The sequence below is a fragment of the Cherax quadricarinatus genome, chromosome 3 (genome assembly GCF_038502225.1).
Source record: "Cherax quadricarinatus isolate ZL_2023a chromosome 3, ASM3850222v1, whole genome shotgun sequence".
Classification (NCBI taxonomy): Eukaryota; Metazoa; Arthropoda; class Malacostraca; order Decapoda; family Parastacidae; genus Cherax; species Cherax quadricarinatus.
This window is the reverse complement of record NC_091294.1, coordinates 32,849,762-32,975,584: the sequence shown is the minus strand read 5'-3', so window position 1 is coordinate 32,975,584 and position 125,823 is coordinate 32,849,762. Positions and strand designations below refer to the sequence as shown.

Sequence of the window (125,823 nt, the reverse complement as noted above, 5' to 3'; positions counted from 1 at the left end):
TACGCAATGTTAAAAACTCAAGGTAAAACGGTTAGTAGTGGGTGGGTCGTCGTCAGGAATCAATGCAAGGGATGGCAGTGTATCCACATATGATTGGAGAGTGATATGGGTGGAATTTAGTAAATTAAGAATACCGGCAAGAGCGAGGAATTAGTTTATAGATTTCTTATGGGGACGTTAGCATCGAAAGAGGTGCTAAGACGAATGGGCTTTGTGAGAGAGGCATCATGCGGTTTTTGTGGGGAAGTTGAAACGGCTTTTCATGTAGTATATTTTTGTTCTGCTTTGGAGGTGGTAAGATTGTGGTTGAAGAGGGTTTTCTTTTTTATTGGGGGGACAGATATCAACCCTCAGGGCTTTAATGTTAGATATGGGAGGGGTACCCAAAGAGGTGGGGAGGGGGGCTATCAGATACGTAATAGTTGATTACTTGCATGTTTCTTGGGGATGAGGGAGGTGGAGGGAAACATTAGGATAAAAGCGTTGGCGGCGTGTTTTTATAGGACAGCATGTAGGAACAAACAATTATATGGGGAAGGTGGGTAATTAGTTTTCCGGAGGGATATCGTGAACTTACTGTTGAACGTCTACTGTTTGGTGACGGGGTGAGAGGCAAGGGGGGGTTGGTCTCTTCAGTGGTGTGTCCTCTTGGAGTGATTGGAAGCCTGATGAGGAAGGTTGATTGGTTTGCAAGGTGGTAGATGTGGGTAAAGTTTTTTTTTGCAGGGAGCCGTCGGGGGCTCCGGGGTATGTAGACCTTTATGAATTTTGTAAAATCACAGAGTCAAAAGTAGTATGTGATTTTCTGTTTTTCTCTTATTGTTATAAGAACCATTTTATATAGGGGGTTTATATTTATATGTATATTGTGAGGATATGTTTTATACATTCGAATCTGATGTTAGATTTATCCTTGTCATACGTCTCTTTTATCGTATTGAATGGGTACAAAATGACCTATGTACGAAAATATAAAAGTATTTGATGGGGTTTATATATACCCTTCATTTGACTGGAAGGTCATATTATATATTGAGTGTTAATCGTAACATTAATTTTGTGTGTGTGTAGGTGTGTTTGTGGGAACCAATGTCTTAGGTATAGTTCTATCATTGGATGTAATATTTATTTAGTTTATTTGGTGAAAAGTCATTTAGAGCTTTATTTCTATGTATGATTCAGTTTGTTCTGTACGAACAAATGCACATACACGTATGTGTGTATATGCATGCGTATATGTATACATATATATATGTTTGTAGGACTCATTCCTACATGTTTTATAATGACTCCGACTGTTTGTTTGGAAGTCAGGTTGGTTGGGTTATTTTAGTAGAATTTGTTATATCAATGTGTTATAATGTTTTTTGTGTGTACCTGACATTGTCTGCCACTTCTGTTTTGGATGTTATGTATTTAGTTTGTCTAGTTTTTTTTTTTAGTGATAAGTCTTTTTTTTTTGTTTGTTTGTTTGTTCTAGTATAATCCAGTCTGTGCTGTAAGAACATATGTGCACATACATGTATGTGTATATGTACATGTGTATGTATATACATATATACATGATTATAGGACTTATTCCTACATATTTTATGACTCCGACGTTCTATTTTGTAGTCGGTATGTTTTTTTTTTTCCCGTAAACGGGTTGGGTTTCTTACGGTAGAATTTCGTTATATCAATATGTTAAAATGTTTTTTTTTGTTTATTGTGTGTGTACTGACATTGTCTGTCACGGTTTTGGATTTGCTAATTGTCGGCTTGTATCATGTGTATGTTGTTTTTAAATAAAATATAAAAAAAATATATCCGTTGTTTTAAGTGACTGAAATTTCACCCGTGTCCAAGCTCTTCCATATTTTTTTTGTCACGGCAGAGTACCATGAAGAGCAATTATTATTATAATCAAGATGGAAGCGCTAAACCCGTAGGATTATACAGCGCCTGAGGGGGGATATGGAAGGTATTCAGGCTTAATTCAGGGAACTGGAGAACAGATCCAATTCCATGAAGAGCAAGCGTAGTCCATGACACTGTATAAGGGCTCGACACAGGGTCCTGCGAGCCTTAGTAGGTAGACACTGTGTTTGTCTGCAGAGCAACTTCAGTCTGGCATTCGCTTTCTTTACTACACTGTTCTCTATCATTTCTCCCGACAAGCATGTGTCAAAGGGCATTCCCAGATATTTTACTGAGGAAACTGAAGTGATGGGTTTCCCATTACACTGATTGCATATGAGTGAAAATGCACAGAGACCACCCACTCCACTCACGTAAGAGTGAATTTTTGTCACATATAGTGAATTTCTGGTAGAAATAGGGTTAAGATAAGATAAGATTTCGTTCGGATTTTTAACCCCGCAGGGTTAGCCAACCGGGATAACCCAAGAAATGCAGTGCGTCATCGATGACTGTCATATGCCAAATAGCATTACCTAATAATACTCAGTTCTCTTGTACTCACTGTAACTCATCTAATGACCATATGAACTATTACTGCCTTATTAATCTTAAGTTAATTTTAAGTTTGCCCGAAATGCTCTGCATACAAAGGTACTTTTGGCATGTACACCCAACTATTTATTTATTTATTTATTTATTTATTAATTTGAACATAATACAGAGAAGTGCAAAGGAATACAGTAATTAAGTGTAACATGCCAAAGCCCCTTGTATGCAGAGCATTATGGGCAGGCTTAAAATTAACTTAAGATTAACTAAGCAATGATATATTCGGTGGTAAAACATTATTGTAAACAGATTACAATTAAGCACAAATGAGTATTACAAAGACAGGTCATATGGTGATTTACCGTGTTGCTGAGCATTCAGTAGAATGGAGTATTCTGTTAGGTAATGTAATGAAAACTAACAAAGTTTGATTGGGTCATAGGTTAAACATTTATGAGATACAATTATGAGAAACATTATCTTCCTTTGTACAACCATGCATCATGTCAAAATAAACTTATTATTAGGGTCCTCAATCTTGTCCCCAGGATGCGACCCACACAAGTCGACTAACACCCAGGTACCTACTCGTCTTACACCTACAACAGGTGTAAGGAAACGCGTCGATATGTTTCTACCCCGCTGGGAATCGAACCTGGGCACTTCGTGTGTGAAGCAAGAGCTTTGCCAGCCAGGCCACGGGGTTGCTGCATATAAGCAGAAGTGAACATAGCAAATTCGCATAAAGAGACGGGAAAACCACTCCTGTACTTGATAAAGTCTAGTGTTGGGAGAAATGTACAAATGACCACTGAATGTGTGTCCTTCACCAGCTGTTAACACCTTGCCATTTTCTTCCACATGAATCCTTGATAACCAACAAGATACATGTACAGTATTCAAATTCAAATTAATTTTTTATTAAGATTAAATCAGTAATCAACTTTTTTGTAAGACTGAAATATATGGGCAGGACACAGGGCAAAAACAAAGTAGATATTAAAAAAAAAGAGAGAGAGAGAGAAAAGGCAGAAACTAACTGTTTTAAGTTAAAGAATATAAGAAACCCAAAATAAAGATAAGGATTTATTCAACACGGTAAAAAAAAAAAAAATCAAACGTAGTACAGTACTAAATCTTAACATTGAAAAATGTTATGCCAAGCTGCAGCATCAGCAGCAAATTACTGTATTTCAATTCATACGTTATTATTATAATCAAGGGAGAAAGCTAAACCCGTAGAATTATGCAGCGCCTGTGGGGGGGGATGTGGAAGGTATTCAGGCTTAATTCAGGGAACTGGAGCACAGATCCAATTCCCTAGATCAAGAGCTCCTCACCAGCTTCAAGGAACCTTCCTTGAGGGGTTATTTCATGCAAGTCTCATCAGTATTAATCAGAAAATTGCAGGTTATATTAAACAACTATAACACAAGTAGAAAATTACCTAATTCTGTTTAATTATTAGCCCGAAGGGTTAGAAACCCAGGATAACCTATATAACATGACCAAACATACCACCGTAACGCACCCACTCCCGTGATGAGTTTTATTTTGTCATGTGTATGTGTCGATATGCCAGGAGAGCTGCTAAAGAATATATAGAGTGGCCCGGTGGCCTGGTGGCTAAAGCTCCCGCTTCACACACGGAGGGCCCGGGTTCGATTCCCAGCGGGTGGAAACATTCGACACGTTTCCATACACCTGTTGTCCTGTTCACCTAGCAGTAAATAGGTACCTGGGTGTTAGTCGACTGGTGTGGGTCGCATCCTGGGGAACAAGATTAAGGACCCCAATGGAAATAAGTTAGAAAGTCCTCGATGACGCACTGACTTTCTTGGGTTATCCTGGGTGGCTAACCCTCCGGGGTTAAAAATCCGAACGAAATCCTATATGTGAAAAAAATAAGCTCCTAACTGTATTGTTAAGTGCGAGTTAGAGCTTGCAGGAGTGTCAATAACTTGGAATGGAATACTGAGCAGTCAAGGAGAATCCATCCCCTGGTATGGGAATGGTAAGTCTCCAGCTGCTTATTGTCTGGGGTCCACTGAACCATCAGTAAATTACATTGCAATCCCGGGACATTCAGCTTCGGCCATTGGGGTCCTTTAAAGGACCCCAATGGAAATAAGTCACTCTGTCTGACTTTTTTGGGTTATCCTAGGTTCTCTACACATATTCTATGTATGATAATTCTATATAACTGTATTTGTGTATACCTCAATAAACTTACTAAGGTTTTTTATTCATCAACGTGTCGGTATAGTATACCATAAATTATCTAGGTTGCCCCAAACGACCAGTTCGTTTTCTATGTATAATAAATGTTACAGAAAACTGAGCACCTCAAAATGCCTTCTATACCAACTACCCACTGGCTCAGTCGCCCCTAGGCGATACAGACACACGCGATAACACATTATCACAAATCCAAAACTGGCAGATGTCGGGTTAGAGTGATAAGAGTGGAGCATTGAGCAATAGTAATCCCGTGGCCGGTGTGGTCGTGCTGAGTGACCGCCATCTTTGTTGTCAAGAGCAGCTCGTTCTTCACGGGATTTTGCGAGATTTCGAGGTAGCGAGACTCTTTGGTGGGATTTTTGACCTCTGGGGTCCTCCCAGGGCTCTCATGACGCCCAACCATCACCTGACCTGCCATAACCTCACGGGTGACGCCAGGAGTACGCTTATTAAGGAGGCTAGCCTCATCCACTGCAATAAAATCGATGACCTTAGAAGCCGCGAGACTGAGAACTGGCGATTATTTTGGTTGAAAGTGTAATTTATTTGTTTATTATATTTTGTAATATAGTATGCCGATATATCAGAGCAAACTGGTGAATTAATAAGGTCAAGGGGGGGGGGTGACTGTCCGTGTTATCACCTTTCCAGTAACTAGCCAGGTCCACCTGTCCTTAACCTCACAAACCCAAGGGAGGGCCTTGATGCTGCCTAAGGGCTCTTGATCCAAGGAATTGGAGCTGTATATCCCCACCCCCTTGGGTTCACTTTCTCCATGAATGTAATACAGAATTAAATAAAGATATTTGTACGCTATATATTTAGAAACTAAATAGCTACTCGCTAATTTCTTGCATAAGTTTTGCATTAGTCTGGGAAGTAAATTAGTTTTTAAAGTATTGTTTGATTTTTTTTTTTATACTATCAGGCCCCACTCAAGGAAGGGTCCTTGATGCTGGTGAGGGGCTCTTGATCTAGGGAATTGGATCTGTGCTCAAATTCTCTAAATTAAGTCTGAATGCCTTCCATACCCCCCAGGCACTGTATAATCCCTCTGGGTTTAGCACTCCATAATAATAATAATAATAATAATAATAATAATAATAATAATATACTATCAGGCTTATAATTGGTGACATTTGATATTTTATATTTTTTGAAGATGGATGTGAGTCACACACTTGAACTTATCCAGCATGATGTTAAACGAGTTAAAAGTAATTATGTGTTAAAAGTAATTATGTGTAATTATGGTTCCTTAAGTTTAGAAACATTGTCTCTTCAAAATTTGACTGGGATGTTATCTGGTGCCATACTGTACTAATGTTAGGATTTACTTTATTTTAGTACAAATTCTTATGATATCTGGTACCTGTAGGTGACTATTGCCTTTATTACTGTATGGTAATAGCTTTTAAAAGTATTTGAGGCTTTAAGATTGCTCTTGGCTCCGTGGTAATACCTTTTTACAAGCAAAGGACCTGAGTTTGATCCTAGGGCGGGTGAAGATGCTCAGCATGTTAATTTACATGTTTAGCCTGCCTACTCAGCTAAGAAAACAAATATGGTTGGGATTTATAACCTAGAGGATTAGCAACTTGGGATAATCCAGTAAAGTCCATAATAATAAGGTACACAGGCCTGGCTGACATCAATGACATATTACTATACAGAAAGCCCCTTATTATGCAGAGCATTTCAGGCAAATTTGGTCAATTATGTCCCAGGATGCAACCCACACCAGTCGACTAACATCCAGGTACCTATTTTACTGATAGAGGAACATAGATAGCAGGTGTCTTAAGAAACATGCCCCCAAATGTTTCAACCCATACCAGGGATCGATTTCCATACCTCAGTGTTTGTGAGCTGAGTGTGCTAGCAGTTGAGCTACAGAACTGTCTTAATTTCATGGGGGTCCTTTTATCCTCATCCCCAGAATGCGACTCACAGTAGTCATTTAACACCCAGATGCTTACTGGTAGGTGAACAGGGGCAATGGGTGTGAAGAAACATGCCCAACATTTCACCCATGCTGGGAAAGGATCCCCAGTCCCTCAGTGGGTGAACTAAGGATACTACCAACCAAGCTATGAGCACACCTAGCAGTAAGTATGTACCTGGGCTTTAGCTGACTTGTGGGCCTCATTCTGGGAAAGAGGACTTTAGGGTGTCGTCCCATAGCTTGATTGTTAACTCACTCAGCTCACACACTGAGGTCCATGGTCTGATCCCTGGTACAGGTGGAAACATTAGAATGTGTTCCCTTAAGGTACCTGCTGTCCCTGTTCACATAGCAGTAGATATGTACCCGGGTGTAAGCCGACTGGTGTGGGTCGCATCATAGGGATAAAATTGACCTAATTTTCCTGAAATGCTCTTCATAATAAGGGGGTTTCAACTAGGCCTTTATATATTGTAAATATACTTGTAGAAATAAATATTATTTATTTCCTTCTTCTTCTTCTTCTTCTTCTTCTTCTTCTTCTTCTTCTTCTTCTTCTTCTTCTTCTTCTTCTTCTTCTTCTTCTTCTTCTTCTTCTTCTTCTTCTTCTTCTTCTTCTTCTTCTTCTTCTTCTTCTTCTTCTTCTTCTTCTTCTTCTTCTTCTTCTTCTTCTTCTTCTTCTTCTTCTTCTTCTTCTTCTTCTTCTTCTTCTTCTTCTTCTTCTTCTTCTTCTTCTTCTTCTTCTTCTTCTTCTTCTTCTTCTTCTTCTTCTTCTTCTTCTTCTTCTTCTTCTTCTTCTTCTTCTTCTTCTTCTTCTTCTTCTTCTTCTTCTACTACTACTACTACTACTACTACTACTACTACTACTACTACTACTACTACTACTATTATTATTATTATTATTATTATTATTATAATAGGACTGCAAAGGAAATAATACTGCTTGGTTTTATATAGGTTATCCTGGGTTACTAACCCTTCGGGCTAATAATTAAACAGAATTAGGTCATTTTCTACGTGTGTTATAGTTGTTTAATATAACCTGCAATTTTCTGATTAATATTGATGAGACTTGTATGAATTGAAATAAAGTAGTTTGCTGCTTATGGTGCAGCTTGGCATAACATTTTTCATTGTTAAGATATAGTACTGTACTATGTTTGAATTTTTTTACCGTTATGAATAAATCCTTATCTTTATTTTGGATTTCTTATATTCTTTAACTTTAAACAGTTGGGTTCTGCCTTTTCTCTCTTTTTTTTTTTTTTTTTTGTAACTCTATACAGTACTTTGTTTTTGCCCTGTGAAATTCAGTGTCCTGCTCATATATTTCAGTCTTACATAAAAATTTATTGTTGATTTAGTCTTAATAAAATTAATTTGAATTTGAATACTGTACCGAGCTTGGTTCCGACCAACCGATCGTAAGTCAAAATGGACGTAAGTTGAACTTTACTACTGAGTATCAACATCACAGTTTTGTAATGACTATTTTATTGGTATTTCATTTTTTACTTTACTTTTTATGCTGTTAGTACTGTATTTTATACTATAAGGTTTAGGATAAACACTGTGTACAACACAAATAGTTGTTTATTTCCCAGAAATTTGGCATAAAAAACACTGTCATAAGTCGAGTGGTCGTATGTCGAGCAGGTCGTAAGTCAGATGGTAGGTGTATCTTGTTGGTTATCAAGGATTCATGTGGAAGACAATGCCAAGGTGTTAACAACTGGTGAAAGACACACATTTAGTGGTCATTTTTACATTTCTCCCAACACTAGATTTTATCAAGTACCGTAAAGGTTCCCCGTCGCTTTGCGCGAATTTGCTATGTTCACTTTTGCTTATATGCGGCAACTCTATTTCTACCTGGAATTCACTTTGTGGCAAAAGTTCACTCTTATGTGAGTGGAGTGGGTGGTCTCTGTGCATTTTCACTCATATGCAATCACCCAGTGAGTCAATGAGGGGCTTCAGATGGGAAAGATTGTGTTTAGCATACAGAGGCATGCAATATCAAACAACAATGGCATATTAATCTCTTCATCAATAGTATAAATCTGTAATAGAAGGAAGGTGGGGTAGGGGTCATCTTAGGAAATGATGAAGGTAAGGGGGTAAAGGAGGTTTTGTGTGAAAGTGGCTTGGACATATAGCAAGCATTTGTGAGCCTGTTAGATAGGAGTGAGTGGAGGTGAATGGTTTTTGGGACTTGACAAGCTGTGGGAGTGTGAGCAGGGTAATATTTTATTAAGGGATTCAGGGGAACCGGTTCTTTCTTTGAAGTTTCGAAAGTTTCACTACTCTCTGGTGCTTGCATGGTCATCCAGGCTGTTGCTGCTGGAGGCCTGCTGCCCCCCCATATTCATCACAGCCTGGTTGATCTGGCACCTGGTGAAGATACTTGTCCAGTTTCCTCTTGAAGGTTTCTAAACTTGTTCCAGCATGTTACGGATATCTTCTGGTAAGATGTTGAATAGTCTGGGACCCCAGACGTTGATACATTGTTCTCTTATTGTCCCCACTGCATCCCTGCTCCTCACTGGGTTTATTTTGCACTTCCTCCCATATCTCTCACTCCAGTATGTTGTTATGGCAGTGTGCAGATTGGGGACCAGGCCCTCAAGTACTTTCCAGGTACAGTAGACCCTCGGGTAATGATAATCAGTTCCAGAGAGCTTGTCTTTAACCAATTTTTTCGTTTTCCGAATTAATTTTCCCCATAAGAAATAATGGAAATCCAATTAATCCATTCCAGACACCCAAAAGTATTAAACAAAATATTTTTTTACTACATGACATAGTATATATTTCCCTACACAGAAAACAATGAGATATGCAGAATAAATAATACTGAAATGACACCTTTATGAGATGAGTGATGAGATGGGAGGAGGGCAGAGGATGGAGGAGTTTACAGTTGTTTGGAAGGGGGAATCCCATTCCATAAAGACTTTAGGTAACAAGTCTTTTTCTGGGGTTACCTCACTTCTTTGTTTTTTAATGTCACTAGGACCAGCTTGAGAGTCACTGGACCCCTGTCGCACCAAAAATCTGTCTGGAGAGCTCTGTTTCTGGCGTCTCATTAAGATTTCCCTAAAATGGGACGCAATATTGTCATTGTACGTGTTGCCAATACAGCCTGCAACAGCTTTGTGAGGGTAATGTTCATCCATAAAGGTTTACACTTCAATTCACTTTGCACAAATGTCCTTAATCTTTGAAGAAGGCAACTTCCTCCATCTCTCTTCCTCCTCCTCTGAAGGAAATTCCTGAGCTGTGGTGTGTTGCTGTTGCACCTCAAGTTCTTGCAGCTCTGTAGTGGTTAACTCTTCATCGTTGTCCTACACCAACTCTTCCACATCCTCGCCACTAACCTCCAAGCCCATGGACTTCCCCAATGCCTTAATAGATTCCACAACTGGCATAGGCTCCTCAGGGTTAGTCCCAAACCCTTCAAAATCCCTCTCTTGTACACATTCTGGCCACAATTTTTTCCAATCAGAGTTCAAAGTCCTGGAACTCACTCCCTCCCAAGCCTTACCTTTAAAGTTTATGCAACTGAGGATACTGAAGTGATCTTTCCAGAACTCTAATAGTGTGTGAGGTCACTTCAAAGCACTTCTGAAACACTGCTTTGGTGTACAGTTTTTTGAAGTTTGAAATGACCTGCTGGCCCATGGGCTGGAGGAGAGGAGTGGTGTTAGGAGGCAAAAACTTGACTTTGATAAAACTAAACTTCACCACAATTTGCTCTTTCAAGTCTTGAGGATGAGCAGGAGCATTGTCCATTAACAGGAGGCACTGAAGTGGCAATTTATTTTCCAGGAGGTATTTTTTCACACAAGGGCCAAATACATCATAGAACCAATCGAGGAAAATGCCCCTAGTGACCCATACCTTATTGTTTGCTCACCACATCACAGATGGGGTTGTAAGAGAAGTAAATGCAAGGTTCTTGGCAAGAGGCGTGGAGTTAAAAGATAAAGAATCACACATAAAGTGGGAGTTGTCACAGTTGGTCTTTGCTGATGACACTGCTCTTGGGAGATTCTGAAGAGAAGTTGCAGAGATTGGTGGATGAATTTGGTAGGGTGTGCAAAAGAAGAAAATTAAAAGTGAATACAGGAAAGAGTAAGGTTATGAGGATAACAAAAAGATTAGGTGATGAAAGATTGGATATCAGATTGGAGGGAGAGAGTATGGAGGAGGTGAATGTATTCAGATATTTGGGAGTGGACTTGTCAGCGGATGGGTCTATGAAAGATGAGGTGAATCATAGAATTGATGAGGGGGAAAACGGTGAGCGGCACACTTAGGAGTCTGTGGAGACAAAGAACTTTGTCCTTGGAGGCAAAGAGGGGAATGTATGAGAGTATAGTTTTACCAATGCTCTTATATGGGTGTGAAGCATGGGTGATGAATGTTGCAGCGAGGAGAAGGCTGGAGGCAGTGGAGATGTCATGTCTGAGGGCAATGTGTGGTGTGAATATAATGCAGAGAATTCATAGTTTGGAAGTTAGGAGGAGGTGCGGGATTACCAAAACTGTTGTCCAGAGGGCTGAGGAAGGGTTGTTGAGGTGGTTCGGACATGTAGAGAGAATGGAGCGAAACAGAGTGACTTCAAGAGTGTATCAGTCTGTAGTGGAAGGAAGGCGGGGTAGGGATTGGCCTAGGAAAGGTTGGAGGGAGGGGGTAAAGGAGGTTTTGTGTGCGAGGGGCTTGGACTTCCAGCGGCATGCGTGAGCATGTTTGATAGGAGTGAATGGAGACAAATGGTTTTTAATACTTGACGTGCTGTTGGAGTGTGAGCAAAGTAACATTTATGAAGGGGTTCAGGGAAACCGGCAGGCCGGACTCGAGTCCTGGAGATGGGAAGTACAGTGCCTGCACTCTGAAGGAGGGGTGTTAATGTTGCAGTTTAAAAACTGTAGTGTAAAGCACCCTTCTGGCAAGACAGTGATGGAGTGAATGATGGTGAAAGTTTTTCTTTTTCGGGCCACCCTGCCTTGGTGGGAATCGGCCAGTGTGATAATAAAAAAAAATAATCACACACAATTTAGTCTTGACAACACTGTTTTTCTTGAACACTCTGGAAGTTTCAGAGTGATACACGAGTAAAGGCTTCACTCTGCAATCCCCACTAGCATTACTACAAAACATGAGAGTTAGCCTGTCTTTCAAAAGGCTTGTGGCCTGGGAGTGCCTTTTCCTCTTGAGTAATACAGGTCCTATTTGGCATTTGTCTTCTAAAACAGGCCTGTTTTGTCACAGTTGAACACTTGTTGGGGTTTTAATTGTTCAGCTTCTGTGTACCCCTTAAAATCCTGCACATATTTTTCAGCCGCTTTTTTGTCAGAACTGGCAGCCTCACCATGTCTTATCACACTGTGTATGCCACTATGATTCTTAAATCTCTCAAACCAACCTTTGCTGGCCTTAAATTCATCAGTATGAGCACTATTTGGAGGCATTTTGTTAATGAGATCCGCATGCAACTGCCTTCCCTTTTCACATGTAATTGACTGTGAAACACTATCTACTGATAATCGTTTCTCGTTGATCCACACCAACAACAGTTTCTCCACATCTTCAAATATTTGCGATCTCTGTTTTGTAAGCACATTTGCACCTTTCGCAACAACAGCTTCCTTGATTACCTTTTTGTTGGCTAAGATAGTGGCAATGGTTGTATGGGGTTTGTTATATAACCTGGCCAACTCGGAGACATGCACTCCACTTTCGTATTTTGTGATGATCTCTTTCTTCAATTCAATGGTATTTATCACCCTCTTTGCCACAGGGCTAGCACTAGAAGCTTTCTTTGGGCCCATGGTGGCTTATTTAGCAGTTACAAGAACTAAAAACAATGGAATAATACAAAATACCTATATTGCATGTATGCGTGGAATCGTCCTCACTGGCTTGTAAACAATGGTACACAAGCTGTACATGGAGTGTCTGGGCTGCTCAGGCCACGTGGACACACTCGAGACGAATGTCCTTAACCGAGTTCTTTTTTGGTAACCGAGCCAATATTTTGACGCAAAAACATGTCGCTATCCATTTTTTCGTTATCCGATGACATCGTTACCTGAGGGAGACGGCCGACTTGTTGAAAAAAAAAATATATTATTGTAACCATGAACAATTGGTATTGATCAATAACAACACTGCATTGCAACTAGCCAAGGATTCGAACCCATGATGTTTTGGCCCACCTCATGGTGAGTGAAAATCACATGACGCTCTAACTCACAGGACCACCAAATCTTGCAAGAACCAAGCACCCAACCAAGCTAGGTGTGCTACCTTTGGTCCGAGGACATAAGGTGGTGTGGGTGCCTCTGTTATTGATCGATACCACTCGTTCGTAGTTACAATAATATAGACTACTGCTTGTTGGGCTAGTACACCAAACAGGGAGTAGAATGAAATTAGGTCTGAGGCACCCACACCACCATGTATGTATGTATGTATGTGTATACATACATACGTACATACATACATGACATAATGGAAGGGATAGACTCAGAAGTGTCCTTGTTTGCAGATGATATGAAGTTAATAAGGAGAATCAAACCGGTCGAGGATCAAGCAGGACTACAAAGAGACTTTGACAGGATACAAGCCTGGTCCAGCATCTGGCTCCTTGAATTTAACCCTGCCAAATGCAAAACCATGAAGATTGGGGAAGGGCAAAGAAGACCGCAGACAGAGTATGGTCTAGGTGGCCAAAGACTGTATACCTCACTCAAGGGGTGAGTATAATACTGAGCACATCTCCTGAGGTGCACATCAATCAGATAACTGCTGCAGCATATGGGCATCTGGCAAACCTAAGGATAGCATTCCAATACCTCAGTAAGGAATCATTAAAGACTGTATGCCGTATCCAACAGGCCCATACTGAAGTATGCAGCACCAATTTGGAATCCACACCTGGTCAAGCACATCAAGAAATTAGAGAAAGTGCAAAGGTTTACATCAAGACTAGTCCCAGAGCTAAGGGGATTGTTCTACGATGAACGGTTAAGGAAAATTGGCCTGACGACACTGGAGGACAGGTAGGTCAGGGGAGACATGATAATGACATATAAAATACTGCACGGAATAGACAAGGTGGACAAAGGATGTTCCAGATATAGGACACAGAAACAAGGGGTCACAATTGGAAGTTGAAGACTCAGATGAGTCAAAGGGATGTTAGGAAGTATTTCTTCAGTCACAGAGTTGTCAGGCAGTGGAATAGCCTAGAAAGTGACGTAGTGGAGGCAGGCAGTGGAATAGCCTGGAAAGCGACGTAGTGGAGGCGGGAACCATACATAGTTTTAAGATGAGGTTTGATAAAGCTCATGGAACAGGGAGAGAGAGGGCCTAGTAGCAATCAATGAAGAGGCAGGGCCAGGAGCTGTGACTTGACCCCTGCAACCACAAATAGGTGAGTACATACATACATGTAAGAGGAGGAGGGAGATAGTGAGGGATAGTGTGAGAGAGGCAGGGAAGGATATGACCACCAGTCCACCTCCTTCCTGGACACCCATCCAGCCCACCCCCATACTTCCTACTCAGCTGGGCTGGGCCTTCCCACCACCGCGCACTGGCTTCCCACCCTTCACCAGCCACCTGCCAACCTCTTGCATAATGACACAACATAAATAATAAACTTACAGTACTTGACCAGTCTTTACAAAAAAAAAAAAAATCTAAGCTCTTTAAACAAGTATGAAGTGAACATTCACAAGGAATGAATGTATGTATTTGGCAAAAAACTAACTGAGACCAAAAAATAATGTAAGAATTGCAGTCTCAGAACCAATCACTATCTTTTTCATGTTATAAAGGGTTCACTATATGCAATTTCACTTTAAGCATCGTCAGCCAGGGACACATCTGTCACATAAAGCTAACGACACCTGTATGTACGTATTTGGTAAAGCCTAGTGTTGGGTGAAAAGTTTTTATAAGTAAAGAGCTCCACTGTACTTGTCTTTTTCACATCTATGATGCAGCTCTGTCTTTCATCCTTATAAGCATAAGAATATGCTCAGGCACTAGTGATATCATAGAAATTGTATTTATGAAGGAAGTTCTGCATTCGTGATGTTCATAGAATGCAAAAGCTGACAGTAGATATAGTACGCAAAATGCATAATTATATTCTTGTAAGCTTGGTACTAGTCTAGTATTACCTATAATTCACAGGCTGGAGAGAAAGCTGAGTATCATGGGGGAGGAGAGCGAGGATGACTATGATGACTCTGCCTCACTTCCCCCAGTCAAGCGCATCCGTGTAACACAAATGGATCTTATGAACCATTTACTAAGCGAGGTAGGTAGACAGAACTTTTGTACGGCAGGTTAGGTTCTGGGCTACTGCTGTAAAGCTAAAATCACTGTAAAGTGAAACATAAGTCTTTTTTTTCACTTTCAAATGCATATAAAAGTCTGATACCATGTTTACAACGAGCCCCTTTGGGGCGGGGCAGATGGCAGACCAGAGGCCTAGCTTCTCCCTACGAGCCCCGTGAGGGCAGGGAATGTGGCTAGGCCTGGGGACAGTTGGTCCCAAAGATGAGGGGGTACTTGTACCTCCTCCCAAGGGAGACTTAAGTCTCGAGACACTCCCCAGATAGGGAGCCAAGGCCGGGTCACCACTACTTGGAAAAGACCCGGGCCGGGAGAATACCGGCGAATAAAAAAAAAAAAAAAAAAAAAAACATGTTTACACTATCATATATTAAGTGAACAATAGAGCTATGCTGAAAAAATGCATGTACAATACATACACACATTACTTACCCTAAAATATTTTAGTCCTTAGTGTGTAGTGAGTGGTGAATATATTTATTATAGGAAGTCTGAATACTGCAGTAGCAAAATGCCACTAAGCAAAGTGTTATAAAGGGGATGCCTGCCTGTACATACTAATAAATTTTACTGTAAATACTTTCATACTGTAAGCACTTTGTTAACTGTATGTCGTGGTTGACACTCACTCTGCTTTCAGGTAATGTAGACTGATGTCTCTTTAAAATGGTCATTTAGCGCTAAATGAGAAAAATCTTAAATGCAGAATGATTTCATTTAGTACACAGCTTCTATCAGTAGTTTATATTCTGTCCTATTCTAAAAGCTGAATAAATGTCATCAGTCTGTTTCAGAGCTGAATGACATCATAAATAATTTTAGTATACAGTTGAACCCTAACTTACGATGTTCTTCGTTACAGTGTTTTGCACTTATGACATTGGTATTTTGGAACCGGTTAATTACTCACAAAAAAGTGCCTGACTGAAATTTTGTCTACATGTTTATTAAGGATGATTTATAAATATTTTTTTCTGTTCATTAGTTTCTGTCATATGCATTCATACTTTATGTTTGCTCATTTTATGTAATGTATAAAAACAAAATTGTTTGGGTAGAGATTAGTCAAGAACAGTATAATTATGATTTATGTTGTGTTAGTATGTCAGTGTTTGGCAAGCAGGAGGGTAAGGCAGGGAGGTGGGTGGGTGAGTGGGTTGCCTTCAAGCCCTGTAAGGATACACTCATCACTATTTCTCTCTCATCCATTCTCTATTCTCATCCATTATTTACTGTGATTTAGTACTAATGGCAATTCTGTAACCAACTGACTTTGTTGGCTGTTTCTGAATCTGTTGACCCAGCAGATTTTGTTCCATGTTTTTGAAGTCCATTAAATCAAGGTCTATTAAATTGAAAGTATATGTACTGTATTTCTTACTTTTCAGGTCTCAGAAATCAAAACATGTATGAACACTCGCCTTACTTCACTGGAGACCAAGGTATCAGTGCTAGTTCAGACATGCAACCGAATGTCTTCCAAATTAGATGCAATCGAACGACTTGTTGGCAAGCAACCAGATCAAAATGCGTAAGCTGTGTGATTTTTAATGAGATTTCCCCATTAAAACTTTTTTTTTAACACTAGACATCTCCCACCAAGGTAGGGTGATTCGAAAAAAGAAGAAACACTTTCACTATAATTCACTCCATCGTCATCTGAGTGCTAAGTAACCTTTCCATCTTATTTAGCTGTAGTGACTAGGAATGGGACAATACCAAAATTTTTTCCTGTACGTACTGCTTAATGTACAAATTTAATTTTTCTCATCATTTCTAATTGTAAGAATGGTAAATTCATTCACACAGAACTCATGGACAGATTCCATCACATGTGCACCTTTTCTAAGCATATCTAATTCTTTCATTTTCTTAAAAAAATATATGGATTTATGTTTTTCCTTCTTAACCCCTCTTGAGTGCCATGGTTAAACAATATAGTACAATTTTTATTTCCTTGCAAGTTTACATTGAGATTCTGTAATTACAATATCCAGAAACCAGATAAATTGAAGAAAATATACAAAATAGCTTGATAAATAGTGATGTGCAAGACACTTCCAGGATGCAGTTGTAGGTAGCATGGGTTGCCAGTGGAAGGGAAGCAGTCATTTACCACTGCACATAGTACAGGAATTGTACATAGATAGGTTGGTAGACAGCAACCACCCAGGGAGGTACTACCGTCCTGCCAAGTGACTGTAAAACGAGACCCTGTAATTGTTTTACATGATGGTAGGATTGCTGGTGTCTTTTGTCTGTCTCATAAACATGCAAGATTGCAGGTATGTCTTGCTACTTCTACTTACACTTAGGTCACACTACACATACATGTACACATTTATTTATGTACACTCATCTGAGTTTTCTTTGATTTTATCTTTATAGTTCTTGTTCTTATTACTTTTCCTTTTATATCCATGGGAAAGTGGAATAAGAATCTTTCCTCCGTAAGTCATGCGTGTTGTAAAAGTCAACTAAAATGCTGGGAACAATGGGCTAGTAACCCCTTTTCCTGTATAGCCTACTAAAAAGATAAAGAAAATTGTCAAAGTGGGATGTTTGAATGTGCGTGGATGTTGTGCGAATGATAAGAAAGAGATGATTGTGGATGTTATGAATGAGAAGAAGCTGGATGTTCTGGCTTTAATTAAGTGAAACAAAGCTGAAAGGTGTGGGAGAGTTTCTGTGGGGAGAAATAAATGGGATTAGGTCAGGGGTTTTGAATAGAGTTAGAAATAAAGAAGGAGTAGCAATAATGTTGAAGGATAAGCTATGGCAGGAAAAGAGGGGGTATAAATGTATTAATTCAAGGATTATGTGGAGTAAGAAAAAGGTTGGATGTAAAAAGTGGGTTATAGTAAGCGTATATGTACCTGGAGAAATGAGAAGTGTAGAGGAGAGAGAGATTTTGGGAAATGTTGAGTGAATGCATGGGGAGTTTTGAACCAAGTGTGAGAGTACTTGTGGTTGGGGATTTCAATGCTAAAGTGGATAAAAATGTTGTGGAGGGAGTAGTAGGTAAATTTGGGGTTCCAGGGGTAAATGAAAATGGGGAGCCTTTAATTGAGCTATGTGTAGAAAGAGGTTTGATAATAAGTAATACATATTTTATGAAGAAGACGATAAATAAATATACAAGATATGATATGGCACGTAATTAAAGTAGTTTGTTAGATTATGTATTGGCGGATAAAAGATTGATGGGTAGGCTCCAGGATGTACATGTTTATAGAGGGGCAACTGATATATCGAATCATTATTTAGTTGTAGCTACAGTTAGGGTAAGAGGTAGATGGGACGAAAGGAAAATGGTAACAACAAGAAAGAGAGGGGTGAGAGAGTATAAACTAAGGGAGGAGAAAGTTTGAGTGTGATATAAGCAACTATTGGCAGAAAGGTGGGCTAGTGCAAGTATGAGTAGTATGGGGGGGGGTTGAAGAGGGTTCAAATAGTTTTAAAAATGCAGTATTAGAATGTAGGGAAGAAGTTTGTGGCTATAGGAGGGTGGGTGCAGGAGGAAAGAGGAGTGATTGGTGGAATGATGAAGTAAAGGGTGTGATAAAAGAGAAAAAGTTAGCTTATGAGAGGTTTTTACAAAGCAGAAGTGTTATGAGAAGAGCAGAGTATATGGAGAGTAAAAGAAAGGTGAAGAGAGTGGTGAGAGAGTGCAAAAGGAGAGCAGATGATAGACTGGGAGAGGCACTGTCAAGAAATTTTGATGAAAATAAGAAAAAATTTTGGAGTGAGTTAAACAAGTTAAAAAAGCCTAGGGAATGAATGGATTTGTCAGTTAAAAATAGAGGAGGGGAGTTAGTAGATGGGGAGATGGAGGTATTGGGCAGATGGCTGGAATATTTTGAGGAACTTTTAAATGTCAAAGAAAGGGAGGCGGTAATTTCATGCATTGGCCAGGGAGGTATACCATCTTTTAGGAGTGAAGAAGAGCAGGATGTGAGTGTGGGGGGAGGTGCGTGAGGCATTACGTAGAGTGAAAGGGGTAAAGCAGCTGGAACTGACGGGAGTGGTTGGTATTTTTGTTTAATAAATGTATGAAAGAGGGAAGGTACTTAGGGATTGGCAGAGAGCATGTATAGTTCCTTTATATAAAGGGAAGGGGGACAAATGAGATTGTAAAAATTATAGAGGAATTAGTTTACTGAGTATACCAAGGAAAGTGTACGGTAGGGTTATTATTGAAAGAATTAGAGGTAAGACAGAATGTAGGATTGCGGATGAGCAAGGAGGTTTTAGAGTGGGTAGGGGATGTGTAGAACAAGTGTTTACATTGAAGCATATATGTGAACAGTATTTAGATCAGGGTAGAGAAGTTTTTATTGCATTTATGGATTTAGAAAAGGCATATGATAGAGTCCTAGGTAGTAGGTTGGTAGGCAGCAACCGCCCAGGGAGGTACTATCGTCCTGCCAAGTGAGTGTAAAACGAAAGCCTGTAATTGTTTTACATGATGGTAGGATTGCTGGTGTCCTTTTTTCTGTCTCATGAACATGCAAGATTTCAGGTACGTCTTGCTACTTCTACTTACACTTAGGTCACACTATACATACATGTACAAGCATATACATTGGACCCCCGAGTTTCGTGATTAATCCGTTCCAAAGAGCCTGCCGAAAGTTGAAATTCACGAAACTCCAAACCATTTTCCCCCTAAGAAATAATGGAAATAAAATTAATCCGTTCCAGACACCCAAAGATATTAAAATAAAATATTTTTTTTCAAATTAAATAAAGATTTATATACTGAAATCAATGAGAAATCAAGTACATGCATGTAAAAAATAATAACATTACACTTATTGTTACTGAAGACTTCTGGGTGGATGGAAGATGGGAGGAGGGGATAGGAGGAAGGTGTTCACTATTGTTTGGAAGGAGAATCTCCTTCCATTAGGACTTTAGGTAGCAAGTCCTTATCTGGGGTTACTTCCCTTCTTCTTTTAATGCCACTGGGAACAACTTGAGAGTCACTGGACCGCTGTCGCACAAAATATCTGTCCAGTGGGACACAACACTGTCATTGTACATGTTGCAGATATGGCTTGTTTCAGCTTGGTCAGGGTGATACTTTTCAACAAAACTTTGCAACTCATTCCACTTGGCACAAATCTCCTTAATATTTGAAGAAGGCACCTCATCCACTCCCTCTTCCTCCTCCTCTGAAGCAAGTTCCTCAGCTGTGGTCTGATGCTGTTCCAGTTGAAGCTCTTGCAGTTCGTCAGAGGTTAGCTCGTCCCTGTGGTCCTCCACCAACTCTTCCACATCCCCGTCACTCACCTCCAACCCCATGGACTTGCCCAATGCCACAACACCTTCCACAACAAGCAGAGGGTTGGCAGGGACAGGGTCTGGCTCAAACCCTTCAAAATCCCTCTGGATCGTGTTCCTCACTTTATTTTCCAAAGGGCTTGCACTAGCTTTCCTTGGGTCCAAGATGACTTATTTAGCAGTTGCAAGCACAAAAAACAATGGATTATTACGAAATGTATTGTATGAACCCGCAGGGTGATGGTCATGTGTTGGTAAACAATGGCACACTGAGCGTGAATGGCGTGGGAGACTGGCTTGGTGTGTGCGGTAACGGGCGGACGGGTACTGGACGGTCGCCGAAACATGAGTAATCACAAAACTCAAGGCCAAATTTTGCCAAAAAAACTCGCCGAAGGTCGAATTTCATGAAAGTCGAGGCTGCCAAAACTCGAGGGTCCACTGTATATACACACCCCTCTGGATTTTCTTCTAGTATTTTCTTTCTAGTTCTTATTCTTGTTTATTTCCGCTCATCTCCATGGGAAAGTGGAACAGAATTCTTCCTCCGTAAGCCATGCGTGTTGTAAGAGGCGACTAAAATGCCGGGAGCAAGGGGCTAGTAACCTCTTCTCCTGTATATACATGTACGTATTACTAAATGTAAAAGGAGAAACTTTCGTTTTTCCTTTTGGGCCACTCCGCCTCGGTGGGATACGGCCGTTGTGTTGAAAGAAGATGATGATATGATAGAGTGGATAGGGGAGCAATGTGGCAAATGTTGCAAGCATATGGAATAGGTAGTAAGTTACTAAATGCTGTAAAGAGTTTTTATGAGGATAGTGAGGCTCAGGTTAGGGTGTGTAGAAGAGAAGGAGACTACTTCCCGGTAAAAGTAGGTCTTAGACAGGGATGTGTAATGTCACCATGGTTGTATAATATATTTATATGGAATTTATATGGAATTTATATGTAAACACTGATGGGGTTGTAAAAGAAGTAAATGCTAGGGTGTTCGGGAGAGGGGTGGGATTAAATTATGGGGAATCAAATACAAAATGAGAATTGAGAGTTACTTTTTGCCGACAAAACTCTACTTATGGGAGATTCTAAAGAAAAATTGCAAAGGTTAGTGGACGAGTTTGGGAGAGTGTGTAAAGGTAGAAAGTTGAACGTGAACATAGAGAAGAGTAAGGTGATGAGGGTATCAAATGACTTAGACAAAGAAAAACTGGATATCAAATTGGAGAGAAGAAGTATGGAAGAAGTGAATGTTTTGAGATATTTGCGAGTTGACGTGTCAGCGGATGGATTTATGAACCATGAGGTTAACCAAAGAATTGATGATGGAAAAGAGGTGAGTGGTGCATTGAGGTATATGTGGAGACAAAAAACGTTATTTATGGAGGCAAAGAAGGGAATGTAGGAGAGTATAGTGGTACCAACACTCTTATATGGGTGTGAAGCTTGGGTTGTAAATGCTGCAGCAAGGAGACGGTTGGAGGCAGTGGAGATGTCCTGTCTAGGGGCAGTGTGTGATGTAAATATTATGCAGAAAATTCGGAGTGTGGAGATTGGCAGAAGGTGTGGATTTAATAAAAGTATTAGTCAGAGGGCTGAAGAGGGGTTGTTGAGGTGATTTGGTCATTTAGAGAGAAAGGATCAAAGTAGAATGACATGGAGAGCGTATAAATCTGTAGGGAAAGGAAGGCGGGGTAGGGGTCATCCTCGTAAAGGTTGGAGGGAGGAGGTAAAGGAGGTTTTGTGGGCGAGGGGCTTGGACTTCCAGGAAGCATGGGTGAGCGTGTTAGGAGTGAATGGAGGCAAATGGTATTTGGGACCTGACGAGCTGTTGGAGTGTGAGCAGGGTAATATTTAGTGAGGGGATTCAGGGAAACCGGTTATTTTTATATAGCCGGACTTGAGTCCTGGAAATGGGAAGTACAATGCCTGCACTTTAAAGGAGGGGTTTGGGATATTGGCAGTTTGGAGGAGTATGTTGTATATCTTTATACATATATGCTTCTAAACTGTTTTATTCTGAGCACCTCTGCAAAAACAGTGATTATGTACGAGTGAGGTGAAAGTGTTGAATGATGATGAAAGTATTTTCTTATTGGGGATTTTCTTTCTTTTTGGGTCATCCTGCCTCGATGGGAGATGGCCGACTTGTTAAAAAAAAAAAGTGTCGCATTAGTATTTTGCATGTTAACTGATTTCTTAATGCTTTACAATATATAATATCAAGATTTTTACTTTCCATTAAAAGTCTCAGTTGTATTTGTTTGTACAGTACAGGGTTTAAAGACAACATATAATGCATACAGGTTCAGTGCTTTCTTATGAGTGAAATAATAATAATAATAATAATACGTAATAATAATAATAATCTTAGTTAGTAGTAGGTTGGTAGACAGCAACCACCCAGGGAGGTACTACTGTCCTGCCAAGTGAGTGTAAAACAGAAGCCTGTAATTGTTTTACATGATGATAGGATTGCTGGTGTCTTTTTTCTGTCTCATAAACATGCAGGATTTCAGGTAGGTCTTGCTATTTCTACTTACACTTAGGTCACACTACACTTGCATGTTTTTTTTTTTTTTTTCAACAAGTCGGCCGTCTCCCACCGAGGCAGGGTGACCCAAAAAAGAAAGAAAATCCCCAAAAAGAAAATACTTTCATCATCATTCAACACTTTCACCACACTCACACATTATCACTGTTTTTGCAGAGGTGCTCAGAATACACAGTTTAGAAGCATATACATATAAAGATACACAACATATCCTTCCAAACTGCCAATATCCCAAACCCCTCCTTTAAAGTGCAGGCATTGTACTTCCCATTTCCAGGACTCAAGTCCGACTATATGAAAATAACCGGTTTCCCTGAATCCCTTCACTAAATATTACCCTGCTCACACTCCAACAGATCGTCAGGTCCCAAGTATCATTCGTCTCCATTCACTCCTATCTAACACGCTCACGCACGCTTGCTGGAAGTCCAAGCCCCTCTCCCACAAAACCTCCTTTACCCCCTCTCACCAACCCTTTCGAGGACAACCCCTACCCCTCCTTCCTTCCCCTATAGATTTATATGCTTTCCATGTCATTCTACTTTGATCCATTCTCTCTAAATGACCAAACCACCTCAACAACCCCTCTTCTGCCCTCTGACTAATGCTTTTATTAACTCCACACCTTCTCCTAATTTCCACACTCCAAATTTTCTGCATAATATTTACACCACACATTGCCCTTAGACAGGACATCTCCACTGCCTCCAACCGTCTCCTCGCTGCTGCATTTACCACCCAAGCTTCACATCCATATAAGAGTGTTGGTACTACTATACTTTCATACATTCCCTTCTTTTCCTCCATAGATAACGTTTTTTGACTCCACATATACCTCAACGCACCACTCACCTTTTTTCCCTCATCAATTCTATGATTAACCTCATCCTTCATAAATCCATCCGCCGACACGTCAACTCCCAACATTCACTTCTTCCGTACTCCTCCTCCCCAATTTGATATCCAATTTTTCTTTATGTAAATCATTTGATACCCTCATCACCTTACTCTTTTCTATGTTCACTTTCAACTTTCTACCTTTACAAACATTCCCAAACTCATCCACTAACCTTTGCAATTTTTCTTTAGAATCTCCCATAAGCACAGTATCATCAGCAAAAAGTAACTGTGTCAATTCCCATTTTGAATTTGATTCCCCATAATTTAATCCCACCCCTCTCCCGAACACCCTAGCATTTACTTCTTTTACAACCCCATCTATAAATATATTAACCATGGTGACATTACACATCCCTGTCTAAGACCTACTTTTACCGAGAAGTATTCTCCCTCTCTTCTACACACCCTAACCTGAGCCTCACTATCCTCATAAAAACTCTTAACAGCATTTAGTAACTTACCACCTATTCCATATACTTGCAACATCTGCCACATTGCTCCTCTATCCACTCTATCATATTTTTTTTTTTTTCAACGTACCAGCCGTATCCCACCGAGGCGGGGTGGCCCAAAAGGAAAAACGAAAGTTTCTCCTTTCAAATTTAGTAATGCATACAGGAGAAGGGGTTACTAGCCCCTTGCTCCTGGCATTTTAGTCACCTCTTACGACACGCATGGCTTACGGAGGAAGAATTCTGGTCCACTTCCCCATGGAGAACTCTATCATATGCCTTTTCTAAATCCATAAATGCAATAAAAACTTCCCTACCTTTATCTAAATACTGTTCACATATATGCTTCAATGTAAACACTTGATCTACACATCCCCAACCCACTCTGAAGCCTCCCTGCTCATCCGCAATCCTACATTCTGTCTTACCTCTAATTCTTTCAATTATAACCCTACCGTATACTTTTCCTGGTATACTCAGTAAACTTATTCCTCTATAATTTTTACAATCTCTTTTGTCCCCTTTCCCTTTATATAAAGGGACTATACATGCTCTCTGCCAATCCCTAGGTACCTTCCCCTCTCTCATACATTTATTAAACAAAAGTACCAACCACTCCAACACTATATCCCCCCTGCTTTTAACATTTCTGTTATGATCCCATCAGTTCCAGCTGCTTTACCCCCTTTTATTCTACGTAATGCCTCACGTACCTCCACCACACTTACATTCTGCTCTTCTTCACTCCTAAAAGATGGTATACCTCCCTGGCCAGTGCATGAAATTACCGCCTCCCTTTCTTCCTCAACATTTAAAAGTTCCTCAAAATATTCTCGCCATCTACCTAATACCTCCCTCTCCCCATCTATTAACTCCCCTACTCTGTTTTTAACTGACATATCCATACTTTCCCTAGGCTTTCTTAACTTGTTTAACTCACTCCAAAATTTTTTCTTATTTTCATTAAAATTTCTTGACAGTGCCTCTCCCACTCTATCATCTGCTCTCCTTTTGCACTCTCTCACCACTCTCTTCACATTTCTTTTACTCTCCATGTACTCTGCTCTTCTTATAACACTTCTGCTTTGTGAAAACCTCTCATAAGCTACCTTTTTCTCTTTTATCACACCCTTTACTTCATCATTCCACCAGTCACTCCTCTTTCCTCCTGCCCCCACCCTCCTATAACCACAAACTTCTGCCCCACATTCTAATACTGCATTTTTAAAACTATTCCAACCCTCTTCAACCCCCCCACTACTCATCTTTGCACTAGCGACTGCCAACAGTCGCTTATATCTCACCCGAACTTCCTCCTCCCTTAGTTTATACACTTTCACCTCCCTCTTACTTGTTGTTGCCACCTTCCTCTTTTCCCATCTACCTCTTACTCTAACTGTAGCTACAACTAAATATGTACAAGCATATATATATACACACACCCCTCTGTGTTTTCTTCTACAGTGGAACCTCAGTTTCCATATGCCCTAGCCTGTATGTAAAACTATAGATATTCTCTATAAAATATATTTTTTGTTAATATTTCCCATAAGAAATAATGTTAATCTAATTAATCTGTTCCAAACACCCAAAAATATTAAAAAAAAAAAATACATTTTATAGAGAATAACTATAGTTTTACATACAGACTAGGGCATACGAAAACCAAGGTTCCGCTGTATTTTCTTGCTAGTTTTTGTTCTGGTTTATTTCCTTTTATCTCCATGGGGAAGTGGAATAGAATTCTTCCTCTGTAAACCATGCGTGTCGTAAGAGGCGGCTAAAATGCCAGGAGCAAGGGGCTGTAACTCCTGTATATATTATACTGAATTTAAAAGTAGAAACTTTCATTTTTCCTTTTGGGCCACCCCACTTGAGTTGGATATGGCCAGTGCATTGAAAGAAGAAAAAAGAATAATTATCTAGGTAGTAGGTTGGTGAACAGCAACCACCCAGGAAGGTATTACCATCATGCCAAGTGAGAGTAAAATGGAAGCCTATACATGTATTTGCTTTACATGATGGTAGGATTGCTGGTGTCTTTTTTTCTGTCTCATAAACATGCAAAATTTTATTTATGTCTTGCTACTTCAACTTACACTTAGGCCACACTACACATGCATGTACAGGCATATATATACTAACCCCTCTGGGTTTTCTTCTATTTTCTTTCAGGTTCTTTTTCTTGTTTATTCCCTCTTATCTCGATGGGGAAGTGGAACAGAATTCTTCCTCCGTAAGCCATGTGTGTCGTAAGAGGCTTTAAGATGCTGGGAGCAAGGGGCTAGTAAGCCCTTCTCCTATATACATACATTGTTAAAGTTAAATAGAGAAACTTTTGTTTTTCTTTTTTTGCCACCCTGCTTTGGTGGGATATGGCCGGTTTGTTGAAAGAAGAAATAATAATATTAGTACTGTAGAAGTAGTAGTAGTAGTAGTATTACTATCATTATTATTATATACATACATACTGTAATTTACAGTATGGTGTATATTTTTGCAGTTTCATGGATAGTGAAACAATTACAGTGAGGTCAGGCAGCATTTCATTAGCTCTTGACTTCTAATACTTTGGTTTAACTAAAATATCTTTTCCTCTACATGGTAAACTTAATGGAAAGTCCATTTTTTTTTTTTATACTTAATTTTACAAAATTTGTAACTGATCTCTTAGTTTCTAGTCAGTTATGAAACACACTCAATATTAGGTTAAAGTATTTCTTTGCCAATTTTAGCTCCTCTATGGAACAGATACAAGTCATTTTGCATATTTCACTTTTTCTTTAGGCCCATGGAGATGGCTATTGAGATGGCTAATACCCCTATACTGGTGCAAGAGACAGATGCTAACAACCACATGAACATAATTTCTTTGAATTCTGAGGAGGATTTTCCTCATGGCTCATGGCTGGGTGATCCTTCACACCCCACACTTCGAGTCAGATGCCCAATAACTCCTCAGTAAGTAATACCCACGTGAAGTAACTCACCGACTGGGCCACCTTTCTTCTTTAGTGCTTATTCCTTGTATTCTCTAGGTCATTCTAGGAGCTGGAGTTTTATCTGTTTTAAGTTTGCCTTGTTTCCATATGATGTACTGTATATTCCTTATGTACTCTTCACTTATTAATTTGTGATTGAAGAAAGTCAGGAACTATAATTTTGATAATCAAGTATAGTACATATCTGTGATTGAAGTAAATGAGTGTAGATATGATGCAGATATCTGTTATTGGATATGATGCCAAAAGGAAAGATTAGTTTCTTATTATGGTATTTTACCTGTCGTAAGTTTTTTATGTATCCCATATGTAGCTGTCATGTATCTGACAAGCTTTGTCAAATTTTTCTCCATTCCTATCACTGTTTGCCACAGAAATCTTCTGCATATCAACTCTACATGTGTCACAGCTGAGAAAATGGCTCTGACTTTGTTGGATTACCTCTTCACCAAGGATGAATTGGCAACCTCCAACTTGTCAGGAAGAAGTAAGAAAAATTTCATTATCTCATTATCCTAACACTTTTTTAATACACCTACCATCCGACTTACGACCTGCTCGACTTACGACCACTCGACTTACGACCGTGTTTTTTATGCCAAATTTCTGGGAAATAAACAACTCTTTGTGTTGTACACAGTGTTTATCCTAAACCTTACAGTATAAAATACAGTACTAACAACATAAAAAGTAAAGTAAAACATGAAATACCAAAATAAAACAATAAAATAAAGTCATTACAAAAATGTTTTGTTGATATTCAGTAGTAAAGTTCGACTTACAACCATTTCGACTTACGACCGGTTTCTCGGAACCGAACTCTGTCGTAAGTCAGATGGTAGGTGTATGATAATAAGAATAATCTTTGATGGTTGCAGAGATCTGCATTACTGTGTCTAACTTGTGTATCTATACCAATTACTCTTTTACGGCAGTTTACAGATGTAATGATTAATAATGTAGCACTGACTGTTTTTCATATTGTGATATTCAGATTATCTTCTTACATTTAGCTCTGTTTCCAAGACAGTGAATGTGCATGTAAACCTTTTATTATTGTGATCCCCAAAATTAAAAGCCCCATTAGTGTTGCAATTTTTTGAACAAAATATTATTTTATTGTATAAAATGGTAGAGAATCTTATTCTAAAGGTAATGACACCAAAAATACAAAATCTGACCTAAGACTTACTAATTGCACAGGAGGTCAAGGAGCATGTTGAGCAACTTCAGTTTCTCTTAATTTAAGGTCTATTTTAGGCCAAATTCATTGTTCAAACTGACCCAGTTTCTGGCTATTTCGCTAGTATGCCATCTGCTCTTTCAGTTGAGGGCAAGGAACTGCCAGAACTACCAGAAGTATGAAATTTTGCTAATTTTATGCAAAAATTAACAAATTCCAATTTAAAAACAGATTCCAAAATAAACACTTCAGGTATCCCAGCCACTAAAGTAACCTTTGCTCTTTATTTTAAATCCATCATCACAAAAAACTGAAGTTTTTCTCTATTTCTTGGTTAATAAAATATAACCAAGAATTATTAGTAATGGTTTAGGCTGTCCTACTAATTAAAACCCATAAAATTGACCAGATGGGGTCTGGTCACCAAAATCAATTATTTCTGCCAATTTGAGGCCTATTTCAAACCATATCTAGTCTGAAACTGAGGAGAATCATCTCCACTTTACTATTATATCATCCAGTCTATCAACTGCCATCAGGAAGCAGCCAATAGAACCATGAAAACCATAGAAAACACCTCAAAATTACTATTCTGATCCAAACTCAAGGTCAAAGGTTAGCTGTTCCCATTATACATGGTATGGGGCAGGAATTTTTTTATATTATACTCATCCACTACAAACTCACCACACAAACCCGTGCATATTTAAGGGCACTGCTGTTAAGACACGTACACAGTGTACATAAACATCACTAACCTCAAAATTGTATGAAAGGGTTAGGAATGAAATTTGTTTTTTTTTTTTTTCAACAAGTCGGCCGTCTCCCACCGAGGCAGGGTGACCCAAAAAAGAAAGAAAATCCCCAAAAAGAAAATACTTTCATCATCATTCAACACTTTCACCACACTCACACATTATCACTGTTTTTGCAGAGGTGCTCAGAATACAACAGTTTAGAAGCATATACGTATAAAGATACACAACATATCCCTCCAAACTGCCAATATCCCAAACCACTCCTTTAAAGTGCAGACATTGTACTTCCCATTTCCGGGACTCAAGTCCGACTATATGAAAATAACCGGTTTCCCTAAATCCCTTCACTAAATATTACCCTGCTCACACTCCAACAGATCGTCAGGTCCCAAGTATCATTCGTCTCCATTCACTCCTATCTAACACGCTCATGCATGCTTGCTGGAAGTCCAAGCCCCTCGCCCACGTAATAATATTACAGGTACAACACCAATTTACTGGCAACAGATTGTCCTGCATCTCTTTTAGTCTGGACAAAATTACGAGACTACTTTTTTGTCAAAATGGTTGACCTGGCAACCACAGATGGTGTATATAGTGAATGATCACTAATATTGTTTACACTGCAGATTTTGGTGGTGATCCCTTGATTTTGGGTACAGTAACAAATGAACCTGTTTCATTCATACTAATATTTAATTTAAGTTTCCAGCAGACCATGATGGGACCTCTGTTGGTCCAACAAAATTGATATACTACTGTACTGGCAAAGCCTAGGAACCATGGGTGCTGGAAAGCTGGTGTTGTACCTGCTTCTCTGTAAGAAATATAGACTGTTAACCTACCATGGCCCGGTGGCCTGGTGGCTAAAGCTCTCTCTTCACACATGGAAGGCCTGGATTCGATTCCCGGTGGGGCAGAAACATTTCAGCATGTTTCCTTACACCTGTTGTCCTGTTCATCTAGCAGCAAATAGGTACCTGGGTGTTAGTCGACTGGTGTGAGTCGCATCCTGGGGGACAAGATTGAGGACCCCAATGGAAATAAGTTAGACAGTCCTCGATGACGCACTGACTTTCTTGGGTTATCCTGGGTGGCTAACTCTCCAGGGTTAAAAATCTGAACAAAATCTTATCTTACCATTGTGATAAATGTATCTTCTTAAGAAATAGCTTTTTTTTTTTTTTGCCCCCTCCCCCCACCCAGTGGCCATCTGAAAAGACAGGGTGGCTTAAGAAAAAAACACATTTACCACCATTCATTCAGTTACTGTTCTTTCTGGAAGTCTGCTGCCATCACAGTTCAGATTACCCTCTAACTACAAACTTTCCACCCCTTTTTTAGAATTCAAGCACTGGGTATCATTATCATTACCTTCACATGTTCTACTTGTGTTCCTTAACTAACAAGCTTTACTCTTCTCTGAATTTTTCCTCAAGCAATTAATATGAATTGGCTCAGTGCTTAGAATTATCCTCGATAATTCATCATTAATTTTGTTTTAACTTGTTGTCCGCTTCCCACCAAGGCAGGGTGGTCCAAAAAGAAAGAAAAACCCAAAAAGAAAGAAAAAACTTTCATCATTCAACATTTTCAAAATCACTCATACATAATCACTGTCTTTGCAGAGGCACTCAGATACAACAGTTTAGATGTCCCTCCAAACTGCCAATATCCTAAACCCCTCCTTTAAAGTGCAAGCATTGTACTTCCTATTTCCAGGACTCAAGTCTAGCTAATTGGTTTCCCTGAATCCCTTCACAAAATATTACCCTGCTCACTCTCCAACAGCTCATCAGGTCCGAAAAACCATTCATCTCCTGTCACACCTATCTAACATGCTTGCTGGAAGTCCAAGCCCCTCGCCCACAAAACCTCCTTTACCCCCTCCCTCCAACCTTTTTGAGGACAACCCCTACCCTGCCTTCCTTCCCCAATAGAGTTATACGATTTCCAAGTCATTCTACTTTGTTCCGTTCTCTCTAAATGACCAAACCACTTCAACAGCCTCTCTTCAGCCCTCTGACTAATATGACTCATGAAATTGTAATGACACGATTGCAAACAAACCATATCCCGGCCGGGATTGAACCCGCGGTCAGAGAGTCTCTGACCGCGGGTTCAATCCCGGCCGGGGTATGGTTTCTCTGAATAATACTTTTAGTAACTCCACACCTCCTCCTAATTTCCACACTATGAATTCTCTGCATAATATTTACACCACACATCGTCCCTAGACACGACATCTCCACTGCCTCCAGCCGCCTCCTCCCTGCAGCATTTACAACCCATGCTTCACACCTGTGTAAGAGTGTTGGTACCAATATACTCTCGTACATTCCCTTCTTTGTCTCCACAGATACCTTAATGCACCACTCGCCTTTTTTCCTTCATCATTTCTATGGTTTACCTCATCCTTCATAAACCCATTCGCTGACAAGTCAACTCCCAAATATCTGACAACATTCACTTCTTCTATACTCCCTCCCTCCAGTGTGATATCCAATTTTTCTTTATCTAAATTGTTTGATACCCTCATCACCTTACTCTTATCTATGTTCATTTTCAGCTTTCTACCTTTATGCACCCTTAATATTTACACATCATTAATATTATTTTTATATTCATAGGTTTTCAAAGGGGTCATTCCCAAGTTAACTTATTTAGCAATTTGCCTGATTTTGTTTGAAAAGTATTTCATTCTTAATAAGGTCTTTTCTTCAGCTGGTATTTGGAATTTTATATGACTGAAACACTGCAGTTTCCACTAAACAAATGGGTAATAATACTTTTTGAATTAGAAGCATCTTTTGTTTTTCTTCTTTTTTTTTTTAATTTTTAAATACAGGCAGATGGAATAAACGACAATTAGATCCACTAATGATCTTTGGAATACGATGTCATCTACAATACAAATTTAACATTTCATCAAAGATATGGCACAAGATTTGTCAGAACATGGATTCAAAATGCCGTTCAGCTTGGAAACGACGAATCCGAGGCATGGTCACCCAACCTCGTAATAGTAGAGTAAGTATGTCAGTAATATTTTATTTGTATTTTTCCTTTATTTATATTTTTTCTTCAGTATATTTAAGAGAACCTTGAAAAGTTCAGAGATTGTTGAGAATATATTGTAATAAACAATAATTGCATTACATTTTCCTGCAATAAAAATTAAATGCTACTATGTAGTATGCCCTAATGTTAGCACCTCTAATACTAAACCATAAACTAATGTACAGGTATGTACATTAGAGAGGTTCTTATTTATAGGCATGGAAAAGAAATAAAAATTATTTGAGGCAAAAATGCCCTTTGTAAAATTTTATTAAAATATTTTGATAATATGGGATCGCTCAAGGCCCTAGAATTTTCCCTCTGCAGTAGAATGTGAATGTTGAGGAACATTAGAATATTCTTCACTCTTCATTTGATATTATATAGTATAGGACTTGTAAGGGTTCTACCTGACAGAAAAGTTTACTAGCTGCTGCTTAATATTTAACATCATGACTGTAACCATTAAAAACTTCTTAGTTTATTGTAATTCAAATATAACATAAAATGATAATCAGTTATGTGTATTAATCATAGCAACTTCATAAGGTTACAGGACTCTGGGTACTAACCACTGACCAGTTACTCGTTGTTGCCCTCAGCATGTAGAGTTCACTTAAAGGCCTGAGGGTGTCACTTGTGGTGACTAGTTTTAAGATAAATTGGACCTTTTCATCCTTCATCAGGTATCCTGTAAAATCAATAACCAGTGCAATTCTGCACTTATCATGACTGTGATTGCCAGTATCATTGCATGATAGTCCTCATTCTCCTCCCATTGAGATATACTTAGTATATTGTTCTGTTTACAGAAGTTTAATCTCTGAAAATTTGCTTTCATCATAAATAAGACATTGGGGATCATTCACATGTTGAGTAAGGGGTTGTTAACCCTTTGAGGGTTTCGGACGTACTAGTACGGCTTACGACCCAGGGTTTTTGACGTACTAGTACTCCTAAATTCTAGCACCCTCAAATCTAGTGGGAGAAAGATGGTAGGCCTCCATATGAAACAATGGGTCTATGTGGTCAGTGTGCATGGTATAAAAAAAATCCTGCAGCACACAGTGCATAATGGGAAAAAAAAAACTTTGACCGTTTTTTTGGAATAAAACAGCGACTTTGCACTGTATTTTCGTATGGTATTGTTGTATTCTAGTTTTCTTGGTCTCATTTTATAGAATGGAAGGCATATCATAGAAATTGAGATGATTTTGACTGGTTTTACAATGAAAAGTACCTTGAAATTGAGCTCAAAGTAGCAGAAATGTCCGATTTTTACTAAAGTTCAAAAGTAAACAAATCATGCCAAGCGTCCAATACACGTCAACTGGTGAGTCTAATATTTCTTTGCAAGTGCGCCAATATGATTCCTACCATTTTTTACACTTATGCAGTAGTCTGCATAACAGTAAATCTTCTATTTTTTGTGACAAAAATTCAAAGTGGAAAGCAAAAGAATGTAAGTGGGGCCTTGAGACGTGACTAATGAACAGAGGAAATGTCATTTTAGTGCCAGGAATGTATTTCTTGTTTGTTCTGGACCCTATTCGGAAATTGGCATCTTTTGAAATTTGTGTGAAATTGGCAAAATTGCTAAATTCTGACCACTGTACTGGATAGTTGAAATTGGTAAATGGGTGGTTTCTTGCACTCAATCAATAGAAAAAATAGAGTTCTAGCGAAATATTCATGTTTTTTGTCGACTAGTACAGTGGAACTGGCTGAAAATGGGGCTCAAAGTGGGCAAAATCGCCGATCCGTAAACATCGCCGAGACGGCTAACTTCACGAGAGCATAATTCCGTAAGTTTTCCATCAAATTTCATATTTTTGGTGTCATTGTGATCGGGAAAAGATTCTCTATCTTTTCATAAGAATTTTTTTTTTCTTTTAAATTTGGCCGACCCTGAGAACGAATCTCGGAGAGGGCCTGTCGACCCTCAAAGGGTTAAGGTGGTTTGGACATGCAGAGAGGACGGAACAAAATAGAATGACTTCGGGAGTGTATAAATCTGTAGTGGAGGGAGACGGGGTAGAGGTCGGCCTAGGAAAGGTTGGAGGGAGGGGGTACAAGAGGTTTTGCGTGCGAGGGGCGTGGACTTCCAGCAGGCAAGCATGAGCATGTTAGATAGGAGCGAATGGAGACAAATGGGTGTTAGGACTTGACTTGCTGTTGGAGTGTGAGAAGGGAGTCAGGGAAACTGGCAGGCCGGGCTTGAGTCCTGGAGATGGGAAGTACAGTGCCTGCACTCTGAAGGAAGAGTGTTAATGTTGTAGTTTTATAACTGTAGTGTAAGCATGCCTCTGGCAAGACAGTGATGGAGTGAATGATATAAGTTTTTCTTTTTCGGGCCGCCCAGCCTTGGTGAGAGATGGCCGATGTGTTAATAATAAAAAAAATTGGGATGCATCTTTAGCACTTATCTCATCAGTCAAGACTTGTAGCTTTGTTTCAAGGCAGTGAGTGTAATATTCTTTCACAAGTGCCCTGATATTATTTATACCATTTCTACGCTATTTCTACACGAATGCAGTAGTCTGCATAACATAAAACTTTTATTTTTTGTGAGAATAAAAATTCAAAGTGGAAAGCAAAAGAAATGTAAGAGAAGCCTGGGGACAGGAGTAATGAACGGAGGAAATGTTATTTTAGTGCCAGAAATGTCTGTATTGTTTATTCTGGACCCTGTTTGGAAATTGGCATCTTTTGAAATTTGTGTGAAATTGGCAAAATTGCCAATTTCTGACCACGTTATTGGATAGTGAAAATCGATAAATGGGTGGTTTCTTTTACTCATTCAATAGAGAAAATGGAGTTCTAGTGAAATAGGTATGATTTTTGTCAACTGGTACATTGGAATTGGCCGAAAATAGGACTCAAAGTGGGCGAAATCGCCGATGCGTAAACATCGTCGAGACCGCTAACTTCACAAGAGCATAACTCTGTAAGTTTTCCATCAAATTTCATACTTTTGGTGTCATTATGATCGGGAAAAGATTCTCTATCATTTCATAAACAATAATTTTTTTTTTTTTTTTCAAAAAATTTCCAACTCTGAGAACAAGTTTAGGAGAGGCCCTGCCGAGCCTGAAAGGGTTAAAGTTAGACATTTTTTACTGATGAGGACCTGACAAATCTAGAAGCAGTGCTCTGAAATGATGTCTAGAACAGCTGATGCCTTTCCATTAGCTGTATAATGTACTGCAGGGTAAAATAGCCCAGAAATCCATAACAGAATTTATGCACACATCCACCTCAGCCCAGTAGGACCACAACATAACTCTCCACTCTCTTCACAATCATCCACAAACACTAGCACCTACAATTTAAGGTAAGAAATACTATTATTTCTGTTGCTTTTGTAGTATTAACCCATAAACGGTCAAAGCGTATATATATGTTCTTACTGCTAGCGCCCCAAACGTATACGTACGTTTTATTTTTCCTGTTTCCAAATTTGGCATGATTAGCCTGAGATGCCTGGTAGCATAGAATGGGTCTTAACACTCAGTGTGCACCATATTAAAATATCTGGGACTACCTAGTAGATTGTGGGAGCGCCAGCTAGAGCAAACAGTGCGGCAAACACCAAGGATTCACTGACATAATGTCATATTAACATTCCCCTTTTAAGAGGAAAATGATGTTAACCCCAAGTTTAGGGTCTGTCTATTTGTGCCTGTCTATCTCTGTCTCTTTTTATCTGTCCTCCTCCTCCTCCTCCTCCTCCTCCTCCTCCTCCTCCTCCTCCTCCTGTCCCCCTCTTCCTCCTCCTCCTGTCCCCCATCCTCCTGCTCCTCCTCCTCCTCCTCCTCCTCCTCCTGTCCTCCTCCTCCTCCTCCTGTCCTCCTCCTCCTCCTCCTGTCCTCCTCCTCCTCCTCCTGTCCTCCTCCTCCTCCTCCTGTCCTCCTCCTCCACCTCCTCCAGTCCTCCTCCTCCTCCTCCTCCTGTCCTCCTCCTCCTCCTCCTCCTCCTGTCCTCCTCCTCCTCCTCCTGTCCTCCTCCTCCTGTCCTCCTCCTCCTCCTCCTGTCCTCCTCCTCCTGTCCTCCTCCTCTCCTCCTCCTCCTGTCCTCCTCCTCTCCTCCTCCTCCTGTTCTCCTCCTCTCCTCCTCCTCCTGTCCTCCTCCTCTCTTCCTCCTCCTCCTGTCCTCCTCCTCTCCTCCTGTCCTCCTGTCCTCCTCCTCTCCTCCTGTCCTCCTGTCCTCCTCCTCTCCTCCTGTCCTCCTCCTCCTCTTGTCCTCCTCCTCCTCCTGTCCTCCTCCTCCTCCTGTCCTCCTGTCCTCCTCCTCCTGTCCTCCTGTCCTCCTCCTCCTCCTGTCCTCCTCCTCCTCCTGTCCTCCTCCTCCTCCTGTCCTCCTCCTCCTCCTGTCCTCCTGTCCTCCTCCTGTTCTCCACCTGTCCTCCTTGTCCTCCTCCTGTCCTCCTCCTGTCCTCCTCCTGTCCTCCTCCTGTCCTCCTCCTGTCCTCCTCTTGTCCTCCTGTCCTCCTCCTGTCCTCCTCCTGTCCTCCTGTCCTCCTCCTGTCCTCCTCCTGTCCTCCTCCTGTCCTCCTCCTGTCCTCCTCCTGTCCTCCTCCTGTCCTCCTCCTGTCCTCCTCCTGTCCTCCTCCTGTCCTCCTCCTGTCCTCCTCCTCCTGTCCTCCTCCTCCTGTCCTCCTCCTCCTGTCCTCCTCCTCCTCCCAGGAACGTAACCCTATTTTTCATGAAAGTTCTTCAGTTTATCTCACACGGCATTTTCAGAAATGTAACTACCATGTAATATAAAGGTCTGCTCTATTTCATTTATTTTAACAACTGGTGAATCAAAGACACATGGACAGAAGAAGTTTTGCTCCACCTCATGCAAAGCATCGATAAATAAAGACTTCATCTGTCCATGTGTCTTCGATTTATCAAGTTGCATATTTCAGTAACTATTGAAATGTAGCTATTTATATAGGTGCTCCATCACATGGCAGTTCTGTACCTTTTTTCCCTTGTCCTTATGCATAGGAAAAGACTGCAAACAGAAGACAAGTACAAGTACCACTTGGCAGCATCATCTGGTAGAACCATTCCCTCTTTCTTTACCAAACTATTTCTCGGCTTTTTCTAGGTGTGGAAATTTTGAATTAACTAGCTACATTTATACTATTTGTTTGATGTCTTTTGGCATTTAATTAATTCAGCACCTAATTGTGAGATTAATAGATTGAGAAGCTTAGATTCACTCTCAAGTGATGCATAATGGCATTATCCACAGACAAAACTTGTTTAATATTGTGAGTCACTTCAGAAAAGCATGTTTTAAAAGGGTCAACAAAAACAAATGTTGAAGACATTAATTGCTGTTGTACTGTAATACATGTGATACTGATCAAATATAGGTCAGACCAATACATGTCAAGGTCTAGTGGTAAATGAAGTGCAGTTTTATTTAGGTTTGATGAGTTGAACAATTTTAACAAAAAACTTGTTTTGTGCACAGCATATTGACACGTAATAATAGTCTGGAGACAGAAAGGAAACTTAAGAATGGGATACTTACATTGATAAATGCCTGTACCTTGTTTTTGTGCCTCAAAGGACAAACAAGGAAACAGAAGCACTACCTGCTACAAGTGCCTGATCAGCCAGGGTGTCATAGTTATGTAAATTTGGAGGCTATTAGAAGGAACAGTGTAGCTGACCAAGCATTTTACAAAAAATCTGACTTCATGCTGGGCTGAGTGTAGAATGTTTCAAATATGTCACAGATGTATTACAGGTACTGTGTGGTAACACCAAGAAGTACTGTACAAATGAAAACTAAGAGACTTGTATAGTTTGGTAAAAGTTAAAATAATTTATTAAATTATTGTTAAAGATAAATTATTTTTTTCTTTTGCTAGGGCCTGGGTACATAAATTTTTGGTACCTAAATATTTGTAATTGTCATGATAATTATATTTTATTAAAAGGCAGGTAGAATTATTTCCATAGGCTATAATTAAAAAGCTTGATGAACTTGACTAGACTCGTGTCTTAATTCTTTCCAGCAAGTACCACAAATCGGACATACCTCCTCTGTTCGTAAGGATCCAGCTGTCACAGAAGATATATCTTTTGACTTTGATTCTCTACAGAATTCAAACTTAGATCTAAGTGATGTTAAGGTAAGTGTGTGTAAATTTTCAAGATGGGATTCACATGAAGCATATATACCTGTTGTAGACAAACAGTTTTAATAATTCTTGTCCAGTGTCATGTGCCTAGTACAGTTTAACCCTTAAACTGTCCAACTGTAGATATACTTTTACTCGCATAGCACTCCGAACGTAGATCAACATTTTATTTTTCATTCCTTCAAAACTGAGGCGATAGGCCTGAGTTGCCTAGACATGAGAGAATAGGTCTTAACACTCAGTGTGCACAGTATTAAAAAATCTGGGACCACTTAGTACCTTGTGGGAGCACCAGTTCAATTGAGCGCCAGCTAGAGCAAATAGCGTGGCAAACACCAGGGATTCACTGATGTCATGTTGCATTAACACCCCTTTTAAGAGGAAAGTAAAAATAGATTAGATAAATACATGAGTGGGTGTGAGATGGACCTGACTAGCTTGTGCTACTAGGTCTGATGCTGTACTCCTTTCTTCAGTGGATGTGACCTGACTAGGTGGGTCATTGGTCTAAGCTGGGGGGTGACATGGACCCTCCTTGCATGGACCAGTAGGCCTGCTGCAGAGTTCCCTCTTTCTTATGTTCTTATGTATTCGGCAGGCTGGCCGGCTAGCTGGCTGGCTGGTTTTGGCTGTCTCTGGCTCTGTCTCTATCTGTCTATATCTCTGTCTATCTATATCTGTCTCTCTCACATGTACACATAAGTACAGTTATTATACATAGTGTAAATTACCTGGGATAACCCAAAAAATTCCAGGCTCAGTGCTATACTGTACTTGTAGATCTACGACATAAATAACCATGACACAATATGCATTTTTGCTTGCTCGGGAATCAGGGAGCGGCTCGTAAACCAACAGTTTTATAGCTGCTCCCTGAGACAGAGACCTCAGATGGAAAGACAGACAAACACAGGCAGACAGAAAGACAGATAAGCAGAGCTAGACACACAGACAGGCAGATATATAGACAGACAATTAGACATACAGACATGTTTGTGTGTAACAGTGAAAACAAATAAAGCGAGGGTTCCCTGCAGCAGTGCCTATTTATCAAGTGTCACTGGGTTGTCAACAGTTCAAGAAGTTTCATATATACTCCAGGCACACACAGGCAGACAGAAAGACAGTTAAGTAGAGCTAGACAGATAGATAAGCAGAGACAGACAGACATGTTTGTGTGTAACAGTGAAAACAAATAAAGCGAGGGTTCCCTGCAGCAGTGCCCATTTATCAAGTGTCACTGGGCTGTCAACAGTTTACAGACACTTGTCATAACACCATTTTTCAAGGAGTTTCATATGTACTCCAGGCACACACAGGCAGACAGAAAGACAGATAAGCAGAGACAGACAGACATGTTTGTGTGTGACAGTGAAAACAAAGAAAGCAGGGTTCACTGCATGCACATTCATCAGGTGTCACTGCCTGTCATAACACCATGCTTCAAAATATACTCCAGGTGTCTAAAACATTGCTGGGACCTATAAATACTTTGTATATATATATATATATGACCCAGGCAGGTGAAAATGTTCACCTGTCAGTGTGAGTGTGACTATTTGAGTACTATTTCATTACCTAATATATTAGTGTCAGAACAAAGATTGGCTATGAAATCACAAGAACTATTATGAATTGTAATTATCAGAACGTAAAAAAATATGTTAAAATAAAAACGAGAAAGAAAGGTATATCAGCAACACTTCTGCAAGCGGCAGGAGTCGATGTTGTTGTCAGGTGAGCATCCAGCACCATCTTCACGGGCTTATATCTCAGTAAGTACTGACCCTAAAATTTTTTTTATCTTATAACATGTAGAATGATCTCTTCGTTTAAAAAAAAAAAATTTTTTTTTTTGTTCAAAATACAGTGGATCCCTGAGTTTCGTGATTAATCCGTTCCAGAGAGCCTGCCGAAAGTCAGAATTCACGAAACTCGAAACCATTTTCCCCATAAGAAATAATGGAAATCAAATATGCATATCTAGCAAATAGCGTCTCTAATAAGGCTAACATTACACTTACCATTTACTGAAGACTTCTGGGTGAGATGCTGAACTGATGGTGAGATGAGGCCTGTTTTGGAAGTGATAGGAGGAAGGACATGTACACTATCCAATGTTTGGAAGTTAAGAGAATCTCCTTCCATTAGGACTTCAGGTAGCAATGCCCCTGGTCATCGTGGCAGAGCGACTTTATGGGGACATGAAATTCTGCAGCCCATTTACACAAAAGCTCTGTTTGAAAGGTGCTTTGTAGTGACCTCAGAAACTCAACTGACTCTAAGAGAGTTTTGGAGAGAGGGACCTTGAACTCTGCTTGGAAGAAACTGTGGCCAGAATGTGTAGACAAAAGGGATTTTGAAGGGTTTGAGGCTAACCCTGAGAGGATTATGCCAGTTGAGGAATTGGGAAACTAACCACTGATCTTCTTGAAGTGCAAACCTTCATGGATGAAAATCACCCTCACACAGCTATTGCAAGCCGTGCTGGTGATTATTTTTAGGGAAATGCCACTGGATCTTCAATAAAAGTAAGTGTCATGTAATTGTGCATGCCTTTTTCAGTTTGTGTGTATTAAAATTAACATTTCATGTGGTAAAATTTTTTTTTTTCATACTTTTGGGTGTCTTGCACGGATTAATTTGATTTCCATTATTTCTTATGGGGAAAATTCATTCGCATACCGATCATTTCGCATAACAATGAACTATGCGGGGGTCCACTGTAATCCATTCCAGACACCCAAAAATATTAAAATAAAATATTTTTTTCAAATTAAATAAAGATTTACATACTGAAAACAATCAGAAATCAAGTACATGCATATCAAAAATAATAATAACATTACACTTACCTTTACTGAAGACTTCTGGGTGGATGGAAGATGGGAGGAGGGGATAGGAGGAAGGTGTACACTATTGTTTGGAAGGAGAATCTCCTTCCATTAGGACTTCAGGTAGCAAGTCCTTTTCTGGGGTTACTTCTTCTTTTAATGCCACTGGGAACAACTTGAGAGTCACTGGACCCCTGTCGCACAAAATATCTGTCCAGAGAGGTCTGTTTCTGGCATTTCTTTATGATTTGCCTGAAGTGGGACAAGGTTTTGTCACTGAACATGTTGCAGATATGGCTTGTTTCAGCTTGGTCAGGGTGATACTTTTCAACAAAACTTTGCAACTCATTCCACTTTGAACACATGTCATTAATCACTGAAGAAGGCACCTCCTTCACTCTCTTTTCCTCTTCCTCTGAAGCAAGTTCCTCAGCTGTGGTCTGATGCTGTTCCAGTTGAAGCTCTTGCAGTTTGTCAGTGGTTAGCTCTTCCCTGTGATCCTCCACCAACTCTTCCACATCCCTGTCACTCACCTCCAACCCCATGGACTTGCCCAATGCCACAACACCTTCCACAACAGGCAGAGGGTCGGCAGGGTCAGGGTCTGCCTCAAACCCTTCAAAATCCCTCTGGATCGTGTTCTTCGCTTTCTTTACCAAAGGGCTTGCACTAGCTTTTCTTGGGCCCATGGTGACTTATTTAGCAATTGCAATCGCAAAAAACAATGGATTATTACGTATGAACCCGCGGGGTGATGGTCACGTGTTGGTAAACAATGGCACACTGAGCGTGAATGGCGTGGGAGACTGGCTTTGTGTGTGCGGTGATGGGCGGACGGGTACCGGACGGTCGCCGAATCACGAGTCTAATCACGAAACTCGAGGCCAAATTTTACCGAAAAAACTTGCCGAAAGTCGAATTTCACAAAAGTCGATGCTGCCGAAACTCGGGGGTCCACTGTATTTGAAGTGCTATGCGAGTGAATGTAGATCTACGTTTGGACAGTTTAAGGGTTAACTCATTCGTCAATACCACAGTCCCCCCCCTCCTCATTTTTTCACAAAATTGTTTCAGAACTGATATATGCTTTACCTTTTGCCATGTAATGAACTACAGTGTACATGTGTATACCATATACATTTTCAGCCTTGCAACTATAGAATAGTAATTTCAAGAACTAGTTTCATTTGAAATTTTAATTATTGAGGTTGTGTGTTTTGAGTCTCATGTCTTCATAGTTTTTTTTTTTTTTTTTCAACAAGTCGGCCGTCTCCCACCGAGGCAGGGTGACCCAAAAAAGAAAGAAAATCCCCAAAAAGAAAATACTTTCATCATCATTCAACACTTTCACCACACTCGCACATTATCACTGTTTTTGCAGAAGTGCTCAGAATACAACAGTCTAGAAGCATACACATATAAAGATACACAACATATCCCTCCAAACTGCCAATATCCCAAACCCCTCCTTTAAAGTGCAGGCATTGTACTTCCCATTTCCAGGACTCAAGTCCGACTATATGAAAATAACCGGTTTCCCTGAATCCCTTCACTAAATATTACCCTGCTCACACTCCAACAGATCGTCAGGTCCCAAGTACCATTCGTCTCCATTCACTCCTATCTAACACGCTCACGCACGCTTGCTGGAAGTCCAAGCCCCTTACCCACAAAACCTCCTTTACCCCCTCTCTCCAACCCTTTCGAGGACGACCCCTACCCCGCCTTCCTTCCCCTATAGATTTATATGCTTTCCATGTCATTCTACTTTGATCCATTCTCTCTAAATGACCAAACCACCTTAACAACCCCTCTTCTGCCCTCTGACTAATACTTTTATTAACTCCACACCTTCTCCTAATTTCCACACTCCGAATTTTCTGCATAATATTTACACCACACATTGCCCTTAAACAGGACATCTCCACTGCCTCCAACCGTCTCCTCGCTGCTGCATTTACCACCCAAGCTTCACACCCATATAAGAGTGTTGGTACTACTATACTTTCATACATTCCCTTCTTTGCCTCCATAGATAACGTTTTTTGACTCCACATATACCTCAACGCACCACTCACCTTTTTTCCCTCATCAATTCTATGATTAACCTCATCCTTCATAAATCCATCCGCCGACACGTCAACTCCCAAGTATCTGAAAACATTCACTTCTTCCATACTCCTCCTCCCCAATTTGATATCCAATTTTTCTTTATCTAAATCATTTGACACCCTCATCACCTTACTCTTTTCTATGTTCACTTTCAACTTTCTACCTTTACACACATTCCCAAACTCATCCACTAACCTTTGCAATTTTTCTTTAGAATCTCCCATAAGCACAGTATCATCAGCAAAAAGTAACTGTGTCAATTCCCATTTTGAATTTGATTCCCCATAATTTAATCCCACCCCTCTCCCAAACACCCTAGCATTTACTTCCTTTACAACCCCATCTATAAATATATTAAACAACCATGGTGACATTACACATCCCTGTCTAAGACCTACTTTTACCGGGAAGTAGTCTCCCTCTCTTCTACACACCCTAACCTGAGCCTCACTATCCTCATAAAAACTCTTTACAGCATTTAATAACTTACCACCTATTCCATATACTTGCAACATCTGCCTTCATAGTACTCTTACCAAATTGCTTTACAATTGTTATGTATAGAATTTACCTTCAATTAATGTAATATGTCGTATGCATTTTCATCTTATTCTCCACGGGGAAGTGGAACATAATTATTCCTCAGTAAGCCATATGTGTTGTAAGAGGCGACTAAAATGCCAGGAGCAAGGGGTTAGTAACCCCTTGTATACATTACTAAAGTTAAAAAGAGAAGCTTTTGTTTTTCTTTTTGGGCCACCCTGCTTCGGTGGGATACAGCCATTGTTTTGAAAAAAGAAGATTTTCATCTTATCATTATTAAAGCAATTAAGAACTAACTTCATTATACTGTACATCCTCTCCTCACTTAACAATGGAGTTCCGTTCCTAAGACCTTGTGGGTAAACAAATTCGTTGCTAAGTGAGGAGCATACTATAATGGTAGTGGGTTTGTGTTAACCATCTTTGATATTGTTTTAATATCACCTTTGCACCATTTATAACATTTCTGGTATATTTTAAAATGTTTATACCATAGTTTACTGTATATTGTAATAAACAGAATAGAGGAAATCAGCTCTAATATGCATTATTTAAGTATGCATGCTGGTCAGAGAGCCTGTGGTAAGTCCGAGTCGTCGGTAAACAAGTACGTCGCTAAGTGAGGAGAGGTTGTCTTATATTTTTATAGGGCTCTTGTTTTCTTAATTGTCTACTTGTATCTCTAGAATGGTTTCAAAGTTGGTTTCTGTATTCTATAACTTTTATGTCTTGAACCTCTTGGAGACACTTTTAATGTGTGTAACATGCAAGTGTTGTATTTGGGTTAATATTTAAACTTCTGCTACATAAGTAACTTAGATTCTGTTTCTTAATCATTCTGGTTAAGATAGATCAGACTAGAAATTGTGTGGGTAGCCACATGGACACAGCCATGACCTTGGCCAGTGGTCCATAATAAAAAAAATAAAAAATAAAAATGTTTATTTCCTTGTAAAGCTTACAATGTGTGGTTAACATGTTATTTTTTTTTTATTAGCACATTGGCCATTTCCCCACCAAGGCAGGGTGGCCCAAAAAAGAAAAACTTTCATTATCATTCACTCCATCACTGTCTTGCCAGAGGTATGCGTACACTACAGTTATAAAACCGCAACACTAATACCACTCATTCAGAGTGCTGGCACTGTACTTCCCATCTCCAGGAATTCAGTCCGGCCTGCCAGTTTCCCTGAATCCCTTAAGAACATAAGAATGGAGGAACATTGCAGAAGGCCTACTGGCCCATGCGAGGCAGGTCCTTATCAAAACGACCTCTACCCAAAGCTATCCAAGAAATAACTCCCGTACCCAGTGACATCAATCAAACCCAGCCCCTCCCACTCATATATTTGTCCAGTCTCTTCTTAAAGCTACCCAAGGTCCTAGCCTCTACCACCCCACTGGGAAGACTGTTCCACGCATCAACAACTCTGTTAGAAAACCAGTACTTACCTATGTCCTTTCTCAATCTAAATTTATCCAACTTAAATCCATTATTTCTGGTTCTTACCTGGTTCGACACCCTCAGTACTTTATTAATATCTCCCTTGTTTATGCCCGTCATCCACTTATACACTTCAATGATATTTCCCCTCATCCTACGCCTCTCCAGAGAGTGGAGATTTAAGGCTTAAAGTCTATCTTTATACGGGAGGTTCCTTACACATTAAATCATTTTAGTCATTCTTCTCTGTATGTTCTCTAATGAGTCTATATCCATCCTGTAGTAAGGGGACCAAAACTGAGCAGCATAATCTAAATGAGGCCTCACTAGTGATGTATAGAGCTGTAAAATAACTTTTGGACTTCTGTTACTTATACTTCTTGAGATAAATCCAAGTAATCTGTTGGCCTTGTTGTGCACACTAAGGCACTGTTGTCTTGACTTTAGATTTCTGCTTACCATGACTCCCAAGTCTTTTTCACATTCTGTATGATCAAGCTCTACTTCATCTAGATTATAGCTTCGAGGGTTATTTTCATTACCAAGGGCAAGTACCTTACACTTATCCACATTGAACTTCATCTGCCATTTTTCAGACCAAGACATTAATTTGTCCAAATCGTCCTGGAGTTCATTGATATCCTCCTCAGAGTGAATTATACGGCCTATCTTTGTATCATCAGCAAACTTACTCATGTCACTCGTAATCCCTTCATCAAGGTCATTAATGTAAATTATGAACAAGAGAGGGCCTAAAACTGATCCTTGTGGAATGCCACTAGTGACTAATCCCCATTCAGATTTCACTTCATTAATGGTAACTCTCTGCTTTCTATTGGTAAGCCATGCCTCTATCCATGCTAGAACTTTACCTCCTATACTATGAGCTGCCACTTTTCTTAAGAGTCTCTTGTAAGGTACTCTGTCGAAGGCTTTACTAAAGTCCAAATAAACAATATCATATTCCTTATCACTGTCAACTGCCTCAAATGTTCTATTGAAGAACGTCAGTAAGTTTGTCAGGCAGGAACGACCTCTCGTGAATCCATGCTGAGATTCATTTATCAAGTTATGCTCTTCAAGATGACTTCTGGTAATGTCAGCTATAATTGATTCTAATAGTAGGTTGGTAGACAGCAACCACCCAGGGAGGTACTACCGTCCTGCCAAGTGAGTGTAAAACAAAAGCCTGTAATTGTTTTACATGATGGTAGGATTGCTGGTGTCTTTTGTCTGTCTCATATATATGCAAGATTACAGGTACGTCTTGCTACTTCTACTTACACTTAGGTCACACTACACATACATGTACACGTTTATTTATACACACCCATCTGAGTTTTCTTTGATTTTATCTTAATAGTTCTTGGCCTTATTACTTTTCCTTTTATATCCATGGGGAAGTGGAATAAGAATCTTTCCTCCGTAAGCCATGCATGTTGTAAAAGTCAACTAAAATGCTGGGAACAATGAGCTAGTAACCCCTTTTCCTGTAAAGATTACTGAAAAGAATAATAAGAAGAAAATTGTCAGAGTGGGAAGTCTGAATGTGCATGGATGTTGTGCAAATGATAAAAAAGAGATGATTGTAGATGTTATGAATGAGAAGAAGCTGGATGTCCTGGGTTAAGTGAAACAAAGCTGAAGGGGGTGGGAGAGTTTCAATGGAGAGGAATAAATGAGATTAGGTCAGGGGTTTCAAATAGAGTTAGAGCTAAAGAAGGAGTAGCAATAATGTTGAAGGATAAGCTATGGCAGGAAAAGAGGGACTATAAATGTATTAATTCAAGGATTATGTGGAGTAAAATAAAGATTGTATGTGAAAAGTGGGTAATAGTAAGCGTGTATGCACCTGAAGAGAGAAGTGTAGAGGAGAGAGAGAGATTTTGGGAAATGTTGAGTGAATGCGTGGAGAGTTTTGAATCAAGTGTGAGAGTAATGGTGGTTGGGGATTTCAATGCTAAAGTGGGTAAAAATGTTATGGAGGGAGTAGTAGGTAAATTTGGGGTGCCAGGGGTAAATGTAAATGGGGAGCCTTTAATTGAGCTATGTGTAGAAAGAGATTTGGTAATAAGTAATACATATTTTATGAAAAACAGGATAAATAAATATACAAGATATGATGTAGCACATAATGAAAGTAGTTTGTTAGATTATGTATTGGTGGATAAAAGGTTGATGGGTAGGCTCCAGGATGTACATGTTTATAGAGGGGCAACTGATATATTGGATCATTATTTAGTTGTAGCTACAGTTAGAGTAAGAGGTAGATGGGAAAAGAGGAAGGTGGCAACAACAAGTAAGAGGGAGGTGAAAGTGTATAAACTAAGGGAGGAGGAAGTTCGGGTGAGATATAAGCGACTATTGGCAGAAAGGTGGGCTAGTGTAAAGATGAGTAGTGGGGGGGTTGAAGAGGGTTGGAATAGTTTTAAAAATGCAGTATTAGAGTGTGGGGCAGAAGTTTGTGGTTATAGGAGGGTGGGGGCAGGAGGAAAGAGGAGTGATTGGTGGGATGATGAAGTAAAGGGTATGATAAAAAAGAAAAAGGTAGCTTATGAGAGGTTTTTACAAAGCAGAAGTGTTATAAGAAGAGCAGAGTATATGGAGAGTAAAAGAAAGGTGAAGAGAGTGGTGAGAGAGTGCAAAAGGAGAGCAGATGATAGAGTGGGAGAGGCACTGTCAAGAAATTTTAATGAAAATAAGAAAAAATTTTGGAGTGAGTCAAACAAGTTAAGAAAGCCTAGGGAAAGTATGGATTTGTCAGTTAAAAACAGAGTAGGGGAGTTAGTAGATGGGGAGAGAGAGGTATTAGGTAGATGGCAAGAATATTTTGAGGAACTTTTAAATGTTGAGGAAGAAAGGGAGGCAGTAATTTCATGCACTGGCCAGGGAGGTATACCATCTTTTAGGAGTGAAGAAGAGCAGAATGTAAGTGTGGGGGAGGTATGTGAGGCATTATGTAGAATGAAAGGGAGTAAAGCAGCTGGAACTGATGGGATCATGACAGAAATGTTAAAAGCAGGGTGGGATATGGTGTTGGAGTGGTTGGTACTTTTGTTTAATAAATGTATGAAAGAGGGAAAGGTACCTGGGGATTGGCGGAGAGCATGTATAGTCCCTTTATATAAAGGGAAAGGGGACAAAAGAGATTGTAAAAATTATAGAGGAATAAGTTTACTGAGTATACCAGGAAAAGTGTACGGTAGGGTTATAATTGAAAGAATTAGAGGTAAGACAGAATGTAGGATTGCGGATGAGCAAGGAGGTTTCAGAGTGGGTAGGGGATGTGTAGATCAAGTGTTTACATTGAAGCATATATGTGAACAGTATTTAGATAAAGGTAGGGAAGTTTTTATTGCATTTATGGATTTAGAAAAGGCATATGATAGAGTGGATAGAGGAGCAATGTGGCAGATGTTGCAAGTATATGGAATAGGTGGTAAGTTACTAAATGCTGTAAAGAGTTTTTATGAGGATAGTGAGGCTCAGGTTAGGGTGTGTAGAAGAGAGGGAGACTACTTCCCGGTAAAAGTAGGTCTTAGACAGGGATGTGTAATGTCACCATGGTTGTTCAATATATTTATAGATGGGGTTGTAAAAGAAGTAAATGCTAGGGTGTTCGGGAGAGGGGTGGGATTAAATTATGGGGAATCAAATTCAAAATGGGAATTGACACAGTTACTTTTTGCTGATGATACTCTGCTTATGGGAGATTCTTAAGAAAAATTGCAAAGGTTAGTGAATGAGTTTGGGAATGTGTGTAAAGGTAGAAAGTTGAAAGTGAACATAGAAAAGAGTAAGGTGATGAGGGTATCAAATGATTTAGATAAAGAAAAATTGGATATCAAATTGAGGAGGAGGAGTATGGAAGAAGTGAATGTTTTCAGATACTTGGGAGTTGACGTGTTGTTGGATGGATTTATGAAGGATGAGGTTAATCATAGAATTGATGAGGGAAAAAAGGTGAGTGGTGTGTTGAGGTATATGTGGAGTCAAAAAACGTTATCTATGGAGGCAAAGAAGGGAATATATGAAAGTATAGATGTGAAGCTTGGGTGGGAAATGCAGCAGCGAGGAGACGGTTGGAGGCAGTGGAGATGTCCTGTCTAAGGGCAATGTGTGGTGTGAATATTATGCAGAAAATTTGGAGTGTGGAAATTAGGAAAAGGTGTGGAGTTAATAAAAGTATTAGTCAGAGGGCTGAAGAGGGGTTGTTGAGGTGGTTTGGTCATTTAGAGAGAATGGATCAAAGTAGAATGACATGGAAAGCATATAAATCTATAGGGGAAGGAAGGCGGGGTAGGGGTCATCCTCGAAAGGGTTGGAGAGAGGGGGTAAAGGAGGTTTTGTGGGCGAGGGGCTTGGATTTCCAGCAAGTGTGCGTGAGCGTGTTAGATAGGAGTGAATGGAGACGAATGGTACTTGGGACCTGACGATCTGTTGGAGTGTGATCAGGGTAATATTTAGTGAAGGGATTCAGGGAAACCGGTTATTTTCATATAGAGTGGACCCCCGGTTAACGATAGTTTTTCACTCCAGAAGTATGTTCAGATGCCAGTACTGACCGAATTTGTTCCCATAAGGAATATTGTGAAGTAGATTAGTCCATTTCAGACCCCCAAACATACACGTACAAACGCACTTACATAAATACACTTACATAATTGGTCGCATTCGGAGGTGATCGTTATGCGGGGGTCCACTGTAGTTGGACTCGAGTCCTGGAAATGGGAAGTACAATGCCTGCACTTTAAAGGAGGGGTTTGGGATATTGGCAGTTTGGAGGGATATGTTGTGTATCTTTATACGTATATGCTTCTAAACTGTTGTATTCTGAGCACCTCTGCAAAAACAGTGATAATGTGTGAGTGAGGTGAAAGTGTTGAATGATGATGAAAGTATTTTCTTTTTGGGTATTTTCTTTCTTTTTTGGGTCACCCTGCCTCGGTGGGAGACGGCCGACTTGGAAAAAAAAAAAAAAACTTGCCCACTATAGATGTCAGGCTTATTGGACGGTAATTTGAAGGAACGGACCTATCCCCTGATTTGAATATAGGAACCACATTAGCCATCTTCCACAACTCTGGCACAGCACCGGTAAAGATGGACGCATTAAACACACTCGTTAATGGCTGACTAAGCTCCATCTTGCATTCCTTAAGTACCCTGGAAAACAGCTCATCGGGTCCCGGGGACTTATTTTGCTTCAGTTTGTCTATCTGTTTAATAACCATGTCCCTCGTGACAGTAATATTAGTTAATTTAAATTCATCAGGAACTAAATAATTGTTAATTACTGGAATCTCATTTACATCTTCCTGTGTAAAAACTGACAAAAAATAGTCATTAAATAAGGAACACATTTCCAGTTCATTATCCGTCAGCTGTCCATTCCCAATTTTCAGAGGTCCTACTTTTTCCTTCACCTTCGTCCTATACACTTGAAAGAACCCCTTTGGATTAGTCTTTGATTCATTAGCAACTCTAATTTCATAGTCACGTTTAGCCTTTCTAATACCCTTTTTTACTTCTCTTTTAAGCTGAACATATTGGTCAGTAAGGTTAACCTCTCCTCTTCTGATGTGCCTATAAATTCCCCTTTTCTCCCCTAATAGATGCTTTAGCCTCCTGTTAACCCATTTGGGATCATTATTATTACACCTAATTTCTCTCTGGGGAATGTATGTACTCTGGGCACGGTGTACATTATTAAGAAAACAATCATAAAAGTAGATCCCTTCATAATCATAAGTATGATCATCGTGAATAAAATCTTTAGCTAGATAACCCCAATCAAGATTAGACAGGTGTTCCCTAAGTCCATTATAATCGGCAGAACGAAAATCAGGGAATTTTACTTCGTAAATGTTTTCTTGCTTATGCTCCAAAACCACGTCAAGTCCTAAAAAACATTCGTCTCCATTTGTTCCTGTCTAACACGCTCAGGCACACTTGCTGGAAATCCAAGCCCCTCGCATACAAAACCACCTCTACCCCCTCCCTCCAACCTATCCCTGGCCGACCCCTACCCAACCTTCCCTCCACTACAGATTTATACACTGGAAGTCATTCTATTTCATTCCAACCTCTCTACATGTCCAAACCATCTCAGTAACCCCTCCTCAGTCCTCTGGATAATAGTTTTGGTAATCCCACACCTCCTCCTCCTAATCTTCAAACTATGGATTCTGCATTATATTCACACTGCACATTGCCTGCAGACATGACATCCTCACTGCCTCCAGCCTTCTCCTTGGTGCAACATTCACCACCTCACACCCATATGAGAGCATTGGTATAACTATACTCTCATACATTTCCCTCTTTGCTGTCATGGACAAAGTTCTTTGACTCTTCAGACTCCTCAGTGCACTGCTCACCTGTTTCCTCTCATCGATTCTGTTATTCACATCATCTTTCATAGACCCATCTGCTGACATGTCCACTCCCAGATGTCTGAATACATTCCCCTCCTCCATATTCTCTCCCTCCAATCTGATATCCAATCTTATGTTACCTAAATTTTTGGTTATCCTCATCACCTTTCTCTTTCCTTCATTCACTTTTAATTTCCTTCTTTTACATACCCTACCAGACTCATCATCCAACTTCTGTAACTTCTCTTTAGAATCTCCCAAAAGCACAGTGTCCTCAGCAAAGAGCAACTGTGACAACTCCCACTTTGTGTTAGATTCTTTATCTTTTAACCCCACAACTCTTGCCATCACCCGAGCATTCACTTCTCTTACAACTCCATCTATGAATATATTGAACAACCATGGTGACATCACACATCCTCAGCTAAGCCTACTTTTACTGGGAAATAATCTCCCTCTCACCTGCATACTTTAACCTGAGCCTTACTATCCTCGTAAAGACTCTTTACTGCTTTCAGTAACCTACCTCCTATTCTATGCATTTGCAACATCTGCCACATTGCCCCCCTATCCACCCTGTCATATGCCTGTACCAATTCCATAAATGCCACAAAAACCTCTTTACCCTTATCTAAATACTGTTCACTTATATACCTCACTGCAAACACTTGGTCTACACACCCCCTACCCTTCCTAAAGCCTCCTTGTTCATCTGCTATCCTGCTTTCCATCTTATTCTTAATTCTTTCAATAATAACTCTACCATACACTTTACCAGGTATACTCAACAGACTTCTTTCTTTCTTTCTTTCAACACACCGGCCGTATCCCACCGAGGCGGGGCGGCCCAGAAGGAAAAACGAAAGTTTCTCTTTTTACATTTAGTAATATATACAGGAGAAGGGGTTACTAGCCCCTTGCTCCTGGCATTTTAGTTGCCTCTTACAACACGCATGGCTTACGGAGGAAGAATTCTGTTCCACTTCCCCATGGAGGTAAGAGGAAATAAACAAGGACAAGAACTAGAAAGAAAACCCAGAGGGGTGTGTATATATATGCTTGTACATGTAGGTAGTAGGTTGGTAGACAGCAACCACCCAGGGAAGTACTACCGTCCTGCCAGATGACTGTGAAACAGAAACCTGTAACTGTTTTGCATGATGGTAGGATTGCTGGTTTCTTTTTCTGTCTCATAAACATGCTAGATAACAGGGATATCTTGCTACTCCTACTTACACTTTGGTCACACTTCACAGACACGCACATGCATATATATATACATACATCTAGGTTTTTCTCCTTTTTCTAAATAGCTCTAGTTCTTCTTTATTTCTTCTATTGTCCATGGGGAAGTGGAAAAGAATCTTTCCTCCGTGAGCCATGCGTGTCGTATGAGGCGACTAAAATGCCAGGAGCAATGGGCTAGTAACCCCTTCTCCTGTAGACATTTACTAAAAAAGAGAAGAAGAAAAACTTTATAAAACTGGGATGCTTGAATGTGCGTGGATGTAGTGCGGACGACAAGAAACAGATGATTGCTGATGTTATGAATGAAAAGAAGTTGGATGTCCTGGCCCTAAGCGAAACAAAGCTGAAGGGGGTAGGGGAGTTTCAGTGGGAGGAAATAAATGATATTAAATCTGGAGTATCTGAGAGAGTTAGAGCAAAGGAAAGGGTAGCAGTAATGTTGAAGGATCAGTTATGGAAGGAGAAAAGAGAATATGAATGTGTAAATTCAAGAATTATGTGGATTAAAGTAAAGGTTGGATGTGAAAAGTGGGTCATAATAAGCGTGTATGCACCTGGAGAAGAGAGGAATGTAGAGGAGAGAGAGAGATTTTGGGAGATGTTAAGTGAATGTATAGGAGCCTTTGAACCAAGTGAGAGAGTAATTGTGGTAGGGGACCTGTATGCTGAAGTAGGAGAAATTTTTAGAGATGGTGTGGTAGGTAAGTTTGGGGTGCCAGGTGTAAATGAAAATGGGAGCCCTTTGATTGAACTTTGTATAGAAAGGGGTTTAGTGACAGTTAATACATATTTTAAGAAAAAGAGGATAAATAAGTATACAAGATATGATGTAGGGCGAAATGACAGTAGTTTGTTGGATTATGTATTGGTAGATAAAAGACTGTTGAGTAGACTTCAGGATGTACATGTTTATAGAGGGGCCACAGATATATCAGATCACTTTCTAGTTGTAGCTACACTGAGAGTAAAAGGTAGATGGGATACAAGGAGAATAGAAGCATCAGGGAAGAGAGAGGTGAAGGTTTATAAACTAAAAGAGGAGGCAGTTATTTTTTTTTTATTTTTTATTATCACACTGGCCGATTCCCACCAAGGCAGGGTGGCCCGAAAAAGAAAAACTTTCACCATCATTCACTCCATCACTGCCTTGCCAGAAGGGTGCTTTACACAACAGTTTTTAAACTGCAACATTAACACCCCTCCTTTAGAGTGCAGGCACTGTACTTCCCATCTCCAGGACTCAAGTCCGGCCTGCCGGTTTCCCTGAACCCCTTCATAAATGTTACTTTGCTCACACTCCAACAGCACGTCAAGTATTAAAACCATTTGTCTCCATTCACTCCTATCAAACACGCTCACGCATGCCTGCTGGAAGTCCAAGCCCCTCGCACACGAAACCTCCTTTACCCTCTCCCTCCAACCTTTCCTAGGCCGACCCCTACCCCGCCTTCCTTCCACTACAGACTGATACACTCTTCAAGTCACTCTGTTTCACTCCATTCTCTCTACATGTCCGAACCACCTCAGCAACCCTTCCTCAGCCCTCTGGACAACAGGTTTGGTAATCCTGCACCTCCTCCTAACTTCCAAACTATGAATTCTCTGCATTATATTCACACCACACATTGCCCTCAGACATGACATCTCCACTGACTCCAGCCTTCTCCTCGCTGCAACATTTATCACCCATGCTTTACACCCATATAAGAGCGTTGGTAAAACTATACTCTCATACATTCCCCTCTTTGCCTCCAAGGACAAAGTTCTTTGTCTCCACAGACTCCTAAGTGCACCACTCACCCTTTTCCCCTAACCAATTCTATGATTCACCTCATATTTCATAGACCCATCTGCTGACACGTCCACTCCCAAATATCTGAATACATTCACCTCCTCCATACTCTCTCCCTCCAATCTGATATCCAATCTTTCATCACCTAATCTTTTTGTTATCCTCATAACCTTGCTCTTTCCTGTATTCACTTTTAATTTTCTTCTTTTCACACCCTACCAAATTCATCCACCAATCTCTGCAACTTCTCTTCAGAATCTCCCAAGAGCACAGTGTCATCAGTATTTGCAACTGTGACAACTCCCACTTTATGTGTGATTCTTTATCTTTTAACTCCACGCCTCTTGCCAAAACCCTCACACATTTACTTCTCTTACAACCCCATCTATAAATATATTAAACAACCACAGTGACATCACACATCCTTGTCTAAGGCCTACTTTTACTGGGAAATAATTTCCCTCTTTCCTACATACTCTAACTTGAGCCTCACTATCTTCGTAAAAACTCTTCACTGCTTTCAGTAACCTACCTCTTACACCATACACCTGCAACATCTGCCACATTTCCCCTCTATCCACCCTGTCATACGCCTTTTCCTAATCCATAAATGCCACAAGTTAGGCAGTTAGGGTAAGATACAAACAGCTATTGGAGGATAGATGGGCTATTGAGAGCATAGGCAATGGGGTCGAAGAGGTATGGGGTAGGTTTAAAAATGTAGTGTTGGAGTGTTCAGCAGAAGTTTGTGGTTACAGGAAGGTGGGTGCGGGAGGGAAGAGAAGCGATTGGTGGAATGATGATGTAAAGAGAGTAGTAAGGGAGAAAAAGTTAGCATATGGGAAGTTTTTACAAAGTAGAAGTGATGCAAGGAGGGAAGAGTATATGGAGAAAAAGAGAGAGGTTAAGAGAGTGGTGAGGCAATGTAAAAAGAGGGCAAATGAGAGAGTGGGTGAGATGTTATCAACAAATTTTGTTGAAAATAAAAAAAAGTTTTGGAGTGAGATTAACAAGTTAAGGAAGCCTAAAGAACAAATGGATTTGTCAGTTAAAAATAGGAGAGGAGAGTTATCAAATAGAGTGTTAGAGGTATTGGGAATATGGAGGGAATATTTTGAGGAATTGTTAAATGTTCATGAAGATAGGGAAGCTGTGATTTCGTGTATAGGGCAAGGAGGAGTAACATCTTGTAGGAGTGAGGAAGAGCCAGTTGTGAGTGTGGGGGAAGTTCGTGAGGCAGTAGGTAAAATGAAAGGGGGTAAGGCAGCCGGGATTGATGGGATAAAGATAGAAATGTTAAAAGCAGGTGGGGATATAGTTTTGGAGTGGTTGGTGCAATTATTTAATAAATGTATGGAAGAAGGTAAGGTACCTAGGGATTGGCAGAGAGCATGCATAGTTCCTTTGCATAAAGGCAAAGGGGACAAAAGAGAGTGCAAAAATTATAGGGGGATAAGTTTGTTGAGTATACCTGGTGAAGTGTATGGTAGAGTTATTATTGAAAGAATTAAGAGTAAGACGGAGAATAGGATAGCAGATGAACAAGGAGGCTTTAGGAAAGGTAGGGGGTGTGTGGACCAGGTGTTTACAGTGAAACACATAAGTGAACAGTATTTAGATAAGGCTAAAGAGGTCTTTGTGGCATTTATGGATTTGGAAAAGGCGTATGACAGGGTGGATAGGGGGGCAATGTGGCAGATGTTGCAGGTGTATGGTGTAGGAGGTAGGTTACTGAAAGCAGTGAAGAGTTTTTACGAGGATAGTGAGGCTCAAGTTAGAGTACGTAGGAAAGAGGGAAATTATTTCCCAGTAAAAGTAGGCCTTAGACAAGGATGTGATGTCACCGTGGTTGTTTAATATATTTATAGATGGGGTTGTAAAAGAAGTAAATGCGAGGGTCTTGGCAAGAGGCGTGGAGTTAAAAGATGAAGAATCACACATAAAGTGGGAGTTGTCACAGTTGCTCTTTGCTGATGACACTGTGCTCTTGGGAGATTCTGAAGAGAAGTTGCAGAGATTGGTGGATGAATTTGGTAGGGTATGCAAAAGAAGAAAATTAAAAGTGAATACAGGAAAGAGTTAAGGTTATGAGGATAACAAAAAGATTAGATGATGAAAGATTGGATATCAGATTGGAGGGAGAGAGTATGGAGGAGGTGAATGTATTCAGATATTTGGGAGTGGAAGTGTCAGCGGATGGGTCTATGAAAGATGAGGTGAATCATAGAATTGATGAGGGAAAAAGGGTGAGTGGTGCACTTAGGAGTCTGTGGAGACAAAGAACTTTTTCCTTGGAGGCAAAGAGGGGAATGTATGAGAGTATAGTTTTACCAATGCTCTTATATGGGTGCGAAGCATGGGTGATGAATGTTGCAGCGAGGAGAAGGCTGGAGTCAGTGGAGATGTCATGTCTGAGGGCAATGTGTGGTGTGAATATAATGCAGAGAATTCGTAATTTGGAAGTTAGGAGGAGGTGCGGGATTACCAAAACTGTTGTCCAGAGGGCTGAGGAAGGGTTGTTGAGGTGGTTCGGACATGTAGAGAGAATGGAGCGAAACAGAGTGACTTCAAGAGTGTATCAGTCTGTAGTGGAAGGAAGGCGGGGTAGGGGTCGGCCTAGGAAAGGTTGGAGGGAGGGGGTAAAGGAGGTTTTGTGTGCGAGGGGCTTGGACTTCCAGCAGGCATGCGTGAGCGTGTTTGATAGGAATGAATGGAGACAAATGGTTTTTAATACTTGACGTGCTGTTGGAGTGTGAGCAAAGAAACATTGATGAAGGGGTTCAGGGAAACCGGCAGGCCGGACTTGAGTCCTGGAGATGGGAAGTACAGTGCCTGCACTCTGAAGGAGGGGTGTTAATGTTGCAGTTTAAAAACTGTAGTGTAAAGCACCCTTCTGGCAAGACAGTGATGGAGTGAATGATGGTGAAAGTTTTTCTTTTTCGGGCCACCCTGCCTTGGTGGGAATCGGCCAGTGTGATAATAAAAAAATAAAAACATGTACATGTATGTGTAGTGTGATCTAAGTGTAAGTAGAAGTAGCAAGACGTACCTGAAATCTTGCATGTTTATGAGACAGAAAAAAAAGACACCAGCAATCCTACCATCATGTAAAACAATTACAGGTTTCCATATTACACTCACTTGGCAGGACGGTAGTACCTCCCTGGGCAGTTGCTGTCTACCAACCTACTACAAATACTCAACAGACTTATTCCCCTATAATTTTTACACTCTCTTTTGTTCCTTTTGCCTTTGTACATGCTCTCTGCCAGTCCCTAGGTACCTTACCCTCTTCCATACATTTATTAAATAAAAGCACTAACCACTCCAAAACTATGTCCCCACCTGCTTTTAACATTTCTATCTTTATCCCATCAATCCTAGCTACTTTACCCCCTTTCATTCTACCCACTGCCCCATGCATTTCCCCCACACTGACAACTGGTTCTTCCTCACTCCTATAAGATGTTATTCCTCCTTGCCTTATACACAAAATCACAACTTCCCTATTTTCGTCAACATTTAACAATTCTTCAAAATATTCCCTCCATCTTTCCGATGCCTCTTACTCTCCGTTTAATAACTCTCCTCTCCTCTCCTCTATATGTTCCCTAGGCTTTCTCATCTTATTAATCTCACTCCAATACTTTTTCTTATTTTCAAGAATATTTGTTGATAACATCTCACTCACTCTCTCATTTGATCTCTTTTTACATTGCTTCTCCACTCTCTTAACCTCTCCTTTTCTTTCCATATACTCCTCCCTCCTTGTATCACTTCTACTTTGTAAAAGCCTCTCATATGCTAACTTTTTCTCTCTTACTACTCTCTTTACATCATCATTCCACTAATTGCTCTTCTTCCCTCCCACACCCATTTTCCTGTAACCACAAACTTCTGTTGAACACACTAACACTACATTTGTAAACTTACCCCATACATCTTCTACCCCATTACCTATACTCACACTGCCCCATCTGTCCTCCAACAGTTGTTTATATCTTTCCCTAACTGCCTCCTCCTCTAGTTTATAAACCTTCACCTCTCTCTTACTTGCTGCTTCCATTTGCCTTGTATCCCATCTACCTTTTACTCTCACTGTAGCTACAACTAAAAAGTGATGATATATCTGTGGCCCCTCTATAAACATGTACATCCTGAAGTCTACCCAAGTGTTTTATCTACCAGTACATAGTCCAACAGACTACTGTCATTATGCCCTATATCATATCTTGTATACTTATTTATCCTCTTTTTCTTAAAATATGTGTTACCTGTAACAAAACCCCTTTCTATACAAAGTTCAATCAAATGCTCCCCATTATCATTCACACCTGGCACCTCAAACTTGCCTGCCACACCCTCTCTAACTCTTTCAGGTACTCCTGACTTAATCTCATATATTTTTCCCCACTGAAACCCCCCTACCCCCTTCAGCTTTGTTTTGCTTAGGGCTAGGACATCTAACTTCTTTTCATTCATAACATTAGCAATCATCTCTTTCTTATCATCACTATATCCATGCACATTCAAACATCCCAATTTTATAAAGTTTTTCTTTTCCTTATTTTTAGTAATTTATACAGGAGAAGGGGTTAGTAGCCCATTGCTCCTGGTATTTACTTGCCTCTTACGACATGCATAGTTCACGGAGCAAGAATTCTTTTCCACTTTCCCATGGAGATAAGCAGAAATAAACAAGAACAAGTACTAGGAAGAAAATAGAAGAAAACCCAGAGCTCAGAGGGGTTAGTATATAGTATTTGCTTGTACATGCATGTGTAGTGTGACCTAAGTGTAAGTAGAAGTAGCAAGGAATTATACATGCTCTCTGCCAATCCCTAGGTACCTTCCCCTCTTTCATATACGTATTTATTAAACAAAAATACCAACCACTCCAACTCTATATCTCCCCCTGCTTTGAACATTTCTGTCATGATCCCATCAGTTCTAGCTGCTGTATCCCCCGTCATTCTTTGTAATGCCTCACACACCTCCCCCATGCTCACATCCTCCTCTTCTTCACTCCTAAAAGATGTTATACCTCCCTGGCCAGTGCATGAAATTACTGCCTACCTTTCTTCATTGACATTTAAAAGTTCCTCAAAATATTCCCACCATCTACCCAATACCTCCAGCTCCCTATCTACTAGCTCCCCTACTCTGCTTTTAACTGCAAATCCATTCGTTCCCTAGGCTTTCTTAACTTGTTTATCTCCAAAAATTTTTCTTATTGTCAGCAAAATTTCTTAACAGTGCCTCTCCCACTCTATCATTTGCTCTTCTTGTGTACTCTCTCACCATTCACTTCACCTTCCTTTTACTCTCCATATACTTTGCCCTACTTATATCACTTCTGCTTTGTAAAAACCTCTTATAAGCTACCTTTTTCTCTTTTATCGCACCCTTTACCTCATCATTCCACCAATTGCTTCTCTTTTCTCCTGCACCCACCCTCCTATAGCCACAAACTTCTGCCCCACATTCTGATACTTCATTTTTAAAACTATCCTTTTGATACATTTTCTTTCAACACACTTTCAACACACCGGCCGTATCCCACCTAGGCGGGGTGGCCCAAAAGGAAAAACGAAAGTTTCTCCTTTTACATTTAGTAATATATACGGGAGAAGAGGTTACTAGCCCCTTGCTCCCGGCATTTTAATTGCCTCCTACAACACGCATGGCTTACGGAGGAAGAGTTCTGTTCCACTTCCCCATGGAGGTAAGAGAAAATAAACAACAAGAACTAGTAAGAAAATATTAGAAAACCCAGAGGGGTGTGTGTATATATATATATGCTTGTACATGTATGTGTAGTGTGACCTAAGTGTAAGTAGAAGTAGCAAAACATACCTGAAATCTTGCATGTTTATGAGACAGAAAAATGGACACCAGCAATCTTACCATCATGTAAAACAATTACAGGCTTTCATTTTACACTCACTTGGCAGGATGGTAGTACCTCCCTGGGTGGTTGCTGTCTACCAACCTACTACCTAGGTTTTTGATACATATCTTCTTTATTTATTTTGTATTCAATCCTTACATCATCCACAAACATATGTATTCACGTTGTTTTATGTTCCTTCTGGCAAGTGCAGTGATGGAAGGGTTTGTGGGGTTTTGTTAATATATAAAAATAAATCATAAGTTGTAGGTGCAATTACAAGTGAATATTACCTGTAGGGGTGTAATTAAATTATGGGGAATCAAATACAAAATGGGAGTTGACACAGTTACTTTTTGCTGATGATACTGTGCTTTTGGGAGATTCTCTAAAGAAAAGTTACAAAGGTTAGTGGACGAGTTTGGGAGGGTGTGTAAAGGTAGAAAGTTGAAAGTGAATATAGATAGATAAGAGTAAGGTGATGAAGGTATCAAAGGATTTAGATAAAGAAAAATTGGATATTACATTGGAGAGAGGGACTATGGAAAAAATGAATGTTTTCAGATATTTGGGAGTTGACTTGTCAGCAGATGGGTTTATGAAGGATGAGGTTAACCATAGAATTGATGAAGGAAAAAAGGCGAGTAGTGTGTTGAGGTATCTGTGGAGATAAAAAACATTATCCATGGAGGCAAAGAAGGGAATGTACGAAAGTATAGTGGCACCAACACTCTTATATGGGTGAAGCTTGGGTTGTAAATGCTGCAGTGAGGAGGCAGCTGGAGGCAGTGGAGATACCCTGTCTAAGGGCAATGTCTGGTGTAAATATTATGCAGAGAATTCGTAGTGTGGAAATTTGGAGGAGGTGTGGAGTTGCTAAAAGTATTAGTCAGAGGGCTGAAGAAGGGTTACTGAGGTAGTTTGGTCATTTAGAGAGAACGTAACAAAGTAGAATGACTTGGTGAACGTATAAATATGTAGGGGAAGGAAGGCGGGGTAGGGGTCATCCTCAAAAAGGTTGGAGGGAGGAGGTATAGGAGGTTTTGTAGGCGAGGGGCTTGGATGTCCAGCAAGCGTGCGTGAGCGTGTTAAATAAAAGTGAATGGAGACGAATGGTTTTTGGGACCTGATGAGCTGTTGGAGTGTGAGGAGGGTAATATTTTGTGAAGGGTTTCCGGAAAACCTGTTAGCTGGACTTGAGTCCCTCAAATGAGAATTACAATGCCTGCACTTTAAAGGAGGGGTTCAGGATATTGGCAGTTTGGAGTGACTATCTAAACTGTTGCATCTGGGTGCCTCTACAAAGACAGTGATTATGTATGAGTGATGGTGAAAGTGTTGACTGGTAGTGAAAGTTTTTTCTTTCTTTTTTTTTTTTTTTTTGGGGTCACCCTGCCTTGGTGGGAGACGGCCAACGTGTTGAAAGAAAACAAAACAAAACAAAAAAAAAGAAACAGCAATTAATAATGAACTATCTCTGCAATGGCCTAGCTACCCCAGCAGCAGCCAGAAACGTGACTTTGAATAATTTATTCCACAACATAGCTTCAGGGCCTTTCCTAAGTCTGAAACCTCTAGGTAACAGGATTCCCTCCTAGTGTTTCATTACCTCCTTAGGCAATCCCCTGGCACACTGTGAGACAATTACTGAGTACAGGTTTGGGTTTTTGGGCTATTTTAGACAAATTTGCCGCAGTGGCAAGAAGCTGTTCTGTATTTAGTGTTTGTATCTGTAAGTGAAGACTCATTGGTTAGAGATTATTATTTATTTATTCTTTGATGCTTATTAGATCATCCTGCTAGTTTTTCTCATCTAGGTGATAACTCAGTCTCCAACATGTGAACTTCGAATACTGAGTGCCACACCAGAGCAGATTTCTCATCTACAAGACACCCAGGAAATCATACTTTCAGAAGAGCAGATTCTCGCCCAATCCTCGGTAGATATACTGTAGCAATATAATTTGTTTGCAGTTCCATTATTTTTACCTAAAATCTAAGGTAATTTCAGTAGCAAAGTGTTATGATTCATTGTTTGCATGTTTTTTTTAGCATATTAGCTACATTCAGAGGAAAACGGTTTCAGTGAAAATATTAAAAATATACACTAATGGATTTGGGGCAACTAATTATTAAATCAGTTTATAATTATCAGTTGTCAATTGACTAAAATTATGTTGATGGTTATATCTCCTCAACACAGATATTTATATTAGAGTGCCAATGTATAATTTTGAATGTTGACTTTTTTATCAGAAGTAATAAATCCAGAGTCTAATATACAGGTTTTGAATGTATTTCATTATACAGTCTTGCATTAAAATAAATCTGTTGATGATAATGATAGGTGCATTTCTGTGCTGGGGCCATGGAGGGCCACCTGGAATATGCTGCACCTCCCTCACACCAATACTCGCTCCTCTGGACCTCAACAAAGCCTGTACATATGTGTGCGCACTTTGTGCTCAGTAATGTAGTGACCTTCACTTATCACCTGAGACTCCTAGAATGCATTTAAACCCATTTGCAGTGAAAACACAACAGCTTGGGGAGGTGTCAGAAAAAGCGGTCCCCACGGCCCCTCATGCAGCAATGCATCTTTCATTGAGGTCAAAATGCAGTTTTCTGTTTTGCGTGGACCAAGAGGAAACATCTGTTAATCAGGTGGAACCAGAATCCTAAAGTATGAGGGGTAATATCATCAGACACCTAATGATTGTGCAGAAACAGTTCCTAAGAGCTTCTACATACCAACCCTTGTACTAAGTTTATGCAAAAATGCAATAAGGCAAAGTAACAGCATTCTGTAAGGCTAGAAAAGTCTGCCATTGCATGCAAACATAAGAACCAGAATAAATGACAGCAAGGTATCATATGTTAATGAACCACCAGTCATGGAGCTCAGGGAGGTGACTAGGCCCTCATAAGGGAACAGCAGTGAAACATCCTCCCTGGAAGAACTGGATCCCATCCTGAGCAATGAAAAATGTCATAGGGATGAAAATGTCATAGGGATAGTTCCATATTATCTGGTGTAGATCAAACTAAGAAACTTTTACAGAAGCAGTAAACAGCTGGCACTCTGGGATAGGGATGCCCAATAAGTGGTCCATAGAGAGTGACCCCAACCAGTGTAGAAACAAAATGAAGAGACTTCAGATGGGAAAGACTGTGTTTAGTGTACAGAGGCATGCAATATCAAACAACAGTGGCATATTAATCTCTTCATCAATAGTATAAATCTATAATGGAAGGAAGGTGGGGTAGGGGTCATCTTAGGAAATGATGAAGAGAAGGGGGGTAAAGGAGGTTTTGTGTGAAAGTGGCTTGGACATATAGCAGGCATTTGTGAGCTTGTTAGATAGGAATGAGTGGAGATGAATGGTTTTTGGAACTTGACAAGCTGCTGGAGTGTGAGCAGGGTAATATTTTGTTAGGAGATTCAGGGAAATTAGCTCTTTCTTTGAAGAGTTTTGAAAGTTTCACTACTCTCGGAGCCCGGCCATGGGCCAGGCTCGTCTGGTGCTTGCCTGGATCTCTCAGTCCGTTATGTAATGGCAGTGTGCATATTAGGGACCAGGCCCTCAAGTACTTTCCAGGTACAGTGGACCCTCGGGTAATGATATTAATCCGTTCCAGAGAGCTTGTTTTTAACCAATTTTTTCATTATCCAAATTAATTTCCCCATAAGAAATAATGAAAATCCAATTAATCCATTCCAGACACCCAAAAGTATTAAACAGAATTTTTTTTTACATGAAATATACATTTCTCTACACAGAAAACAATGAGGCATGCAGAATAAACAATACTGAAATGACACTTACCTTTATTGAGGACTTATTGATGAGTGATGAGATGGGAGGAGGGCAGAGGATGGAGGAGTTTACAATTGTTTGGAAGGGGGAATCCCCTTCCATAAAGACTTTAGGTAACAAGTCTTTTTCTGGGGTTACCTCCCTTCTTTGTTTTTTAATGCCACTAGCACCAGCTTGAGAGTCACTGGACCCCTGTCGCACCAAAAATCTGTCCAGAGAGCTCTGTTTCTGGCATCTCTTTAAGATTTCCCTAAAATGGGACACAATATATTGTCATTGTACATGTTGCCAATACATCCTGCAACAGCTGTGTCAGGGTAATGTTCATCCATAAAGGTTTGCACTTCAATTCACTTTGCACAAATGTCCTTAATATTTGAAGAAGGCAACTCCCTCCATCTCTCTCTCCCTCCTCCTCTGAAGGAAATTCCTGAGCTGTGGTGTGTTGCTGTTGCACCTCAAGCTCTTGCAGCTCTGTAGTGGTTAGCTCTTCATCGTCATCCTCCACCAACTCTTCCATATCCTCGCCACTAAACTCCAACCCCATGGACTTCTCCAATGCCACAATAGATTCCACAACTGGCATAGGCTCCTCAGGGTTAGCCCCAAACCCTTCAAAATCCGTCTCTTGTACACATTCTAGCCACAATTATCTCCAAGCAAAGTTCAAAGTCCTGGAAGTCACTCCCTCCCAAGCCTTACCTATAAGGTTAATGCAACTGAGGATACTGAGGTGATCTTTCCATAACACTCTTAGGGTCAATTCAGTGTGTGAGGTCACTTCAAAGCACTTTTGAAACACTGCTTTGGTGTACAGTTTTTTGAAGTTTCAAATGACCTGCTGGAGTGGAGAGGAGTGGTGTTAGGAGGCAAAAACTTGACTTGGATAAAACTAAACTCCCCCACAATTCACTCTTCCAAGTCTTGAGGATGAGCAGGAGCATTGTCCATTAACAGGAAGCACTGGAGTGGCAATTAATTTTCCATGAGGTATTTTTTCACATTGGGGCCAAACACGTCACAGAACCAATCGAGGAAAATGCCCCTAGTGACCCATGCCTTACTGTTTGCTCACCACATCACACACAGTTTAGTCTTGACAACACTGTTTTTCTTGAACACTCTGGAAGTTTCAGAGTGATACATGAGTAAAGGCTTCACTTTGCAATCCCCACTAGCATTACTACAAAACATGAGAGTTAGCCTGTCTTTCATAGGCTTGTGTCCTGGGAGTGCCTTTTCCTCCAGAGTAATGTAGGTCCTGTTTGGCATTTTCTTCCAAAACAGGCCTGTTTTGTCACAATTGAACACTTGTTGGGGTTTTAATTGTTCAGCCTCTATGTACCCCTTAAAGTCCTGCACATATTTTTCAGCTGCTCTTTTGTCAGAACTGGCACCCTCACCATGCCTTATCACACTGTGTATGCCACTATAATTCTTAAATCTCTCAAACCAGCCTTTGCTGGCCTTAAATTCATTAGTATGAGCACTATTTGGAAGCATTTTCTCAATAAAATCTGCATGCAACTGCCTTGCCTTTTCACATATTATTGACTGAGAAACACTATCTCCTGATGATTGTTTCTTGTTGATCCACACCAACAACAGTCTCTCAACATCTTTGAGTATTTGCAATCTCTGTTTTGTAAGCATACTTGCACCTTTCACAACAACAGCTTCCTTGATTGCCTTTTTGTTGGCCAAGATAGTAGTGATGGTTGAATGGGGTTTGTTATATAACCTTGACAACTCGGAGACCCGCACTCCACTTTCGTATTTTGTGATGATCTTTTCTTGAATTCAATAGTATTTCTCACCCTCTTTACCACAAGGCTGGCACTAGAAGCTTTCTTTGGGCTCAAGGTGGCTTATTTAGCAGTTACAAGCACTAAAAACAATGGAATAATACAAAATACAGTGGACCCCCGTTTAACGATATTTTTTCATTCCAGAAGTATGTTCAGGTGCCAGTACTGACCGAATTTGTTCCCATAAGGAATATTGTGAAGTAGATTAGTCCATTTCAGACCCCCAAACATACACGTACAAACGCACTTACATAAATACACTTACATAATTGGTCGCATTGGGAGGTGATCATTAAGCGGGGGTCCACTGTATATCGCAAGTACTAGTGGAATCGTCCTCATTTGCTTGTAAACAATGGCACACTAGCTGTACATGGACTGGCCGGGCCGCTCAGGCCACATGGACAAGTTCGGGAAGAATGTCCTGAACTGAGTTTTTTCGGTAACCGAGCCAATATTTTGACGTAATAACATGTCGCTTTCTGATTTTTTTGTTATCCGATGACATCATTACCCGAGGGTCCACTGTATATATTATCATGTATCTCTCTCTCCTCCGCTCCAATGAGAACATGTTCAAGACCTGAAGGCGTTCCCAGTAATTTAGGTGCTCCTTACTGGCTCACTTTTAGCCATAAACGATCTCTGTATTTGTTCCAGCTCTGATATTTCTTCTGCTTTGAACGGGGCCATCAGCACTGAGCAATATTCTAAATGAGAGAACACTAGCAATTTGAAGAATGTCACCATCAGTATTTTTTCCCTTGTTTTGAAAGTTCTCAATACCCACCCCGTCATCTTCCTGGCTGTCGTGATCTTTGTCTTGTTATGGTCTTTAAGAGAAAGGTCAGCTGACGTAATTATTCTTGGGTCTTTTATGTGTTCCATTCATTCTGTTTGGTGACCCTCTTGAGTTTTGTACAGCAGTACCTCGAGTTTCGAACTTTCTTCGTTCCAGAAGGCTCTTCGAGTGTCGTTATGGAATGAATTTGTTCCCTTAAGGAATAATGTAAATTAGATTAGTCTGTTTCAGACCCCCAAGAATACATTACAAAAGCACTTACAATAACACACTTACATAATTGGTAGAGTTGGTAGCAGTTCAAAACTCGGGGTACCACTATATAGTGTTCCTTTTGAGTTCTTTATTCTTTCCGTACCTAAGTAGCTGGACCTTATCACTATTGAACATCGTGTTGTTCTCCACTGCCCATTGGAAAACCCTGCTAATGTCTTCCTGTAATTTTTAAGTGTCCTCTAACATTGTGACTTTCATGCTTATTTTAGTGTCATCTGCAAATGATAATACAAAAGTGTGATGGGTGTTTTTATCTATGTCTGCTGTGAGGATGAGAAACAGTAAGGGTGCCAGGACAATGCCTTGAGGCACTGAGCTTTTGACCTTACTAATGCTGGATCTTGCTCTGTTTACTACTACTTTTTGTGTTCTGTGTTAAGAACCTGAAAATCCATCTGCCTACCCTCCCCATTATGCCCATGGCCCTCGTTTTGTGCGCTATCACTCCATGATCGCACTTGTCAAATGCCTTTGCAAAATCTGTATAAATCACATCTGCATCCAGTTAGCCGGATTTGAGTCCTGGAGGTGAGAAGTACAGTGAATGTACTCTAAAGAAGGGGTTTGGGATATTTGCAGTTTAGAGTGACATCTAAACTGTCATATCTCCGTACCTCTGGCAAGATAGTGATAGTATGAATGATGGTAAAAGTGTTTCTTTTTCGGGTTACTGTGCCACGGTGTGAAACTGCTAGTGTATTAAAAAATATTAACAGTAAAGCTGCCATTTGCAGACTCAGTTGTAGAGTAAATAGACAAGTGGCTAGGAGAAACACTGGGGCCTGCAGATGCACCCAGGCTCTATCCACCATGACCTATAAGCAGAAGGCTCTGGATATCCTCAAGGATTTAGCTGTGCTCTCTTGATGAACACAGAGGCTGTACTTTTTTGATGAGTGCCAAATCCTGTGTATTTTTGGACAAGTGTGCTGGGTCCACCAGTACAGGAGGTGACTGAAGCCTGCAGCTGCCCTTACACAACAGGGTCACAAATGAGGAACAGTCCCACATTAAACACACACAAAAAAAATATAACACAAGAAAGTGAGGCAGTCCAGTCCAGCATTGGGCAAGCCAGACAATCATGAAAGCCAAGCAAATAATTGTTCTCCAAAGAAAATCTTGAAGAGCAGTAGAAACCAGCACAAATCTTGATCCAATCAGGAGGGAGCCATGGGACCTGAAAAATTCAGTACAGTATCCAAGAAGTCAGAGAGTATTATAACTGGGATTCTGATACATTCCTGGAACCTCAGGTTACTTGAGTTGTAAATGAACCTTGGAGATCGGCACTCATTGCTAAGCACATGCCTTACATAAAAACCTTACTGGAGCCCAGAGAGGTGAGTATCAGTGTCAACAAGATGTGGTATGTTCCAGGGTCCCACAGTAGAAATAATTTTGTTTTACAGTAATAATCTTTTTACAGTTTTCACAAATTTGGAAAATAAGATTTTTAATTTAAATCTTGCATTCAAAATTTTTAACAAAAAATTGTGAATTATAAATTGCTAATTTTTAACTTTCTGAATGACATGGACTGTTTTAAAAATTTTTTAATTTAGTACATATATTGTAATGTACTCGGCTCTACTCTCTGAAAATTTTAATAAGAGATTTTTAAAATTAAAGAATTTTTATGTGAATACAGTTTAGTATTGTAGTAGAAATTGGAATATTCTTCTGAAAATTCAGTTTAAGTGAAAATTCCAGATTTCAGTTTGGAAAATATTTCAGAATTTGTTTCTGAATTGTTTTCAGCTCCCATTATTCAGAGTTCTTTGTTATTTGGACATCTCTATTATAAATTAGCCCAACTGAGAGAGAAATTACTTGCTCTGTATTTTATTTCTACTTTTATTAGTCGAATGCTTCATTCAATGAATTTACTGATTATAATTATCCTCAATACTTCTAATAAATCCATATTTTATGATTTTAACATTTATGTACAGTACCATATTTTCTGGCATATACGGTGCACGAGCATATAAGACATGTAAGATGATGTTTCCCAGCAGTTGTAACATAACTTTAGTAAACAATTACTAAAGTGTAACCTTGAGCATATAAGGTGCTGGCTGATTTTCCAAGACTTTTTGTGGGGAAAAAAAAAGCATGCCTTACATGCCAGAAAATACAGTAAGTAACCTAGTTTTAAATATTAGTTTGTATAGTCATTCTATTGATGTACCGTATCTTCCATCATATGAGATGCAGTTAGAAAAATTCAAAATTCACAATACATCTAATCCAGCTAAAGTAGAAAATATCATGCTCAGGAAAAATTAGGCCTTTTTAATTGCTAAGCCTGTGAATTGATTCAGTTTCCTATTGAACCAAGAAAGATTACAGTACTTATTTTTCGTTTTACATATTAACACTTGAATCCCTCTTCAAGGGGGGCTCCTTGGCGTGGTGAAGAGGCTCTTGGTCTGAGGAATTAGACCTGTCGGTCTTCTTCCTCAGACCGAACCTAATTACCCCCCCAATCTCCCCTCCCCTATCCCATCCTCCCCATCCTCCCCTTTTTCCTTTCCTCCTCCTCCTCCCCACCCCTCCCTTTTGCCCTTCCTCTTTTTGGCCTTTGGGATTTCTCCCACAGGCGCGCTAGTTCCTAGGTAGGGGAAAGGATACCGGGGTCCATCCCATTCCGTTGAGGTTCTTGTCGGTGGAGTAGTTTGCTGTGGAATCTGGATCGCCTGGGGATGTCCCGATCCCTCTCCGGTATCCCAGAGTAGCTTTAGGTGTCTTTCGGGCGACGGGTGTATCTCTGGAAGCCACCTTTCGGATTCCGGGGGTGGTGGCCGAAGGAGGTATGCTTTGTGGCGGATATCCGGCCGCCCTCTCTTTTGTCCACCGAGGTAGCTCGGCAGATGTGAGTTGCTATCCCGGATTGTTAGTTTACTAGCATGATGGGTAGGGTATGGCACGGGTTCCATGCTGCATCTGCGCTACTTGCGGTGCTGAGGTCCTCTTGGGCGCGGAGGGAGATTTCTGGCCCTTTCATTCCTCCTAGGAACTATCCCTCCCCGGTCCCCCCTTTTTTTATTCTTTTTTTTATTTTTATTTTCTTTTCTTCTTTCTTTTTTTTCTTAAAAACAAAAAGAAAGAAGTAACCTAACCATGGCAGCCCTAGTCCATGAACCTACTACCCCCGGGCCCCTTCTTGATACCGCACCCCGTTCTGACCCCGCCTCGTCTTTGGACCACTCTTCAGACACTCCTCATGCCCCTGTACCTATTGCCGGTGCTGTTTCCTCACCCGCTTCAGGTACTGAGGCCTCGACTGACTCCTTCGATTTATCGAACCTTCGCTCTCCTCTGACTATGCTTCCGGCCTCTCCCTCTACGGTGCGGCAATTTTCAAATCGCCGACCCGTTCCACGTCAGACCAACTCTGGTCCCACGCCTAAATGCCAACGACAATTACCTGCTGATGATACTTCTCGTTCTTCTCAGAAACGATCGACACGTCCTTCACTACCTTTCCACGCTCAGTTTCAGACTGAACAATGGACTAAATTCTTCACTTTACGACCGACTTCCTCTACTGCCTATCTTTCTGACCACAGTATTGGCAAGGCTCTCCTACGCCATGTTGGTAAAGATATTTCTTTTCATGCTCTTAAGAGCGGTACGCGCATCATTACCGTACAGAATGCTACCCAGGCTCATGAGCTCTCTCGTCTTTCCCATATCGATACTGTTCCTGTCACTCTTGAAAAACATCATTCCCTCAATTCTTGTAGTGGTACCGTCATTCTGCCCCATACCATAGTTCAACAAAATTTCCAGACATGTGGCACTGACATTCTTGAACAGCTGGAACTCCAAGATCTCCCAATCCTCAAGGTAGACACTTACGTTCTTCCTGCCCGCGGGCGGAGACGATACCCTAGCAATGTGGCTCGTTTAACTTTTGACAGCCGAGAACTCCCATCCTCAGTTTATATAGCAGGACATCGGTTCCAAGTTCGAAAGGTGATCCCTACACCACAACAGTGTAGAAATTGCTGGCGATTTGGCCATCCAGCGAAATATTGCAGATCTATCGCCGAATGCCCAGTCTGTGGTGCCGATGACCATTCTAATACGTCTTGCAATCGATCTCCCTCTTGCCTTAACTGTCATGAGGCTCACCCTTCGTACTCTCGCCATTGTCAAGTCTATTTAAACGAGCGGAAAATCCGTTACCTCAAAGAGACAGAAGGTCTCCCTTATGCCATGGCAGTTTCTCATCTCCGCCTCCAAGGGAGACTCCCACGTGTTTCTTATTCCCGTGTTTCAAAACGTCCCCCCACTTCTGGTATCCCATCTTCTACACCCACCTCTGTGGTTACCTCTCCCATAGTCACTCCTGTATCTAATCCTTTTGCTGTCCTCGGCTCAGACGTCTCTACTTCAATGCCTCAGTCTGATCTCGCTTCTTCGTGTTCTCTCTCACAAGCCTCAGTATCGACGAGACCTCGTACGACACCTCCTCCCAATCATCCCTCTACTTCTCAAAAGTCAAAAAAAGGTCCGTTAACACCTCCTACCCATCTTCCACCTCCTCATTTTACCCTCCCTGGTTCTCCCCCTCTCACTGGCTCAGTTACAAGTGTAGAGGTTCACCCTCCTCCTCGTACTGTACCTTCCTCCCCTGTTCCCTCCCAAGTTTCTTCCTCTTCTGCCACCTCCCAGGTTCCTGCCTCTTCTGTCCCCTGCCACGCTTCTCCAGTTCCCTCCACCCTTTCGCCCCCCCCTACCTTGGTATAGTCCAATACAGTTCCAATCTTTACTCATCCTCCCCCTACCATTTCCAATATTGTCTCCCATACGACGTCTCTGAATTCCGAAACACTTGAAGCAATCTCTGAATATATTGCAGAGACCAAACCATCAATGGACACTGATCCACCTTCCGCTCTTTCTCTCTCCTCTGCTCCATCTGCGCAACTCATTTTCTTCACAGCGCACCGTTCCTTCGCTGCTTGAACGTTTTCCACTGCCTCCGCATGTGGACTTTTCTAACCCCTCTAGTCCGTAGGAACCCTTACCTGCGGATTTCAAGTATCTTTATCATTGCCAATCATGGCCTATTTACAGTGGAATATACGCGGCCTCAGGGGTAATCGGGGTGAGCTTCAGATGTTACTCTCCCAGTTTTTCCCTGTTGGTGTTTGCTTACAGGAACCAAAATTACAGTCTGCTGTTATTTCTCCCATCTCAGGCTATAATTTATTGTATTCTTCAGATCCTTTTCCTGATGGGACCTTTAATGAAAGTGCCCTTCTTCTACGCACTGATATTCCGTACCATCAGCTATTTGTTCATACTTCGCTGCATTACACAGCAGCCCGTATCCACTTGCATAGGTGGTATACGCTCTGTTCTTTATATCTCTCTCCTTCTCGGGCATTATCTATTCCGGATATTGCCTTTCTTGTTTCGTCATTACCACCACCGATTCTGTTACTTGGTGATTTTAATGCCCACCATTTCCTCTGGGGGGGGGGGTCTCACTGTGATTCCCGTGGAATTCAGTTAGAGGCTTTTCTTGCCACCCACCCCCTCCATGTTTTAAATACAGGTACTCACACCCATTTTGATCCTCGGACTCATACTCTCTCTTGCATCGATCTCTCAGTCTGCTCTTCCTCCGCCGCATTAGACTTCACTTGGTCTGTTCTCCCGGACTTACATGACAGTGATCATTTCCCAATCATTCTTACTTCCCCTTCATATTCGCCACCTCTTCGCACCCCACGCTGGCAATTTAATCGGGCAAATTGGAACCTTTACTCACACCTAACTGTTTTTAAAGAGGTTCCTTCTTCGTCCTCCATCGATGAGCTTTTACACCTCTTCTCGTCCTCTCATTCTATACCCCCAACTTCGGGCAGGCATTCTCAACTTCGGGCAGGCATTCTCAGAAATGCGTGCCTTGGTGGTCTCCTGCTTGTGCTCGTGCAGTACGTTTGAAACGCGCTGCATGGGGCAGGTACTGGTACAATAGAACCACAGAGAGACTCCTTGAGTTTAAACAGAAGCGTGCGATTGCTCGCCGTGTCATCCGTGACGCTAAACGCAATTGCTGGCGAGATTATGTCTCCACCATCACCTCTGCTTCCTCTATGAGTGCAGTCTGGAAAAAAGTACAAAAACTGAGTGGTAAATATTCTCCTGACCCGGCTCCTGTTCTGCGGGTTGCCGTGTTGATATAGCAAACCCACTAGATGTTGCCAATGAAATTGGCAATCATCTGGTCCGTATTTCTCAGGGACTCCATCTATGCCCTTCATTTCTTTCCTCAAAGTCTGCCAGAGAGTTAGCACCCTTGGACTTTTCTTCTCTCAGAGAAGAACAGTATAATGTGCCTTTTACACTTCAAGAACTGGAGGCAACACTCTCAGCTTGCCGATCATCGGCAGCTGGGCCCGACGACATTCATATTCGTATGCTACAACATTTACATCAGTCAGCCCTTGCAGTCCTATTACGCCTTTACAATCTTATTTGGTCACAAGGAGTTCTTCCACAGCTGTGGAAATCCGCCATTGTTCTCCCTTTCCGCAAACCAGGCACTACGGGACATGAAACCTCCCACTATCGTCCCATTTCTTTTACCAGTGCAGTTTGCAAAGTAATGGAACGCCTAGTAAATAGACGTTTAGTGTGGTATTTAGAGACACACAACAGTCTCTCCACTCGTCAATATGGCTTTCGTAAGGGACGTTCTACCATAGACCCCTTACTACGCTTGGATACGTATGTTCATAATGTTTTGCGAATAACCAGTCAGTTATTGCCATATTTTTTGACCTTGAGAAGGCATATGACACAACTTGGAGGTTTAATATTTTAGCCCAAGCCCACTCCTTAGGCCTTCGAGGCAATCTACCATCCTTCCTTAAGAACTTTTTAACTGACAGGCATTTCCGTGTTCGGGTTAATAATGTGCTCTCCTCGGACTTTATCCAAGCTGAAGGTGTCCCCCAGGGATGTGTTCTGAGCACAACACTTTTTCTCCTTGCTATTAATGATTTGGCCTCTAGTCTTCCATCAAATATTTGGTCATCACTCTATGTTGATGACTTCGCTATTGCCTGTGCAGGCGCTGACTGTCACCTCATTACAGTTTCTCTCCAACATGCAGTCGACAGTGTTTCCAATTGGGCCACCACACATGGGTTTAAATTTTCCAGCACTAAAACCCACCAAATTACTTTCACTAGACGCTCTGTCATCTCAGATCATCCTTTGTACCTCTATGGCTCCCGTATCCCTGAACGTGATACAGTCAAGTTTCTGGGCCTCCTCTTTGATCGTTGGTTATCCTGGAAACCTCACATTACCTCTCTGAAGGCAACTTGTCACAGCCGGCTGAACCTTCTTAAAACCCTTGCTCATCTTTCATGGGGAGCTGATCATCGAACCCTCCTTCGCCTACATTCCACCCTTATTTTATCGAAACTTGATTATGGTGACCAGATCTATTCAGCGGCATCTCCTGCTACTCTCTCTAGCCTTAACCCCATTCATCACCAAGGATTACGTTTATGCCTTGGTGCTTTTCGCTCTTCCCCTGTCGAGAGCCTCTATGCAGAAGCGAATGTTCCATCCTTATCCGATCGTGATGCCCATTGCCTGCGCTACTATGTACGCTCTCATGATCTCCGCAATCCTTCCATTTATAGAATGGTCACTGATATTAGTAGACATTCTTTATTTGTTCGCCGCCCCTGTTTACTCCGTCCCTTTTCTCTTCGCCTTCATTCGCTCTTGTCTTCTCTTCAACTACCACCTTTCTATGTACATGTAGCATCTCACTTTTCCCTACCCCCCTGGGAAGTTCCAGCTGTTTGAGTCTGTTCTTTCTCCCTCCCTTGCTCGAAAGCCCAACTGTCTACGGTCGCTTCCCGCTCTCTTTTTCTTGACCACTTTCACTCTCATTCTCATGCCATTGCTGTGTACACAGATGGCTCTAAGTCTTCTGACGGCGTAGGATTCGCAGCAGTGTTTCTGGACAGCGTCGTACAAGGGCATTTACTGCCTTCGGCTAGTATTTTTACTGCTGAATTATATGCCATCCTTACAGCACTTATCCGTATTGCATCTATGCCTGTGTCATCATTTGTGGTTGTCTCAGACTCCCTTAGTGCTTTACAGGCTATACAAAAATTTGATACACCTCACCCCTTAGTCCTCCGTATCCAACTTTGGCTACGCCGCATCTTTACCAAGCATAAAGATATTGTTTTTTGTTGGGTCCCTGGTCATGTTGACGTACAGGGCAATGAACAGGCAGACACTGCTGCGCGGTCAGCAGTACATGACCTACCAGTTTCTTATAGAGGTATTCCATTTACGGACTATTTTGCTGCAATATCTTCCCACCTTCACACCCGTTGGCAACAATGTTGGTCTACTATGCTTGGCAACAAACTTCAATCTATTAAACCGAGTATAGGTTACTGGCCGTCTTCTTATCACCAGTGTCGAGGTTGGGAGACTACTCTCTCCCGTCTTCGCATTGGCCATACTCGTCTTACTCATGGATATCTCATGGAGAGGCGTCTTGCTCCTCTCTGTGAGAATTGCCAAGCTCCATTATCAGTCAGCCACATTCTGTTGGACTGCCCACTTTATCAACGAGCACGCAGAATTTACCTCTGTCGTCGTCTTCGCTCCGCTGCTCTCTCTTTACCTTCCCTTCTCGCTGATGGACCCACCTTTCATCCGGACTCTCTCATTGACTTTTTGACAACAACTGACTTACTTCACAAATTCTGATACCTTCAGCCCTTTCTACTTCAATCTCTTGCTACCCTCTACCCCCGTACTATCCCCTGCCCCGCTATTTTCTGTAACTTGCTGATCATCCCTCCTCCCTTCTGCCATCCAATACCCTCGCTTCCTTCCCTACCCTGCAGCGCTGTATAGCCCTTGTGGCTTAGCGCTTCTTTTTGATTATAATAATAATAATAATAACACTTGAATCTTAAAATGTGGCAATAGGTTTCACAATAATACAGTGGTACCTTGACTTACAAGTGCCCCAACTTATGAGTTTTCCGAGTTACGAGCCATCACTCGGTTGATTTTTTGCTCCGAGTTACGAGCGAGCTTCAGATATGCCGCCATTAGCTGGCACAGCAGACGCCACAACATCCTCCCAGCATCCCTGCTTTTTGTGCAGTTATTTTGTCAAATTTCTTTTTTCTCACCATGGATCCTAAGAAAGTGCAAAGGACAGTGCTGAGAAGAGGAGGAGGATGATGTCCATTGAATTAAACCATGAAATCATAGAAAAACATGAGAAAATTGCCTTTGTTTCAGCGTTTTCCTCATGAAACTAGTGATCTAGTGCAGTTAGCCTTACAAACACTCTGTTTTCTCTTATAATAAGACCTCCGAAGGGCAAGAATGGGAAGATATGGTCAGAGTGATAATTATTTTTACTTCGGGTGACCACCACCACCACTCATCACATAATGACATATTTTATTCATTCTAGAATATATATCATGTTTCTATGTTATTTACGTATATTGTGTATTATGTCATATTAGATCAATAGAGTTGATATTAGCATTATATTGAAGTATTTTCTCCTGCCTCCCAAGAGCAAGGAATTCCGCTGGAACGGATTAATGGCATTTCAGTTAATTTCAGTGAGGAAAATTGATTTGATATACGAGCAAATTGAGTTACGAGCTCAGTCACGGAACGAATTAAACTCATAAGTCAAGGTGTCACTGTACCAAATCATAAACTTGTACTCAGAGCTGGTGGTTGATCTGTTGTCCCACAGTCCTTCTACAGTACAGATCAACTATCACTAACTCGGCATCATTGGGATCTGTAAGGTGCTGGATTAGTGATTTTTGCCAGATCATAGAGTGGTTAGGTTAGAATATACTTAACCCAGCAGCTAACTACCTCATCCTACCTTTAAAAAACCTGTAAATCACTACAAGTTGGTTAATAAAGTTAATCAACTTGACCTACGCAAGAAAGTTCATCACCGCTGATGCTTCAGAAGTTCAGCTTTATCTATTATAGATAATGTACAGTGTTTGCTCTTTACACAACAAGAAGCATTTCTTTTATTAGTTGGAGCCATTGCTGGAGCTAAAAGTGAGCAGGTTATAACAATAAATAGAGAAAATCAAATTGGAATGGCTTGCCTGTGTTTGCAAGTGATGCCAACAGTGTTTATGCAGCAGGTAGCACCACCAAACAGTAGCGACAGGTTAGTGTGGTGACCCGGGAAATTTGAAATTACATTAACTGAAATAAGTGCCAGATTAGTGACTGTCGGATCAGTAATGGCTGACCCATACTAGATTTGCTTGTACTATCAGTTATAAATTTGAGATGATGAAATATACTAATCCTAGGTAGTAGGTTGGTAGACAGCAGTCATTCAGGTAGGTACTACTGTCCTGCCAGGTGAATGTAAAATGGAAGCCCGTAATTGTTTTACATGATGGCAGGATTGCTGGTGTCTCTTTTCAGTCTCATAAACATGCAAGATTTCAGGTACTTCTTGTACTTCTACATACATGTAGGCCACAATACACAGACTTGTACAAGCATATATGTACATACCCCTCTGAGTTTTCTTCTATTTTCTTACTAGTTCTTATCTCCATGGAGAAGTGGAACGGAATTCTTCCTCCGTCAGCCATACGTGTCGTAAGAGGCGACTAAAATGCCGGGAGCAAGGGACTAGTAACCCCTTCTTCTGTATACATTACTAAAGTTAAAAAGAGAAACTCATGTTTTTCTTTTTGGGCCACCTTGCTTCAGTGGGATGCAGCCAGTTTGTTGACAGAAGAAGAAAGAAAGAAAGAAATACACTAATAAAGGAAAACATAGTATAGACATAGGATACCATAAACAGAGTAGATGATCGGTGAATGGAAGACAGAGGAAGAACAGACAATCCTAACAAGTAAAGGCACTGTAAAATTGCTGCAGTTGTAAAAAGCTCATATTAAGGACTTGGGAAATATGAAAGGAGCATGGGCAGTTCAGTATCACCAAAAATTAATAGCTAAGCAAAATTAATAGCAGCAAACAGAGGAATCAATAATTTTATAGGTATAACCACAGTGTGCTTCAAATTTACGAAGAATTATGGCTTAAGTATGTGTACTAGAACAAAAATCGGAGTATGCATGTTTCTGGTAGCAGAAATTCCTTGATTTTCACATATACAGTAGACCGTCATTTAACACGGTAGTTACGTTCCTGAAAACACAGTGTTAGGTAAAACCGTGTTAGATGAACTGAAGAACTTATGGGAAAAATAGGGTTACGTTCCTGAGAGCCCCAAAAAAAGCCAAACAACTTTTTTAGGCCTCCACATCTTTCAAAAATAAAAGTGAAAATGTAATTGTGGTTCATTGTTATGATGTATTATGCTGTGTTTACTGCTTAAGACTACAAATGTAACAGAAATAATAGTATTTCTTACCTTTAATTGTGGGTGTTGGTGTTTGTGGATGATTGTGAAGAGAGTGGAGAGTTATGTTGTGGTCCTACTGGGCTGAGGTGGATGGTAGAGGTTCTGGTACTGAAGTTGATGGTTGTACTGGAGTGTCTAACTGTAAGTCATTCAATCAAGTGATTCAGTAAGTCAGTCAAGTGATTCAGCCTGGCCCATGGCCGGGCCCAGAGAGTAGATAAACTCTCGAAACTCTTCAAAGGTAAGTCAGTCAAGTGATTCAGTAAGTCTCAAGTGATTCAGTAAGTCAGTCAAGTGATTCAGTAAGTCAGTCAAGTGATTCAGTAAGTCAGTCAAGTGATTCAGTAAGTCAGTCAAGTGATTCAGTAAGTCAGTCAAGGGATTCAGTAAGTCAGTCAAGTAATTCAGTAAGTCAGTCAAGTGATTCAGTAAGTCAGACAAGTGATTCAGTAAGTCAGTCAAGTCATTCAGTAAGTCAGTCAAGTCATTCAGTAAGTCAGTCAAGTCATTCAGTAAGTCAAGTGATTCGGTAAGTCATTCAAGTGATTCATTCAGTCAATAAGTCAGTCAGTCACACAAACTTACGTTTACCTCTTTTTTATGTGTACAAAGTAACACTTCATTATGGCCACAGGATGTCTTGTCTAATATCTTTGCTTCCTTCATTAATTTGCTTGGCAGATACAAGATATAGAAATTAAAAGATCAAAACACAATTCACAATCACAAGCTTGTAGCAGAGAAGTTGGACTGGACACGTATGAGGTACGAATGCCAGGATGGTAGGATGATCAGCAGCAGAGTAACCTTTCCTGAAGCCATATTGACGATCACAAAGTAGTGAGTGGTAGTCAAAAAAATCTGTCATTTTGACACTGGTCTGGGGGTGGCTGGGCTAGCTGGTCTGATGGCACCTCCTCCTGCCTTATTGTCACCACTGACAGTTTTGACACAGGGAGGTCTCCCTCGCTGAACCACAACAAGGCAGCCGCTTGAGGAAAAGGGAAGTTTTTTTTTCCTTCCCACAAACTGAACCGTGTTAAATTCATCATACGACGTGTTACATAAAATTGTGCCGCAATTCTTCAATCATGCTATACCCAAATTGTGCCAAATAAACTCGTTCTAAATGGTGGTCTACTGTATTTGATTAATGTAAAAAATTTTTTTTAATACTTGCAAATATGAAACCGGTATAAATTGTCCCCACTTGGTAGAAGAATATGTCCAGTTTCCTTTTGAAGAATTCTACACTTATTTGGGCAGTGTTTCTGATATCCTTTGATTGTGTTAAAAGTCTGGGCTCACAGATGTTGATAAAATTTTCTCTTATTGTGCCCACAGTGCCTCCTGCTTTTCAATGGGTTATATTACTTTTTCTTTTATGTCTCTCCCTCCAGTGTTTAGTTGTGACAGTGTACAAATTTGGGACTAGGCCTTTAAGTACCTTCCATGTATATATTATGTTTCTCTTTCTCCTCCACTTCAGCAAGTACATATTTAGAACTTTGAAGCATTCTCAATGATTTGAATTATTTATTGACTCTGTGGAGACCATAAATGAGCTCTGTATCTGTTCCAGCCCTGACAGTGGTGAGCAGTACTCTAAGCAAGAAAGCACAAGTGATTTGAAGTGTCATCACTGGATTTATTTTCTTTATTTTGAAAGTTGTCATTATCCACTCCTTCATTTCTTGGTTTTTGTGAAATTTACATTATTATGTTCATTGAAATAAAGGGTAGCTGATATTATTGCACCCAAATCTTTCACATATTCCTTTTGTTCTGTTTGGTGGTATTCGTTATTTTGTATACAGTGTCTCTCTTCTGTTCTTCATTCTTTCCATTTCTAAGCAGTTGGAACTTGTTTACTATTTCATAAAATGAGACTCATTACAAAAGATATAATAATTGTATCACTTTAAAATTCATTATACTGTAACTTGCTGAGTTACCATAACATTAGGACCTAGTCCCTGGACTCATGTGCCTCCATAATCTTTTGACTACTGCCCATGGGGTTGGCTTGGGGTGCATATTAAAACTATTACACAAATAAGCAACTTTAAATTAATGTGAATTTTTTCATCCCTTATTGGAGATGAAAAAGCAAGTTTATGAATATGCTTTAACAGTTTAAAAAATTACAGATCAACATGCATCATATAAAATGGAAAATACGGTATCTAATTTAATAAATGTTATTACAAAAAGTACTGTATATCTTAAATTAATCATGTTCATTTTTGTTTTTGCTCTGTCCAGAATGAGAAGAGCATCCTGATTAGCAACTCCTCATCAGTGTCCATGGGTACTGAAGTTATGAGTGGTGAAGAGCTGGGAGAGGAACTTGACATGCCTCACGACCCACCACACTCTCCCCTCTCTGCCCAAACCTCAACTCTAGCAGTTATGGATGATTCACACCATCGTATTACTCTCAAAACAGAACCAGAGTTAGAAATCTTGGACCAGCATGGTATTTTGGCAAGGGATTCAGAAACAGATGATTGAAAAAATATTTAGTTTCTCTCTATTACAGCTTAAATGTTTTAGAGAATTCTCTTATTATGTAGTTTCTGCATTAAATTGTATAGATTGCTATCAGTACAAGTACATAGTAGATGGACCTACAAATTTACAGTAAGAAATTATTAGTTGTATTATCAATAAAAATTAATATTTACCTGTGCTAAGTAGACCATATACATATTATTTTTGTTTTTTTCTCTTGACAAACTGGGCACATCCCTCCAAGGCAGGGTGACCTAAAAAGACAAACAAAAGGTTTTCTTATTAAATTTAGTAATTTATACAGGAGAAGGGGTTACTAGCCCCTTGCTCCAAGCATTTTAGTCACCGCTTACAACACACATGACTTGTGGAGGAAGATTTTTTTTGCACTTACCCATGTAGATATGCAGATTCATGGATAGCAAAATAATGCTTTGGGTATTTTTTTTGTCTACCACCACCTCAAGCCTGGGAAAGAAATCTAGGACCAGGCTAGTTCATAGAGTGCATCATATGTAACTGCCTCAGTAGCACATGTAAGAATAACAACAACAATTTGGGATTTTGTTATTCTTGAGAGACTGTTAAAAGAAATTCACAAGGACTCGTACATCGTCATAAGTGCAATGACTATGAAGAACTATTACTTAAGTTTATATTAGGAGTGACAGTATAATCATCAGGATCATAAGCTCTAGAAAAAGATATGTCCTTTCAAGTAAGACTTAAAAGCATCGACAGATTCCTGACTCTTTAATAGATTTTGGCAACCTGCTGAACAATCTAGGAGCTACATAAGAAAAGGTTCATTCTGTAAACGATTTCTTCCCAGCAGGATGAAACTCAATCAGTCTGAAAGGGTCCGTGACATTTCATAGATACATTCCAAAGCCTGATGTAAATGGTACAAACACATCAGCAAGATACTTGGTTTTATTAAAAAATAATACTCTGGCCATCTCCCACCGAGGTAGGATAACTCTACAAAGATAAAAACACTTTCACTGTTGTTCATTCAGTCGCTGTTTTGCCATTACATTTCAGATGCCCCCTGTAAACTGCAACATCCCTATCCCCCCTTCAGAGTGCAGACACTGTACTTCCCACTTTCAGAACTCAAGTCCAGCTAACTGGTTTCCCTTAATCCCTTCATAAATGTTACCTTTCTCACAATTCAGCAGCATGCCAAATTATAAAAAACCACTACTATCAAACATACTCACACAAACTTATTGAATGCCCAAGCCTCTAGCACTCAAACCTTCCTTTTTCCCCCTCCCCAACCTTTTCTAAGATTACCCGTCTTTCCCTCCACTCGATTTACATGAACAACCAGTCATCCTATTTTTCTCCACCCTCTCTAAATGTCTAAATCATGTCAACAACCCCTCTTCATCCCTCTGAATAATACATAACTCCACACCTCCCTCCTAATTCCCAAACTCCAAAATCTCTGCATAATTTTCACACCACACATTGCCATCAGACATGACTATCTTTACTACCTCCATCCTCCTCTCATTGCAACATTCAAAACGTATGCTTCACACCCATACAACAGTGTTGATACCACTATACTCTGGTACACTCTCTTTTGGTTCCATGGATTAACCCGTAAACGATCCAAACATATATAGTACGTTCTTACTACAAGCGCCCCAAACATATATTTATGTTTTATGTTTCCTGCCTCCAAATTTGGCACGATTGGCCTGAGATGCCTGGTCAGCATAGAATGGGTCTTAACACTCAGTGTGCGCAGTATTAAAAAATCTGGGACCACTTAGTACTTCGTGGGAGCACCAGTTAAATTGAGCACCAGCTAGAGCAAACAGCACGGCAAACACCAAGGATTCACTGATGTCATGTCATATTAACTCTCCTCTTTTATGAGAAAAGTGATGCTGACCCTAAGTTTAGCGGCTTTGAGGTGGATGTGGCCACAAGTGGTTGTGAAAATGTTAAAAACTTCAATAATAGCCCATGTGCAACATTTGTGCAACACCCTTTCAATTTTGGTACCACTGGTAGTGTCATCCTGCCAGAATGTCTTATAACCTATTCCCCAAGTAAAAAGAAACAATTCTGGAACGTGTAACATGTGTTTGGCAGGCTGGCTGGCTGGCTGGCTGGCTGGCTGGCCAGCAGATTGGCTGTCTGTCTCCATCATGTGCAACTCTCTGATACAAGAGAGACAAGCAGACAGAAAGAGAGACACAGGCAGGCAGAAAGACAGACACACAGACAGACAGAGAGTTAGACAAACAGACAGATAGACATGTTTATGTGTAACAGTGAAAACAAATAAAGCAAGGCAGTGTATGCTCATCAAATGTCACCACTGTCATTAGTAGAGTGATCAGATAAGACTATGCTCATCAGATGTCACCACTGTCAGCAGTGGAGTGATAAGGGAAATTATTATTATTATTATTATTATTATTATTTATTATTTTTTTTTTTTTTTTATTATCACACCAGCCGATTCCCACCAAGGCAGGGTGGCCCGAAAAAGAAAAACTTTCACCATCATTCACTCCATCACTGTCTTGCCAGAAGGGTGCTTTACACTACAGTTTTTAAACTGCAACATTAACACCCCTCCTTCAGAGTGCAGGCACTGTACTTCCCATCTCCAGGACTCAAGTCCGGCCTGCCGGTTTCCCTGAATCCCTTCATAAATGTTACTTTGCTCACACTCCAACAGCACGTCAAGTATTAAAAACCATTTGTCTCCATTCACTCCTATCAAACACGCTCACGCATGCCTGCTGGAAGTCCAAGCCCCTCGCACACAAAACCTCCTTTACCCCCTCCCTCCAACCCTTCCTAGGCCGACCCCTACCCCGCCTTCCTTCCACTACAGACTGATACACTCTTGAAGTCATTCTGTTTCGCTCCATTCTCTCTACATGTCCGAACCACATCAACAACCCTTCCTCAGCCCTCTGGACAACAGTTTTGGTAATCCCGCACCTCCTCCTAACTTCCAAACTACGAATTCTCTGCATTATATTCACACCACACATTGCCCTCAGACATGACATCTCCACTGCCTCCAGCCTTCTCCTCGCTGCAACATTCATCACCCACGCTTATTATTATTATTATTATTATTATTATTATTATTCTTATTATTATTATTATTTTTTTTTTTTTTTTTTTTTTTCAACAAGTCGGTCGTCTCCCACCGAGGCAGGGTGACCCAAAAAAAAGAAAGAAAATCCCCAAAAAGAAAATACTTTCATCATCATTCAACACTTTCACCACACTCACACATTATCACTGCTTTTGCAGAGGTGCTCAGAATATAACAGTTTAGAAGCATACACGTATAGAGATACACAACATATCCCTCCAAACTGCCAATATCCCAAACCCCTCCTTTAAAGTGCAGGCATTGTACTTCCCATTTCCAGGACTCAAGTCCGACTATATGAAAATAACCGGTTTCCCTGAATCCCTTCACTAAATATTACCCTGCTCACACTCCAACAGATCGTCAGGTCCCAAGTATCATTCGTCTCCATTCACTCCTATCTAACACGCTCATGCACGCTTGCTGGAAGTCCAAGCCCCTCACCCACAAAACCTCCTTTACCCCCTCTTTCCAACCCTTTCGAGGACGACCCCTACCCCTCTTTCCTTCCCCTATAGATTTATATGCTTTCCATGTCATTCTACTTTGATCCATTCTCTCTAAATGACCAAACCACCTCAACAACCCCTCTTCTGCCCTCTGACTAATGCTTTTATTAACTCCACACCTTCTCCTAATTTCCACACTCCGAATTTTCTGCATAATATTTACACCACACATTGCCCTTATTATTATTATTATTATTATTATTAGACACTATTGGCAGTTTGGAGGGATATGTTGTGTATCTTTATATGTGTATGCTTCTAGACTGTTGTATTCTGAGCACCTCTGCAAAAACAGTGATAATGTGCGAGTGTGGTGAAAGTGTTGAATGATGATGAAAGTATTTTCTTTTTGGGGATTTTCTTTCTTTTTTTGGGTCCCTGAATCCCTTCACGCTCCCTGCCTCGGTAGGCCGGGACTGATACACTTGAAGTCATTCTGTTTCGACTTGTCCTGCCCTCTGGACAACAGTTTTGGTAATCCCGCACCTCCTCCTAAAAAAAAAAAAAAAAAGACATGACATCTCCACTGCCTCCAGCCTTCTCCTCGCTGCAACATTCATTATTATTATTATTATTATTCACTATCATCAAATGTCACTCCACTGCTTACCCTGTCAGCAGATAAGTGACACTCGTCATAAACACCGTACTTCAAGAAGTTTCATATATACCCCAGCATGTCTAAAACATTGCTGTATATGGAGAGTAAAAGAAAGGTGAAGAGAGTGGTGAGAGCATATAAGGAGAGCAGATGATAGAGTGGGAGAGGCTCTGTCAAGAAATTTTGATGAAAATAAGAAAAAATTTTGGAATGAGATAAACAAGTTAAGAAAGCCTAGGGAACGAATAGATTTGTCAGTTAAAAACAGAGTAGGGGAGTTAGTAGACGGGGAGATTGAGGTATTACCTGGAGTTTACCTGGAGAGAGTTCCGGGGGTCAACGCCCCTGCGGCCCGGTCTGTGACCAGGCCTCCTGGTGGATCAGAGCCTGATCAACCAGGCTGTTACTGCTGGCTGCACGCAAACCAACGTACGAACCACAGCCCGGCTGATCAGGAACCGACTTTAGGTGCTTGTCCAGTGCCAGCTTGAAGACTGCCAGGGGTCTGTTGGTAATCCCCCTTATGTATGCTGGGAGGCAGTTGAACAGTCTCAGGCCCCTGACACTTATTGTATGATCTCTTAACGTGCTAGTGACACCCCTGCTTTTCATTGGGGGGATGTTGCATCGTCTGCCAAGTCTTTTGCTTTCGTAGTGAGTGATTTTTGCGTGCAAGTTCGGTACTAGTCCCTCTAGGATTTTCCAGGTGTATATAATCATGTATCTCTCCCGCCTGCGTTCCAGGGAATACAGGTTCAGGAACCTCAAGCGCTCCCAGTAATTGAGGTGTTTTATCTCCGTTATGCACGCCATGAAGGTTCTCTGTACATTTTCTAGGTCAGCAATTTCACCTGCCTTGAAAGGTGCTGTTAGTGTGCAGCAATATTCCAGCCTAGATAGAACAAGTGACCTGAAAAGTGTCATCATGGGCTTGGCATCCCTCGTTTTGAAGGTTCTCATTATCCATCCTGTCATTTTTCTAGCAGATGCGATTGATACAATGTTATGGTCCTTGAAGGTGAGATCCTCCGACATGATCACTCCCAGGTCTTTGACGTTGGTGTTTCGCTCTATTTTGCAGCCAGAATTTGTTTTGTGCTCTGATGAAGATTTAATTTCCTCGTGTTTACCTTATCTGAGTAATTGAAATTTCTCATCGTTGAACTTCATATTGTTTTCTGCAGCCCACTGAAAGATTTGGCTGATGTCCGCCTGGAGCCTTGCAGTGTCTGCAATGGAAGACACTGTCATGCAGATTTGGGTGTCATCTGCAAAGGAAGACACGGTGCTGTGGCTGACATCCTTGTCTATGTCAGATATGAGGATGAGGAACAAGATGGGAGCAAGTACTGTGCCTTGTGGAACAGAGCTTTTCACCGTGGCTGCCTCGGACTTTACTCTGTTGACTACTACTCTCTGTGTTCTGTTAGTGAGGAAATTATAGATCCATCGACCGACTTTTCCTGTTATTCCTTTAGCACGCATTTTGTGCGCTATTACGCCATGGTCACACTTGTCGAAGGCTTTTGCAAAGTCTGTATATATTACATCTGCATTCTTTTTGTCTTCTAGTGCATCTAGAACCTTGTTGTAGTGATCCAATAGTTGAGACAGACAGGAGCGACGTGTTCTAAACCCATGTTGTCCTGGGTTGTGTAACTGATGGGTTTCTAGATGGGTGGTGATCTTGCTTCTTAGGACCCTTTCAAAGATTTTTATGATATGGGATGTTAGTGCTATCTGTCTGTAGTTCTTTGCTGTTGCTTTACTGCCCCCTTTGTGGAGTGGGGCTATGTCTGTTGTTTTTAGTAACTGTGGGACGACCCCCGTGTCCATGCTCCCTCTCCATAGGATGGTAAAGGCTCGTGATAGGGGCTTCTTGCAGTTCTTGATGAACACAGAGTTCCATGAGTCTGGCCCTGGGGCAGAGTGCATGGGCATGTCATTTATCGCCTGTTCGAAGTCATTTGGCGTCAGGATAACATCAGATAGGCTTGTGTTAACCAAATTCTGTGGCTCTCTCATAAAAAATTAATTTTGATCTTCGACTCTCAGTCTGGTTAGTGGCTTGCTAAAAACTGAGTCATATTGGGAGTTGAGTAGCTCACTCATTTCCTTGCTGGTGTCTTTTTTCTGTCTTATAAACATGCAAGGTTTCAGGTACGTCTTGCATCTTGCTACACTACACATGCATGTACGCGTTTATGTTTACACACTCATCTGAGTGTTCTTGGATTGTATCTTAATAGTTCTTATTCTTATTACTTTTCCTTTCATATCCATGGGGAATTGGAATACGAATCTTTCCACCATAAGTCATGCGTGTTGTAAAAGTCAACTAAAAATGCCAGGAGCAATGGGCTAGTAACCTCTTTTCCCATATAGCCTACTAAAAAGGAAAAGGAGAAAACCGTCAAAGTGGAATGTTTCAGTGTGCGTGGTTGTAGTGCGAATGATAAGAAAGAGATGATTGTGGATGTTATGAATGAAAAAAAAGCTGAATGTCTTGGCTCTAAGTGAAACAAAGCTGAAGGGGGTAGGAGAGTTTCAGTGGGGAGAAATCAATGGGATTAGGTCAGGGGTTTCTAATAGAGTTAGAGCTAAGGAAGGTGTAGCAATAATGTTGAAGGATAAGTTATGTCAGGAAAAGAAGGAATATAAATGTATAAATTCAAGGATTATGTGGAGTAAAATAAGGGTTGGATGTTAACCCTTAAATGGTCCAAACATATATATACGTTTTTTCAACATCTGAAAGTATGTGAAAAAAAATGTAGATCTTCTTTTTTGTTTTACATTTGAAAATGTGTAAAAAAACTTTTATCTACATTTTTTTTTGTTATATTTGAAAATATATAAAAAAAGTAGATCTTCTTTTGTAGCACCGCGAATTTGAACGTCGATCTGTTTGGACTGTTTAAGGGTTAAAAGTGGGGAGAGAAGTGTAGAGAAGGGAAATTTTGGGAAATGTTGAGTGAGTGCATGGGGAGTTTTGAATCAAGTGAGAGAGTACAGTGGTACTCTGAGTTTCGGCCATAATTCGAATTTGCTCCCCATAAGGAATAATGTAAATTAGATTAGTCCATTTCAGAACACCAAAAATACACTTAAAAAAAGCACTTACAATAATACACTTACGTAATTGTTCAAGTTGGGAGCCGTACGATACTCGGGGAACCACTGTACTTGTGGTTAGGGATCGCATTGCTAAAGTGGGTAAAAATGTTGTAGAGGTACTAGTAGGTAAATTTGGGGTGCCAGGGGTAAATGAAAATGGGGAGCATTTAATTGAATTATGTGTAGAAAGAGGTTTGGTAATAAGTAATACATATTTTATGAAAAAGATTATAAATAAGTATACAAGATATGATATAGCACGTAATGAAAGTAGTGTCTTAGATTAAGTATTGGTGGATAAAAGGTTGATGGGTAGGCTTCAGGATGTACATGTTGATAGAGGAGCAACAGATATATCGAATCATTTTCTAGTTGTAGCTACAGTTAGAGGCGGATGGAACAAAAGGAAAATTGCAACAGTACATAAGAGAGAGGTAAAAATTCATAAACTAAGGGAGGAGGAAGTTAGGGTGAGATATAAGCAACTTTTGTCAAAAAGGTGGGCTAGTGCAAGTATGGGTAGTGGGGGGTTAAAGAGGGATGCAGTATTAGAATGTGGGGCAGAAGTTTGTGGCTAAATGAGAACCTTCAAAACTAGGGAGGCCAAGCCCATGATGACACTCTTCAGGTCACTTGTTCTATCTAGACTGGACTATTGCTGCACACTAACAGCACCTTTCAAGGCAGGTGAAATTGCCGACCTAGAAAATGTACAGAGAACTTTCACGGCGCGCATAACGGAGATAAAACACCTCAATTATTGGGAGCGCTTGAGGTTCCTAAACCTGTATTCCCTGGAATGCAGGAGGGAGAGATACATGATTATATACACCTGGAAAATCCTAGAGGGACTAGTACCGAACTTGCACACGAAAATCACTCACTACGAAAGCAAAAGACTTGGCAGACGATGCACCATCCCCCCAATGAAAAGCAGGGGTGTCACTAGCACGTTAAGAGACCATACAATAAGTGTCAGGGGCCCGAGACTGTTCAACTGCCTCCCAGCACACATAAGGGGGATTACCAACAGACCCCTGGCAGTCTTCAAGCTGGCACTGGACAAGCACCTAAAGTCAGTTCCTGATCAGCCGGGCTGTGGCTCGTACGTTGGTTTACGTGCAGCCAGCAGCAACAGCCTGGTTGATCAGGCTCTGATCCATCAGGAGGCCTGGTCACAGACCGGGCCGCGGGGGCGTTGACCCCCGGAACTCTCTCCAGGTAAACTCCAGGTATAGGATGGTGGGTGCAGGAGGAAAGAGGAGTGATTGGTGGTGGAATGATGAGGTCAAGGGTGTCATAAAAGAGAAAACTGTAGCTTGTGAGAGGGTTTTACAAAGCAGAAGTGATAAAAGAAGTGCAGAGTATAAGGTGAATAAAAGAAAGGTGAAGAGAGTGGTGAGAGAGAGTGCAAAAAAAGAGCAAATGATAGAGTGGGATAGACACTGTCAAGAAATTTTGCTGAGAATAAGAAAAAATTTTGGAATGAGATAAATAAGTTAAGAAAGCCTAGGGAACAAATGGATCTATCAGTTAAAAACAGAGTAGGGGAGTTAGTAGATGGGGAACTGGAGGTATTGGGTAGATGGCGGGAATATTTTGAAAAAAAGGAGGCAGTAATTTCATGCATTGGCCAGAGAGGTATAACATCTTTTAGGAGTGAAGAAGAGCAGGAAGTGAGCGTGGGGGAGGTGCATGAGGCATTACATGGAATGAAAGGGGGTAAAGCAGCTGGAATTGATGAGATCATGACAGAAATGCTAAAAGCTGGGGGGGGGATATATTGTTGGAGTGGTTAGTATTTTAGTTTAATAAATGTATGAAAAAGGGGAAGGTACCTAGGGATTGGCAGTGTGTGTGTATAATTCCTTTATATAAATGGAAGGGGGACAAAACGGATTGTAAAACTTACAAGGGAACAAGTTTACTGAGTATACCAGGTGAAGCGTATGGTAGGGTTATTATTGAAAGAATTAGAGGTAAGACAGAGAGCAGGATTGCAGATGAGCAAGGAGGCTTTAGAATGGGAAGGGGATGTGTAGATCAGGTGTTTACATTGAAGCATATATGTGAACAGTATTTAGATAAAGGTAGGGAAGTTTTCATTGCATTTATGGATTTAGAAAAGGCATATGATAGAGTGGATAGGGAAGCAATGTGGCAAATGTTGCAAGTATATGGAATAGGTAGTAAGTTATTAAATTCTGTAAAGAGTTTTTATGATAGTGAGGCTCAGGCTAGGGTGTGTAGGAGAGAGGGAGATTATTTCCCAGTATAAGTAAGTCTTAGACAGGGATGTGTAGTGTCACCATGGTTTTTTAACATTTTTATAGATAGGGTTGTAAAAGAAGTAAATGCTAGGGTGTTTGGGAGAGGGGTGGGATTAAATTATGGGGAATCAAGTACAAAATGGGAGTAACACAGTTACTTTTTGCTGATGATACTGTGCTTCTGGGGGATTCTAAAGAAACATTATCCACTAGGACGAGTTTGGGAGTGTGTGTAAAGGTAAAGTTGAAAGTGAACATAGAAAAGACTAAGGTGATGAGAGCATCAAATGATTAAGATAAAGAAAAATTGGATATCAAATTGGGGAGGAGGAGTATGGAAGAAGTGAATGTTTTCAGATATTTGGGAGTTGACGTGTCAGCGGATGGGCTTATGAAGAATGAGGTAAACCATAGAATTGGAAGGAAAAAAGGTGTGGTGCATGGAGGTATCTGTGCATGCAAGGAAAGGAATGTACGTGAGTATAGTGGTACCAACACATTTATGTGGGTGCGAAGCATGGGTTGTAAATGCTGCAACAAGGAGGTGGCTGGAGGCAGTGGAGATGCCTTGTCTAAGGGCAGTGTGTGGTGTAAATATTATGCATAGAATTTGTAGTGTGGAAATTAGGAGGTGTGGAGTTACTAAAAGTATTAGTCAGAGGGCTGAAGAGGAGCTGTTGGGATGGTTTGGTCATTTAGAGAGAATGGAACAAAGTAGAATTACTTGGCGAGTATATAAATCTATTGGGGAAGGTGGGGTTGGGGTCGTCCCCAAAAAGATTGGAGGTAGGGGGTAAAGGAAGTTTTGTGGGTGAGGGACTTGGACTTCCAGCAAGTGTACATGAGCGTGTTTAATAGGAGTGAATGGAGACGAATGGTTTTTGGGACCTGATGAGCTGTTGGAGTGTGAGCAGGGTAACATTTTGCAAAGGGCTTCAGGGAAACCAGTCAGCCGGACTTGAGTCCTGGAAATGGTAAGTACAATGCCTGCACTTTAAAGGAGGGGTTTAGGATATTGGCAGTTTGGAGGGACATCTAAACTGTTGTATCTGAGCGCCTCTGCAAAGGCAGTGATTATATATGAGTGTTGGTGAAAGTGTTGAATGTTGATGAAAGTTTTTCTTTCTTTTGGGGTTTTTTCTTTCATTTTGGGTCAACCTGCCTCGGTGGGAAATGGCTGACGTGTTAAAAAAAAATTATTATAGCATGGAAATTAGGAGGAGGTGTGGAGTTACTGAAAGTATTATTCAGAGGGCTGAGGAGGGGCTGTTGAGGTGGTTTGGTCATTTAAAGATGGAGCAAAATAGGATGACTTGGAGGATGTATAAATTTGTAGTGGAGGGGAGGAAAGATAGGGGTCATCCTAGAAGAAGATGAAGGGGGAAAGAGGGTTATTAAAAGAGGTTTTATGTGCAAGGGGCTTGGACGTACAGCAGGCATGTGTGAGCGTGTTTAGGAGTGAATGGAGATGAATAGTTTTTGGGACTTGGAGTGTGAGGATGGTAATATTTTGTGAAGGGATTCAGGGAAACTGGTTACCCAGACTTTCAGGGTCGAGAGGCCCTTTCCCAGGGTCAAAAATTTTTCGGATAAAACAAAATTATTTTTTCTTATGAAAAGATAGAGAATCTTTTCGCGGTCATAATGACACCCAAAGTATGAAATTTGATGGAAAACTTACGGAATTATGCTCTCGCGAAGTAAGCAGTCCCGACGATGTTTACGCATCAGCGATTTTGCCCAGTTTGAGCCCTATTTTCAATCATTTCCAATGTACTAGTCGACAAAAATCATAGCTATTTTGCTAGAACTCCATTTTCTCTATCGAATGAGTAAAAGAAACCACCCATTTACCGATTTCAACTATCCAATAGGTTGGTCAGAAATTAGCAATTTTGCCAATTTCGCACAAATTTCAAAAGATGCCAATTTCCAAATAGGGTCCAAAATAAACAAGACAGACATTCCTGGCACTAAAATAACATTTCCTCTGTTCATTAGTCATGTCCCCAGGCCCCTCTTACATTTCTTTTGCTTTCCACTTTGAATTTTTATTCTCACAAAAAATAGAAGATTTACTGTTATGCAGACTACTGCATTAGTGTAGAAATGGTATAAATAATATCAGCGCACTTGTGAAAGAATATTAGACTCACCAGTTGACATGTATTGGATGCGTGGCATGATTTGTTTACTTTTGAACTTTGGCAAAAAATTAACATTTCTGCTACTTTGAGCTCAAGTTCAAGGTACTTTTCATTGTGAAACCAATCAAAATCATCTCAATTTCTGTAATATGTCTTCCATTCTGTAAAATGAGACCAAGAAAACTAGAATACAACCATAAATACTGTACAAAAATACGTGCAAAGTTGCTGTTTTAAACCAAAAACACAGTCAAAGTTTTTTTTTTTCTCATTATGCACTGTGTGCTGCAGGATTTTTTTTTATACTGTGTACACTGACCACATAGACCCATTCTTTCATATGTAGGCCTACCAGCTTTCTCTTGCTAGATTTGAAGGTGCTAGAATTTAGGCATACTAGTACATCAATAACCCTGGTGCATAAGCCGTACTAGTATGTTGGAAACCCTGAAAGGGTTAAAGGGGGGCATTTTGGGATATTTGGTATTTGGAGTGACATCTAAACTGTCGTATCAAAGCATCTGCAATGACAATGATTATGTGTGAATGATGGTGAGTTTTTTTTTTTTTTTTGGGGGGGGGGGGGGTTTTGCTGCCTCGGGAGATGGCCTACATGTTAAAAAAAATAGAGTACTGTTATGCAATATTGTAATAATTGTATAGATATCAGCACATTCATGAACACATATTAGACTCACCATTTGGACATGTATTGGACAAGTGACATGATTTGTTTACTCTTGAACATTGCCAAAAATTTAATATTTCTGCTACTTGGAGCTCAATTGCAAGTTATTTTCAGTCCTGAAACTAACCAAAATAATTTCCATTCCTGTAATATATCTTCCATTCTATCAAATGAGTTCATACAAAAACACAGTGGACCCTCAGTTAATGACATAAATCTGTTCCAGAGAGCTTGTCTTAAACCGATTCTGTAGTTATCCAAATTAATTTTCCCCATAAGAAATAATGGAAATCCAATTAATCTGTTCCAGACACCCAAAAGTACTCAACAAAATAATTTTTTACATGAAATATACATTTCCCTACACAGAAAACAATGAGACATGCAGAATAAACAATACTAAAATGACACTTACCTTTATTGAAGACTTACTGATGAGTGATGAGACGAGAGGAGGGGAGAGGATGGAGGTATATTATTGTTTGGCAGGGGAATCCCCTTCCATAAGGACTTTGGGTACCAAGTCCTTTTCCAGGGTTACCTCTCTTCTATGTTTTTTAATGCCACTAGGACCAGCTTGAGAGTCACTGGACCCCTGTCGCACCAAAAATCTGTCCAGAGAGCTCTGTTTCTGGCGTGTCTTTAAAATTTCCCTAAAATGGGACAGCATTGTCATTGTAGATGTTGCCAGCATGGCTTGCAACAGCTGTGTCAGGGTGATGTTCATCCATAAATGTTTGCACCTTTGTCCACATTGTACAAATGTCCTTAATTGGTGAAGAAGGCAACTTCCTCCATCTCTCTTCTCTCCCCCCCCCCTCTGAAGGAAATTCCTGAGCTGTGGTGTGTTGCTGTTGCACCTCAAGCTCTTGCAGCTCTGTAGTGGTTAGCTCTTCATCGTCATCCTCCACCAACTCTTCCACATCGTTGACACTAACCTCCAACCCCATGGACTTCCCCAATGCCACAGTAGATTCCATAACTGGCATAGGCTCCTCCGGGTTAGCCCCAAACCCTTCAAAATCCCTCTCTTGTACACATTCTGGCCACAATTTTCTCCAAGCAAAGTTCAAAGTCCTGCAAGTCACTCCCTCCCAAGCCTTGCCTATAAGGTTTATGCAACTGAGGATACTGAGGTGATCTTTCCATAACTCTCTTAGGGTCAATTCAGTATCTGAGGTCACTTCAAAGAATTTTTAAAACACTGCTTTTGGTGTAGAGTTTTTTTGAAGTTTGAAATGACCTGCTGGTCCATGGGCTGGAGGAGAGGAGTGGTGTTAGGAGGCAAAAACTTGACTTTGATAAAAGTAAACTTCACCACAATTTGCTCTTCTAAGTCTTGAGGATGAGCAGGAGCATTGTCCATTAACAGGAGGTACTGGAGTGGCAATTTATTTTCCAGGAGGTATTTTTTCACACAAGGGCCAAACACATCATAGAACCAATCGAGGAAAATGCCCCTAGTGACCCATGCCTTATTGTTTGCTCTCCACATCACACACAGTTTAGTCTTGACAACATTGTTTTTCTTGAACACTCTGGGAGTTTCAGAGTGATACACGAGTAAAGGCTTCACTTTGCAATCCCCACTAGCATTACTACAAAACATGAGAGTTAGATGTCTTTCATAGGCTTGTGGCCTGGGAGTGCCTTTTCCTCTTGAGTAATACAGGTCCTATTTGGCATTTTCTTCTAAAACAGGCCTGTTTTGTCACAGTTGAACATTGTACCCCTTAACCTTTAAACTGTCCAAACGTAGATCTACGTTCACGTGCGTAGCGCTACGACCTTGATTTTCCCCATTTGAAAACACGTAAAAAAGAACATAGATCTACATTCGGAGCCTGCCGCACATCAACATAGATCTACGTTTGGACAGTTTAAGGGTTAAAGTCCTCCACATATTTTTCAGCCACTTTTTTGTCAGAACTGGCAGTCTCACCATGCCTTATGACACTATGTATGCCAGTACGATTCTTAAATCTCTTAAACCAACCTTTGCTGGCCTTAAATTCACCAATATGAGCACTAGTTCCAGGCATTTTCTTAATTAGATCATCATGCAACTGCCTTGCCTTTTCACATATAATTGACTGTGAAACACTATCTCCTGATAATCGTTTCTCGTTGATCCACACCAACAACAGTCTCTCCACATCTTCAAGTATTTGCGATCTCTGTTTTGTAAGCACATTTGCACCTTCCTTGATTGCCTTTTTGTTGGCCAAGATAGTAACGATGGTTGTATGGGGTTTGTTATACAACCTGGCCAGCTCGGAGACACGCACTCCACTTCCATATTTTGCGATGATCTCTTTCTTGAATTCAATAGTATTTCTCACCCTCTTTACTACAGGGCTGGTGCTACAAGCTTTCTTTGGGCCCTTGGTGACTTATTTAGCAATTACAAGCACTAAAAACAATGGAATAATACAAAATGTGTCACATGTACATGCTGAATCGTCCTCACTGGCTTGTGAACAATGGCACACTAGCTGTACATGGAGTGGCAGGGCCGCTCATGGCATGCGGACACGTTCGGGACGAATGACTTTAACCAAGTATTTTGTCATTAACTGAGCTAATATTTTGACGCAAAAATGTGTCGTTATCCGATTTTTATGTTATCCGATGACATCATTAATTGAGGGTCCACTGTACACCACAAAGTCACTGTTTTAAAACAAAAACATGGTCGCAGTTTTTTCTCATTATGCACTGTGTGCTGCAGGATTTTTTTTTTTTTTTTTTTATGTGGTGCACACTTACCACATAGACCCATTGTCTCATCTATGTCCAAATTTACTGCTCACAGCTTATCTGGGTGAGCTGAGCCCATGGCATAGTACTATGGCATGGACAGTGACCTCAAAGCCGTAGTACTACAGCATGGCCAATGAAGTGGTTAATGTTGGTGGTCTGGACAGTGTAAGGGTTAATTCCGGAAACAACTGCAATATGTTTTCTTGTATGCTGTGTAAAGTGAAAAACAATCATTAGAAATAAGACTATGTTGAATATTGCAATTAGGGGTATGGCGTGCAATGCAAGACCACAAGTCTCAAGTACTGATACACCTTGAAACATTTTTTATTTTTTTTTTTTTTTTTTTTTTTTTTTTTTTTTTTTTTTTTTTTTTTTTTTTTTTTTTTTTTTTTTTTTTTTTTTTTTTTTTTGCCACCTTCAACACACCATAACACTGAGTTTTTTCTGATTTCAATTTTTTGGTATTCTGTTTAGAAAAATAGGCTTCTTTAACTCTTTGAGGGTTTTGGTCATACTAGTACGTCTTACGCGTAGGGGTTTTTGTCGTACTAGTACGCATAAATTCTAGCGGCCTCAAATCTCACAGGAAAAGGCTGATAAGCCTAGATGTGAGAGAATGGGTCTGTGTGGTGGGTGTGCGCAGTAGGGAAAAAATCTGGGACCCAGTGGTGCATTGTGGGAATGCCATCATAATACACAATTTCCACCGTGCCCTGTGGTAAGAAGTTCCTCACTCCTCGGCGAATTGGGACACTTTTGTTCCCCAGTGACAGTTCTAATACAGATGGAAGTGACAGTGAAGATGAGTTTCAAGGTTCTGGTGAGGTTTTGACCGAAACTAATGACCATAATATGGGTAATAGTGAGGAAAACCCAGACAACCCACAGCCTTCCACCTCTGGTGCTGGGCCATCTTGTTCACGTTCAGTTGTACCAGAATCAAAGAGGAAACTCCTATTTTCCAAAATCCCAGACTCAGATGTGAGCATTGGTGATGATAGTGATTATGAACTACAAGCTCTTCAAACTTGTTCCAAGAATGGAGGAGGAGGAGGAGGCAGAGGAGGAGGAGGCAGAGGAGGAGGAGGCAAGAGGAGGAGGAGGCAAGAGGAGGAGGAGGCAAGAGGAGGAGGAGGCAAGAGGAGGAGGAGGCAGAGGAGGAGGAGGAAGAAGAAGAGGAGGAGGAGGAGGAGGAAGAAGAGGAGGAGGAAGAAGAAGAAGAGGAGGAGGAGGAAGAAGAAGAATACGTAATGATAACAATAATACATAATAATAATAATAATACATAATAATAATAATACATAATAATAATACATAATAATAATAATGGGTAATAATAAATGTTCACCCATGACAGTAACAAGATAAGGGGAGATAACATCTGATAAGTGCTGACGTTTGATGAGGGTAAATGAGGGTAGAGCTGATGCCAAAAGATGAGATAAACATCTCCCTCCCTTTGTTTTTGCTGGTATACTAACATTTCTGTCTGTCTATTTGCCTGTCTGTCAAGCTCCCTGTCTATCCGTCTAGCTCTCTGTCTCAGAGAGCCACAAGACTGTGTCATCACTTTTACTCACATCTTCAAGCAGAGTATAGCACTTTGTCTGGGTTTCTTGGGTTATCCTAGGTAATTTATACTATGTATACTTGTATTTATGTGTACCTGTGAGACAGAGATAAAAAGACAGAATGAGGGAGAAAGATAATTAGATAGAATGGAGGAAGGGAAGCAGCATCCGACCCCATTGTTTTGACAGGCGGGAGGGGGGAGTGAGTAATGAGACAATATGTCATTTTGACAGCTGCCGACTCCTGGTAATTTACACTATGGAGGAGGAGGAGAAGGAGAAGGAGGAAGAGTAGGGGGAAGAGGAAGAAGAGGAGGAGGAGGAAGAGGAGGAGGAGGAAGAGGAAGAGTAGGAGGAAGAGGAATAAGAGGAGGAGGAAGAGGAATAGTAGGAGGAAGATTAGGGGGAAGAGGAAGAAGAGGAGGAGGAGGAGGAAGAGTAGGAGGAAGAGGAAGAGTAGGAGGAAGAGGAAGAAGAGGAGGAGGAGGAAGAGGAGGAGGAGGAAGAGGAGGAGGAGGAAGAGGAGGAGGAGGAGGAAGAGGAAGAGGAAGAGTATGAGGAAGAGTAGGGGGAAGAGGAGGAAGAGTAGGGGGAAGAGGAGGAAGAGGAAGAAGAGGAGGAGGAGGGTGGAACACTAGTACACTGGTACTGGTACACTAACATTTCTGTCTGTCTATTTGTCTGTCTGTCAAGCTCCCTGTCTATCTGTCTATCCGTCTAGCTCTCTGTCTCAGAGAGCCACAAGACTGTGTCATCACTTTTACTCACATCTTCAAGCAGAGTATAGCACTTTGTCTGGATTTCTTGGGTTATCCTAGGTAATTTATACTATGTATACTTGTATTTATGTGTACCTGTGAGACAGAGATAGACAGACAGATAGAAAGAGAGACAGATTGAAAGAGATAGAATGAGGGAGAAAGATAAAACACCATTGTGTATGACACCATGTTTCAGAGTTCCACAAGCTGCAGAACTAATAGGAATATGTTCAGTGACTGTATATTGGTATATATATTATAGAACAATAATAATAAACAGTGTTTTGTATTGTATGTTTTTGTAAACAAGTTTTGTAAACAATATATTGATAATTATGTTTGTGTGCTTATTGTGTTGTATACAACGAGTGTATATATGTACATTGCACCTTACTTTGGTCTCATAGGCCACATAAGTTATGTGAAAAAATAAAATAGTGAAAAAACAACAAACCTTCAAATACAAGTAAACTAAAGTTTACCGGGTGAGCGGCAGTCGCCGCTGTTGCCATACGCGGCTCATTTTCTGCAAACTTCATGCATCCATATCTCTGTAAGTATTGATGGTAAATTTTTTTTGTTTATCCTATAATGTTTAGAAAAAAATACTCTATTTTTTCATAAGAAAAAATAATTTTTTTTTTTTTTGAAATTTGGCCGACCCTGAGAACGAGTTTCGGAGAGGGCCTGTCGACCCTCAAAGGGTTAAACTAAAAAAAAATCCTCAGGAATTTTAATTTTTGGGTATGCCACAGTTTATGGGTTAAGGCTACTGACCTCAACCTGTTCAACAACAACCAGAAGAGTAATTTGAAATCCCCCATGTTAGTAATGTAAAAAATATCAGTAATGTACCTGTACTATTTTAATTGAACATTGTACAATGTATATGTAATACAGCTGTATATATAACAAAGCAAAGAATTATGGGTAGATAGATTATTATGTAGGTGACTAAAATGCTGGGAGCAAGGGGCTAGTAACCCCTTCTCCTGTATATATTACTAAATTTGAAAGGAGAAGCTTTCGTTTTTCCTTTTGAGCCACCCCACCTCGGTGGGATATGGCTAGTACATTGAAAAAAGATGATGATGATTATTATGTGAGGCTCAGGCTGTGACTGTTGCAGTGAGGAGGTTGGAGGCAGTGGAAATGTTGTCTGGGCAATGTTTTATTTTTATTATTATCACACTGGCCGATTCCCACCAAGGCAGGGTGGCCCGAAAAAGAAAAACTTTCACCATCATTCACTCCATCACTGTCTTGCCAGAAGGGTGCTTTACACTACAGTTTTTAAACTGCAACATTAACACTCCTCCTTCAGAGTGCAGGCACTGTACTTCCCATCTCCAGGACTCAAGTCCGGCCTGCCGGTTTCCCTGAATCCCTTCATAAATGTTACTTTGCTCACACTCCAACAGCACGTCAAGTATTAAAAACCATTTGTCTCCATTCACTCCTATCAAACACGCTCATGCATGCCTGCTGGAAGTCCAAGCCCCTCGCACACAAAACCTCCTTTACCCCCTCCCTCCAACCTTTCCTAGGCCGACCCCTACCCCGCCTTCCTTCCACTACAGACTGATACACTCTTGAAGTCATTCTGTTTCGCTCCATTCTCTCTACATGTCCGAACCACCTCAACAACCCTTCCTCAGCCCTCTGGACAACAGTTTTGGCAATCCCGCACCTCCTCCTAACTTCCAAACTACGAATTCTCTGCATTATATTCACACCACACATTGCCCTCAGACTCATGACATCTCCACTGCCTCCAGCCTTCTCCTCGCTGCAACATTCATCACCCACGCTTCACACCCAAATAAGAGCGTTGGTAAAACTATACTCTCATACATTCCCCTCTTTGCCTCCAAGGACAAAGTTCTTTGTCTCCACAGACTCCTAAGTGCACCACTCACTCTTTTTCCCTCATCAATTCTATGATTCACCTCATCTTTCATAGACCCATCCGCTGACGCGTCCACTCCCAAATATCTGAATACGTTCACCTCCTCCATACTCTCTCCCTCCAATCCGATATCCAATCTTTCATCACCTAATCTTTTTGTTATCCTCACAACCTTACTCTTTCCTGTATTCACCTTTAATTTTCTTCTTTTGCACACCCTACCAAATTCATCCACCAATCTCCGCAACTTCTCTTCAGAATCTCCCAAGAGCACAGTGTCATCAGCAAAGAGCAGCTGTGATAACTCCCACTTTGTGTGTGATTCTTTATCTTTTAACTCCACGCCTCTTGCCAAGACCCTCGCATTTACTTCTCTTACAACCCCATCTTTAAATATATTAAACAACCACGGTGACATCACACATCCTTGTCTAAGGCCTACTTTTACTGGGAAAAAATTTCCCTCTTTCCTACATACTCTAACTTGAGCCTCACTATCCTCATAAAAACTCTTCACTGCTTTCAGTAACCTACCTCCTACACCATACACTTGCAACATCTGCCACATTGCCCCCCTATCCACCCTGTCATACGCCTTTTCCAAATCCATAAATGCCACAAAGACCTCTTTAGCCTTATCTAAATACTGTTCACTTATATGTTTCACTGTAAACACCTGGTCCACACACCCCCTACCTTTCCTAAAGCCTCCTTGTTCATCTGCTATCCTATTCTCCGTCTTACTCTTAATTCTTTCAATTATATCTCTACCATACACTTTACCAGGTATACTCAACAGACTTATCCCCCTATAATTTTTGCACTCTCTTTTATCCCCTTTGCCTTTATACAAAGGAACTATGCAAGCTCTCTGCCAATCCCTAGGTACCTTACCCTCTTCCATACATTTATTAAATAATTGCACCAACCACTCCAAAACTATATCCCCACCTGCTTTTAACATTTCTATTTTTATCCCATCAATCCCGGCTGCCTTACCCCCTTTCATTTTACCTACTGCCTCACGAACTTCCCCCACACTCACAACTGGCTCTTCCTCACTCCTACAAGATGTTATTCCTCCTTGCCCTATACACGAAATCACAGCTTCCCTATCTTCATCAACATTTAACAATTCCTCAAAATATTCCCTCCATCTTCCCAATACCTCTAACTCTCCATTTAATAACTCTCCTCTCCTATTTTTAACTGACAAATCCATTTGTTCTCTAGGCTTTCTTAACTTGTTAATCTCACTCCAAAAGTTTTTCTTATTTTCAACAAAATTTGTTGATAACATCTCACCCACTCTCTCCTTTGCTCTCTTTTTACATTGCTTCACCACTCTCTTAACCTCTCTCTTTTTCTCCATATACTCTTCCCTCCTTGCATCACTTCTACTTTGTAAAAACTTCTCATATGCTAACTTTTTCTCCCTTACTACTCTCTTTACATCATCATTCCACCAATTGCTCCTCTTCCCTCCTGCAATGGGCAATGTGTGATGCAAATATCAAGAGAATTTGTAGTTTGGAGATTAGGAGGTGCAGAGTTACTAAAAGTATTATCCAGAGGGCTGAGGAGGGTTTGTTGAGATGGTCTGGTTATTTAGAGAGGATAGAGCAAACTAGAATGACTTGAAGAGTGTATAAATTTGTAATGGAGGGAAGGCGGGTTTGGGGTCGTCTTAGGAAAGGAAAGGGGGAGGGAGTAAAGGAGGTTTTGTGTGGAAGGAGCTCTGACATCCAGCCGGCATGTGTGAGCATGTTAGATAGTGAGTGGAGGCAAATGTTTTTAGGGACCAGATGAGCTGTTGGAGTGTGAGCAGGGTAACATTTTGTAATGGGATTCAGGAGAAACTGGTTAGCCAGACTTAAGTCCTGGAGGTGGGAAGTGCAGTGACTGCATTGTAGAGGGGTGGGGATACTTGTTGTCTGGAGGGTTATCTGAACTGTCATAGCTGTGCTCCTCTGGCAAAGTGATACTGTGAATAATGATGAAAGGTTCTATTTTGGGTCACCCTACCTCAGTGGGAGATGGCCAGTGTTAAAAAAAATATGAGAGCTAAAAGAATCAAGTGACAAAAGCTTTTTTTTTTTAAAGCCTGTAGCTAGAATCACTTCTGTAGCTATATAGGGTACTTCTAATATTTAGTCATTCAGTACATATTTTTTAATGGTCTTTATTTTAGCCACAAACATTCAATAACTCTAATATACATTTATACTTTGTGTATCAGGAATGTGCACAGACTCCAAATTTTGTTGGTCGTTCAGCACTAAGATGAACATTTCCAAATTTCTTTTGTATTTGTATAATATATATTAATAAATATTGTACAGTAATTTCAATTTATCTGGAAAAAATACATATTTCACTGGCATAGCCCTACCCTCTTTGCTATTATGAGAATGAATGTTGCTGTGGATGCACCATAACTTAATACCATTTTTATTTGTAAATATGTGATTATTATTATTATAATCAAGAAAAGAAGCACTAAACCTACAAGGGTCGTACAGCACTGCCGGCAGGGAAGGATGCAGGGGTATTGGGTAGCAGGAGGGAGAGGGATGATTATTAGGTCATGGAGTGCAGCAGGGCAGTGGATAGTGCAGGGGTAGAGGGTAACAAGAGATTGAGGTAGAAAGGGCTGTGAGGAGTACTGGAGGCATCATCATCATCAGAGTTTGTGCAGTAAATCAGTTGCTGTCAAAAAGTCAATGAGAGAGTCTGGGTTAAAGGAGGGTTCGTCAGCAAGAAGGGAAGGTAAAGTAAAGTTGGAGGTAAATTCTGTTTGCTCGTTGATAGAGTGGGCAGTCCAACAGAATGTGGCTAACAGAAACTGTAACTTGACAATTATCACAAAGTGGAACCGGGTGCCTCTCCATGAGATACCCATGAGTAAGACGAGTGTGGCTGATGCGAAGACGGGAGAGAGTACGTAGTCTCCCAACCTCGACACTGACGATAAGAAGATGGCCAAAAGCCTGTACTTGGTTTAACAAAGTAGTTTATTATGGAGCAGATCAGACCAACGTTGTTGCCAATGGGTGCGAAGGGGGGTAAAAAATTACATCAAAATAGTGAATGGAATACCTCTATATGAAACTGGGAGGTCATGTACTGCTGACCACACAGCAGTGTCTGCTTGTCCATTGCCCTATATGTCAACATGACCGAGGACTCAACGAAAAACAATATCTTTGTGCTTGCTAGAGATACGGCATAACCAAAGTTGGATACAAAGAACCAGGGGATGAGGTGTATCAAATTTTCGTATGGCCTGTAAAGCACTAAGGGAGTCCAACATGACCACAAATGGTGACACAGGCAGAGATGCAATATGGATAAGTGCTACGAGAATGGCATACAATTCAGCAGTAAAAATGCTAGCCAGGGATAATGAATGCCTTCGCACGACGCTGTCCAGAAATACTGCTGCGAATCTGGCACCGTCAGAAGACTTAGAACCATAGGTGTACACTGCGATAGCATGAGAATGAAATCAGAAGTGGTTAAGAAAAAGAGAGTGAGAAGAGCCACAGTAGGCAGTTGGGCTTTCACGCATGGCAGTGGGAAAGAACAGACACGAACTGTCAGAACTTCCCAAGGGGGTAGGGAAAAGTGAGATGCTACATGAACATAAAAAGGTGGTAGCTGAAGAGAAGACAAGAGCGAATGTAGGCGAAGAGAAAAGGGACGAAGTAAATAAGGGTAACAAACGACTAAAGAACATCTACTAACATCAGTGACTATCCTATATATATGGAAGGATTGTGGAGGTCATGAGAACGAACATAATAGCGAAGGCAATGAGCATCATGGTGATCAGACAAAGATGGAATATTCGCCTCTGCATAGAGGCTCTCGACCGGTGAAGAGCGAAAAGCACCGAGGCATAAATGTAATCCCTGGTGTTGGATGGAATTAAGGCTAGAGAGAGTTGCAGGAGAGGCTGCTCAATATATCTAGTTGCCATAATCGAGTTTCGATAAAATTAGGGCTGAATGTAATCGAAGGAGAGTTCTACGATCAGCCCCCATGAAAGATGAACAAGTGTTTTAAGGAGGTTCAGCCAGCTATGACAAATTACCTTCAGAGGGGTAATGTGAAGTTTCCACGATAACCTACGGTCAAACAGAAGGCCGAGAAACCTGACCATATCACGTTCTGAGATACGCAAGCCATATAGGCACAGTGGGTAATCGGAGACAATAGAATGTCTAGTGAAAGTACGTAATTTGATGAGTTTTAGTACTAGAAAATTTAAACCCATGAGTAGTGGCTCAATTGGAAACACAGTTGACTGCATGCTGGAGAGATACTGCAATGAGGTGACAGTCAGCACCTGCACAAGCTATAGCAAAGTCATCAACATACAGCAATGACCAAATATTGGATGGAAGAATAGAAGCCATATCATTAATAGCCAGGAGAAAAAGTGTTGTGCTCAGAACACACCCCTGGGGGACACCTTCAGCTTGGACAATGTCCAGGGAAAGCATATTATTAGCCCGAACATGGAAATATCTTTCAGTTAAGAAGTTCTTAAGGAAAAATGGTAGATTGCCTCGGAGGCCTAAGGAGTGGGCCTGGGCCAAGATATTATACCTCCAAGTTGTGTCATATGCCTTCTCAAGGTCAAAAAAGATGGTGATAACGGAATGGTTATTGGCAAAGGCATTACGGACATATGTATCTAAGCGTAGTAAGGGGTCAGTGGTAGAACAGCCCTTGGGAAAGTCATGTTGACTAGTGGAGAGGCTGTTGTGCGTCTAAATACCACATCAAATGTCTATTTAGCATACGTTCCATCACCTTGCAAACTGCACTGGTAAAAGCAGTGGGATGATAGTGGGAGGCATCATGTCCCTTAGTACCTGGTTTGTGGAAAGGGAGAACAATGGCAGATTTGCACAGCTGGGGAAGAACTCCTCATGACCAAATAAGATTAGTCTTAAGAAGACTGCTAGGGCTGACTGATGTAAATGCCATCGCATACGAATATGAATGCTGTCAGGCCCAGCTGCCGATGACTGGCAAGTTGAGTATGTTGCCCCCAGTTCCAGAAGCGTAAAAGGCACATTATAAGATTCTTCTCTGTTAGAAGAAAAGTTTAAGGGCTCTAACTCTCTGGCAGACTTTGGGGAATGAAACGAGGGGCATAGATGAAACCCCTGAGAGATACGGACAAGATGATTACCAATTTCGGTGCAGCATCAAGAGGGTTTGCGATAACACTGGCAACCCGAAGAACAGGAGCCGGGTCGGGAGAGTATTTACTCCTCAGTTTCCATACTTTTTTCCAGACTGCACTCATAGAGGAAGCAGAAGTGATGGTAGAACATAATCCCACCAGCAAGTGCGTTTAGCGCCACAGATGAGACCGTGAGCAACTGCTCTCTTCTTAAAATCAAGGAGTCTCTCTGTGGTTCTGTAGTACCATACCTGCCCCACGCAGCACATTTCAAACGTACTGCCCGAGCACAAGCAGGAGACCACCAAGGCCTGCACTTCTGAGAATGCCTGTCCGAGGTTTAGGGCATAGAGTGTGAAACTGCTATTAAAACTGAAGTCGAGAAGAGGTGTAAAAGCTCGTCAATGGTGGACGAAGAAGGAACCTTGCTAAAAGCAGTTAGATGCGAGTAAAGGTCCCAATTTGCTTGGTCAAATTGTCAGCATGGGCTACGAGGAAGTGGTGAATACGAAGGAGAAGTAAAGATGATTGGAAAATGATCGTTGTCATGCAAGTCCAGGAGAAGAGACCAGGTAAAGTCGAGTACTGTTGAGGACGATCACACCGAGAGATCGATGCCATAGAAGAGAATGAGTGCGAGGATCAAAATGGGTGGGAGAACCCGTATTTAAAACATGGAGGGGGAGAAGCGAGAAAAGCCTCCAACTGAATGCTGCAGGAGTCACACTGACCCCCCTCCCCATCCCCAGAGGAAATGGTGGGCATTAAAATCTCCAAGTAAAAAAAGTGGTAGCAGTAAGGAAGAAACCAGAAATGCAACATCTGGGATAGATAATGCTCGAGAAGGAGAGAGATACAAAGAACAGATTGTATACCACTTATACCAAGTAGATACAGGCTGCAGTGTAATGCAGCAGAGTATGAACAAAGAGTTGATGGTATGGAATACCAGTGCGGGAAAAGGATCCGATGAATATAAGAAATCATAGCCTGAGATGGTATGGATAACAGCGGAGTGTAATTTGGGTTCTTGTAAACAAACATAAATGGGGGAAAACTGGGAGAGCAACACCTGAAGCTCATCCCGGTTACCTCTAAGGCCACGGATATTCCACTGTAAATAAGCCATGATTTGCGAAGAGGAAGATACAAAAGGTGACAGATACAGAGATGACATACTATGGACTAGTATGTCATCTCTGATCATCCATTGTACCTCTATGGCTCATGTATCCCAGAACATGATACGGTCAGGTTTCTAGGCCTTCTGTTTGACTAGGTTATCCTGGAAACCTCACATTACCTCTCTGAATACGGTCAGGTTTCTAGGCCTTCTGTTTGACTGTAGGTTATCCTGGAAACCTCACATTACCTCTCTGAAAGCAACTTGTCACAGCCGACTGAACCTTCTTAAAACCCTTGCTCATCTTTCATGGGGAGCTGATCGTAGAACTCTCCTTCACCCACATTCAGCCTAAATTTTATTGAAACTCAATTATGGTGACCAGATCTATTTGGTGGCCTCTCCTGTTACTCTCTCTAGCCTTAATCCCCTCCATCACCAGGGATTATGTTTATGCCTTGGTGCTTTTCACTCTTCACCTGTTGAGAGTCTATGCAGAAGCGAATATTCCATCCTTGTCCGATCGCCATGATGCTCATTGCCTTTGCTATTATGTTCGCTCTCATGATTTCCGCAATCCTTCCATATATAGTATATAGAATAGTCACTGATGTTAGTAGACATTCTTTACTTGTTTGTCGCCCCAGTTTACTCTGACCCTTTTCTCTTCACTTACATTCACTCTTGTCTTCCCTTCAGTTACCACCTTTCTATGTTCATGTAGCATCACACTTTTCCCTACCCCCTTGGGAAGTTCCAGCTGTTCGTGTCTGTTCTTTCTCACTGCCATGCGCAAAAGCCCAACTTCCTATGGTAGCCTCCCGCTCTCTTTTTCTTGACCACTTTCGCTCTCATTCTCATGCCATCACAGTGTACACAGATGGTTCTAAGTCTTCTGACGGCATCGGATTCACAGCAGTGTTTCTGGACAGTGTCGTGCGAGGGCATTTACTATCCTCGGCTAGCATTTTTACTGCTGAATTGTATGCCATTCTTGCAGCACTTACCCGTATTGCATCTGTGCCTGTGTCACCATTTGTGGTTGTTTCAAACTCCCTTAGTGCTTTACAGGCTATACAAAAATTTGATGCACCTCATCCCCTAGTTCTCCATATCCAACTTTGGTTATGCCGTATCTCTACCAAGCACAAAGATATTGTTTTTTGTTTGGTCCCTTGTCACGTTGACGTACAGGGCAATGAACAGACAGACAGACAGGCTGGAATATTGCTGCACACTAACAGCACCTTTCAAGGCAGGTGAAATTGCTGACCTAGAAAATGTACAGAGAACCTTCACGGCGCGCATAACGGAGATAAAACACCTCAGTTACTGGGAGCGCTTGAAGTTCCTGAACCTGTATTCCCTGGAACGCAGGCGGGAGAGATACATGATTATATACACCTGGAAAATCCTAGAGGGACTAGTACCAAACTTGCACTCGAAAATCACTCACTACGAAAGCAAAAGACTTGGCAGACGATGCAACATCCCCCCAATGAAAAGCAGGGGTGTCACTAGCACGTTAAGAGACCATACAATAAGTGTCAGGGGCCCGAGACTGTTCAACTGCCTCCCAGCATACATAAGGGGGATTACCAATAGACCCCTGGCAGTCTTCAAGCTGGCACTGGACAAGCACCTAAAGTCGGTACCTGACCAGCCGGGCTGTGGCTCGTACGTTGGTTTGTGTGCAGCCAGCAGTAACAGCCTGGTTGATCAGGCTCTGATCCACCAGGAGGCCTGGCCACAGACCGGGCCGCGGCGGCATTGACCCCCGGAACTCTCTCCAGGTAAACTCCAGGTATAACAAACTTCATTCTATTAAACCGAGTATAGGTTACTGGCCATCTTCTTGTCATCATTGTTGAGGTTGGGAGACTACTCTCTCCCATCTTTGCATCGGCCACACTCGTCTTACTCACGGGTATCTCATGGAGAGGCGCCCTGTTCCTCTCTGTGAGAATTGTCAGGTTCCAGTACGTATCTGTTAGCCACATTCTGTTGGACTGCCCACTCTATCAACGAGCATGCAGAATTTAACTCCGTTGTCCTCTCCTCACTGCTGCTCTTTCTTTACCTTCCCTTCTTGCTGATGGACCCTCCTTTAATCAGGACTCTCTCATTGACTTTTTTACAGCAACTGACATACTCCACAAACTCTGATTGATGATACCCTTAGCACTCCACTCAGTCCTTTCTACCTAAATCTCTTGCTACCCTCTACCCTTGCACTATCTACTGCCCCACTGTACTCCGTAACCTACTAATCATCTCTCTCCCTCTTGCTACCCGATACCCTCATACCCTTCCCTTCCCTGCCCTGCAACACTGTATAGCCCTTGTGGTTTAGCTCTTCTTTTTTATTATAATAATACGGACTAGTAGGGTTAGAAAAGTCCACATGTAGAGGCAGCGGAAAACTTTTAAGTAGCAAAGGATTGTGACACTGCGAAGAAAGGAGTTGTGCAGACAGAGAAGAGTGAAGAGGAGGAACAGGAGGTGGATCAGTGTCCATCAATGGTCTAGTCTCCTCAGTATATTCTGAGATAGCTTTAAGTGCTTCAGAGGACAAGGGTGTTGTATGTGGTACAATATTGGAGATGGAAGGAGGAGGGTGAGTAAAGATTGGGGTGACAATGGACTGTACCAAAGTAGGGGAGGATGAAAGGGTAGAGGGAACTGGAGAAAAAGCTTGGGAGGGGACAGGAGAGGAAGCAACCTGGGAGAGGGGGCAGAAGAGGAAGAAACTTGGGAGGGGACAGGGGAAAAAGGTTCTGTACGAGTAAGTGGATGAACCTCCACAGTTGTAACCGAGCCAGTTAGAGGTGAAGAAACGGGTATGGAGACTGAGAAAGAAAAATGTGCAGGTTGCAGAAGGGAAGGAGGGGATAAAGGAGATTTTAACAATGGGGATGTTTTGGACTTCAGAGGAGAGGGGCGATAGGGAGTAGGTGTTGTATGAGGTCTTGTACACACACAAACTTGTGAGTGAGAAGAGGAAGAGATGAGAACAGAATGAGGTGCCGAGGTAGGGACCTCCAAGTCCAGGGCAGCAAAAGAATTAGAGACGGGTGACTGTGGAAGGGGTGACCACAGAGGCTGCAGTAGTTGGGACTCCAGAGGAGGGGAGACGTTTAGTAACTCAAGAATAAGAAATATGGGGAAGTTTCCCTTGGAGGCATAGATGAGAGACTGCCATAGCATATGGGAGGCCTTCTGCCTCTTTGAGACAATGGATTTCGTGCTCATTTAAGTAAACTTAGCAGTGGCGAGAGTAAGATGGGGGAGCCTCATGACAAGGCAAGAGGGAGGTAGACTACAAGATGCACTGGCATAGTTGTCGGCACCACAGACTGGGCATTCGGTCATGGACCTGCAATATTTTGCTGGATGACCAAAACGTCAGCACTTTCTGCACTGTTGCACTGTAGGGATCACCTTTCGTACTTGTAAATGGTGTTCCTCAATATATACAGAGGACGGAAGCTCACAGCAGTCAAAAATTAAGAGGACTACATTGCAAGGGTATCGTCTTCGCCCGCAGGCAGGGAGGACACAAGTGTCTACTTTGAGGATTGGGAGGTCTTGGAGTTCTAGCTGTTTCAGAATGTCAGCACCACATGTCTGGAAATTCTGTTGGACAATGGTATGGGGTAGAATGACAGTTCCACTACAAGAATTAAGGGAATGATTATAATAATCATTCCACATGCCCCCACACCTGTGGGGGGCATGTGGAAGGTATTCAGGGAACTGGAGCACAGATCCAATTCCCTAAATTAAGAGCCCCTCACCAACGTCAAGGAACCTTCCTTGAGGAGTGAGGGAATGATGTTTTTCAAATTAATGCACTATGGTATCAGTGGCCACTCCCTAAACTACCTAAAATCATACCTTAGTAACAGAACTCAATATGTGTATGCAAATGATGCAAACTCTTCCATCCAACCAATCACAGTAGGAGTCCCACAAGGAAGCATCCTTGGACCACTCCTCTTTCTCATCTACATCAATGATCTATCGAATGCATCACAGCTACTCAAACCCATATTATTTGCAGATGACACTACATATGTCTTTTCCCACCCAAACACAGTCATACTAGCAAACACAGTCAATGCTGAATTACAGAAAATATCTGCCTGGATGATGACTAACAAACTTACCCTGAACACTGATAAAACCTATTTCATTCAGTTTGGAAACAAAGCTGCAAATGATCCAATTAACATAATGCTAAATGGATCATCAGTCACAAGACTCACAGAGGGAAAATTCCTAGTGTCCACCTTGACAGTAGCCTTACGTTCTGGACACACACACAACAAATCAAGAAAATCTTCAAGACTGTAGGCATACTATCAAAGATAAGGTGCTACGTTCCACAATCAGCTCTCCTGGCACTGTACCATTCACTCGTATACCTTTATCTTACATATGGAATTTGTGCATGGGGATAAACAACATCCAATCATCTAAAACCCCTAATAACCCAGCAAAAGGCAGCAGTAAGAATGATAACAAATTCCCACTCCCGCCAGCATACTCCACCAATTTTCAAAAGTCTGAATCTGCTCACCATTAAGAACAGCCATACTTATTCATGTGCCTACTACATACACAGAACAATACACGCAAATATAAACGCTCCACTCAAACTTCTCCTCACCAACCTAAACAGGACACATGACCACAACACAAGACACAGATCTCTTTTTGATATACCTCGTGTCCATATCACACTGCGTAAAAACTCTATGCACATAAAGAGCCCCAAAATATGAAATTCATTACTAGAAGATATTAAAGTAACCCAGTCTGAAAATCAATTTAAGACTCTTCTCAAAAGCCACTTAATCACCCTAGACTAAATGCTAAATACTCAGTACACACTCACCTATGTACTCCCACATCATAACTTCAACAATCACTTTGAACCTTTTATCCATTGTTGACAGGAATATAATTGAATCATTGTTTTCACAAAAAGCATTTTCGAATATAAATATATTTTTGTATTATACAAATTTTGATTAATTTATAATTAATATTCTACTGTACAACTAAGAAATAATTACTATCCTACTGTACAACTATGATATACTCCTTAGTGTTAAGTAGACTGTAAGCCAATAATGTTAAGTTGGCCCATAATGCCTAGGCATAATAGAGGCTCTCTTTGCATTGCAACCCACTATTGTAAATATAAAATCTCAATGTACTGTTTGCAAAGACATAAAATAAATAAATAAATAAATAGTTACAGGAAGAGTATCGATAGTTGTAAGGAGAGAAAGATCGTGAGCTTGGTTAGCATTCTGGACAGTGATGATGCGTGTACCGCTCTTGAGAGCATGAAAGGATACATCTTTACCAACATGGCGTAGGACTGCCTTGCCAAATACTATGGGTGGAAAGATGGGCAGTAGAGGAAGTCGGTCGTAAAAAACTTAGTCCATTGTGCATTTTGAAACACAGCATGCCAGTCGTTTCTGAGAAGAATGAAAAGCAAGCGAAGAAGTATCATCAGGGAATGGTCTTGGGCGTTTAGGTATGGGACCAGAGTGGGTCCAATGTGGTATGGGCAGATGATCCAAAAACTGCCGCACCGTAGGAGAAACCGGAAGCATAGTCAAAGAAGAACGGAGGTCAGATGTACCAAAGGAATCGGTCGAAACCCCGGTGCCCGAAGCGGGTGACGAAACAGCACCAGCAAGAGGTACAGGGGCATTAGGAATGTCTGAAGAGTGGTCAAATAGCAAGGCAGGGTTGGAACAGGGTGCGGTATCAGTAAGGGGCCGGGGGGGGGGGGGGGGAGCAGGTTCATGGATTTGGGACTCCACGGTTGTCACTTTTTTCTTGTAGCTTTGTAGAAAAAAAGGGGGGGGGGATATGGAGGAATAGCTCCTAGGAGGAAAAAAAAAAAAAGGTCGTTAATCCTGCTCCGCGCCCCAGAGGACCCAAGCACCGCACATAGTGCAGATGCAGCATGGAACCTATGCCATACCCTACCCTTCATGCCAGTAAACCAGCAATCTGGGATAGCAACCTCACATCCACCGAGCCAGCTCGGTGGACAACAGAGAGGGCGGCCGGACACCCACCACAAAACATACCTCCTTCGGCCACCACTCCCCAAGAATCCGACAGGCAGCCTCCAGAGATACAACAGTCACCCGAAAGACACCCAAAGCCATCCCCCGGGAGAACAGAGAGGGATCGGGACACCTCCAGGTGATCCAGATTCTACGGCAAACTACTCCACCGCCAAGGACCTCAACAGAATGGAATGGGCCCCGGTACCCTTCCCCCTATCTAGGAACTAGTGTGCCTGTGGGAAGAATCCCAAAGGCTAAAATTAGGAAGGGAATAGGGGAGAGATAGGGAGAGGAGGAAAGGGGAAAAAGGGAGGATGGGATAGGGAAGGGGGGATTGGGGGGTGATTAGGTTCAGTCTGAGGAAGGAGATCAAAAGGTCTAATTCCTCAGACCAAGAGCCTCTTTGCCACACCAAGGAGCCCCCCCTTGAAGAGGTAAATATGTGATTACTGTTTTTCCCTTTAACAGTCAAGAGTAAAACTTATCAAATCTTTATTTTTTCATGCTCAGTTACTCATTTTATCTTAAAACTCTCAAGTAGTCACTGGATTCCATCTGTCTCAGTAACAGTGAAATCCTCAATCATCCAAGTGGTACTGTTTTATATTTAGGCCTGGAACTGTAGATGGCTCACATGCTAACCAGTACAGTGGACCCCTGGTTCGCGATGCCATCGGTGTCCGATAAATCCGGTATTCGATGCATTGTATCGCAAAAATTTTACCTCGGTTCCCGTTACAAAACCCGGTATACGCGATTCGTCTGAGATGTGTCCACGTGTGGCCTGAACTGCCCCATGTGTGCCAGTGTTTACAAGCCAGCCAGTGTGCGCGCATCTAAGGATACATTCGGTACATTCCATATTATCACAGTGTTTTTGGTGCTTGTCACCATGGGCCCCAAGAAAGCTTCTAGTGCCAACCCTTCGAGACCAAGGGTGCTAATGACTATTGAAATGAAGAAAGAGATACAGTGGACCCCCGCATAACGATGGCATCACATAGCGATTATTTCGCATACCGCTTTAATTGCAAAAATTTTGCCTCACATACCGCTTAAAAACCCGCTTACCGATTTTCGTCCGAGACGCGTCCAATGTGCGGCCTGAGCCACGCTCACATGTTCCGCCGGTGGCATTGTTTACCAGCCAGCCTCCGCGGTAACATCCAAGCATACAATCGGAATATTTCGTATTATTACAGTGTTTTCGGTGCTTTTTCTGGAAAATAAGTGACCATGGGCCCCAAGAAAGCTTCTAGTGCCAACCCTACAGCAATAAGGGTGAGAATTACAATAGAGATGAAGAAAAAGATCATTGATAAGTATGAAAGTGGAGTGCATGTCTCCGAGCTGGCCAGGTTGTATAATAAACCCCAATCAACCATCGCTACTATTGGTGGTACAGCTGCTGCTGCTGCTGCACTGTCAGCTGCTGCTGCTGCTGCACTGTCAGCTGCTGCTGCTGCTGTAGCACCGTTGTTGGTGTGGCTTATTGAGAATACCAAGAAACAATTAACCCCAGAGGATTTGCCACCCAGGATAACCCAAAAAAGTCAGTGTCATCGAAGACTGTCTAACATATTTCCATTGGGGTCCTTAATCTTGTCTCCCAGGATGCAACCCACACAAGTCGACTAACACCCAGGTGAACAGGGAAAAATGCCTGGAACTAGTGCTCATATTGGTGAATTTAAAGCCAGCAAAGGTTGGTTTGAGAGATTTAAGAATCGTAGTGGCATACACAGTGTGATAAGGCCTGTTCTGGAAGAAAATGCCAAACAGGACCTACAGTACTCAGGAGGAAAAGGCACTCCCAGGACACAGTGTCTCATCAGTCATTGCTGCATCTTCAATAAAGGTAAGTGTCATTTATTCTTCATTTAGTAGACTAGTACATGCACAATATATACTGTGCATGTACTACTCTACTATTGTGCATGTATCCTTCTCTTTGTGTGTGGGAAAATGTATATTTCATGTGGTAAAATTTTTTTTTTCATACTTTTGGGTGTCTTGCACGGATTAATTTGATTTCCATTATTTCTTATGGGGAAAATTCATTCACATAGCGATTATTTCGCATAACAATTACCCCTCTTGCACGGATTAAAATCGTTAACCGGGGGTCCACTGTAATTGCAAAGTACAAAAGTGGAGTGCGTGTGTCGGAGCTGGCCAAGTTGTATACAAAACCCCAATCAACCATCTCTACTATAGTGACCAGGAAAACAGCAATCAAGGAAGCTGTTGTTGCAAAAGGTGCAACTGTGATTACGAAACAGCGACCGCAAGTGTTAGAAAATGTTGAGAGACTGTTATTGGTGTGAATAAATGAAAAACAAATAGCAGGAGATAGCATCTCTCAAGCGATCATTTGTGAAAAGGCTAGGCAGTTGCATGATGATTTGGTAAAGAAATTGCCTGCAACTAGTGGTGATGTGAGTGAATTTAAGGCCAGCAAGGTTGGTTTGAAAGATTTAAGAATCGTAGTGGCATACATAGTGTGATTAGGCATGGTGAGGCTGCCAGTTCGGACCAAAAAGCAGCTGAAAAATATGTGAAGGAATTCAAGGATTACATAGACAGTGAAGACTTGAAACCTGAACAAGTGTTTAATTGCGACAAAACAGGCCTGTTTTGGAAGAAATTGCCAAGCAGGACCTACATTACTCAGGAGGAAAAGGCACTCCCAGGACATAAGCCTATGAAAGACAGGCTTACTCTTCTGATGTGTGCCAATGCTAGTGGTGATTGCAAAGTGAAGCCTTTATTGGTGTATCAGTAAGAAACTCCCAGAGCATTCAGGCAAAAGAATACCCTCAAGGCTAATTTGTGTGTGCTGTGGAGGGCAAACACTAAGGCATGACTGGTTACACCATGCATTTGTCCCCAATGTGAAAAATTACCTAATTGAAAAGAAATTAGACCTTAAGTGCCTCCTGGTATTAGACAATGCCCCTGGTCATCCTACAGACTTGACAGAGCGACTTTCTGGGGATATGAGCTTCATTAAGGTAAAGTTTTTGCCTCCTAATACCACTCCTCTCCTGCAGCCCATGGACCAGCAGGTCATTTCCAACTTCAAGAAACTGTACACAAAAGCTATATTTGAAAGGTGCTTTGAAGTGACCACAGACACTCTATTGACTCTAAAGGAGTTTTGGAAGGATCACTTTAATATCCTCAATTGTGTAAACCTTATAGGCAAGGGTTGGGAGGGAGTGACTAAGAGGACCTTGATCTCTGCCTGGAAAAAACTGTGGCCAGAATGTGTAGACAAAAGGGATTTCGAAGGGTTTGAGGCTAACCCTGGGAATTCTATGCCAGTTGAGGAATCCATTGTGGCATTGGAGAAGTCCTTGGGGTTGGAGGTTAGTGGGGAGGTTGCGGAAGAGTTGGTGGAGGAGGACAATGACAAACTAACCACTGATGAGCTGCTAGATCATCATCAACAGCAAGAGGCCACACCTGAGGAAACTGCTTCGGAGGAGTGGATGAAGAAATTGAAGAAGTTGCCTACTTCAGAGATTAAGGAAATGTGTGCAAAGTGGCTTGAAGTGCAAAGCTTTTTTGATGAAAATCACCCTCACACAGCTACTGCAAGTCGTGTTGGCAACCTGTACAATGACACTGTTGTGAAGCACTTTAGGAAAGTCATACAGGAACGAGAGGTACAGGCCTCTATGGACAGATATGTTGTGCGACAGAAGTCCACCGACTCTCAAGCTGGTCCTAGTGGCATTAAAAGAAGGGAAGTAACCCCGGAAAAGGACTTGCTACCTCAAGTCCTAATGGAAGGGGATTCCCCTTCTAAACAATAGATTAGACACTCTCCCCTCCTCCCATCCCATCAATCATCACCAGATCTTCATTAAAGGTAAGTGTCATGTATTCTGTTTAGTAGAGTACATACTACAAACTGTGCATTTCTTCTTCAGTTTGTGTGCATTAAACTTAATACACCTATCTTCCGACTTACAACCTGCTCGACTTACGACCGTGTTTTTTATGCCAAATTTCTGGGAAATAAACAACTACTTGTGTTGTACACAGTGTTTATCCTAAACCTTACAGTGTAAAATACAGTACTAACAGCATAAAAATAAAGTAAAACATGAAATACCAAAATAAAACAATAAAATAAAGTCATTGCAAAAATGTTTTGTTGATATTCAGTAGTAAAGTTCGACTTACGACCGGTTTCTCGGAACCGAACTCGGTCGTAAGTCGGATGGTAGGTGTATTTCATGCGGTAGTTTTTTTTTCATACTTTTGGGCATCTTACACGGATTAATTTGATTTCCATTATTTCTTATGGGGAAAATTGATTCGGTTTCTGATAATTTTGGTTTACGATGAGCTCTCAGGAACGGATTAATATCACAAACCGGGGGTCCACTGTACTGTGGAACCTTGGTTTTCGAACAAGGAATTCGGTCCTGGTTTTCCTATGTGGGCTTGGCTGTTAACCAACAACACTCGGATCACATGACCCCTCTCCTTGATGCTGGCGAGGGGCTCTTGCTCTAGGGAATTGGATCTGTGCTCCACTTCCCTGAATTGAGCCTGAATACCTTCCATTCCCCCCATATGCTGTATAATCCTACGGGTTTAGCGCTTCCCTGTGATTACTTTGGACTCACAGGCCACACAAGTTACCTGAAAAAATAAAATGGCGAAAAAAAAAAAAAAAAACTTGGAATGCAAGTACAGTAGGGCCCCACTTATACGGCTGGTTAGGTTCCAGGCTACCGCCGTAAAGTGGAACACCCTTTTTTTCCACTTACAAATGCATACAAACACTAGATAACAAGTTTACACGAACATACATTAAGTTAGCAATAGAACCAGGCATCAAAAAACAATAAAAGAGTACAATACACACATAGTGCACTCATTACTTACCTTAAAATATTTATAGTCTTAATCTAGGGTGAGACAAGTAGTATTTATTGTAAGAAATCAAGTGTGGTAAATATGGTAGTCAGCCAGGCTACCATACCAGGCCACCCCACCCACACATACAATTCTATGATATTTAAGCATCCCAGAGCGATAAAATGTATATACAGTTCACTCATTACTTACCTTAAAATATAGGGTGAGATGAGTAGTATTTATTGTAAAAAATCAAGTGTGGTATGTATGGTAGTCAGCCGGGATACCATACCAGGCCAACCCACCTACACATAATATTCTATTACATTTAAGTATTCCAGAGCGATAAAATGTATATACAGTTCACTCATTACTTACCTTAAAATATTTGTAGTCTTAATGTAGGGTCAGGAGTAAGTAAATGAGATAAAACGAATAAATGAGAGAGAGAAAGAATGAGTGCATGAGAGAGGACAGGCGCAGAGTTATGTAAACAAACCAGGCGAAGGTAAGTTTTGTAAACGAAGTGTACACATCTGGTTTGTGTACAAGTTACATTGTGTACAGGTTGTCTCTACATTGATACGGTAGAATAAATAAAGAAGAACACTCCCATTCTCATGTAACATCATTTTGAGAAGAAATGATGCTCTGAGTGAAGGCAATGGAAATAAGTCACTCTGACTTTTTTGGGTTATCCTAGGTTCTCTACACATATGTTGTTATGTATGATAATCTATGTAACTGTATTTGTGTATACCTGAATAAACTTACTTACTTACATACGAAAGGAATAATTTTCTACAGTTACCCCCAGTAACACATTTTCTCTTATGTTAGATTAGAGAAAATGTTATTCTTGGCATCACTTGTACAAGTTATCTGGCTACCACATCTCATATTTATGTTTATTTATTCTATTGTGGGGTGTATTTATCATCTTTTTATGTTATGTATCGTGTTTATTATATAATTTTGAAAAAAATATCATGGATGGATAATATGTATATATTAACGTAATATATAATTTTGAAAAAAATATCATGGATGGATTAATGAAAGTGTGTATATTAACGTAATATACAGCATTTAATGAGACTCTGTGATTATTATTACAGTGGACCCCCGCATAACGATGGCATCACATAGCGATTTTTCCGCATACCGATTACTTTTATCGCAAAATTTTTGCCGCGCATACCGATTAAAAACCCGCTTACCGATTTTCGTCCGAGACGCGTCCAATGTGCCCTCAGCCAGCCTCACATGTGCCGGCCGTCCCATTGTTTACCAGCCAGCCTCCGCGGTAACATCCAAGCATACACTCGGAATATTTCGTATTATTACAGTATTTTCGGTGCTGTTTCTGGAAAATAAGTGACCATGGGCCCCAAGAAAGCTTCTAGTGCCAACCCTACACCTCAAAGGGTAAGAATTACTATAGAAATGAAGAAAGAGATAATTGATAAGTATGAAAGTGGAGTGCGTATAGCCGACCTAGTCAAGCTGTACAAGAAACCCCAATCAACCATCGCTACTATTGTGGGCACCAGAAAGACAATCAAGGAAGCTGTTCTTGCCAAAGGTTCAACTGTGTTTTCGAAACAAAGATCGCAAGTGATGGAAGATGTTGAGAGACTCTTATTGGTGTGGATAAATGAAAAACAGCTAGCAGGAGATAGCATCTCTCAAGCGATCATATGTGAAAAGGCTAGGAAGTTGCATGAGGATTTAATTAAAAAAATGCCTGCAACTAGTGATGATGTGAGTGAATTTAAGGCCAGCAAAGGTTGGTTTGAGAGATTTAAGAAGCGTAGTGGCATCCATAGTGTGATAAGGCATGGTGAGGCTGCCAGTTCGGACCACAAAGCGGCTGAAAAATATGTGCAGGAATTCAAGGAGTACATAGAAACTGAAGGACTGAAACCTGAACAAGTGTTTAATTGTGATGAAACAGGCCTGTTCTGGAAGAAAATGCCAAGCAGGACCTACATTACTCAGGAGGAAAAGGCACTCCCAGGACATAAGCCTATGAAAGACAGGCTTACTTTGTTGATGTGTGCCAATGCTACTGGTGATTGCAAAGTGAAGCCTTTATTAGTGTATCACTCTGAAACTCCCAGAGCGTTCAGGCAAAAGAATGTCCTCAAGGATAATTTGTGTGTGCTGTGGAGGGCAAACAGTAAGGCATGGGTCACTAGGGAATTTTTCTATAACTGGTTACACCATGCATTTGCCCCCAATGTGAAAAATTACCTAACTGAAAAGAAATTAGAACTTAAGTGCCTCCTGGTGTTAGACAATGCCCCTGGTCATCCTACAGACGTGGCAGAGCGACTTTATGGGGACATGAGCTTCATTAAGGTGAAGTTTTTGCCTCCTAATACCACGCCTCTCCTGCAGCCCATGGACCAGCAGGTTATTGCAAACTTCAAGAAACTGTACACAAAAGCTCTGTTTGAAAGGTGCTTTGTAATGACCTCAGAAACTCAACTGACTCTAAGAGAGTTTTGGAGAGATCACTTTAATATCCTCAATTGTGTAAACCTTATAGGTAAGGCTTGGGAGGAAGTGACTAAGAGGACCTTGAACTCTGCTTGGAAGAAACTGTGGCCAGAATGTGTAGACAAAAGGGATTTTGAAGGGTTTGAGGCTAACCCTGAGAATCCTGTGCCAGTTGAGGAATCCATTGTGGCATTGGGAAAGTCCTTGGGGTTGGAGGTTAGTGGGGAGGATGTGGAAGAGTTGGTGGAGGAGGACAATGAAGAACTAACCACTGATGAGCTGATAGATCAACTTCAAGAGCAAGAGGCCAGACCTGGGGAAACTGGTTCAGAGGAGGGGAGAGAGAAATTGAAGAAGTTGCCTACTACAAAGATAAAGGAAATCTGTGCTAAGTGGCTTGAAGTGCAAACCTTCATGGATGAAAATCACCCTCACACAGCTATTGCAAGCCGTGCTGGTGATTATTACACTGACAATGTTGTGAAACACTTTAGGCAAGTCATAAAGGAACGAGAGGTACAGGCCACTATGGACAGATATCTTGTGCGAAAGAAGTCCAGTGACTCTGAAGCTGGCCCTAGTGGCATTAAAAAAAGAAGGGAAGTAACCCCAGAAAAGGACTTACTACCTCAAGTCCTAATGGAAGGGGATTCCCCTTCTAAACAGTAAGAAGATAATGCTCTCCCCTCCTCCCATCCCATCAATCATCACCAGATCTTCAATAAAAGTAAGTGTCATTTAATTGTGCATGCCTTTTTCAGTTTGTGTGTATTAAAATTAACATTTCATGTGGTAAAAAAAAATTTTTTTCATACTTTTGGGCGTCTTGCACGGATTAATTTTATTTCCATTATTTCTTATGGGGAAAATTCATTCGCATAACGATTATTTCGCATAACGATTATCCCTCTTGCACGGATTAAAATCGTTAACCGGGGGTCCACTGTATTATTATTATCATCATTTCTAATATGGCGTCACTTGTGCAAGTCGTCTGCTACCACATCTCATATTTATGTTTATTTATTCTATTGTGGGGTGTATTTATCATCCTTTTATGTTATGTATCATGTTTATTATATAATTTTGAAAAAATATCATAGATGGATTAATGAAAATGTGTATTTAACGTAATATACGACATTTAAAGGAGACTCGATGATTATTATTATCATTACTAATATGACGTCTGGAGACATAAGACACTCTTACTGATTTTAATGTGTACTTGCATGCCAGCACAGTATGTAAGTTTATTTAAGTACAGGTATACATAAGTACATTATCAGAGTATATATAAAATATGAAATAACTTTTAAAAACATTTGAAATTTTGGAGTTTCCAGACAAAATGGAGAGACTTAGTGCTTACTGAGCTCACGAAGAATGTAAACAAACAGGGTGGGGCGCGGTGACCGTATTAGAAAGTCAGGTGGGGGGAGCCGTATAGCGAGTTTTGGTCATAATTTGAAATGACCGTATTAGCGGAACGCCGTAAAGTGAAATGCCGTAAAGCAGGGCCCTGCTGTAAACCAAAGTTTACCAGGTGAGCGGCAATCGCCGCTGTTGCCATACGTGGCTCATTTTCTGCCAACTTTATGCCTCTATATCTCAGTAAGTACTGATCGCAAAAAGTTTTTTTTTTGGACTTAAAACAATCAGAAAATTAATCTTATCATTTTTCATTTGAATTTTTTTTTTTTTTTTAATTCTTCGACGCCAGGAGACACTTCAGGATTTGGGGTTGCGATGGTCAAAGGGTTAAACCATTGAAAATCATCTATATTTCTGTAATATATCTTCCATCCTATCAGAGACCAGGAAAATGAGAATACAGCCATAAATACCATACAAAAATACACCACAAATTCAGTTTTAAACCAAAAACAGTCAGGGTTTTTTTTTATCTCATTATGCACTGTGTGCTGCAGGATTTTTTTTTTATATTGCACACACTGACCATACAGACCCATCCTCTCACATACAGGCCTACCAGCTTTCTCCCACAAAATTTGGAGCTGCTAAAATTATGCCTTAACCCTTGCAGGGTCGAAAATTTTAGGCCCTCTCCTAAACTTGTTCTCAGGGTCGAAAATTTTTTGAAAAAATTTTTTTTTGAAATGATAGAGAATCTTTTTCCAATCATACTGACACCAAGAGTGTGACATTTGATGGAAAACTTATGGAATTATGCTCTTGCGAGGTTAGCGGTCTCAACTATCTTTATGCACCGGCGATTTCACCCACTTTGAGCCCTATTTTCAGCCAATTCTAATGTACCAGTCGACAAAAATCATAACTATTTCGCTCGAACTCCAGTTTTTCTATCGAATGAGTACAAGAAACCACCCATTTACCAATTTCAACTATCCAATAAAGTGGTCAGAAATTGGCAATTTTGCCAATTTCACACAAATTTCAAAAGATGCAAATTTCCAAATAGGGTCCAAAATAAACAAGACAGACATTCCTGGCACTAAAATAACATTTTCTGTATTTATCAGTCATGTCCACAGGCCCCTCTTACATTTCTTTTGCTTTCCACTTTGAATTTTTCTCACAAAAAAAAAAAATAGATTTACTGTTACGCAGACTGCCTGGCTTAGCGCGTCTTTTTGATTATAATAATAATAATAATATGCAGACTACTGTATTAGTGTAGAAATGGTATATTATTATTATTATTATAATCAAAAAGAAGCGCTAAGCCACAAGGGCTATACAGCGCTGCAGGGTAGGGAAGGAAGCGAGGGTATTGGATGGCAGAAGGGAGGAGGGATAATCAGTAGGTTACAGAAAACAGCGAGGCAGGGGATATTACGGGGGTAGAGGGTAGCAAGAGATTGAAGTAGAAAGGGCTGAAGGTATCAGAATTTGTGAAGTAAGTCAGTTGTTGTCAAAAAGTCAATGAGAGAGTCTGGATGAAAGGTGGGTCCATCAGCGAGAAGGGAAGGTAAAGAGAGAGCAGCAGAGCGAAGACGACGACGGAGGTAAATTCTGCGTGCTCGTTGATAAAGTGGGCAGTCCAACAGAATGTGGCTGACTGATAATGGAACTTGGCAATTCTCACAGAGAGGAGCAGGGCGCCTCTCCATGAAATATCCATGAGTAAGACGAGTATGGCCAATGCGAAGACGGGAGAGAGTAGTCTCCCAACCGCGACACTGGTGGTAAGAAGATGGCCAGTAACCTATACTCGGTTTAATAGATTGAAGTTTGTTGCCGAGCATAGTAGATCAACGTTGTTGCCAACGGGTGTGAAGTTGGGAAGATATTGCAGCAAAATAGTCCGTAAATGGAATACCTCTACATGAAACTGGTAGGTCATGTACTGCTGACCGTGCAGCAGTGTCTGCCTGTTCATTGCCCTGTACGTCAACATGACCAGGGACCCAACAAAACACAATATCTTTATGCTTGGTAAAGATGCGGCGTAGCCAAAGTTGGATACGGAGGACTAAGGGGTGAGGTGTATCAAATTTCTGTATAGCCTGTAAAGCACTAAGCGAGTCTGAGACAACCACAAATGATGACACAGGCATAGATGCAATACGGATAAGTGCTGTAAGGATGGCATACAATTCAGCAGTAAAAATACTAGCCGAAGATAGTAAATGCCCTTGTACGACGCTGTCCGGAAACACTGCTGCAAATCCTATGCCGTCAGAAGACTTAGAGCCATCTGTGTACACAGCAATGGCATGAGAATGAGAGTGAAAGTGGTCAAGAAAAAGAGAGCGGGAAGCGACCGTAGACAGTTGGGCTTTCGAGCAAGGGAGAGAGAAAGAACAGACTCGAACAGCTGGAACTTCCCAGGGGGGTAGGGAAAAGTGAGATGCTACATGTACATACAAAGGTGGTAATTGAAGAGAAGACAAGAGCGAATGAAGGCGAAGAGAGAAGGGACGGAGTAAACAGGGGCGGCAAACAAATAAAGAATGTCTACTAATATCAGTGACCATTCTATAAATGGAAGGATTGCGGAGATCATGAGAGCGTACATAGTAGCGAAGGCAATGGGCATCACAGCGATCGGATAAGGATGGAACATTCGCATCTGCATAGAGGCTCTCGACAGGGGAAGAGTGAAAAGCACCAAGGCATAAACGTAATCCTTGGTGATGAATGGGGTTAAGGCTAGAGAGAGTAGCAGGAGATGCTGCTGAATAGATCTGGTCACCATAATCAAGTTTCGATAAGATAAGGGTGGAATGTAGGCGAAGGAGGGTTCGACGATCAGCTCCCCATGAAAGATGAGCAAGGGTTTTAAGAAGGTTCAGCCGGCTGTGACAAGTTGCCTTCAGAGAGGTAATGTGAGGTTTCCAGGATAACCTACGATCAAAGAGGAGGCCCAGAAACTTGACTGTATCACGTTCAGGGATACGGGAGCCATAGAGGTACAAAGGATGATCGGAGATGACAGAGCGTCTAGTGAAAGTAATTTGGTGGGTTTTAGTGCTGGAAAATTTAAACCCACGTGTGGTGGCCCAATTGGAAACACGGTCGACTGCATGCTGGAGAGAAACTGTAATAAGGTGACAGTCAGCGCCTGCACAGGCAATAGCGAAGTCATCAACATAGAGTGATGACCAAATATTTGATGGAAGACTAGAGGCCAAATCATTAATAGCAAGGAGAAAAAGTGTTGTGCTCAGAACACATCCCTGGGGGACACCTTCAGCTTGGATAAAGTCCGGGGAGAGCACATTATTAACCCGAACACGGAAATGCCTGTCAGTTAAAAAGTTCTTAAGGAAGGATGGTAGATCGCCTCGAAGGCCTATGGAGTGGGCTTGGGCTAAAATATTATACCTCCAAGTTGTGTCATATGCCTTCTCAAGGTCAAAAAATATTGCAATAACTGAGTAGTTATTTGCAAAGGCATTACGAACATACGTATCCAAGCGTAGTAAGGGGTCTATGGTAGAACGTCCCTTACGAAAGCCATATTGATGAGTGGAGAGACTGTTGTGTGTCTCTAAATACCACACTAAACGTCTGTTTACTAGGCATTCCATCACTTTGCAAACTGCACTGGTAAGAGCAATGGGATGATAGTGGGAGGTTTCATGTCCCGTAGTGCCTGGTTTGCGGAAAGGGAGAACAATGGCGGATTTCCACAGCTGTGGAAGAACTCCTTGTGACCAAATAAGATTGTAAAGGCGTAATAGGACTGCAAGGGCTGACTGATGTAAATGTTGTAGCATACGAATATGAATGTCGTCAGGCCCAGCTGCCGATGATCGGCAAGCTGAGAGTGTTGCCT

At 41.1% G+C, this 125,823-nt stretch overlaps 1 protein-coding gene across 5 annotated transcripts; it reads left to right on the top strand.

The window, feature by feature from the left end:
* Positions 1 to 4,872: 4,872 nt before the first annotated feature.
* Positions 4,873 to 81,444, top strand: LOC128684075 (protein BANP-like). 5 transcript variants are annotated; one of them, XM_070091240.1, is made up of 9 exons: positions 4,873 to 5,026; positions 14,849 to 14,975; positions 16,402 to 16,544; positions 26,993 to 27,166; positions 27,582 to 27,694; positions 31,997 to 32,178; positions 38,228 to 38,344; positions 62,411 to 62,533; positions 81,024 to 81,444. In XM_070091240.1, exons 2-9 carry the CDS (start codon positions 14,871 to 14,873, stop codon positions 81,270 to 81,272), a joined length of 1,206 nt encoding a protein of 401 aa, XP_069947341.1. In that variant the 5' UTR covers positions 4,873 to 5,026; positions 14,849 to 14,870; the 3' UTR covers positions 81,273 to 81,444. The 5 variants fall into 5 exon arrangements, with proteins under 5 accessions (XP_069947341.1, XP_069947348.1, XP_069947328.1 ...); XM_070091247.1 differs by having other exon boundaries at positions 4,890 to 5,132; XM_070091227.1 differs by lacking the exon at positions 4,873 to 5,026 and adding an exon at positions 5,033 to 5,229.
* Positions 81,445 to 125,823: the final 44,379 nt, after the last annotated feature.

Bases quoted from the DNA above. Each gene is read 5' to 3' on its own strand.
- LOC128684075 (XM_070091227.1), top strand. From the start codon at position 5,081: ATGACGCCCAACCATCACCTGACCTGCCATAACCTCACGGGTGACGCC. The intron at 5,230-14,848 runs GTAATTTATTTG...TATAATTCACAG, and splicing joins CGATTATTTTGGTTGAAAGT to GCTGGAGAGAAAGCTGAGTA. The intron at 32,179-38,227 runs GTAAGTATGTCA...AATTCTTTCCAG, and splicing joins CCCAACCTCGTAATAGTAGA to CAAGTACCACAAATCGGACA.